The sequence below is a fragment of the Dermacentor variabilis genome, chromosome 2 (genome assembly GCF_050947875.1).
Source record: "Dermacentor variabilis isolate Ectoservices chromosome 2, ASM5094787v1, whole genome shotgun sequence".
Lineage (NCBI taxonomy): Eukaryota > Metazoa > Arthropoda > Arachnida > Ixodida > Ixodidae > Dermacentor > Dermacentor variabilis.
In genome coordinates, this window is record NC_134569.1 from 139,135,724 (window position 1) to 139,265,619 (window position 129,896).

The window sequence follows — 129,896 nt, forward strand, 5'->3', positions numbered from 1 at the left end:
CCGTAGTGGAGGACTCCGGAAACTTCGACCACCTGGGGTTCTTTAACGTGCACTTAAATCTAAGTACACGGTTGTTTTCGCATTTCGCCCCCATCGAAATGCGGCCGCCGTGGCCGAGATTCGATTCCGAGGCCTCGTGCTCAGCAGCCCAGCACCACAGCCACTGAGAAACCACGGCGGGTAAGAAATCGAAAACTGGCGCATAGCGGACGAGCACCTTTTGCAATTCTTTTGCGCTCTGAAGAGGATATCGACTTGTTCGTGATGCGGCGGAATGCCGTAGAGTAGTCGCAATTTGCTGCCCTTGCCTTAGTGGAAGCGTCAACGGCGTCAATACTGACGGTCGCTTCCGTAAAAATTTATTCATTTAATTTTTAATAAGCCTAATAAGAGATATTATTGCTAGAAAATTGTGCTTACTTTTGATTGAGAAACATTTAATTTATTAAGGTTAGTAAGCATAATGAAGGGTAATTTAAATGACTTCAGCTTTACTTCGGTGCACAACCGTTAATAATTTAAGGCTAACCGGAAGAAATTAAGGATAATTAAAATGACTTACACCTAATTAACATTAATTAAGATTACATTGCATGAGCGCAATCAAGATTAAGGCGGGAAATGATAATTTTCGTATCAAATTTCCGAATGCTAACTCATATGAATCACGCATACACTTATTTTGCCCAGTAACAATAATTTCGACTATTTAGGTTCCAAATTAGTCAACTGCAACAGGTCATTGCAATACCTGCAACACGATGCGTCATCATCGACACATCGAGCCGAGGTTTGCGTAACTTCACCACTCAATCAATCATCCTTTCCATGAGTGTAATATGCGCGACTGGAAATAATGGTTACATACTGTATGAGAAGTCCCACTATGGAGTGTTTGCAGTAATTTTAATGCAAAGGCATCCTGGATCACTTTCGTAATAGGCTGCTGAATTAACCGTCGCTGCTAGAAGGACGAACAATCGCACTACGTGCGCATAGTTCAGCAGAACATACGGTACTGCATTTGAGCGAATGACGTGGGCTTCTTTATACACAGATGACAGAACTTTACTTTAGCAAGAGTATCGGCATCAATATATTGCAAGATTATTGGGCATTACAAAGGCACTCTTTTGCGGGGTGGCTCATATTGGTCCACAGCGTCTGGATTCTTGTGTACCGCCTTGAATAACGCATTGTATTACCGTAAAACTAGAAGAAAAATGACAATGACGATGCAGGGACGTAAATTTGGGTCAAGGGCATCCAGTTTGCGCGAATGTGACTGCAGGAATAAATTTCCAGGGTTGAACGTATTCTACATGGCGTGTTTTATGCTTGGCAGTTTGAACAGTTCATTTTTATAAGCAAGAAAAAAAAATCAACGATGTTGAAATTGTCCCCCCTTTTTTTTTTCTTGCATGTGTGCCATGTTCACGTCATATATCGGCCACCCTTTGTACCGGCATGTCGGGAATGATTTGTTCTGGGAAGTGCACAAAAGAAAGATTTAGGTAGAAATGTTGAGTGGTTAAAGTTGAGACACGTCCATTTTTGTGAGTTAGTGAAGCGCTAAACGGTGCCGGGTAATCTACGCTGTGACGACATTATTGACTCTGCACGTATAAACAAACTCGTCAATTGTGAAATTATAACTCTTTCAAAACACAAGGTCGGGAGGTCAGTATTTGTATCGTTAAGAAGTATCCTCTTTAACTGTTCCTAAACAGAAAACGCTCTTTAAAAAAGTAATAATTATCTAGCTTATGTGTTCTTTGGAGAATAGCGGGAAGCATAGATAACTGGTGTTTACTAGGTTATTGGCAGGTCTTTAGTGCATAGATGTATTTGAAAAATATATGAAACAATAGTTGAAGCCTCTTTATTGCTATTATGATTTTAGCACGCACAAGTTTTTTGAAGACCAGTTAGCATTAAACTATGCAGAAGAAACAATTTGATAAATTGCAGCACACTGAACGATTTATTCTATGTTTCTTTGTTTGCCTACGCATTTGCAATCATTCTTGTGAAAAATGGTTCGATAACGATTACAGACGCAACATTACGTATCACATCAAGCCTGGACCGACACCGGATATGGTTTTCTACACTGTGGACGATGGTAAATATTGCAGCCTTGGAATTGCGGCGGTCTCTCTCTCTCTCTCTCTCTCTCTATATATATATATATATATATATATATATATATATATATATATATATATATATTCCTTATTACACATTGCGCCAGAAGTACGCTTTTATTCATAAAAAAGTCGCTCTTTTGCTTCATAATGGTCCAGACTTCGTGCTGACTAATACTAGTATTTATTCCTAGACCACCAATTGGGGGGGAGGGGGCTTTAAGGCATTGCAGATTTTTTAAAGGTCCTTTAAATGTGATGACTAAGAAAAAATTAATAATACCACAGCATGTGTCAGCATGTTTACGGTGTGCTGAAGCTAGTGACAAGCCGACTATTGCACCAAAAAGGGATGGAGTGAAATAAATAACCGTAAGGCCAATACCACATGTTACGACAACGTAAAACTATCAAATAAAGCTACTTCGTTTCTAAGCTGAATCTTTCATTATTTTCAATGCTGATGACTTAGGAAGGTCAACGACTTCAGACTCGGCAAATTTTAGATATAAAGATAAGGAAGATGGTGCCGTGTTTTCGTGGAAGATAAACTTTGTAATCGTCACCAAGGAAAGCTGATATGAAAGATAGAGTTTGTTTCTAGGCCAATAAAAGTAAGCGATCATGATCATATATCGTTCGAAAAATACAGAAGCGAGACAATTTTCAGCGTGTGGCAACGGAAGAACATTAAGGATATATCTCACGATAGTTATATTGAATGTTCGACGACTGTTTGCTAGTACGAAACGTATCGTACCGCATTTCTACATTGGTGAAAAGTGTTCTAGTACAACACAAACGTCAGCGACATAAGAATGCCCGTTATTAAAGCCTGTTAAGTGCAAGGCAGCCAAACCTGCCCTCCATTATCATTTCACCCTGTTTCTGCGCGTTCTTTTCAGGTGAATAGCCATTGAGTTAACTCAGCATAGGCCGTCTGTTGATAAAAGCTCATCTAAGAAAAACATTTTATACTATCTATGCTTTGTATTTCCAATCATGCGACCATTGCGTCTTACTTTTGCGTCGTTTGGTATTGGAAAGAACCCATAATTCGATCATACATGTCTCGTATATGCAAAGCTGTTGCAGTAGTCGAGCTACGCACGACGCAATCGGAAGTAAATGTAGCCTCTCGCTCGCGTTCCAAGGTGGCATAGCAGGGTATACGTTTGTCAATTCTAGCGGGAGTGACGGCGCTTCGGAGAGCTCCTTCCTATTAGTAGATATAATCTATCAAACTGCAACCTGTATTCATCAGGAGTCATAAGGTTTACAACAACATAATTTTCGCCACAAGTTAGACAGTTACTTGGCTATGGCGCCCCTCCGTTCGACACAAAGGGTCAATAAAAGGCACGAAGAGGCTCGCGCAACTAGACAGCACATCGGGGATATTGTAGCAGTGGAAAAGTAACCACCCGATGGGAATGCGCTTCGTCATCAGCATGGTGTACATTCATCAACGGCACAACTTTAATCATTCGGCCGTACAGTCATCTGATGCATATACTCGAGCGGGTGTGCCACTAGTGCTTACAGGTGAATTGAGCTTGGCTCCGCCAGATTGAGAACTCCTATGCGCGACACTGCGATGAAAATTTTAGCCTGCAGCTGGCAAACCATGCCACCTTCACCGATCCATGTCCTGGTTCCACTTTCATACACGGCATTCACACTCTCTACAGGAACTTCGTGTCGTACTTCTTGACACAAATGCCACGATGTCACCGCGCAAGAGACATCTCTTCTTTGGTGACGAGCCGATGGAAACGATGCCTTCAGCATGCAACATGCCAGCAACAAGCCACTAAAAGACAAGTAATGTGGGGTTGTCCTAAACACGGGGCTACCTGGAAAAGCATCATGGATTGAATACCCCGAGATATCCAGCCATCCCTATTGGGCAAATCGATTTGTGCCTCGCCACATCAGTACAGAAGGCGATTTCATTATTTAAGCGAAGCTCGTTGAATTCGTCTACAGTGAAGATGGACTAGGCCTTTGACACCTTTGAAACCTCCCTTGGACATACGAAAAACCAAGACCCTCTTAAGTGACATCTACACGCGACTTTGATGCTCAAAGCAAGTGGTACATTTTCTCTTGTTTTAGATAAAGACGTTACAAACAAAAACTCACCGTTACACCAGGTTCAGCTTGCTCAGCCCGCGAAGTGCCACGGATCAAATGAAAGCCCCCAAGCCGCTACAGCCCCAAGCCGCCGATCCAGCCACTGCCGGCACCCGAGTCACCTCACTAAACCGAGTTGCATCAGTGGCTGTCTAACTTTCTACTACATATCCTACCTTGGAATAACCAGCGTTAGAGTGCAAAACATAGGGCCCGAATAGACAGCGATCATGACTGCGAGATTAGACCGCATATAAAAACTAACGTTATCGTAAGTTAAGCACGCAATCTTTGTAATGCGAGAACGCATGCAGCTTGTGCATTGGGTTGCGTCATTTCATTTCGCTAGTGCTGGTACAACCTAGGCACTACAGGTGCTCAAATTGCACTAATCCGCCCCCCCCCCCCAACCAGCACGGATATCGGCGAAACAGCCAATACAGTTACTCGCTTTAAACCGCATACAAGGCAAGCGCTTCATAACGACGCCGTCCGGTGTTGTGAACATGGTCCAGAACTCGGGAAATAACAGTTTAATTAGTGTAATTAATAAGTTCTTGCACCATGAACCTATTCAGTTACCTACTTAACAAACAAACATGTTTAGAATTCTTCGAGGCAGCTAACTGCTCACAATGTGTTGATGGCCGCATTCCGCTACAGTGTCATGATTTTTTTTTACGTTGTAGCATGTGTGTTCCTTTACTGTAAGCTCCAGCTATTACACCTGTTTATCTTTTTGCAGATTATGATTTCGTGCAAGTAGGCCATTTTATTTACTCTGATTACAAGAGCTGCGCTGTCGTGGGGTTTCCCTTCGGTGGCAGGCAAGGTGAGGACGAACGTCTTTTCCAGTTTTTACAGAGTTACAAAAAACTGTCGAAGCCAGTCATCGCAAAAGCACTGGCGATGCACACCTAAATTGGTGGAGAAGTCCAGAGTCTGCGTAGTAAAAAACTAAAAGTGTTTACAATCTTGTCGTCTCCCAGCACAATATAAGCAACTCATTATTGTCATCAAATCATCCCAACCGCTTACCTTACTTTAAACGCGCTGTTTCTTGGATAATTATGCTAAAACTTGCATAGCGTGTCTTCAAAAAGATATATGACATATGGGAGGGGTTGCCACTATGAAGTAGGAAGGAAGGAGAGTATTTAAACCGCGAAGATGTTTCACGTTAAATTAATGTTCTCTCGGGAGCAGTACAGTTCTCAACTGTACAGCGTCTGTGCACCATAAACGGCGGCCGGTCAGTCATCAGGTGTCGTATCTGAATGGTTCGCGAGATAAGACCTACATGAAAGCGAACAATGTATAGAGCCCGAATAAGTGGCTATAAACACAGCGTATGCAAAAATGGAAGATGACGGGATGAAGCTGGAAGAACAATTGACTTTTGATTGGAGGAGTTAACAAGTATGTAACCACCGGTAGTCCTCCGGCGTATGCACGAAAATCATCCAACAGTGCTTAATGTATGTATGTATGTATGTATGTATGTATGTATGTATGTATGTATGTATGTATGTATGTATGTATGTATGTATGTATGTATGTATGTATGTATGTATGTATGTATGTATGTATGTATGTATGTATGTATGTATGTATGTATGTATGTATGTATGTATGTATGTATGTATGTATGTATGCATGTATGCATGTATGCATGTATGCATGTATGCATGTATGCATGTATGCATGTATGCATGTATGTATGTATGTATGTATGTATGTATGTATGTATGCATGTATGCATGTATGTATGTACGTATGTAGAACGCAGTACACAATCAGAATCCTTTAGATCACCAGTTTGGTGACACATGCGAACGCGTCTTTCCAAAGCGAGTGTCTGTTTTATCATCATCATTTTAGAGTAAGAACTTTGAACAGATGCTGGTTTGAAAATTTAGGGTGTCTTTATTGATGCAAAAGCATTACGTGGCCCATTGACCGAAGAAAACCGGCGTCTGTAGGAGCGAAAGACACCTAAATTTCTATTGGCTGCGGCGCCACGTCACGTGCAAGCCTGACTGGAGCAGAGTGGGTGATGGAGGCCACCTGCTGGCGCGCCAGGTGTGGCGTGAGGGGAGAGGGCAACGCCACGGCATGTTATAAAATGTTACAAGCAACCATGAGTAGTTTCCTTGCAATGTGTCACCTCTCTTGTACTACAGCCGGCTGTAATACCATCACGAGTAAACAGTAAAGTACACTTGATGGTCTCCTTTGATCATAAAGCAGCCAGAAAAGGCGCCGTGTCAAAAGGACGTAATGACAAAGGGAACCAAGCGGAAGGAAAGATAAGCGTACATCGGGCTCGGTATTTACGAAGAATTATTGCTTATTAGGTATACCGCGTGGTAGGACCACAGGACGGAATAACTGTGCCTCTTTTATCATCATCATCATCATCATCATCATCATCATCATCATCATCATCATCATCATCAGCCTGGTTACGCCCACTGCAGGGCAAAGGCCTTTCCCATACTTCTCCAACTACCCCGGTCATGTACTAATTGTGGCCATGTTGTCCCTGCAAACTTCTTAATCTCATCCGCCCTCCTAACTTTCTGCCGCCCTCTGCTACGCTTACCTTCCCTTGGAATCCATTCGGTAACTCTTAATAACCATCGGTTATCTTCCCTTCTCATTAGGTGTCCTGCCCACGCCCATTTCTCTTTCTTGATTTCAACTAAGATATCATGAACTCGCGTTTGCTCCCTAACCCAATCTGCCCTTTTCTTATCCCTTAACGTTACACCTATCATTCTTCTTCCCATAGCTCGTTGCCCTCTAGCAAAGATTCGACCATGGCGTAGGGTTGGCGCTTATTCTGCACTCCTTTAATTACTCTTTGCACCCCCTTTCTTGTGTTTTGTCACTTTTCATTTCTTTCTGTCCCCATCAGCCTTCCTTGGTATGCGGTAGCCTAACTGGTGTCAGCCGTTAACCACCCAGTGTTTGCTTCCTGTAATGTGGGTCGCTGTTTGTTGTTTTAAACGTCATACTGTGCTGTTATTGTGGCGGCGATTGTGAACGGCTGTGATCTTGCATATGTGCTCCATCTCTAGTTTCTTATCTTTCCACCTCCCCTCCCACATTCACCAGTATAGGGCAGGAAACAGAGTGTTCAGTTCTGATTATTCTCGCTGCTTTCCTCCTTTCTTTTTCCTCTCTCTCTTACTGTATATCCATCTTACTCGTTCTGTCTTGACAGAGTGCATATTGTGGACTACGAAGGACGTTTTGAACGATGTGCCGGAACACTGTATGGACCAGTACAAGGACATCTGTGGCGATGCGGTGAACCTCTACGACGAAGAAAGCTGTGCTGCATTTGCCCCGTAGGAAGGCCATTTCATGTGGCATCGTCATCAATTTGACAAGTTTTCAATGAAGTTCAGGAAAGAAGACAAAACAGAATAACGAAGGAATACTTCTAGACTGCCTCTAAAATGGGGAAAACTGGACATCACAATTGCTACAGCCATAATAATGATTCTTATTAAAATCAATCCTTGGCGCTCAGCGAATGTTTTTGCGAGTTTGAGTTTCATGGAGACATCAATACAACAGCTACCGCAAACTGCTACGTAGATAAGCGAAACATGCAACATTGCGTATAGGGGCTGTGTGTCGCTTTCGAACACTTGCTTATGCGCATTTTCTGCAATGCGCATGTTTGAGTGAAACTCCTGAAACTTCATACAGACAGCAGCCTTTTCCGTGAGTATATATGTAAACGTCGGGGTACGTTGATTTTTTGAGCCCACTGCGCGAATTTTCTTAGTGATTCGCGAAATGCTCACAAAACTCTGGAATGCTCGAATTAGTAGTTCTTAACAAGGTTGTAGTTTACCTGGACTGTTTAACTATTTAACATATGCTATCGACAAGCTGCTTCCTATTTCAAATAAATGTAAATAAATTCCCTTGTTTTTAGTTCACTAATGAACTGAGGAGAGCAGCTATACACTTCGGATAACTGATTAAAATTAGGCGAAAACGAATATACTATCATTTTTTTCAAATAACATAAATGTCCTGAACACTTGAAATGTTTGGCGCTAGGTAGAATGGTACTGAACAAGAACTGAAATGAAAAGCAACACGAAGCCGTTATTAAGGCAAAAGCCTTATATGTCCCAGTCAGTCTGCCTTGATCGAAAACGCGTCGACGACACGGAAGGTATCAAAAGGCCATGAACACTCGACCTTTGGTGTGAGGCGAAACCACCACCTTTGGGTTTAATTACGGCTACAAACCCTGGACCTCTCTCGAACCACAACCATTTGTGGGAGCCCAATCCATGATCTTTGGTATTAACGAATACGACGTAAATTCAGGCAGATTTAAGATGGAGTTAAGGCACTCGAACCCACGAACTTTGGTTGGAGTCCAACCCTCGGCCTATGGTGTTAATGAAGGCGACGATAACTCAAGCACAGTTCATTCGGACTAAGTTCCACATACGTTTCTCCTATAGCATGCTTCGTGTCGTTGCGGTCTTGGCCTGAGCATTCCTTCTTGCGAAAGATGGCGGCCAAATCAGCTGATTTATCCCCATATAGAAAAGTGCTCTTCAGTCCGTGTGTGGTATTGCAGAAGGCATGTTTCATCAGTAGCAGCCGGAGGGGGCTAGTACTCTGAATACAATGCGAATACCGACCGTATGACACTCTTTAATCTACGTGCCAAGACCGCAACTACCACGCCCCAGATTTCAGAAAGATGTCTACCTTCAAGAACATCAAATTATTTTAGGATATTCAACGAAGTGCCTATGCTGTTCGGGAAATAAGCTGGCAGCCCTCTTGTATGCCTGAATAAAAAAATTCTGAAAGTACCATCAACGTGCCTCGTTTTGTTCATCGAAGAGGCTGAGTAAACGAACTACGTACTGTCGGCCAAAGATGTAAACGGACCACGACTTAGGTGGGCGTATCGGCTGCGCGGTGGCACCGCGACTCTGATATTCGCTCCGCGTGCTGACGGCGAGAGTCCCCCAAGGGACGCCAGTCTTTGATCGTTCTCACAGGGTTCCTTGTCCCGCTTGATAAATTTCTAGTGCACCGTTTGGTCGTTATGCTGCTGACGGTGGCGACCAAGGAGGTCAAAGCAAAACTGCTGGAGTGGAAGGAGCGCCAGTCGAGTGAAGCCGCCGTGTCGCCATCTTGCAGGGGGCAAAAGCACGCCAGTCACCGCAGCTTATGTGTTTCGAGTCGTCGTGTCTTGCCGTGTGCGGTGCTGTGACGATCCCAATTGGACTAGCGCGCTATACGGTGTTTTTAGGCACGTTGACGCATAAGCAGTTCACATGTTAGCGTTATCCTTCTCGTTTAAAAAGGTTGCAGATTAGCGTCGTCTTGCTCTAGAACAGGGGAAAATATATTTCAAGCTAAAAGGAAACGGCCGCCACCAAAGTTCCGAGACCCTCGAGGCAATGGGGATGCTAAAGCACCAGGAACCCCTGACGATAATGACGACAATAATGGATACTTATGTTTGTTGCATGTACTGCTATTTGTTATGACATATTTTCAGTTTGTAATTGGTTTTTGTTGTGACAGTTTTCATGATCGGTGAATTTCAACCCTGCATTAACGAAGTGAATAAACACTCATTATTGCGCCAATTTTTCCTACTTTGCGGCAGCTGCAGATTGATGCCGATAAAATGGCAAGACGTTCCCGTACTCGGATAGCTGCCATCCGGAGGCCTCCAATATGGCTCGCCTCATAGCCCACAGTGTTACGTTAAGCAATTGGAAACCGCTGGAAAAGATGGTGAACAGCCGCTACGAAGGTCTTGGTAGGCTGCTTCTTGCCCATCACAAGATGGCCGCCACCGGCTTCATCCGAGCCTATAGGCCGGTATAGGCGGCTTGTGCTCCAGCAGTTTTTCTTTAATCTCCTTGGTCGCGACGAAGGGGACCGCGCACAGCCGGTAGTCCAGCACATGGCGTGGTCGTGCGGTAGCGGATGGCCGCAGGGCATAAAACCGCGGAACTGAGAAGGAACGGAGACCCGTTCTGAATGTTGATTTGCTTATATTTAACTTATCTTTCGTATTAGTGCATGTCACCTGCATCCACTGCTCCTCAATTTTAGGCACCATCACGCAAGTAGCCACAACAGCATCTACTGCGACGCGCAGTCCTTCACGGCGGCGCGATAATTTAGAGGCGCCGAGCTTTACTGCGGGCCCGGCTTCTCTGTCGAGGTTACATTCCCGGCATTTTCTCCAGCAGTGGTTCAATATCAGTGGCGCCTCTGAAAACTGCTTTACATAGCTACTGCAATGCGTTGTCCATTATAAAACAGCGGTTATCGCAAGATATTTCCGTGTAGCAACGAGTAGTAGCTCTTGCAGATGTAAACATCAATAACTGGTAGTTGTTTCTTGGTCGCCAGTTGTAGAAGGTCACACAAAGGGCTCAATCTAGGGACTTTAAGTCGCACGACATCCGAAGAGGCAGTGTAAACTCACCGTGAGTGTGCGACATGTCTGAGCGACGCAGCAACAAAAGCAATTGCTTTTGGGCAGAAGAAACAGCGCTCTGTCGGCTAGCATGCGTCTCACAACTTTCACGTGAGGAAAAACGCCGCCAGTAGCGTCAAAGGCATAACACTTCGATGGTGCAATGGGACCGAAGGCAAACTGTCGGCCTCAGTCAGCGCTTGACGAAACATTACACAATAGTAGCTCTGACCTAGTGATGCCCACATGAGCTCGGAAGGAACGCTGTCTTCGCGGAGATGCTTGACGGGCGTGGAATGATACTTTTGTCTTTATTGAGGGCGACTGGCCCATGCGAACGCTTTCCACTTGCTGAGGTCCACAGCGCGGGGCGGACTCACAGCGTCTTTCATTTTTCGACTGCTCCCTCTCTATCTCATCTTTCTATTGTCTCTTTCGCGTCCTCCAGTGTAGGGTAGCCAAACAGGCGCATTTCTGGTTGACATCCCTGCCTAATGTTTTTCTTTGCTCCTCCACTTCGGCTCATGAGTCAGTCACATCCTATAGTTACCTTGGTGTCCACTGTGCTAGCTTCTGCATTTACTCGGTATTTCCATGTGAACAAAGCAATTAGCCACGGTGAGCGCCGTTTAGTACACGTTTGCCGCAATAATTGAACAGCTTCTACATCTGTAGCCCTTATGCTGTGCAAATCTCCAATCCACAGTAAGCTTGCCTGTATTGCCCCAGTTTGGCACTTTAGCACCGGTACACTAACTACAGCGCTTCATCTGGCCCTAAATAACGTGCTTCGCTTTATATTTCCTGACTACAGTCGTACTGCCGCTATAAGTGCAATGAAGGATTCGCCGCTACTTCCACCCCTTGCCAGTCGTCATCAATTCCCAATATTCGCATTGTCTGTAAAAAAGAATTTACAGTGTTATCCTTCACAAGGACGCCAAGGCAAATATACCTGGTAGCGAAGCTTCCATAAATTTCCGGAGTCCTCCACTACGGCGTGCCTCATAATCAGAAAATGGTTTTGGCACGTAAAACCCCAAATATTAAAGCTTCCATAGGAGCCCATACGTTCAAAACATGGCGGTCCATCGGCGCTTCATGGGACTTAGCGCCATCTGTATGTGGTGGGAACACTTCCGGCGGAAGAGAAAATAATGTGATGCCATGTCCGTTAAAATCAGAAGTGACGTCAAGTTATTTTTGAAGGCGCGAAATTTGTTTTGTTGTCCTGCCTTTGGAACTATATATTCAAATGCCCCGCCATTCGACTTGATGGGCGTTTCGAGCTTTCAGCGTGGAAAGCGATGCAGGAAATGGCCAGCCGTACGGTTGTCGAAATCACATCCCTGCCCAGAACATACTTTCTTTGGAGGCCGACGACAGCTTTAGGTGTAGAGTGCTGATCCTATTGTCGGATGCCAAGCCCGTCGGCCAGCGCAGTCACGCGAAAACTACTGCACAATTAGCTGGCGGTCGTAACTCACTACTTATGACTGAACAGATTAAGAAGCGATGAAGCTACCCGCGTCACCAAATTCAGACAAACTTCGACAAGCAAGAAAGCACAAACTGTGAGGGGGGCGTATTTCAACAGGTGAACTTTACGAGTGCGCCTTTCTGCTCATTTCAAGACGTGCATTGCATTGCGAGTGATAGTGGCGTCAACGCCCCCCGTAGCGATGGGCGCTGTAAAGAAATGCATTTATTAAAAATAATAAAATTAAATTTGCATTTTCTTAACTCTTCACGATTATATAAAATTGACTAGGATTTTTATTTTCGTTGAATGAATCTAAATGTGTCTCGCTTGAATTTAAAAAACGCGTTTTTCTTTCCCAATGTTTGCTCCCTCCAAACATAGTCGAGCTTCAATGGCTGCTTCCATAACCCCCCATGGTGCTGATGTCGGTGACGATCTGTACTGAACCGCTTTTCGCCCGAAGCTTCGCGACCTATTTGAATCGACCTTGAGGGCGCTATTCTTTCGCCTTGTCAAATCTCTCGCCTCATCAATCATTCACAAAAAGTTGAAAAAAAAGGTTTTTATGCAAGACAGGCACATGCATGCGACTTTTAATTCACCGAAACTCTAAGGACTGCACCAGCCTTTCAGGACCAATCCCCTCCCCAGTTAACCACACCCATTTAGCCGCGCTTTAGCTACCATTGCATTTGCAGGTAATCCTCCTACTTTCAAGCAAACTTGGGTCGCTGTTTATGTGCCACTGCGCATGGGAAGCTCTGCGTAGTAACCACCGCGACATATAAAACATATCACCAATTGCACCGTTAGCATAAAAAGACGACGAGCACGGGGAGATGGCGCCTGTGCAGCCATCTTTCTAGAGTTCATATTTGAAGTAGTAACTTAGCGCCAATGAAGGCACGGAGACAAGAAGGACGGACAAGGACAAGGCGCTTATCCTTCTCCGTCTTTCTTGTTTCAGTGTTTTTGTTCGCACTAAGTTACTACTTCAAATATGGACTACCAACTAGCCCAACAATCAGCTCTTCTAGAGTTCGGCCGCGTGTTATTTTCTGCACGTCCTACTTATAAACTATGCCCTCTAGTTCCTTTACAACGCGAATAACTACGTCAATTCCTCGGCCTTCCAAAATTTGAAGCGAGTCATAGTCTTTATCATGGCACTCAACTGCCTTCTCTACAAACTCGATTTCGAATACTGACGGTCCAAACACAACTGAACATTTACACCTCTCCCAGAGACTCTCCTACTACGCGTTCATTCGGGAGTCGACTGCTCTCGTTCAGAATCAGCGGTCTCGACTGGATTGTCACGAGGTGATTTTTTGTGCAGAAGCTATTAGAACCATTACGTGTAGTACTCCGTGATGTGCCTTTCCCAAATTTACCTACTGCGACAGTAAGTGCTGAATTCCATTATATATTTCCTAAAACGCTAAGCTACAGGATTATTGAATGCGTAAAAGGTTTATGAGATGAGAACCTTGAGAACCTCCAGATAAATGCAGTAACAGTCACAGATGCTTCTGTCATTGAGGAGAAAGCAGGAGTGCGCATTTTTTCGTCATCAATAGATTGGTCTTACTTCATTCGATTTTCAGATTTTACACCAATATTTCAGGCGCAGATATTGGCTATCATTCTGGCTCTACAATATCTTCCCACATCTACTTCTTCAGCAGTTAATATAACTAACCATCTTGTCCATTTGTTCAGCTCTATCAGTACCCAATTAATCTACCATTCTCCCATAATGTTGTTCATCTATCCCCGAACATTTACGGCTCACCCCTCTGGTATAGGTTTCAAAGCACACGGGATTCACTTTAAATGAATCAGCAGACACACGAAAGGCGGCATCCTTTTAAGGCCCGCTACTAAGGATACTAATCCTAAAAATTTTTTATAGAAAGTATGTAGACAGTCTACAGACATTTCTTTAGACTAGTCTGTAGACTTATAGCCCTACACTTTTTATAGACTAGGCTATAAAAAGTCTGGGTCTATATACTGTCTATAGAGTGTCAATAGATTCATGAAAACACGTTTGCAGACAAATGTCTGCAGAATGTCTATAGACAAAAGTGTATAGGGTTATACACTTCTACTTTTTAGACGGAAGTCTATATGATGTCTATAGACAAATGTCTATATGTAGTCTATAGACATGTGCTTATAGAAATTTTGTGGATTTATGTTCCAAAGATGTACGTTCCTAGGAAACAAAACTGAAACTATAGTTCGCATGAATGCTATCACAGTAAATTATTTAAGGTGCTCTAAAACATTAGTCTTTTTTCTGGGGTTTCGAGGTTCAGGACTTTTAGTTAACGCAAAAAATTGAGTAAGAAATTCCATGTCAGTATACTTGACTTCCATTCTTTTTCAATAAATTGGACCAATTTGCGTCAACTTTTCATGAGGTAAAACGTTTTAAAATATAATTAATAGGGATTCTCTTGAAACTTTATATGACATATAACAAGACAGCATACCTATGTGGACATTTTAAGATTGCCTGATGTTTTCCAAAGCCTTAAGTGCACTAAAGATATTGTGGTCTAATGCTTGCCAAGTACTGCCAGTCCAAAATATTTAGATAAAGTGAATAACACATCCGTCACTTGACATGCAGTATTAGATACATCTAAATCAAATCTCCTGTTTAATAAGTTGACAAAGGCTTGGACAAGTTCGTAATTCATGCAAACACGAGCCCAGCACGCAAGACAAGGACACAGAAAAGAAATGCAGCAATGTGAGGGAAAGCTATTCAATGAGTTATTTTTACGGTTCATTAGTAGCTTTATATATACCTTGCTATCATCACTTATGTCTCTAGTTAACTTGCTTTATCTCTGACTAAAGACCACATGCCAATATGAATTGGTACCAGTATGATGTTTCATTATGTTACAGTATGATGTGGAGTTAGACAACGGTAATGGTCACCGGTGCCAGCAACGGTACGTTTCGTTTCAAGACAGGTTCATGTGCCACATAGTGTACTTATCAAAATAAGAAACAAATGCTAGAATTCCAAATGGTTCTTGTAATAATTGCTGAAACAAAGATACCGGCTGGACTGTGGACATTTTTCGGGTGTTAGTGCAACATGCCAATGCCGGACGAACATGCTCACACTAGTGACTGTAGTTTTGAGGAATCACGTTAAGTATTGCAGTTTATTTCCGCTTAGGACAGTCTGCAATGTCTGTTTTCTCATACACCGAGATGAATACATTTGCCACACTTTGATTAGAACGCGCACAAATAGGGTGTATTGATAACGGTACTTATCAGGTAAAACATGTTACGATCTCTTAGGTGTGTTGATAATGGTAGAACAAGTGCAATGTCCACTAAATTATTTGAAAAATCCATCCGTTGTGTACTAAGACCACTAAAGGGATGATCTGTCTCCTTTTTTCTTTTGTACATCGCATGTAGTATACAGTCTGTCCAAGACTACGGCACTAAATGCAATATTAATGAAAACCGGATCCCTTATTACACGTGACAAGTGTTTCATACCACGAGTGTCAAAATGCGAATCAGCGCCACCAGCCGTGTAGAGAATAACAGCACCTAAACTGCATAATGCCGAAGCATTGAAAGGCGCTTAACACTTTTTAAATAGCCAGAAAAATAACATCTGCTGCTAAACTGTTTATAATACCCACAAAAGAAAAATCTATCGTCAAACCCGATGCCTTAAGCTTAAAACTTGTAAAGGTGCTTCCCCGAGCGACTAATTTATTGTTCTCTAATTTTTTCAGCTAAGTTGAGAAGGTCCGAGTGACAGAGCTTATAGCAGGTTTCACGCTCCAAAAGATTTTGCGGTTGCTTATATTTACCGTGGGTGAATATAAGTGTATCTTGAACATATTCTTCAATCTAACCGCTTCGTGTTCCCTTTTCCTAGGTCTCGTGTTTTGCTTGCGGTAACTTCCCAAAATTGTTTGAATTAGTTGCCAGGAGTCTTAAAAATACTACCACTTTTACTCTATGCAAAAACGACAGTGCGCGCACTGCTGCTGCATGTACCACAAACACGGCCTTTCATCAGAGTACGCTGGCATTTATTCAACTATACGTCTGTGTTTGAAAGTTCCTCCTGCTAACGCAATTTCGAGATATATGCGTAAAACGTGTGACGAGAATTTCACTACGTATGCAACGCAACTTTCATGGCGGCCCGATCAAGAGCCACAATATTAGATCTACCGACACTGGCTGCTCAACACACACAATCCACTTAGAGGCTGCTCAGTATCAAGGTAAAACATGGTGTATTTTCTTTTTTACGCGCATCAACTGTGGCGCTAAAATCAACAAGCGTGAGCGATCGCTTGCCGTAAAACATTCCGTATAGTAGAAACTGGAACAAAAGCGCGTTATCAAATCACGAAAACAACAAACCAACACTATGCCCGAGTCGCCTACGCTATACATACAGCCGGGTCGCGCTACAAAATGCGCTCAGCTAATCATGAGCTATTGACGAAAAAACGTTTTTTTTTCTCTAGACCGTCTATAGAATGCGAGTATACAAAAGGAAATAGAAACATTATATACTCTCATCTATAGACAGCCTATGGGCAAAGAGTGGATAAAAGTAAATACAGACCGTATCGACTTTCGTCTGTAGGCAGCCTATAGAGGGGACATAAACAAAAAGAAACAAGCACCTTATCGACTTTTTTCTATAGAGCGCCTATAGAATGCGAGCAGACAAAAAGAAATAGAAGTCTTATGAACTCTCGTCTATAGACAGTCTATAGACAAGGACTGGACAAAAGTGAACAGAGACTGTATTGACTTTAGTCTATAGACAGTCTATAGAGGGGACATAGACAAAAAGAAACAAGCATTTTATCGACTTTTTTTATAGACTGTCTATAGAATGTGAGTAGACAAAAATAAATAGAAACCTTATCGACTTTGGTCTATAGAGAGTCTATGAACTTTGTATCAACAAAAGACCAAATATATAGAATGCAAGGTAGTGTATAAAAAGTCTATAGGCTATCTATAGAAAGTCTAAACTAAATTTTGTAAGGGAAGACTTCCTGCATACATCATTCCTGCAAGATAAAAAATTGTCGTTCCAAGAAGGGGGCGGTGTAGCAGGAGGACGGCATTTCAAGTGTGCGGGCGTCGGAATCGGTGCTTGTGTCGGTGTGCGGCGCCGAAAAGCGCAAGTGTGCGCGTGATTGCCGCGCGCGTCGCGCGAGATCGGCTCGAGCGACCGGACCGACAAGGAGCGGAGCGGGACAGCAAGGGAAGCTCTCGCCGGGCACTGCTGATCGAGCAGCGGGCCACGTCCCGGCAAGCCCGGTCCTGCCCCTGCTGCACCGGGCTTCGCCCCGGCTTACAGCGCTGTCCTCGGAGGCTACCTGGCGGATCCTGCCATGGCTGGGCTTGAACCTTGAATCAAGTCTTGAATCAAGTCTCGAATCTAAATTTTGCTTGCTTTCTTGATAGAAATGATCATTTTCCGTATAGTGCAACATCACTCATTCATACTGATCTGGAATGGATGTCTCAAAAGTTTGGAGGTGGAAGACCAGCTCTGGGCCGTCCGGCAAGCCGAAGATGCCTCCCGAGTCCAATGAGTTAGAGCCGCCACATGAGGCCACCACAACAAAAACTGCCGGACCATTCTTTTGATAAACATTCTTCTTCTTCTTCTTCCAAGAAGAACATGTCAAATCATATTTATTGAATAACACCGAATTTCGTTCGTTGGGTTACGCCAACGCTGATGGCGGCGCTCACCGCAGGAACGCGCTCCTAAACTCTGTGCTCCAACAAACAAGAAAGAAGTTGAAGAATGCGGCTGTTGAGTGGAGAGCCGAAGCACTCGCTGAAGGCTGCATCTCGTGTGCATTGTTATGCATTTGTAAACATCGTGCTTGTATATATTTAAAAAATTATCAATTGGTGCACACTTTTGCAACAACTTTAGGGTCTCGAATCGAAATTTTGTTTGCTATTGTTGAAAGAAATGATAACATTATCTAAAGTTCTACGCCAGTCACTAAAGCTTATTCGGGAACAGATTTCTCAATATATATATATATATATATATATATCGAAATTGCTACGACAGTGCGAAGCATTATCAGCAACAGCTAGGTTTATCCCTGCACTTGGACTCCTAACTTGGTGGTGTCTCAATATGCCTTGGTTTGGGCATGTTGGCGCGACGTAGCGCGCAAGGAAACTCCTGCAGCGCAAAAGGAACGGCGACCTGGCTACGTGCCTCGCAACGCTGGTACCATGAAGAGCATCGCCAGTGATGGTGCAAGCGTCGCACCTGCGTGGTGGACGAGATGAGAGCGACGTAAAAGCGCCTTCGGTAGTCAGCGCCAAGTGAACGATTAGATGGCGCTAGGTTGACGCTTAATGTGCTTCTTGCTCGGAGCAGGGCATACACATAGCAGCCCAGGTGAAACACCAGTACGGGGCACACGGCGCTCATACCCGCAGCCGAAGCAAGAACACTGCTCCGGCCCCGTCACCGAGGCGAATAAGCATCGCGTTGACAGTGCATCGATTACTGGTCATCGTCATTGCAGCAAAACGCACTCCGCGACTGTGAAAACCCTGCTAAAAACAACCCTCCGGCCGAGTATGCGACATTCAATGGGATAGGATGACGACGCTGGCAGCGACGGCGTTCTTGAGCATCTGGCACCCGCATATGTGCTGTCGCAATAAGAGCATTTGTTTGTTATACAACTACTTAAAATGGGAAATCGCAGTCGGCCCCGACCTAAAAGTTTCTCTTAAGAGGAAGTTCAGGAGTTCCTACCTAAGTAAATGGTAACGGATAAATTATTTTTCTCGGCAAACATTGCACGGATCTAATTTAGTGTTGGTAACAGTTAAAGGGATACAAAATAAAAATATTGTCGCCGAAATTTCTGGCTCTACCGACAGCTATCGCATCGAGAGGGACCAAAACAACACTATTTCTGAGCAGAAATGAGCGAAGAGTAATTAATTTAATGAATATTCCTCAAATCGCCGCACCTAGCGTCTCTGAAGGCTCCCACAAAACCGGATATCCCGTCACACTTACCTGCCTCAGTGCTTCCCCATCGACATCCTGCCCATTGCGAGCGATCACAAAGCATCGGGGAATTATTGAAAAGGCAGCGCCTCAAGCTCGACGTTGTGCCGTCTGTATTCTAGAAAAAGCGCAAGCAACAAGACGTCAGAGGTGCGTTTGAAAATTGAACTTAAATATGCGTGGCTCTGCTATCACAAACTCCAGAGACCAGCAGAGCTGGGGGAGGGCCAGTGAAGTAGTGCAAAACTGCACAAAAGACACACGAGCACCGGCAACGCGTCCCTACGACGTCCGCGAAAGGCGTCTACTACGGTATCCGCGATGTGCGTGGCAAACCCCGTAGTAGACGTCCCGGTGCAATGAAACAACGGAGGTGCGGACGTGTTAGCCAACACAGAAAGAATGTGCTAAGCTTAGGTATGTGTTGCCTGCTCGCCACTTGTATTCCTTGCAGCTGCCATTTCTGCCGGCTGGTCATAAAAACTTTGTTCCTCTGTGTTTAGATTGATCAGCTTCTTGTTGAAAGTACGGAGGAACCAGAACACGCGCCTCCAGTATCAGTTGCTATCTCTGATGGAATGCCACCGGAATGCCGTTTGTCCCGTCGCTGCCGGTCGTTCAGCAGGCCGCTCATCGAAGTCGGAGTCATAATTCGCGCTCATGCCATCACTCTCACTAGAACATAGGATCGTGCACGGCGCAACGCGGGGAAAACCACACAGCGCGCGGCCGGTCAGTTCGCGCCGTCGCTGCTGCAGGTGGATATGACGTCACATCCACCATCTTGTTGTCGGTAGCACGTTGCCTGTGACCCTGTGGCCGCTCAGAGAGCGCAAAAAAAAGCCATCCATAAAAAAAAAATAATACGAGTAATGGCTATATACAAGAGCAATCGTGTCTTTGGAATGCAATTGTGGTGCTTTCGCAATATTCTTGGATTTTTATTCTGTGTTCCTTTAAAAGTAAAAAGTGAACACCTAGTGACTACAGAGAGCGAATTGCTATTCAAACAGGTAATGTTTTTATAAAAATTTTGAAATATTGAAATAAAAAATACACAAGTATAAAGTTTGCAGCTTCGTAGCTTAACAAATGAAAATTGATATGGTACTTCAGTAAACCGTGCCTTCAAGTACATCTAAAGCGGACAAAATTGATGAAATGTACTTCGCTTTTAAGGATATCATTACTGTATTAGTCGGACTTTTGCGAAACCTTTCTACGCATTGCACCAAAATTATGTAAGCTGGAAATTATAGAAAGGGAACATTGACATGCGCCTGTATGTAGCAGAAAGCTACAAAGGAAACCCACGCGTTTTTCTCAGAAACAAAGCTTCGTATTGGAAGAAAAATTCCTCCTGCTCCGGGATACGGGTGCCACATACGAGTGGATGTCAATTTCCCCTTTCATGGACCTTCGTCCACCTTGCGCAGGTTCAAACTGATTTGCCATATCCAGTGTCCTTAAGCATAGAGTTGTTGACTCCTGGTTAGCTCAGATGTCAAAGCGACCGCACCGGAAAGGCTTTGGTCCAAGTTCCTGTCACTCAACAAGACGAATTTTTCTTAACGTACGAAGATTTGTTTCTGAGAAACCCGTGGTGGGTTGCATGTCTAGCTTTGTGTCACATACGGGTGGATGTCAATTGTTTCCTCTCATGAACCTTCCTCCAAGTTAAGAAATTACGAAGAACTGCATGATTAGCGGTAAATTAATCAATCAATCTTGTCCGCTTTTTATTAGCTAACACGCGCCGCTGACAGAACTGTAATATCTATATTGATTACCTAGTTATGGATTAAGTAAACTTTGCACTTCTATATTGGAAACTTAATCATTTGTGGTAAAATACGTAAAAAATTTACAGGCCCTTAGTCGAAATTCCAGTTGCAAAAGCCATTGCTACTGAACTTTTTTCTTTCAAATGCAGCGAAGTCTGTTCGGGTTCTATGCAGAGGTTGCTTCATAAAAGTGTTTCTGAGTTTTACATGCATTTGAATAGTCGACATTGGAGTTGGCCCGAACGAAGCCTACTGTTAATCGCTGTGTTTAAGACTATCAGAAAAGTCGTAGTGTCGCGGGAAAGGCGCGGATTGATAGAGATAGCAAATTATTGGACTACTACACGAAGTAAGGCTCGTAGTTTTTCCCCCATGTATAATGCATTGAAGATTCACCCACTAATTAAATAAAAGAAAGACATATACATGGTGTAACGTGCGCACAGGCAAATGTAAACAGTTCTCAATCGATTACAGCAAACACTCGCTCTCCCAACACAACGTACGCAGGAAAGCAGCGCGCATGCAGCCATCAGTAATGCTGACTCACCAAACTGTGCACCCACCGCAGTTCACCTCAAAGACAGGGCGTGTGGGCACGCATATTCTCAGCCGTGCAGAACCACGCACAGCCACGGCTGGCCTAGACGACGAGACGCGCGCTCACCTGCTCCCCCCCCCCCCCCCCCCTTGATTGCCCTTCACGACTTGATTTCTAACGTTGGGCGCGGGAAGATTCAAGCCACCATCCATATCTGCTAGCTCTCGCACCCTTTCCTTTACATCCCCACCACATGACGTGCCGGGCGCGATCTGATCGCACTGTGACTTATTTCAGATCGGTGACACGAAGACGGTGAAAATTCGCCTGCAGTGCCAATGTGATTGCTATCGCGACAGATAGCCATTGCCAGAAAAGGTCATGAACAAATTCTCACTTTGTGCACTTGCACAGAGGTGCTGTATACAGGGTGATCATCTCTGCGTTTTTGCTGAATTTCTAAATATAGCCTGTTGCAAATAACCTAACTCTAATCCTTCAGCTTGATTTATCAGAGAGGTGGGCATTACTCTCATGAGAAGTTGAAACACATATTCAACTAATTAACAAAAATCCACTAATCATCTTTGTAATTTATCACTTTACTACACGAATTCCAATGTATGAATTGTAGTCAGTGAGTTTGCCATACGTATCCGCTTGCAATGAATTTCCGGAATGTCGCTAGTTTAGATATGTGCCATAAAATCTGCCGTAAATGAACTGTCGTGCCACTCACTTTTTTTTGCAAAACGCTGTTTTCTCCACTGTAGCACAAACGTAACTGGAACGACCATTTATTCATTCGGCACTTTGGGAAATAATCTCTCGAAACATGTACCATCCTAAATATTCATGTCAAGTGGATCGTCTTGCAACTTGACCCGCTACCATACATAAATCGCAATGTGCGCCCTAAAGTAATTGATTAAGAAGTTAATTAGTGAATTTGTCAAAGTTATTTGATTATGTGTTTCGATTTGTCGTGCTGGTAATGCCCGCCTTTTCAAGTATTCCAACTCGACAAAAATTATGCTATCTGCCATAGGCAATTTCTTAAATTCCTCATAAATTAAAAAAAAAATATCATTCTGTGTAACCGGCTGGTAATGGAGAAAATGCGCTTTTGTAGTTATTCCCGCACCAGTCAGGAAAAAAAATCAACTTCAAAAGTGACATGCCCCGCCTCAGGTTCTGAGGAGGATTTGCTGAGTAACCAGCCAGCTGCGAAATGCTGTGTATAACATCGATTGCCCGAGTGCATGAGTTGAGCATAATTTTATTGCGGCAGCACGACACTCCTGGTGTGTTTGCACCGTCGGAGCGTACACCACAGCCGCATGTGTACGGACACAACGTCTCCAGAGAAGCGTTCTTCCTTCCCATGCTGGCCCGGGTGCTGTGCGCATGAATGCAAGCAATCCAGCTGAGCAGCTGTGCGCACACCAAATCGGAGTGCAACATGCCGCTTCGAAAGCCTAAGTTATTCCTACGGTCTCACCTCATGTATCATCGAGATGCGAACCCATTTAGCACCCCTGGCGGCGCTCCCTGCGACCCGAGAGTAGAACTGCCGTGTATGTACACGAACTGTACGTCGGCGCTGTGAGGCGTCAGGCTTGTTTCTGCTGCGCGGCAGCATTTGGCTCACCTGACACTTATGTCTCCCACCCCCCATCTTATTTTACAGCGAAAGCTTTACTAACCTATACTCCATTTTGGACATCAGGTGCAACGCTAGGGAAGGTGCGCAAGGAGTTCGGTGACGAAAATTTATCACTCCGCACGTACCACGCATGCTTCGCTGCATGCCAACGGCGTTCGCTCGCCTGAGCGTGCACGTGAGGCTGCTGCGACGGAATGCCAATAAAAAACCCGAAAAGACACGCAATGAAAAACAAATTGATCTAAAACAACGCATTAGATAACCGTATACGAAAGTCTGTTTGTTTCTAAGGTTTAACACTTTTTTCATTCATTAATGAGACTGTATAAAGAACAGTTTCGCACAACTGCGATCAAGAACATTTCTTAGGGCGGCCGAAGCCTCTGCAAGAAGTCCACATCATTGCACTTGATGTCTGAAATGGAGTATAGTAGAGCCGAGTTTCGCCGTCGCCAACAATTTGACCTTCATTTGACTGCAGCTGCGCGTAGCCTTGGCTATGCATCACGTGAGTCGCCATGCCTAGCTCCGCTGCTGCCGCGTGCGCTAGCCGCCGCCCCCACCGCCGGCTTGGCGCGTGCTCTCTCCGCAGCTGGGGAGCCGCCTGACCCCGTGACTCGCCGCGCGCTGGCAAAGAGGAGCGCCTCGTTCACCTGTTCAGTGCGAGCTTGGCCATGGATGAGAGCGAGGGTGGGCCGTCTTCTCTGAGCATTGCGCGGGAGCGGGAGGCTTTGAGCCGTCGTCGCCAAGTGGCGTCTAATCACCCCGCTGATATCAGCGGCTAACGATACGTGTCTACCCAAGCCTAATCGCAGTCATGTCTAGCCACCGACCTAGGCACAGCCGTCATACGTGGCTTAACGATTATTGCATACCTAAGTATAATAATTACAGCTAAATGAAAGGTTAACCAAGGCTTAACCAGACTAAACCAAGCTTTCGTTTTGCATATCCAAGGTTAACTGAGCTAACCTACAGCCAATGTTTTGAACACCGTCGTGATAGCTTCAGCGCGGCGCTGTGCTTCGATAGTTTAATGAATTTGTTTAGCGTTAAACGTTTTAATTCCTTGATATCGTTGGCCGAAACCTAGCAGCTGCATTGATGAAAAATGAAAGAAAGGTTCACATTAAAAAGCAATACATTCTAGAACTAAATCACGCATCTATATCTACCACGTCACCAATGAGGATGAGGAAGGTACGAAGAAGACGAGTTCTTGATTAGCTACTAGTCCTGCTTCGCTCTGGTATTTTCGGTTAAATTTGTGCGTACCGACGCCCCCGTGGCGGGTACGATATCAAAAGCAATGACTGACGTTCCGCCTCCTCTGCCGCCAAAAAGGGGGGCTGGCCTCCAAGCTGCAAGTCGGTCTGCTGCGCTCGACCACCTCAACGCGACTCTGCCAAGGTCATCGAGCTGCTCAGACGTCGACGGCATGGATTCTGACGGCGGATATGCCGAGGTCACAAATCGTCGGTTGAAGAGGAAACTTCGTAGGACATCAAGCGTGTGTGAGCTTAACTACAATAAGCCGCGCACACAGCAAGAGTACACAATCGCCTACATCCCCGTCGCAGCTAGAGGCAACCTCAATTCCCTCAATAGGCAAACTCTCACTGCCTATCGCGAGAGGCTGGCTCCAGGGCAAATCAGAGAGGTTTGAATTAATCCCAGAAGAAACATACTTACTGTTGATGTGACTACACGAACCAGCCTCGACACTTTGAACGCCGTAACTGAGCTAGGAAATATACTTGCCCGCTGATTCATCGTACATGGAGGCAGAACCACCGCCAGTGTTATCTACGATGTCGATACGGATATTGATAATGACGATCTCCCAACGCTAATGTCCTCAACTGTCCATATCACAGACATACACCGTTTTGGACGGTCGAGGTGCATAAAACTCACTATTGAGGGACATACCTTACCAACACATGTAAAAGTGGGTTATGTGCGACATCCTGTCCGTCCATACATGCCTAGGCCCTTGCAGTTGCATGAATGCCAGAAAATCGGGCATGTAAGCGCTGTGTGCGTGAACAAGATGACATGTCCGCGCTGTGGTGGTCATCACGATGAGTTGACGTGTGCTGGCTCTGACTTGAAGTGCCCTAACTGCGATGGGCCGCACGAGGTAACGTCGAAGGACTGTCCAAAATTAAAGACTGAAATGTCCGTGCTAAGGAAAATGGTACGAGATCAATCTAGACACAGATAAGCGGCTACCAAGGTCCACCGCCGGCAGAGGCGCTCACGTAATCGCAGGAGATCAGCGTCGACAACAGGACAACCTGTACTACAGGAAAACTCGTCGCGCACTCCTGCTAGCCCTCAAAAGTCAGAGCCACCTTTAACCACGTCTACTCTTCTGTATCAGCAATTTCAATGTCATGGCCGATCACGTAAGCAAAAGTAGCTGTTTACTATTTACAATATCCAGAATTGATCAAACGTGAAGTTGTCACCGGCATTCTGAGTGGTTGGAAGGCATAATTTCTTGGGAAAATGGCCGCCAGAGGAGCAGCGTGAACTCGAGCGGCTTTAGATACTAGGAAAACTGCCTTAAAATATTTAGACTTGAGGGGAAGCTTCGTTAACAAACTATAACACGGCAATCAGCACTCGTATACGACGAGAGAAATTATAGAGACGTGGAAAATTCCCTTGAAATAAATCTGGTTTGCGAGACAAATGCTTGTATGTATTGAATCTCTTAAAAGATGAGGGGGGAAATATGCGCTCACCGAGAGGGCATCGTCAGCACGAGACCACCACCAGGCACCTTACTGAGATGTAGAGAGCTTCGCGGCCGGAACGAAGTCTCCCCTCTCCGCCCTCCAAGGGTGGAAAACGCGCTTTCCGATCGCTCAAGGTTGCGCGGACATTGTATAGCTCTAGCGTCTAGGAAAAAGCTTAAACAGGTGCGGGGGCGGCACGCATAGCCTGGGAAGCTAGCCGCCGGAATAGCTATCTCAAGTACTGCTGCTGGCGAGGGCGAAATACTTTCGTGTAATTATAATAACCCTAATAGGACTTCTATCAAAGCAAAAAAAAGAGAAGAAAAAGAAAAAGGGAAACGGCTCAGAAGGCTATACTACGAGAGCTATGACAGACACTTTTCTATATATATGTATTCATCTCATCTATTGGATCGCATGCGCGCACTGTTGGTTTTAAAGCGCAACCGTGGTAGGGAAACGGAAGGCGATATAAGCATGCGTGTCCATGATACGCACACGACAAACTGCTTTACAATATTTAGAATTGATATATATATACACACACAAAAGCCAATATAGGCTGCTCGACACTATCTCGCGCGTTTTTATAGCGACGTACATCAGAACTGACTCGTCGTTCCACAACAACCATTTCCTGAGTGATCGCAAGTTATATGCCGAATAACTTCCTGTCATTCAATAAGAATGCATGGAAAGCATTGCACCGGATGCACGTATATAGAGCTGTGTATGTTGAGTGAGATAAGAGCTGCACTATAGGCATCGCAGGCAGTTTTAATTGGAGGCAAACTTGGCAAGTGCGCCTCGAATGATGAATTGTTTTGTCTAAACCGAAACAGCGCGAATTGGTAGGCTGCATGAAAGAGAGACATTCTTATTGAATGACTGGAAGTTATTCGGCATATATCTGGCGATCACTCAGGAAATGGTTGTTGTGGAACGACGAGTCAGTTCTGATGTACGTCGCTATAAAAACGCGCGAGATAGTGTCGAGCAGCCTATATTGGCTTTCGTGTGTGTATATATATATCAATTCTAAATATTGTAAGGCAGTTTGTCGTGTGCGTATCATGGACACGCATGCTTATATCGCCTTCCGTTTCCCTACCACGGTTGCGCTTTAAAACCAACAGCGCGCGCATGCGATCCCATAGATGAGATGAATACATATATATAGAAAAGTGTCAGTCATAGCTCTCGTAGTATAGTCTTCTGAGCCGTTTCCCTTTTTGTTTTTCTTCTCTTTTTTTTCTTTGAAAGAAGTCCTATTAGGTTTATTATAATTACACGAAGGTACTTCGCCCTCGCCAGCAGCAGTACTTGAGATAGCTATTCCGGCGGCTAGCTTCCCACGCTATGCGTGCCGCCCCCGCACCTGTTTAAGCTTTTTCCTAGACGCTAGAGCTATACAATGTCCGCGCAACCTTGAGCGATCGGAAAGCGCGTTTTCCACCCTTGGCCGGCGGAGAGGGGAGACTTCGTTCCGGCCGCGAAGCTCTCTACATCTCAGTAAGGTGCCTGGTGGTGGTCTCGTGCCGACGATGCCCTCTCGGTGAGCGCATATTTCCCCCCTCCTCTTTTAACAGATTCAATACACACAAGCATTTGTCTCGCAAACCAGATTTATTTCAAGGGAATTTTCCACGTCTCAATTATTTCTCTCGTCGTATACGAGTGCTGATTGCCGAGTTATAGTTTGTTAACGAAGCTTCCCCTCAAGTCTAAATATTTTAAGGCAGTTTTCCTAGTATCTAAAGCCGCTCGAGTTCACGCTGCTCCTCTGGCGGCCATTTTCCCAAGAAATTATGCCTTCCAACCACTCAGAATGCCGGTGACAACTTCACGTTTGATCAATTCTGGATATTGTAAATAGTAAACAGCTACTTTTGCTTACATGATCGGCCATGACATTGAAATTGCTGATACAACAAAAAGCATTGCACCGGATGCACGTATATAGAGCTGTGTATGTTGAGTGAGATAAGAGCTGCACTATAGGCATCGCAGGCAGTTTTAATTGGAGGCAAACTTGGCAAGTGCGCCTCGAATGATAAATTGTTTTGTCTAAACCGAAACAGCGCAAATTGGTAGGCTGCATGAAAGAGAGACATTCTTATTGAATGACAGGAAGTTATTCGGCATATATCTGGCGATCACTCAGGAAATGGTTGTTGTGGAACGACGAGTCAGTTCTGATGTACGTCGCTATAAAAACGCGCGAGATAGTGTCGAGCAGCCTATATTGGCTTTTGTGTGTGTATATATATATCAATTCTAAATATTGTAAGGCAGTTTGTCGTGTGCGTATCATGGACACGCATGCTTATATCGCCTTCCGTTTCCCTACCACGGTTGCGCTTTAAAACCAACAGCGCGCGCACGCGATCCCATAGATGAGATGAATACATATATATATAGAAAAGTGTCAGTCATAGCTCTCGTAGTATAGCCTTCTGAGCCGCTTCCCTTTTTCTTTTTCTTCTCTTCTTTTTTCTTTGAAAGAAGTCCTATAAGGGTTATTATAATTACACGAAGGTATTTCGCCCTCGCCAGCAGCAGTACTTGAGATAGCTATTCCGGCGGTTAGCTTCCCACGCTATGCGTGCCGCCCCCGCACCTGTTTAAGCTTTTTCCTAGACGCTAGAGCAATACAATATCCGCGCAACCTTGAGCGATCGGAAAGCGCGTTTTCCACCCTTGGCCGGCGGAGAGGGGAGACTTCGTTCCGGCCGAGAAGCTCTCTACATCTCAGTAAGGTGCCTGGTGGTGGTCTCCTGCCGACGATGCCCTCTCGGTGAGCGCATATTTCCCCCCCCCCCATCTTTTAACAGATTCAATACATACAAGCATTTGTCTCGCAAAGCAGATTTATTTCAAGGGAATTTTCCGCGTTTCAATAATTTCTCTCGTCGTATACGAGTGCTGATTGCCGTGTTATAGTTTGTTAACGAAGTTTCCCCTCAAGTCTAAATATTTTAAGGCAGTTTTCCTAGTATCTAAAGCCGCTCGAGTTCACGCTGCTCCTCTGGCGGCCATTTTCCCAAGAAATTATGCCTTCCAACCACTCAGAATGCCGGTGACAACTTCACGTTTGATCAATTCTGGATATTGTAAATAGTAAACAGCTACTTTTGCTTACGTGATCGGCCATGACATTGAAATTGCTGATACAACGAAAAGCATTGCACCGGATGCACGTATATAGAGCTGTGTATGTTGAGTGAGATAAGAGCTGCACTATAGGCATCGCAGGCAGTTTTAATTGGAGGCAAACTTGGCAAGTGCGCCTCGAATGATAAATTGTTTTGTCTAAACCGAAACAGCGCGAATTGGTAGGCTGCATGAAAGAGAGACATTCTTATTGAATGACCGGAAGTTATTCGGCATATATCTGGCGATCACTCAGGAAATGGTTGTTGTGGAACGACGAGTCAGTTCTGATGTACGTCGCTATAAAAACGCGCGAGATAGTGTCGAGCAGCCTATATTGGCTTTTGTGTGTGTATATATATATCAATTCTAAATATTGTAAGGCAGTTTGTCGTGTGCGTATCATGGACACGCATGCTTATATCGCCTTCCGTTTCCCTACCACGGTTGCGCTTTAAAAGCAACAGCGCGCGCATGCGATCCCATAGATGAGATGAATACATATATATAGAAAAGTGTCAGTCATAGCTCTCGTAGTATAGCCTTCTGAGCCGTTTCCCTTTTTCTTTTTGTTCTCTTCTTTTTTCTTTGAAAGAAGTCCTATTAGGGTTATTATAATTACACGAAGGTATTTCGCCCTCGCCAGCAGCAGTACTTGAGATAGCTATTCCGGCGGTTAGCTTCCCACGCTATGCGTGCCGCCCCCGCACCTGTTTAAGCTTTTTCCTAGACGCTAGAGCAATACAATATCCGCGCAACCTTGCGCGATCGGAAAGCGCGTTTTCCACCCTTGGCCGGCGGAGAGGGGAGACTTCGTTCCGGCCGCGAAGCTCTCTACATCTCAGTAAGGTGCCTGGTGGTGGTCTCCTGCCGACGATGCCCTCTCGGTGAGCGCATATTTCCCCCCTCATCTTTTAACAGATTCAATACATACAAGCATTTGTCTCGCAAAGCAGATTTATTTCAAGGGAATTTTCCGCGTTTCAATAATTTCTCTCGTCGTATACGAGTGCTGATTGCCGTGTTATAGTTTGTTAACGAAGTTTCCCCTCAAGTCTAAATATTTTAAGGCAGTTTTCCTAGTATCTAAAGCCGCTCGAGTTCACGCTGCTCCTCTGGCGGCCATTTTCCCAAGAAAAGATGCCTTCCAACCACTCAGAATGCCGGTGACAACTTCACGTTTGATCAATTCTGGATATTGTAAATAGTAAACAGCTACTTTTGCTTACGTGATCGGCCATGACATTGAAATTGCTGATACAACGAAACGCATTGCACCGGATGCACGTATATAGAGCTGTGTATGTTGAGTGAGATAAGAGCTGCACTATAGGCATCGCAGGCAGTTTTAATTGGAGGCAAACTTGGCAAGTGCGCCTCGAATGATAAATTGTTTTGTCTAAACCGAAACAGCGCGAATTGGTAGGCTGCATGAAAGAGAGACATTCTTATTGAATGACCGGAAGTTATTCGGCATATATCTGGCGATCACTCAGGAAATGGTTGTTGTGGAACGACGAGTCAGTTCTGATGTACGTCGCTATAAAAACGCGCGAGATAGTGTCGAGCAGCCTATATTGGCTTTTGTGTGTGTATATATATATCAATTCTAAATATTGTAAGGCAGTTTGTCGTGTGCGTATCATGGACACGCATGCTTATATCGCCTTCCGTTTCCCTACCACGGTTGCGCTTTAAAACCAACAGCGCGCGCATGCGATACCATAGATGAGATGAATACATATATACAGAAAAGTGTCAGTCATAGCTCTCGTAGTATAGCCTTCTGAGCCGTTTCCCTTTTTCTTTTTCTTCTCTTCTTCTTTCTTTGAAAGAAGTCCTATTAGGGTTATTATAATTACACGAAGGTATTTCGCCCTCGCCAGCAGCAGTACTTGAGATAGCTATTCCGGCGGCTAGCTTCCCACGCTATGCGTGCCGCCCCCGCACCTGTTTAAGCTTTTTCCTAGACGCTAGAGCTATACAATGTCCGCGCAACCTTGAGCGATCGGAAAGCGCGTTTTCCACCCTTGGCCGGCGGAGAGGGGAGACTTCGTTCCGGCCTCGAAGCTCTCTACATCTCAGTAAGGTGCCTGGTGGTGGTCTCGTGCCGACGATGCCCTCTCGGTGAGCGCATATTTCCCCCCTCATCTTTTAACAGGTTCAATACATACAAGCATTTGTCTCGCAAACCAGATTTATTTCAAGGGAATTTTCCACGTCTCAATAATTTCTCTCGTCGTATGCGAGTGCTGATTGCCGTGTTATAGTTTGTTAACGAAGCTTCCCCTCAAGTCTAAATATTTTAAGGCAGTTTTCCTAGTATCTAAAGCCGCTCGAGTTCACGCTGCTCCTCTGGCGGCCATTTTCCCAAGAAATTATGCCTTCCAACCACACAGAATGCCGGTGACAACTTCACGTTTGATCAATTCTGGATATTGTAAATAGTAAACAGCTACTTTTGCTTACATGATCGGCCATGACATTGAAATTGCTGATACAACGAAACGCATTGCACCGGATGCACGTATATAGAGCTGTGTATGTTGAGTGAGATAAGAGCTGCACTATAGGCATCGCAGGCAGTTTTAATTGGAGGCAAACTTGGCAAGTGCGCCTCGAATGATAAATTGTTTTGTCTAAACCGAAACAGCGCGAATTGGTAGGCTGCATGAAAGAGAGACATTCTTATTGAATGACAGGAAGTTATTCGGCATATATCTGGCGATCACTCAGGAAATGGTTGTTGTGGAACGACGAGTCAGTTCTGATGTACGTCGCTATAAAAACGCGCGAGATAGGGTCGAGCAGCCTATATTGGCTTTTGTGTGTGTATATATATATCAATTCTAAATATTGTAAGGCAGTTTGTCGTGTGCGTATCATGGACACGCATGCTTATATCGCCTTCCGTTTACCTACCACGTTTGCGCTTTAAAACCAACAGCGCGCGCATGCGATCCCATAGATGAGATGAATACATATATATAGAAAAGTGTCAGTCATAGCTCTCGTAGTATAGCCTTCTGAGTCGTTTCCCTTTTTCTTTTTCTTCTCTTCTTTTTTCTTTGAAACAAGTCCTATTAGGGTTATTATAATTACAGGAAGGTATTTCGCCCTCACCAGCAGCAGTACTTGAGATAGCTATTCCGGCGGCTAGCTTCCCACGCTATGCGTGCCGCCCCCGCACCTGTTTAAGCTTTTTCCTGGACGCTAGAGCTATACAATGTCCGCGCAACCTTGAGCGATCGGAAAGCGCGTTTTCCACCCTTGGCCGGCGGAGAGGGGAGACTTCGTTCCGGCCTCGAAGCTCTCTACATCTCAGTAAGGTGCCTGGTGGTGGTCTCGTGCCGACGATGCCCTCTCGGTGAGCGCATATTTCCCCCCTCATCTTTTAACAGGTTCAATACATACAAGCATTTGTCTCGCAAACCAGATTGATTTGAAGGGAATTTTCCACGTCTCAATAATTTCTCTCGTCGTATACGAGTGCTTATTGCCGTGTTATAGTTTGTTAACGAAGCTTCTCCTCAAGTCTAAATATTTTAAGGCAGTTTTCCTAGAATCTAAAGCCGCTCGAGTTCACGCTGCTCCTCTGGCGGCCATTTTCCAAAGAAAAATATGCCTTCCAACCACTCAGAATGCCGGTGACAACTTCACGTTTGATCAATTCTGGATATTGTAAATAGTAAACAGCTACTTTTGCTTACATGATCGGCCATGACATTGAAATTGCTGATACAACGGCAAGCATTGCACCGGATGCACGTATATAGAGCTGTGTATGTTGAGTGAGATAAGAGCTGCACTATAGGCATCGCAGGCAGTTTTAATTGGAGGCAAACTTGGCAAGTGCGCCTCGAATGATAAATTGTTTTGTCTAAACCGAAACAGCGCGAATTGGTAGGCTGCATGAAAGAGAGACATTCTTATTGAATGACAGGAAGTTATTCGGCATATATCTGGCGATCACTCAGGAAATGGTTTTTGTGGAACGACGAGTCAGTTCTGATGTACGTCGCTATAAAAACGCGCGAGATAGTGTCGAGCAGCCTATATTGGCTTTTGTGTGTGTATATATATATCAATTCTAAATATTGTAAGGCAGTTTGTCGCGTGCGTATCATGGACACGCATGCTTATATCGCCTTCCGTTTCCCTACCACGGTTGCGCTTTAAAACCAACAGCGCGCGCATGCGATCCCATAGATGAGATGAATACATATATATAGAAAAGTGTCAGTCATAGCTCTCGTAGTATAGCCTTCTGAGCCGTTTCCCTTTTTCTTTTTGTTCTCTTCTTTTTTCTTTGAAAGAAGCCCTTTTAGGGTTATTATAATTACACGAAGGTATTTCGCCCTCGCCAGCAGCAGTACTTGAGATAGCTATTCCGTCGGCTAGCTTCCCACGCTATGCGTGCCGCCCCCGCACCTGTTTAAGCTTTTTCCTAGACGCTAGAGCTATACAATGTCCGCGCAACCTTGAGCGATCGGAAAGCGCGTTTTCCACCCTTGGCCGGCGGAGAGGGGAGACTTCGTTCCGGCCTCGAAGCTCTCTACATCTCAGTAAGGTGCCTGGTGGTGGTCTCGTGCCGACGATGCCCTCTCGGTGAGCGCATATTTCCCCCCTCATCTTTTAACAGGTTCAATACATACAAGCATTTGTCTCGCAAACCAGATTGATTTCAAGGGAATTTTCCACGTCTCAATAATTTCTCTCGTCGTATACGAGTGCTGATTGCCGTGTTATAGTTTGTTAACGAAGCTTCTCCTCAAGTCTAAATATTTTAAGGCAGTTTTCCTAGTATCTAAAGCCGCTCGAGTTCACGCTGCTCCTCTGGCGGCCATTTTCCAAAGAAAAATATGCCTTCCAACCACTCAGAATGCCGGTGACAACTTCACGTTTGATCAATTCTGGATATTGTAAATAGTAAACAGCTACTTTTGCTTACATGATCGGCTATGACATTGAAATTGCTGATACAACGGCAAGCATTGCACCGGATGCACGTATATAGAGCTGTGTATGTTGAGTGAGATAAGAGCTGCACTATAGGCATCGCAGGCAGTTTTAATTGGAGGCAAACTTGGCAAGTGCGCCTCGAATGATAAATTGTTTTGTCTAAACCGAAACAGCGCGAATTGGTAGGCTGCATGAAAGAGAGACATTCTTATTGAATGACAGGAAGTTATTCGGCATATATCTGGCGATCACTCAGGAAATGGTTTTTGTGGAACGACGAGTCAGTTCTGATGTACGTCGCTATAAAAACGCGCGAGATAGTGTCGAGCAGCCTATATTGGCTTTTGTGTGTGTATATATATATCAATTCTAAATATTGTAAGGCAGTTTGTCGTGTGCGTATCATGGACACGCATGCTTATATCGCCTTCCGTTTCCCTACCACGGTTGCGCTTTAAAACCAACAGCGCGCGCATGCGATCCCATAGATGAGATGAATACATATATATAGAAAAGTGTCAGTCATAGCTCTCGTAGTATAGCCTTCTGAGCCGTTTCCCTTTTTCTTTTTCTTCTCTTTTTTTTCTTTGAAAGAAGTCCTATTAGGGTTATTATAATTACACGAAGGTATTTCGCCCTCGCCAGCAGCAGTACTTGAGATAGCTATTCCGGCGGCGAGCTTCCCACGCTATGCGTGCCGCCCCCGCACCTGTTTAAGCTTTTTCCTAGACGCTAGAGCTATACAATGTCCGCGCAACCTTGAGCGATCGGAAAGCGCGTTTTCCACCCTTGGCCGGCGGAGAGGGGAGACTTCGTTCCGGCCGCGAAGCTCTACATCTGAGTAAGGTGCCTGGTGGTGGTCTCGTGCTGGCGATGCCCTCTCGGTGAGCGCATATTTCCGCCCTCATCTTTTAAGAGATTCAATACATACAAGCATTTGTCTCGCAAACCAGATTGATTTGAAGGGAATTTTCCACGTCTCAATAATTTCTCTCGTCGTATACGAGTGCTGATTGCCGTGTTATAGTTTGTTAACGAAGCTTCCCCTCAAGTCTAAATATTTTAAGGCAGTTTTCCTAGTATCTAAAGCCGCTCGAGTTCACGCTGCTCCTCTGGCGGCCATTTTCCCAAGAAATTATGCCTTCCAACCACACAGAATGCCGGTGACAACTTCACGTTTGATCAATTCTGGATATTGTAAATAGTAAACAGCTACTTTTGCTTACATGATCGGCCATGACATTGAAATTGCTGATACAACGGCAAGCATTGCACCGGATGCACGTATATAGAGCTGTGTATGTTGAGTGAGATAAGAGCTGCACTATAGGCATCGCAGGCAGTTTTAATTGGAGGCAAACTTGGCAAGTGCGCCTCGAATGATAAATTGTTTTGTCTAAACCGAAACAGCGCGAATTGGTAGGCTGCATGAAAGAGAGACATTCTTATTGAATGACAGGAAGTTATTCGGCATATATCTGGCGATCACTCAGGAAATGGTTTTTGTGGAACGACGAGTCAGTTCTGATGTACGTCGCTATAAAAACGCGCGAGATAGTGTCGAGCAGCCTATATTGGCTTTTGTGCGTGTATATATATATCAATTCTAAATATTGTAAGGCAGTTTGTCGTGTGCGTATCATGGACACGCATGCTTATATCGCCTTCCGTTTACCTACCACGTTTGCGCTTTAAAACCAACAGCGCGCGCATGCGATCCCATAGATGAGATGAATACATATATATAGAAAAGTGTCAGTCATAGCTCTCGTAGTATAGCCTTCTGAGTCGTTTCCCTTTTTCTTTTTCTTCTCTTCTTTTTTCTTTGAAAGAAGTCCTATTAGGGTTATTATAATTACAGGAAGGTATTTCGCCCTCACCAGCAGCAGTACTTGAGATAGCTATTCCGGCGGCTAGCTTCCCACGCTATGCGTGCCGCCCCCGCACCTGTTTAAGCTTTTTCCTAGACGCTAGAGCTATACAATGTCCGCGCAGCCTTGAGCGATCGGAAAGCGCGTTTTCCACCCTTGGCCGGCGGAGAGGGGAGACTTCGTTCCGGCCGCGAAGCTCTTTACATCTCACTGAGGTGCCTGGTGGTGGTCTCGTGCTGACGATGCCCTCTCGGTGAGCGCATATTTCCCCCCTCATCTTTTAAGAGATTCAATACATACAAGCATTTGTCTCGCAAACCAGATTTATTTCAAGGGAATTTTCCACGCCTCAATAATTTCTCTCGGCGTATACGAATGCTGATTGCCGTGATATAGTTTCTTAACGAAGCTTCCCCTCAAGTCTAAATATTTTAAGGCAGTTTTCCTAGTATCTAAAGCCGCTCGAGTTCACGCTGCTCCTCTGGCGGCCATTTTCCAAGAAAATATGCCTTCCAACCACTCAGAATGCCGGTGACAACTTCACGTTTGATCAATTCCGGATATTGTAAACAGTAAACAGCTACTTTTGCTTACATGATCGGCCATGACATTGAAATTGCTGATACAACGGACAGCATTGCACCGGATGCACGTATATAGAGCTGTGTATGTTGAGTGAGATAAGAGCTGCACTATAGGCATCGCAGGCAGTTTTAATTGGAGGCAAACTTGGCAAGTGCGCCTCGAATGATAAATTGTTTTGTCTAAACCGAAACAGCGCGAATTCGTAGGCTGCATGAAAGAGAGACATTCTTATTGAATGACCGGAAGTTATTCGGCATATATATGGCGATCACTCAGGAAATGGTTGTTGTGGAACGACGAGTCAGTTCTGATGTACGTCGCTATAAAAACGCGCGAGATAGTGTCGAGCAGCCTATATTGGCTTTTGTGTGTGTATATATATATCAATTCTAAATATTGTAAGGCAGTTTGTCGTGTGCGTATCATGGACACGCATGCTTATATCGCCTTCCGTTTCCCTACCACGGTTGCGCTTTAAAAGCAACAGCGCGCGCATGCGATCCCATAGATGAGATGAATACATATATATAGAAAAGTGTCAGTCATAGCTCTCGTAGTATAGCCTTCTGAGCCGTTTCCCTTTTTCTTTTTGTTCTCTTCTTTTTTCTTTGAAAGAAGCCCTATTAGGGTTATTATAATTACACGAAGGTATTTCGCCCTCGCCAGCAGCAGTACTTGAGATAGCTATTCCGGCGGCTAGCTTCCCACGCTATGCGTGCCGCCCCCGCACCTGTTTAAGCTTTTTCCTAGACGCTAGAGCTATACAATGTCCGCGCAACCTTGAGCGATCGGAAAGCGCGTTTTCCACCCTTGGCCGGCGGAGAGGGGAGACTTCGTTCCGGCCTCGAAGCTCTCTACATCTCAGTAAGGTGCCTGGTGGTGGTCTCGTGCCGACGATGCCCTCTCGGTGAGCGCATATTTCCCCCCTCATCTTTTAACAGGTTCAATACATACAAGCATTTGTCTCGCAAACCAGATTGATTTCAAGGGAATTTTCCACGTCTCAATAATTTCTCTCGTCGTATACGAGTGCTGATTGCCGTGTTATAGTTTGTTAACGAAGCTTCTCCTCAAGTCTAAATATTTTAAGGCAGTTTTCCTAGTATCTAAAGCCGCTCGAGTTCACGCTGCTCCTCTGGCGGCCATTTTCCAAAGAAAAATATGCCTTCCAACCACTCAGAATGCCGGTGACAACTTCACGTTTGATCAATTCTGGATATTGTAAATAGTAAACAGCTACTTTTGCTTACATGATCGGCCATGACATTGAAATTGCTGATACAACGGCAAGCATTGCACCGGATGCACGTATATAGAGCTGTGTATGTTGAGTGAGATAAGAGCTGCACTATAGGCATCGCAGGCAGTTTTAATTGGAGGCAAACTTGGCAAGTGCGCCTCGAATGATAAATTGTTTTGTCTAAACCGAAACAGCGCGAATTGGTAGGCTGCATGAAAGAGAGACATTCTTATTGAATGACAGGAAGTTATTCGGCATATATCTGGCGATCACTCAGGAAATGGTTTTTGTGGAACGACGAGTCAGTTCTGATGTACGTCGCTATAAAAACGCGCGAGATAGTGTCGAGCAGCCTATATTGGCTTTTGTGTGTGTATATATATATCAATTCTAAATATTGTAAGGCAGTTTGTCGTGTGCGTATCATGGACACGCATGCTTATATCGCCTTCCGTTTCCCTACCACGGTTGCGCTTTAAAACCAACAGCGCGCGCATGCGATCCCATAGATGAGATGAATACATATATATAGAAAAGTGTCAGTCATAGCTCTCGTAGTATAGCCTTCTGAGCCGTTTCCCTTTTTCTTTTTCTTCTCTTTTTTTTCTTTGAAAGAAGTCCTATTAGGGTTATTATAATTACACGAAGGTATTTCGCCCTCGCCAGCAGCAGTACTTGAGATAGCTATTCCGGCGGCGAGCTTCCCACGCTATGCGTGCCGCCCCCGCACCTGTTTAAGCTTTTTCCTAGACGCTAGAGCTATACAATGTCCGCGCAACCTTGAGCGATCGGAAAGCGCGTTTTCCACCCTTGGCCGGCGGAGAGGGGAGACTTCGTTCCGGCCGCGAAGCTCTACATCTGAGTAAGGTGCCTGGTGGTGGTCTCGTGCTGGCGATGCCCTCTCGGTGAGCGCATATTTCCGCCCTCATCTTTTAAGAGATTCAATACATACAAGCATTTGTCTCGCAAACCAGATTGATTTGAAGGGAATTTTCCACGTCTCAATAATTTCTCTCGTCGTATACGAGTGCTGATTGCCGTGTTATAGTTTGTTAACGAAGCTTCCCCTCAAGTCTAAATATTTTAAGGCAGTTTTCCTAGTATCTAAAGCCGCTCGAGTTCACGCTGCTCCTCTGGCGGCCATTTTCCCAAGAAATTATGCCTTCCAACCACACAGAATGCCGGTGACAACTTCACGTTTGATCAGTTCTGGATATTGTAAATAGTAAACAGCTACTTTTGCTTACATGATCGGCCATGACATTGAAATTGCTGATACAACGGCAAGCATTGCACCGGATGCACGTATATAGAGCTGTGTATGTTGAGTGAGATAATAGCTGCACTATAGGCATCGCAGGCAGTTTTAATTGGAGGCAAACTTGGCAAGTGCGCCTCGAATGATAAATTGTTTTGTCTAAACCGAAACAGCGCGAATTGGTAGGCTGCATGAAAGAGAGACATTCTTATTGAATGACAGGAAGTTATTCGGCATATATCTGGCGATCACTCAGGAAATGGTTTTTGTGGAACGACGAGTCAGTTCTGATGTACGTCGCTATAAAAACGCGCGAGATAGTGTCGAGCAGCCTATATTGGCTTTTGTGTGTGTATATATATATCAATTCTAAATATTGTAAGGCAGTTTGTCGTGTGCGTATCATGGACACGCATGCTTATATCGCCTTCCGTTTACCTACAACGTTTGCGCTTTAAAACCAACAGCGCGCGCATGCGATCCCATAGATGAGATGAATACATATATATAGAAAAGTGTCAGTCATAGCTCTCGTAGTATAGCCTTCTGAGTCGTTTCCCTTTTTCTTTTTCTTCTCTTCTTTTTTCTTTGAAAGAAGTCCTATTAGGGTTATTATAATTACAGGAAGGTATTTCGCCCTCACCAGCAGCAGTACTTGAGATAGCTATTCCGGCGGCTAGCTTCCCACGCTATGCGTGCCGCCCCCGCACCTGTTTAAGCTTTTTCCTAGACGCTAGAGCTATACAATGTCCGCGCAGCCTTGAGCGATCGGAAAGCGCGTTTTCCACCCTTGGCCGGCGGAGAGGGGAGACTTCGTTCCGGCCGCGAAGCTCTTTACATCTCACTGAGGTGCCTGGTGGTGGTCTCGTGCTGACGATGCCCTCTCGGTGAACGCATATTTCCCCCCTCATCTTTTAAGAGATTCAATACATACAAGCATTTGTCTCGCAAACCAGATTTATTTCAAGGGAATTTTCCACGCCTCAATAATTTCTCTCGGCGTATACGAATGCTGATTGCCGTGATATAGTTTGTTAACGAAGCTTCCCCTCAAGTCTAAATATTTTAAGGCAGTTTTCCTAGTATCTAAAGCCGCTCGAGTTCACGCTGCTCCTCTGGCGGCCATTTTCCAAGAAAATATGCCTTCCAACCACTCAGAATGCCGGTGACAACTTCACGTTTGATCAATTCCGGATATTGTAAACAGTGAACAGCTACTTTTGCTTACATGATCGGCCATGACATTGAAATTGCTGATACAACGGACAGCATTGCACCGGATGCACGTATATAGAGCTGTGTATGTTGAGTGAGATAAGAGCTGCACTATAGGCATCGCAGGCAGTTTTAATTGGAGGCAAACTTGGCAAGTGCGCCTCGAATGATAAATTGTTTTGTCTAAACCGAAACAGCGCGAATTCGTAGGCTGCATGAAAGAGAGACATTCTTATTGAATGACCGGAAGTTATTCGGCATATATATGGCGATCACTCAGGAAATGGTTGTTGTGGAACGACGAGTCAGTTCTGATGTACGTCGCTATAAAAACGCGCGAGATAGTGTCGAGCAGCCTATATTGGCTTTTGTGTGTGTATATATATATCAATTCTAAATATTGTAAGGCAGTTTGTCGTGTGCGTATCATGGACACGCATGCTTATATCGCCTTCCGTTTCCCTACCACGGTTGCGCTTTAAAACCAACAGCGCGCGCATGCGATACCATAGATGAGATGAATACATATATACAGAAAAGTGTCAGTCATAGCTCTCGTAGTATAGCCTTCTGAGCCGTTTCCCTTTTTCTTTTTGATCTCTTCTTTTTTCTTTGAAAGAAGCCCTATTAGGGTTATTATAATTACACGAAGGTATTTCGCCCTCGCCAGCAGCAGTACTTGAGATAGCTATTCCGGCGGCTAGCTTCCCACGCTATGCGTGCCGCCCCCGCACCTGTTTAAGCTTTTTCCTAGACGCTAGAGCTAAACAATGTCCGCGCAACCTTGAGCGTTCGGAAAGCGCGTTTTCCACCCTTGGCCGGCGGAGAGGGGAGACTTCGTTCCGGCCGCGAAGCTCTCTACATCTCAGTAAGGTGCCTGGTGGTGGTCTCCTGCCGACGATGCCCTCTCGGTGAGTGCATATTTCCCCCCTCATCTTTTAACAGGTTCAATACATACAAGCATTTGTCTCGCAAACCAGATTGATTTCAAGGGAATTTTCCACGTCTCAATAATTTCTCTCGTCGTATACGAGTGCTGATTGCCGTGTTATAGTTTGTTAACGAAGCTTCTCCTCAAGTCTAAATATTTTAAGGCAGTTTTCCTAGTATCTAAAGCCGCTCGAGTTCACGCTGCTCCTCTGGCGGCCATTTTCCAAAGAAAAATATGCCTTCCAACCACTCAGAATGCCGGTGACAACTTCACGTTTGATCAATTCTGGATATTGTAAATAGTAAACAGCTACTTTTGCTTACATGATCGGCCATGACATTGAAATTGCTGATACAACGGCAAGCATTGCACCGGATGCACGTATATAGAGCTGTGTATGTTGAGTGAGATAAGAGCTGCACTATAGGCATCGCAGGCAGTTTTAATTGGAGGCAAACTTGGCAAGTGCGCCTCGAATGATAAATTGTTTTGTCTAAACCGAAACAGCGCGAATTGGTAGGCTGCATGAAAGAGAGACATTCTTATTGAATGACAGGAAGTTATTCGGCATATATCTGGCGATCACTCAGGAAATGGTTTTTGTGGAACGACGAGTCAGTTCTGATGTACGTCGCTATAAAAACGCGCGAGATAGTGTCGAGCAGCCTATATTGGCTTTTGTGTGTGTATATATATATCAATTCTAAATATTGTAAGGCAGTTTGTCGTGTGCGTATCATGGACACGCATGCTTATATCGCCTTCCGTTTCCCTACCACGGTTGCGCTTTAAAACCAACAGCGCGCGCATGCGATCCCATAGATGAGATGAATACATATATATAGAAAAGTGTCAGTCATAGCTCTCGTAGTATAGCCTTCTGAGCCGTTTCCCTTTTTCTTTTTGTTCTCTTCTATTTCTTTGAAAGAAGCCCTATTAGGGTTATTATAATTACACGAAGGTATTTCGCCCTCGCCAGCAGCAGTACTTGAGATAGCTATTCCGGCGGCTAGCTTCCCACGCTATGCGTGCCGCCCCCGCACCTGTTTAAGCTTTTTCCTAGACGCTAGAGCTACACAATGTCCGCGCAACCTTGAGCGATCGGAAAGCGCGTTTTCCACCCTTGGCCGGCGGAGAGGGGAGACTTCGTTCCGGCCTCGAAGCTCTCTACATCTCAGTAAGGTGCCTGGTGGTGGTCTCGTGCCGACGATGCCCTCTCGGTGAGCGCATATTTCCCCCCTCATCTTTTAACAGGTTCAATACATACAAGCATTTGTCTCGCAAACCAGATTGATTTCAAGGGAATTTTCCACGTCTCAATAATTTCTCTCGTCGTATACGAGTGCTGATTGCCGTGTTATAGTTTGTTAACGAAGCTTCTCCTCAAGTCTAAATATTTTAAGGCAGTTTTCCTAGTATCTAAAGCCGCTCGAGTTCACGCTGCTCCTCTGGCGGCCATTTTCCAAAGAAAAATATGCCTTCCAACCACTCAGAATGCCGGTGACAACTTCACGTTTGATCAATTCTGGATATTGTAAATAGTAAACAGCTACTTTTGCTTACATGATCGGCCATGACATTGAAATTGCTGATACAACGGCAAGCATTGCACCGGATGCACGTATATAGAGCTGTGTATGTTGAGTGAGATAAGAGCTGCACTATAGGCATCGCAGGCAGTTTTAATTGGAGGCAAACTTGGCAAGTGCGCCTCGAATGATAAATTGTTTTGTCTAAACCGAAACAGCGCGAATTGGTAGGCTGCATGAAAGAGAGACATTCTTATTGAATGACAGGAAGTTATTCGGCATATATCTGGCGATCACTCAGGAAATGGTTTTTGTGGAACGACGAGTCAGTTCTGATGTACGTCGCTATAAAAACGCGCGAGATAGTGTCGAGCAGCCTATATTGGCTTTTGTGTGTGTATATATATATCAATTCTAAATATTGTAAGGCAGTTTGTCGTGTGCGTATCATGGACACGCATGCTTATATCGCCTTCCGTTTACCTACCACGTTTGCGCTTTAAAACCAACAGCGCGCGCATGCGATCCCATAGATGAGATGAATACATATATATAGAAAAGTGTCAGTCATAGCTCTCGTAGTATAGCCTTCTGAGTCGTTTCCCTTTTTCTTTTTCTTCTCTTCTTTTTTCTTTGAAAGAAGTCCTATTAGGGTTATTATAATTACAGGAAGGTATTTCGCCCTCACCAGCAGCAGTACTTGAGATAGCTATTCCGGCGGCTAGCTTCCCACGCTATGCGTGCCGCCCCCGCACCTGTTTAAGCTTTTTCCTAGACGCTAGAGCTATACAATGTCCGCGCAGCCTTGAGCGATCGGAAAGCGCGTTTTCCACCCTTGGCCGGCGGAGAGGGGAGACTTCGTTCCGGCCGCGAAGCTCTTTACATCTCACTGAGGTGCCTGGTGGTGGTCTCGTGCTGACGATGCCCTCTCGGTGAGCGCATATTTCCCCCCTCATCTTTTAAGAGATTCAATACATACAAGCATTTGTCTCGCAAACCAGATTTATTTCAAGGGAATTTTCCACGCCTCAATAATTTCTCTCGGCGTATACGAATGCTGATTGCCGTGATATAGTTTGTTAACGAAGCTTCCCCTCAAGTCTAAATATTTTAAGGCAGTTTTCCTAGTATCTAAAGCCGCTCGAGTTCACGCTGCTCCTCTGGCGGCCATTTTCCAAGAAAATATGCCTTCCAACCACTCAGAATGCCGGTGACAACTTCACGTTTGATCAATTCTGGATATTGTAAATAGTAAACAGCTACTTTTGCTTACATGATCGGCCATGACATTGAAATTGCTGATACAACGGCAAGCATTGCACCGGATGCACGTATATAGAGCTGTGTATGTTGAGTGAGATAATAGCTGCACTATAGGCATCGCAGGCAGTTTTAATTGGAGGCAAACTTGGCAAGTGCGCCTCGAATGATAAATTGTTTTGTCTAAACCGAAACAGCGCGAATTGGTAGGCTGCATGAAAGAGAGACATTCTTATTGAATGACAGGAAGTTATTCGGCATATATCTGGCGATCACTCAGGAAATGGTTTTTGTGGAACGACGAGTCAGTTCTGATGTACGTCGCTATAAAAACGCGCGAGATAGTGTCGAGCAGCCTATATTGGCTTTTGTGTGTGTATATATATATCAATTCTAAATATTGTAAGGCAGTTTGTCGTGTGCGTATCATGGACACGCATGCTTATATCGCCTTCCGTTTCCCTACCACGGTTGCGCTTTAAAACCAACAGCGCGCGCATGCGATCCCATAGATGAGATGAATACATATATATAGAAAAGTGTCAGTCATAGCTCTCGTAGTATAGCCTTCTGAGCCGTTTCCCTTTTTCTTTTTGTTCTCTTCTTTTTTCTTTGAAAGAAGCCCTATTAGGGTTATTATAATTACACGAAGGTATTTCGCCCTCGCCAGCAGCAGTACTTGAGATAGCTATTCCGGCGGCTAGCTTCCCACGCTATGCGTGCCGCCCCCGCACCTGTTTAAGCTTTTTCCTAGACGCTAGAGCTATACAATGTCCGCGCAACCTTGAGCGATCGGAAAGCGCGTTTTCCACCCTTGGCCGGCGGAGAGGGGAGACTTCGTTCCGGCCTCGAAGCTCTCTACATCTCAGTAAGGTGCCTGGTGGTGGTCTCGTGCCGACGATGCCCTCTCGGTGAGCGCATATTTCCCCCCTCATCTTTTAACAGGTTCAATACATACAAGCATTTGTCTCGCAAACCAGATTGATTTCAAGGGAATTTTCCACGTCTCAATAATTTCTCTCGTCGTATACGAGTGCTGATTGCCGTGTTATAGTTTGTTAACGAAGCTTCTCCTCAAGTCTAAATATTTTAAGGCAGTTTTCCTAGTATCTAAAGCCGCTCGAGTTCACGCTGCTCCTCTGGCGGCCATGTTCCAAAGAAAAATATGCCTTCCAACCACTCAGAATGCCGGTGACAACTTCACGTTTGATCAATTCTGGATATTGTAAATAGTAAACAGCTACTTTTGCTTACATGATCGGCCATGACATTGAAATTGCTGATACAACGGCAAGCATTGCACCGGATGCACGTATATAGAGCTGTGTATGTTGAGTGAGATAAGAGCTGCACTATAGGCATCGCAGGCAGTTTTAATTGGAGGCAAACTTGGCAAGTGCGCCTCGAATGATAAATTGTTTTGTCTAAACCGAAACAGCGCGAATTGGTAGGCTGCATGAAAGAGAGACATTCTTATTGAATGACAGGAAGTTATTCGGCATATATCTGGCGATCACTCAGGAAATGGTTTTTGTGGAACGACGAGTCAGTTCTGATGTACGTCGCTATAAAAACGCGCGAGATAGTGTCGAGCAGCCTATATTGGCTTTTGTGTGTGTATATATATATCAATTCTAAATATTGTAAGGCAGTTTGTCGTGTGCGTATCATGGACACGCATGCTTATATCGCCTTCCGTTTCCCTACCACGGTTGCGCTTTAAAACCAACAGCGCGCGCATGCGATCCCATAGATGAGATGAATACATATATATAGAAAAGTGTCAGTCATAGCTCTCGTAGTATAGCCTTCTGAGCCGTTTCCCTTTTTCTTTTTCTTCTCTTTTTTTTCTTTGAAAGAAGTCCTATTAGGGTTATTATAATTACACGAAGGTATTTCGCCCTCGCCAGCAGCAGTACTTGAGATAGCTATTCCGGCGGCGAGCTTCCCACGCTATGCGTGCCGCCCCCGCACCTGTTTAAGCTTTTTCCTAGACGCTAGAGCTATACAATGTCCGCGCAACCTTGAGCGATCGGAAAGCGCGTTTTCCACCCTTGGCCGGCGGAGAGGGGAGACTTCGTTCCGGCCGCGAAGCTCTACATCTGAGTAAGGTGCCTGGTGGTGGTCTCGTGCTGGCGATGCCCTCTCGGTGAGCGCATATTTCCGCCCTCATCTTTTAAGAGATTCAATACATACAAGCATTTGTCTCGCAAACCAGATTGATTTGAAGGGAATTTTCCACGTCTCAATAATTTCTCTCGTCGTATACGAGTGCTGATTGCCGTGTTATAGTTTGTTAACGAAGCTTCCCCTCAAGTCTAAATATTTTAAGGCAGTTTTCCTAGTATCTAAAGCCGCTCGAGTTCACGCTGCTCCTCTGGCGGCCATTTTCCCAAGAAATTATGCCTTCCAACCACACAGAATGCCGGTGACAACTTCACGTTTGATCAATTCTGGATATTGTAAATAGTAAACAGCTACTTTTGCTTACATGATCGGCCATGACATTGAAATTGCTGATACAACGGAAAACATTGCACCGGATGCACGTATATAGAGCTGTGTATGTTGAGTGAGATAAGAGCTGCACTATAGGCATCGCAGGTTGTTTTAATTGGAGGCAAACTTGGCAAGTGCGCCTCGAATGATAAATTGTTTTGTCTAAACCGAAACAGCGCGAATTGGTAGGCTGCATGAAAGAGAGACATTCTTATTGAATGACAAGGAAGTTATTCGGCATATATCTGGCGATCACTCAGGAAATGGTTGTTGTGGAACGACGAGTCAGTTCTGATGTACGCCGCTATAAAAACGCGCGAGATAGTGTCGAGCAGCCTATATTGGCTTTTGTGCGTGTATATATATATCAATTCTAAATATTGTAAGGCAGTTTGTCGTGTGCGTATCATGGACGCGCATGCTTATATCGCCTTCCGTTTCCCTACCACGGTTGCGCTTTAAAACCAACAGCGCGCGCATGCGATGCCAGAGATGAGATGAATACATATATATAGAAAAGTGTCAGTCATAGCTCTCGTAGTATAGCCTTCTGAGCCGTTTCCCTTTTTCTTTTTCTTCTCTTTTTTTTTCTTTGAAAGAAGTCGTATTAGCGTTATTATAATTACACGAAGGTATTTCGCCCTCGCCAGCAGCAGTACTTGAGATAGCTATTCTGGCGGCTAGCTTCCCACGCTATGCGTGCCGCCCCCGCACCTGTTTAAGCTTTTTCCTAGACGCTAGAGCTAAACAATGTCCGCGCAACCTTGAGCGATCGGAAAGCGCGTTTTCCACCCTTGGCCGGCGGAGAGGGGAGACTTCGTTCCGGCCGCGAAGCTCTCTACATCTCAGTAAGGTGCCTGTTGGTGGTCTCGTGCCGACGATGCCCTCTCGGTGAGCGCATATTTCCCCCCTCATCTTTTAACAGGTTCAATACATACAAGCATTTGTCTCGCAAACCAGATTGATTTCAAGGGAATTTTCCACGTCTCAATAATTTCTCTCGTCGTATACGAGTGCTGATTGCCGTGTTATAGTTTGTTAACGAAGCTTCTCCTCAAGTCTAAATATTTTAAGGCAGTTTTCCTAGTATCTAAAGCCGCTCGAGTTCACGCTGCTCCTCTGGCGGCCATGTTCCAAAGAAAAATATGCCTTCCAACCACTCAGAATGCCGGTGACAACTTCACGTTTGATCAATTCTGGATATTGTAAATAGTAAACAGCTACTTTTGCTTACATGATCGGCCATAACATTGAAATTGCTGATAGAACGGAAAGCATTGCACCGGATGCGCGTATATAGAGCTGTGTATGTTGAGTGAGATAAGAGCTGCACTATAGGCATCGCAGGCACTTTTAATTGGAGGCAAATTCGGCAAGTGCGCCTCGAATGATAAATTGTTTTGTCTAAACCGAAACAGCGCGAATTGGTAGGCTGCATGAAAGAGAGACATTCTTATTGAATGACAGGAAGTTATTCGGCATATATCTGGCGATCACTCAGGAAATGGTTGTTGTGGAACGACGAGTCAGTTCTGATGTACGTCGCTATAAAAACGCGCGAGATAGTGTCGAGCAGCCTATATTGGCTTTTGTGTGTGTATATATATATCAATTCTAAATATTGTAAGGCAGTTTGTCGTGTGCGTATCATGGACACGCATGCTTATATCGCCTTCCGTTTCCCTACCACGGTTGCGCCTTAAAAGCAACAGCGCGCGCATGCGATCCCATAGATGAGATGAATACATATATATAGAAAAGTGTCAGTCATAGCTCTCGTAGTATAGCCTTCTGAGCCGTTTCCCTTTTTCTTTTTGTTCTCTTTTTTTTTCTTTGAAAGAAGTCCTATTAGGGTTATTATAATTACACGAAGATATTGCGCCCTCGCCAGCAGCAGTACTTGAGATAGCTATTCCGGCGGCTAGCTTCCCACGCTATGCGTGCCACCCCCGCACCTGTTTAAGCTTTTTCCTAGACGCTAGAGCTATACAATGTCCGCGCAACCTTCAGCGATCGGAAAGCGCCTTTTCCACCCTTGGCCGGCGGAGAGGGGAGACTTCGTTCCGGCCGCGAAGCTCTCTACATCTCAGTAAGGTGCCTGGTGGTGGTCTCGTGCTGACGATGCCCTCTCGGTGAGCGCATATTTCCCCCCTCATCTTTTAAGAGATTCAATACATACAAGCATTTGTCCCGCAAACCAGATTTATTTCAAGGGAATTTTCCACGTCTCAATAATTTCTCTCGTCGTATACGAGTGCTGATTGCCGTGTTATAGTTTGTTAACGAAGCTTCCCCTCAAGTCTAAATATTTTAAGGCAGTTTTCCTAGTATCTAAAGCCGCTCGAGTTCACGCTGCTCCTCTGGCGGCCATTTTCCCAAGAAATTATGCCTTCCAACCACTCAGAATGCCTGTGACAACTTCACGTTTGATCAATTCTGGATATTGTAAATAGTAAACAGCTACTTTTGCTTACATGATCGGCCATGACATTGAAATTGCTGATACAACGGAAAGCATTGCACCGGATGCACGTATATAGAGCTGTGTATGTTGAGTGAGATAAGAGCTGCACTATAGGCATCGCAGGCAGTTTTAATTGGAGGCAAACTTGGCAAGTGCGCCTCGAATGATAAATTGTTTTGTCTAAACCGAAACAGCGCGAATTGGTAGGCTGCATGAAAGAGAGACATTCTTATTGAATGACAGGAAGTTATTCGGCATATATCTGGCGATCACTCAGGAAATGGTTGTTGTGGAACGATGAGTCAGTTGTGATGTACGTCACTACAAAAACGCGCAAGATGGTGTCGAGCAGCCTATATTGGCTTTTGTGTGTGTATATATATATCAATTCTAAATATTGTAAGGCAGTTTGTCGTGTGCGTATCATGGACACGCATGCTTATATCGCCTTCCGTTTCCCTACCACGGTTGCGCTTTAAAACCAACAGTGCGCGCATGCGATCCCATAGATGAGATGAATACATATATATAGAAAAGTGTCAGTCATAGCTCTCGTAGTATAGCCTTCTGCTCTTTTTTTTTCTTTGAAAGAAGTCCTATTAGGGTTATTATAATTACACGAAGGTATTTCGCCCTCGCCAGCAGCAGTACTTGAGATAGCTATTCCGGCGGCTAGCTTCCCACGCTATGCGTGCCACCCCCGCACCTGTTTAAGCTTTTTCCTAGACGCTAGAGCTATACAATGTCCGCGCAACCTTGAGCGATCGGAAAGCGCCTTTTCCACCCTTGGCCGGCGGAGAGGGGAGACTTCGTTCCGGCCGCGAAGCTCTCTACATCTCAGTAAGGTGCCTGGTGGTGGTCTCGTGCCGACGATGCCCTCTCGGTGAGCGCATATTTCCCCCCTCATCTTTTAAGAGATTCAATACATACAAGCATTTGTCTAGCAAACCACACTTATTTCAAGGGAATTTTCCACGTCTCAATAATTTCTCTCGTCGTATACGAGTGCTGATTGCCGTGTTATAGTTTGTTAACGAAGCTTCCCCTCAAGTCTAAATATTTTAAGGCAGTTTTCCTAGTATCTAAAGCCGCTCGAGTTCACGCTGCTCCTCTGGCGGCCATTTTCCCAAGAAATTATGCCTTCCAACCACTCAGAATGCCGGTGACAACTTCACGTTTGATCAATTCTGGATATTGTAAATAGTAAACAGCTAATCGACTGTCGCGGGCAACATCAGTCCCTTTCCACATAAGTATGAGGCTCGGAGCAGGAGCTATGGCGCTTGAAAATAACCGCTGGCTTGACGAACCAACCGACTGAGCTACCTTTCCGGGCAACATTGAAGGATCACGAGTTCAAATCACAAGTTATGTTCCTTTCCCCCCCTCCTTTTTTTTAATGTATTTTCCTTCCTTTTATCACTGTACGGAAACCCTCCTAAAAAAATTATATATCCTCAATTATGTGTGGCCACACATGTGCAGGTCATAGATACCAGGTTCTCTAGCCGAGTGCCATCCATGCGGTATAACCGAGCTCAGATTGGTCCACCTTGACTGATCAAATAGGGCACCACTGTAGGTTAAATGAGGTGTACAACTCCTGCGGGACCCGCCGTGGTTGCTCAGTGGTTATGGTGTTAGACTGCTGAGCACGAGGTCGCGGGATGGGACCCCGGCCACGGCGGCCGCATTTCGATGGGGGCGAAATGCGAAAACACCCGTGTACTTAGAATTAGGTGCACGTTAAAGAACCCCAGGTGGTCGAAATTTTCGGAGTCCTCCACCACGGGGTGCATAATCAGAAAGTGGTTTTTGTCGCGCAAAACACCATAATTCAATTTTTAATTTAACTCCTGCGGGGACGGTAGAGTATCCGTCTCCAGTGCAAGAGGACCGTGATTCAAATCCCGGTGCCGCGCAATTCTCCACCGGCAAATACAAAAAAAAACCGTGTGTTCAGAAAATTGCACAAACAGGCCTGGAGTGCGGCCTGATCCCTGTGACCAGAACCGGTAACGCACTCTCTCACCAGAGCAGGATTGGCCACCCTGGTGCAGTACTTGGCCACAACGTCCTATATGAATACAACAATCAAACCCCGGCCCTCAGTCCACAGCAGCCGCGAAGCAACTGACCACGGCGGCGGTCAGATCTGTGACGCTGCAGAGGGTGCTAAGAATACCTGGCTCCGGACAGGCCGCCATTGGAATCTGAACCTGGCAACGTTTAACGTTAGAACGCTATCTAGTGAGGCGAGTCTAGCAGTCTTATTGGAGGAATTAGAGGGTAGTAAATGGGATATAATAGGGCTCAGTAAGGTTAGGAGGACAAAAGAAGCATATACAGTGCTAAAAAGCGGGCATGTACTGTGTTACCGGGGCTTAGCGGAGAGACGAGAACTAGGAGTCGGATTCCTGATTAATAAGGAAATAGCTGGTAACATACAGGAATTCTATAGCATTAACGAGAGGGTGGCAGGTCTTGTTGTGAAACTTAATAAGAGGTACAAGTTGAAGGTGGTACAAGTCTATACCCCTACATGCAGTCATGATGACCAGGAAGTCGAAAGCTTTTATGAAGACGTGGAATCGGCGATGGGTAAAGTCAAAACAAAATACACTATACTGATGGGCGACTTCAATGCCAGGGTAGGCAAAAAGCAGGCTGGAGACAAGTCAGTGGGGGAATATGGCATAGGCTCTAGGAATAGCAGAGGAGAATTATTAGTAGAGTTTGCAGAACAGAATAATATGCGGAAAATTAACACCTTTTTCCGCAAGCGGGTTAGTCGAAAGTGGACGTGGAGGAGCCCGAATGGTGAGACTAGAAATGAAATCGACTTCATACTCTGCGCGAACTCTGGCATCATACAAGATGTAGACGTGCTCGGCAAGGTACGCTGCAGTGACCATAGGATGGTAAGAACTCGAATTAGCCTAGACTTGAGGAGGGAACGGAAGAAACTGGTACACAAGAAGCCAATCAATGAGTTAGCGGTAAGAGGGAAACTAGAGGAATTCCGGATCAAGCTACAGAACAGGTATTCGGCTTTAACTCAGGAAGAGGACCTTAGTGTTGAAGCAATGAACGACTATCTCATGGGCACCATTAAGGAGTGCGCAATAGAAGTCGGTGGTAACTCCGTTAGACAGGAAACCAGTAAGCTATCGCAGGAGACGAAAGATCTGATCAAGAAACGCCAATGTATGAAAGCCTCTAACCCTACAGCTAGAATAGAACTGGCAGAACTTTCTAAGTTAATCAACAAGCGTAAGACAGCGGACATCAGGAACTATAATATGGATAGAATTGAACAGGCTCTCAGGAACGGAGGAAGCCTAAAAACAGTGAAGAAGAAACTAGGAATAGGCAAGAATCAGATGTGTGCGTTAAGAGACAAAGGCGGCAATATCGTTACTAATATGGATGAGATAGTTCAAGTGGCTGAGGAGTTCTATAGAGATTTATACAGTACCAGTGGCACCCACGACGATAGTGGAAGAGAGAATAGCCTAGAGGAATTCAAAATCCCACAGGTAATGCCAGAAGAAGTAAAGAAAGCCTTAGGAGCTATGCAAAGGGGGAAGGCAGCTGGGGAGGATCAGGTAACAGCAGATTTGTTGAAGGATGGTGGTCAGATTGTTCTAGAGAAACTGGCCACCCTGTATACGCAATGCCTCATAACCTCGAGCGTACCGGAATCTTGGAAGAACGCTAACATAATCCTAATCCATAAGAAAGGGGACGCCAAAGACTTGAAAAATTATAGACCGATCAGCTTACTGTCCGTTGCCTACAAAGTATTTACTAAGGTAATCGCAAATAGAATCAGGAACACCTTAGACTTCTGTCAACCAAAGGACCAGGCAGGATTCCGTAAAGGCTACTCAACAATAGACCATATTCACACTATCAATCAAGTGATAGAGAAATGTGCAGAATATAACCAACCCTTATATATAGCTTTCATTGATTACGAGAAAGCGTTTGATTCAGTCGAAACCTCAGCAGTCATGGAGGCATTACGGAATCAGGGTGTAGATGAGCCATATGTAAGGATACTGGAAGATATCTATAGCGGCTCCACAGCCTCCGTAGTCCTTCACAAAGAAAGCAACAAATTCCCTATAAAGAAAGGCGTCAGACAGGGAGATACGATATCTCCAATGCTATTCACAGCATGTTTACAGGAGGTATTCAGAGGCCTGGAGTGGGAAGAATTGGGGATAAAAGTTGATGGAGAATACCTTAGCAACTTGCGATTCGCTGATGATATTGCCTTGCTTAGTAACTCAGGAGACCAATTGCAATGCATGCTCACTGACCTGGAGAGGCAAAGCAGAAGGGTGGGCCTGAAAATTAATCTGCAGAAAACTAAAGTATTGTTTAACAGGCTCGGAAGAGAACAGCAGTTTACGATAGGTAGCGAAGCACTGGAAGGGGTAAGGGAATACATCTACTTAGGGCAGGTAGTGACCACGGATCCGGATCATGAGACTGAAATAACCAGAAGAATAAGAATGGGCTGGGGTGCGTTTGGCAGGCATTCTCAAATCATGAACTGCAGGTTGCCACTATCCCTCAAAAGGAAAGTGTATAACAGCTGTGTGTTACCAGTACTCACATATGGGGCAGAAACCTGGAGGCTTACGAAAAGGGTTCCGCTGAAATTGAGGACGACGCAACGTGCTATGGAAAGAAAAATGATGGGTGTAACTTTAAAGGATAAGAAAAGAACAGATTGGGTGAGGGAACAAACGCGGGTGAATGACATCTTACTTGAAATCAAGAAAAAGAAATGGGCATGGGCTGGACATGTAATGAGGAGGGAAGATAAACGATGGTCACTACGGGTTACGGACTGGATTGTAAGGGAAGGGATGCGTTGCAGGGGGCGGCAGAAAGTTAGGTGGGCGGATGACATTAAGACGTTTGCAGGGACAACATGGCCACAATTATTACATGACCGGGGTAGTTGGAGAAGTATGGGAGAGGCCTTTGCCCTGCAGTGGGCGTAACTATGCTGATGATGATGATGACTCTTCTGAACACCAAGGACACTACAATATGGTCTTCACTGCCATCTCGGAGCACAGAAGTGCAGCCGGAACGCCAGCGTGAACGTGAACCTTCATCGTCGGATGGGCAAATCAAGGCAATGCTTGCACAGTTGATTCGTTCCTTGCGAATGCTGCTCATGGGAGTTAAGACGCCCGTTGCCAAGGCTGCGGTGCAAATTCTCGACGCACTAGAACCAGTGCTTGCTGCTGTATAAAGGCTAGTAAACGCCATGGCACCATCAACTTCAAGGTTGTCACTACATGAAAGGATAAGCGGTTCCGTAATATTCCAGTGGAACGCACGAGGTCTACGGGGTCGCCTGGGAGATTTTAAACAGAGAGTGCTCAAGCATCGGTTTTCCAGTTATCGTAATATGCGAGCCGAATATGAGATCGCAATTTAGACTCTCTGGATATCAAGAATTCGCATCTGGGACAGGTGGAAATACTAGCAAAGTTTTACTTTGTGTGCAATGTGACCTCACGTATTCGCTAAATCAAGTTCCGGTGCATAACAGCAACGAGTACGTCTCTATAACATTGAAGCTAAAGCGCCGGATAATCTCGATCATCGGTGGCTATATTTCTCCCAGGGGAAGATTTGACTCTGGACACCTGAAACTAATTCTTGACTCTTGCCAAGGACCTCATATTATTGTAGGCGATTTCAACGCGCACCACCATCTTTGGGGTAGTAGGATCACAAATCTTCGAGGAAGACAACTTCTTAACTTCACAAGCAGCAATGATTTTGACATCCTGAACGATGGCTCACCAACATTTCTTCGTGGCACAACGTACGGCAGCTGTCTCGATTTAGCTATCGCTTCACGATGCATTTCGTCTTCTGCTGCCTGGTGCACATATGCTGAAACGTATGGCAGTGATCACCTACCTACTTATGTACAACTGAGATGGTTTACAAGACTTCCAGTTTCCCATATGCGACGCACTGACTTGGATGCTTTTCAGAACAAGCTAGAAGAATCCTGCAACTGTGTCATTTCACCGAAAGATATTGAAGAGCGCATTAGAGCAGCAATGCACGTAACAACACGCTTCATTGAAACATCAAATTCAAGAACATCCGTTGATGTTAGATATGAAGAGCTGCGGGCAGTCCGACGTCGCGCCTAGAGGAAATACAGGCGAACTAAATTGATATCAGACTTGAGGACGTGACGCCGTCTGCAAAAGAAAATTCAAAGATACTTAGACAAGCTCGACAGACAACGATTGAGGTCCTTTCGCACCAGCCTGGACCCAAGGAAACCGTTGTCCACAATATGGCATGTTGTATGAGCACTACCATCTCCTCCACAACAGCTACGTCCCTTCCGAGCTTTGGCTATCATCCAGACGCGCAGTGAGAAGGAAATCGCGGAAGATTTCTGGATACACCTCTCTGGATCTACAACATCGGTAGCTTCAGTGCTCAGGTGTGCTCCTCCAACAATGGACGATCGTCTCGACCTCCCATTCACGCTGCAAGAGCTACGTGCAGCGATTTCATCTTCAAGACACTCAAGTGCGCCTGGTCCTGATGGCATTACCTATTCTACCTTGCGTCATCTAGGCCCTCGAGCGACTGAAGAGCTCCTAGCTTTATACAATCTCTCTTGGTCCTCGGGAACTGTGCCTGCACACTGGAAGACAAGCAAAATCGTGGCATTATTGAAACCAGGCAAGACACCCCATCCTATGCTTTCCTACAGACCTGTGGCGCTTGCCGATTGCATAGGTAAAACCATGTAACGCATGGTTTTGACGCGCCTGGAGTGGTTTTTGGAGAAGCGTAATATATATCGAGACGCAATGACAGGTTTCCGAAAGGGTAGGTCGCCAATCGACAGCGTCATTGACCTAGTAACAAATGTTGAACATCAGCAACGTCGCCGTCGATTAACGGCTGCTGTCTTTCTAGATATCAAGGGTGCGTTTGACAACGTTCTACATGATGCAATTTTAAATGCCCTAGAAGAATGTGGCGTCGGGGGACGTATGCATTAATGGATAGCCAGCTATCTTCAAGAGAGAACGATATTCATGACAACTCCAGACGGTGAAACAAAGAACCGCCCCGTCTATCGTGGAGTGCCTCAAGGAGGTGTATTGAGCCCAACCTTATTTAATATCGTTCTCATTGGACTGGTCAAAGAACACGCAGGCACAGTCTCGGTCTCTGTGTACGCAGACGACATCTGTATATGGACCACGAGCTTAACGCGCTTGCAAGTGCAAGCGAAGCTGCAGCGTGCGGTGTCAATAACGTCGACATGCCTTAACAGTCGCGGACTGCAGCTCTCACCGGAAAAAAGTGTAGCCATGGCATTTACACGGAAGTCAATGGCCTGCTACCCCATTATGATTGATGGGAAGATTATACTATACCTTCGGTAACCCACTACAAGTTTCTCGGAGTCATTATCGATCGTGACTTATCTTGGTCGAAGCACCTCTCTGGATTAAGAAAAAAGCTGGACAGCTTTACTAAGATCAATCGACATATGTCTTGAAAATCATGGGGGCCATCCAAGTCATCTCTTCTGCAGCTCTACCAGGCACTTTTTGTTGGCTACTTCCGCTACAGTGCGCCTGTACTTTCTCGGGTTAATACAACTGCTGTGCGCACACTTGAAAGTGCTTAGGCTCGCGCACTGAGAATTTGCCTAGGACTACCACGATGTGCGTCTACTTGGGGCACTATTGCCGAGGCACGTGCGTGCCCAGCTCGAGTTTATCTGCAACATGAGCCATTGCGAGTGTGTCTAAGGCTACTGACTAGACACAGGAATCATCCACTCACGAACGTCACAAGCGTACGGCCTGTGTCCGCCTACTCAGAAGCCGTGTTGTCGCAGCAAGACTTATTGCCGTCGGACTTCAAACCGTATGACAGACCCGAAGTTCCACTCTGGACGATGGCAAAGCCAACGGTGAGACTCTCAATCCCTGGAATAACGAAGAAGTCAAAGGTGCCGCTTGCTGGGCTCAAGCATTTCGCGCTATCATACATTGCTTACATGTATGGATATTACGAACATGTTTTTACAGATGGTTCTGTGACACAGACCTCTTCCGCGGCGGCCTACACGGTGCCAGGAATGGGGATTGCACAACGGTTCAAGATAGGACACAGGACATCGTCTACAGCAGCTGAGTTGACCGGAGTTCGAGAAGCAGTTCACTGCATACTGCAACAGAGTTTCGAGAAGTGGACAGTGTTCTGTGACTCAAAACCAGCACTGCAACTCATCAGCAATTATATGAGTGACAGAACCGCATATAGTCCTCTGGTTTATGACATCATGTCTCTGCTTGCTGAGGCGTCTCATTCCGGGCATACCATCGTTCTGCAGTATATTCCTGTCCATTGTGGAATAGCTAGAAACGAGCAGGCTGACGCAGCAGCAAAAAAGGCGCACACTGACGAAACTATTATAAAAATTCATTTTCCCAGTATGAAATTAACGCCTTGCTCCGTACCTCCCTTAAAACTTCTACGGCGCGACATTGGGACAACCCCGAACATCGACAAGAGCGCCTCCATAGACTTGACGCTGGATTAGAATTCCGGCTTCCACTTCGGTTGCGGAGAAGCCAGGAAACACTCATTCATCGATTACGGCTGGGTGTGGCATACACCAACCGATACCTTCACAAGATTGTACATACACGGTACCCTGAATGTAGCGTCTTTCACACTCTCGAGACAATAGCTCACGTACTTTGCGTCTGCCCTCAATATGCGGCCGAACGAAGAACACTCAAATCTACAGTTGACAGCTTGGACTCTCGCCCCTTTTCAGAAAAAAGCTTTTGGGCGCGTGGAGGAGTGTTCACTGTGCACAACGTGCCATAAGATCACTTTTGAACTTTTTAAGTGAGACTGGTTTAGACGATCGCCTCTAGAAGCTGTGAGACGTGCCGTCAGTGCAAAATGTGTTAGCGCAATAACTTTTTGTGACAAGATTACTTTTTGTAAGGACAACATTACTCTTACGTGTATTGCGTCTCCAGTGCGCATCCGCATATTGGACAACGTGTATATAGTATCTCCCTATACCATAACATAATCACCTGCACCTACCTTTCCCTGTATTTCCCACTTCCCCTTTCGCCAGTGAGGAGTAGCAGGCTAGAGACACGCTCTCCAGGCCGACCTCTCCTCCTTTCTCTCCAATAAAATCTACTCCTCCTCCTCGTTATCGATCGTGCAAGGCAGCAGCCCGCATTAGCGATAATCGGAAAAACTAGAAAAGAAAGAAAGGTAGCGTGGCGTTAAAATGTTTAATATCGACATAAAATGACAAGCATCTTCTGCAGAGAGTTTTCCAGCATATTATTTTCGGCGGCCTGTACACAAGCACTAGGTAGCACCCTGAAACAGCTGTCATTTCTCTCTCTCCGTTCCATTACACTTGACTGCAAGACTCCTTATCGTAGGCCACAACTTCTACGTCGCAGTTCTTTCGGAATTGCTCGGTACATTTATCTGGAACATTGTCTTTGACTTCGTCCGTTGTCCATAGCATGCACTCTGAAAAAAAGAGAGATTGCCAGTCAGCGTGGTTAGCGTTAAAATGGAAAGCCACTGTATTGTCGTAGAGGATCAGTACAGCTTACACGCGGCATTCTTTCGTTTTCGCCTTTATCTTACAGCTTACCACATATGAACAGCAAAAAGATATCTAAAGGATGCATACCGTGAGTAGTTACTTTAGGTAGTCTTAGTGAGACAATTGATCTGCACGAGAACCCAAAAATTCTTCAGCCCTTCCACTCTCCCAAGGACGAGCAGCGAAGCTGTGGTGTGTTCAAGCTTAATAGACGCATCTATGTATAAGTAGGTACAATAATAATAATAATAATAATAATAATAATAATAATAATAATAATAATAATAATAATAATAATAATAATATTATTATTATTATTATTATTATTATTATTATTATTATTATTATTATTATTATTATTATTATTATTATTATTATTATTATTATTATTATTATTATTATTATTATTATTATTATTATTATTATTATTATTATTATTATTATTATTATTGAATGACACACACAATGAATACATTTTTTGATTGTGGACTGACTTAGCCTTACGCTTTTTGGAAGTAGCGACGTGTGAAAGTACCGCCACATAGCAGGCTGGAATTGCGCAATATTTACAACATCACTGTGAACTACCGTCATAAGGAAGAATAAATAAAACTGGACGTCATGTTAGAATCGTCTTAGCGGCTAACTGTTATATAATTTGCCGTCCAATAGTTTCAATAAAACAAGAGTTACAGCCGTTTTCTGTAAACATACTCCCTCCGTAGACGGCCTTAATTGTATTGACAACAGACGGAAATTCTGTAGTATTTACAACTTCACTGTGAACTAACTAATTGTAACAAGTAAATGAAACTTGGCGTAATGATATAGTCGTCTTAGTCACCAATTTCAGTGAGATTTTTTCCCAAGATACCTACATTAGATTGAGAGCTTGAGAGCACCACGATACCACTGCGCAACAGCTCCGTCACGTAGCTTTTTTCGTATTTTCACGGGCTTTTTTTGTAACCCGGAAAAAAGGACTACGTGAGACGTATCGTACAGTACATAACTCTATCGGTGGTTTCTGAAGGTGCTCTACAGATCTGCTTATCGTACTTGGGGTCTTCAACCAATAATTAGGAAGTTAGGTAATTAATGAGTAATTAGGGAGTTACGGGGAAAACAAAAAATTACCTGAGTTACTATAGGCCACTGCGAATAGTATACGCTCGATTCAATTCTCTTCCGACGAGCCTTTCATTTTTAAAATCTTGGCTCAAGTTACTTGGGACACCCTACAGATGCTTGTATTTATAGCGTGTTTCTTCTTTAGCTGCACAAAAATTTTAAAAATGGCCTGCGGTAGATATCACAGTTCTAGCGCGCAATCCAAATTACTCGATGAGGCGGCCATTACATCCCCAAGAAATCAAAGCTTTTAGTTGAATAATTAGCATAGTTACGATATTTAACATGTTAATATTGTGCACCTGTATAGAAGATAGAATGAGCAACGGCGACGACATTGCCTTTATTTGAGTATTCAAGAAAAAAATTGAAGAGGTGAAAAATAGAAGTGCACGACTGTAATGGTCTGTCTATCGAGGTGCCTTGTTTTGACGAACGGCCTCCTACATTGGTGAATTATTAACATAAAGGGGCTACTACGCATGTTTGCTGGCTCAGGTTGGACTCCACTTCGTCTCACCGGCAAATGCGCATATTTGTTTTGGTGTGCAAACCTAGAATCCCAACATATCTGTTCACTATCTCGTTCTTTCTGTTCAACATAATAAACGGACGGCAATGAAATATAGCGAGGTACGAGTGGCCCGGACAGTTGCATCCATGCCTTTTGAAGAGGAATTAATGCAGCTTTATATAAACATAATGAACTAGAGCTATTGCTCATCACGTTGGCTTAAGATCTTTAGATGTTCCATATATTACTTCCAAGAATAAAGGTCACGCAAAAGGTTGCTAGAATAGATACTGCAGTTTTTATATAAAGCCTTTATTTATCTTTCATTTGAGCCTGACTCATCTTTAGGTGGTAGCCAGAGTAGACAGCAGGTTTTCTTTTTTCATATGGTGAGGTTTCCGCGAAACACGCTTTAGGTATCTTTAATGAAGCAAACAAAGATGGAAATTTCTGTAGCTTGGTTGACGTGGACAAATATCGCCATGGTCCATTTTTTTGCATATTCTTGTAGACCTAATTACACCTCTCCAATAATGACACAACATAGCTGGCTGTTAGGCTAAACATTGCGAGTTCCTTAGCATACAGCGCATGGAACATAATAATGTATGAAGTAACAATATAGGAGCTCCATATGGACTGAACTTTAGTCACCTTTCTGATAGTAAATATACCGTAAGAACAGCGTTTCTCTTTGCGGTGTACTACTTAGCAATGCGTAGCTACTGCGCACACGACAAAAGAAGTACAGAGAATGAGAAAATAACTAACAGTGATAGCTCATCAGGCTGATGTTCAGCCCACCAGTAGACGTCAGTGTACGTTCCCACTGCCCTGTCTAAGGAAATAGACAGGGAAAGTTTGTCAGCAAGTGTTGTAGCCTCAGTGTCTTGATTTGTGTGAAGACGGCCTCCGTATTAAGCGATGCAAGTGACGGCGAGCAACAAGGCATGATGTCGCTCTCCATCTTGGCGAGTACCAATAAGGCGACGATAGCATTTGCGATGTCGACATTACGTGGCAGCATTGAAGGTCAAGTAAACAGTGGAGGCGCAAGAAAACGAAAACAACAGCAGGGAAAACAAATTGTCAGGCGTTTTCTAAAAGCATGAGGTCATATGTAAGGCCCCACGCAAATGCACTTCTAAGAGAACCATTCCAGTGCTTAAGAGAAGTTTGCAGGGGCTGCGTCTATGCTATTTACACGTATTAGCATCGCAGCCTCAAACGTTCGGAATTTAAAAGACACAGTCCCTACGTCGGTCATTACTTGTCGACTATGACATACAAGTTCCTTACGTGGATTTCCGTTATATGGAATCTCCATCACGGCGCAGGTCTGGAAGTCGGCATAGATGGCTCGTGCTTCCTGCTGCGGACCGTCATCTGTAAAATTATGGAAGAAATTTAGCCACATAGCACGTCCTTTTTTACACGGCATGAGTGACAACATTACAGCAAACGTAGCTTCCGCGAAAAATATGTAAGATCAAAATTCTTAATCCATAATCTAGCAAAAGAAAGGAAAAGAGACAGCTCTTAATAATATTGTAACGCTAAAGCTACAGGAAGAACGGCGGAAAAGGAGAACGAAAAGCGCTTGTCTTTGCAGTGGCTCGGTGTCGGCGCGGCCCCTTTTCATCAATTCATCTTTAATTAAACGCACCCCATCGTAACAGTTTTGTTGGAGATGCGGGGTAAAACAATGGCGCCCCCGAGGAACGATGACGAACTGCTCGCCGAAGCGCAATCCGTGGAGCTTCGCTCAAGTTGCTGAATTGCCGGTGTGCAACCACAGATGGCTTCCGACGGCGACAACTCGCCACCTTCTTCCAGCTACCCATAGCAGCTCTACATCGAACCACGAACCTTCGCTGGAAAAAGCCGGGGAAGACGTGGACGGATGTCTCAGCTTTTACCAAGGCGCAAGTCGGTTCAATGGCTGGAATGCCACCGCCCAGCTTAACAACGTTGCCTCCTTCCTCAACGGAACCGCGTCTGCGTGGCTTTAAAACGACGAATAAAGCACGACGACGTGGGAAAAGTTGGTAGACGAAATCACGAACCGCTTCGGAGATCCGGCAGCTAAAAAAAAGCGTGCAGAATAAACCCTAATGCAGTGAGCACCAGTTCCCGGCAAAACCTGCTCGATGTACATCGAGAAAGTGCTGAAGTTGTGCATGGCCCTGGATCCTCAGATGACAGGTGAGGAGAATGTTGGTCTTTTAAAAGGGATCGCCGAGGGCGTGTACCAGTTCCTCATCGAAAAACACAGTCTGGACTCCGTAAGTGACGACATTCAGCACTGCCGTACGTTTGAAGCCTTGAAAGCTCGGCGTATCACACCGAAGTTCGGCCGCCTGGCCAACGTAACTAACGTCGCCAGTGTCGACGCGGTCGCAGCTCCTTCCGATCATGCGTCAGTTATTCGACAAGTGGTGCGCGAATAGCAGACCGACGTGAGGCGACTTCCCTGTCAACTCCGCGGGCTCGAGATGCCTTTTCTCACTGCGACTACCATGAGACATCAATCAACGCTGCCCCGCAGACACCTACAACTTTGTTCCTCGTTCAAGAGCTCGAAACCCTACTATGAACGCGCATCCCAGTTATCAGTTCCACGACGGTTACTCACCCAGACCACCTTCAGTTTCTCAAGAGTGGAACGGCCGTGGCCAGTTATCCTGCTACTGACAATTTCAGTGCGTCCCGTGAGCGCCCAGCTGCTTCCAATGCGGTATTCGCGGTCATGTCGCCAGATTTTGTCCGCATCGCCATCGCATGTCACCACCGTCCCATAAGCGACCGCGAACCGTCAGGAGGCCAGCGACTGGTCACGTTGGCCTCCTGACCGCGATAGCACGACAAACCACAAGGAGAATTACCGTAGCGACTCACCAGCTTCTGTGCGGAGCTTGACACTACCGCCTTCACGCCAGCGCGGGTTTACATCTCCACGACGACGTCTGACGTCACTAGCACCGGGAAACTAGGCGGCGTGACCGATGGAGGTGAGGTCGCCAGTCATCATCAACTAGACGCCCATATGCCTCCGCCAGTCGTGCTGTGAGTGGAGAGTTGCTCCGACATGTTAGAGTGTGCACCGCGAACGTGTCTTTCTCCGACAACGTGTATCAGCCGAATTCGCATTGCTTGCTCAATCCACTCACAACGTAATTCTACCTCGATTTACTACAACAGTGCGGTACCACTGTTGACTGCGCTACTGGCGAGCTTTTCCTGTCTCCTCTTGCCGACCAACCTGCTACCTGTTCATCCGCTCTCGCATCGGTAAAAATTATGGCTTACCGGCACGTTCCTTATCCAGAGTTCGACTTGCTGCTTGCAGTGCCAACGCCAATGTATTTGATGCAATTGTTGAGCCTGTGCCTTCGATGGTTGTGGAGAAAATTCTGCTCGTACCTCTATGTGTCCCCTCTATGGCCTGTGGAACAACTACACTGTGGGTGGCAAATTTAGCCTCCCAGTTTGTTGTGCTACCCAGCGATATGAGTCTTGCCTCTTGAAGTGGTGACCAGTCTCTGCATAGACTTACCTGATGGCACGTCACACAAATCCCGAGAGCATCGGGCTGACCACGGTGTCCCTAAAGACTCGTCGCCGTTTTAAAAAAAGATCAACAAGTTACCGTCTTAAGAAAAGCGTAACGCCCTGGTCAGTGTCCTTAGCAAGCATGCCCCATTATTTGATTTTGCGCAGAACGCTAACAAAATTCGCGTTCTAACTACGCGGGCTCGCCACAGGACCGACACGGCATCTGCGCGTCCCATCAGGCAGAAGCCTTACCGCGTGTCCGCGTCAGAGCGCAAGATCATCGCTCAACAGGTCGACGAAATGCTAGCCAAGGGCGTCATCCAAGATTCCTCTAGCCCTTCGGCTGCACCGGTCATCCTTGTGAAGAAGAAAGATGCGTCCTGGAGGTTTTCTGTCGACTACCGTCGTCTCAATTCTGTGACGAAAAAGGATGTGTATCACTTCACCGGATTGAAGACGTTATTGACTGCCTTCATTCCGCATCCTACTTTTCATCTGTCGACCTCCGAGCGGGCAACTGGCAGATATCCGTGCATTGAGGAAACAAAGAGAAAACCGCTTTTGTGGCTCGAGATGGCTTGTTCGAATTCAACGTCATGCCGTTTGGTTTGTGCAACGCGCCTGTAACATTTGAAAGGCTCATGGACACGGTACTGCGAGTCCTGAAATGGGAGGTTTGTTTGTGTTATCTAGACGACGTCGCCATTTTTGGCCGCACTTTTGCAGAGCACAATCATTGACTGGACGCTGTTCTGACGTGCCTTGAACAAGCTGCCCTTACCCTCAACTCCAAGAAATTTCACTTTGATCAACGAGTGGCGCTAGCACTTGGACATCTAGTGGGCAAGCAGGGGGTGCGACCAGACCCACAGAAGGTCGCTGCCGTTAGTGGCTTTAAACAATCGCAGTCACAACGCGAGCTGAGCAGCTTCGTGGGTCTTTGCTCGGACTTCCGACGTTTTGTGTCCAACTTTGCCGATACTGCCTACCCTCTGACTTCATTGCTGCGCAAGGATAACCCTTTCACTTGACAGCCGATTACGATTCCTTGTTTCGTCAACGGAAGTTCCTGCTCTCTTCCGGAGTCACACTTCACCATTTTGACCCCTCTGCCAAAACAGAATTGCTTACCGACGCGAGTGGAATCGGCGTCGGTGCCGTCCTCGTCCAGCGTTTTGGTGACGCCGAACATGCCATTGCCTATACCAGCTGTTCGTTGAGCAAGGCCAAATAGTATTGCACCGTCACTGAGCGAGACTGTCTCACTGCCGTCTATGCAGTCCAGAAGTTCCGCCCATATCTCTACAGGCGCAGTTTCACGATTGTTACTCATCACCATTCACTATGTTGGCTGTTTAGTCTCCACAACCCATCTTGCCGCCTTACTCGATTAGCGCTACGTTTGCAGGAATTTGACTTTGCAGTTCGTTACAAGACTGGCCGACATCATGCGGACGCCGACTGTCTTTAGAGGCTCCCTCTACCAACAAATGCATGCGAATGCCGACAATTTCCATGAGTTTCTGGCCGCCATCGACGACATTCCTTTTCCCGATCTGGCCACTTTGCGGGAAGAGCAGCGTGACAACCGCCGCCTGGATGCCTGCTTTGCCTCAGCTGCTCAACCAACAGGTAAAAATGGCTGTGTCACCCAAGATGACCTGCTCTACAAGAAGAATTATGCAGCCGATAGCGACCGCCTCCTCTTAGTGGCCTTTATGAATTTGAGAACTCACGTGCTCCGTGCTATGCCCAACGACTCGACCGCTGGGCACCTAACTTTCACCAGAACCTACCACCCTATTCAGGGCCGATTATACTGGACTAGTATGCGACGGCATATAGAAAAGTATGTGGCATGTTATAAAAAGTGCCAGCGATTCAAGCGCCCTAATACTGGTCTGGTCGGACTCCTTCACCCTGTGGTGCCGCCATCATCTTCTTTCGAAATGGTTAGAGTGGACCTTCTCGGTCCATTCCCGCGCTCAACAAACGACAACCGTTGTATTATAGTCGGCGTCAACCATCTGACGCGCTATGCTGAAACCGCAGCGATGGCAACAGCCATGGCTCTTGATGTTTAGAGCTTCCTCCTGTCCTCCGTTATATTGCGTCATGGACCCCCTCGTGCTATTATCAGCGATCGTGGTCGCCAGTTCGTGGATGACGTAGTTGAAGAGCTGTTGCATCTCTATGCTTGCCAGTTTCGCCACGCGACCCCGTATCACCCTCAGACAAATGGTCTCGTCGAGCGCATTAACAGAACTTCCCTTACTCTCCTGACTCCCCTATATTGCCCTGACTCTCTGCCGCACTGAGGAAGCACGCCGCATAGTTCAGCTCCATACGTTGGCATCCCAGGACCGCTACAAGATCAGCTATGATTCTCGCCATAAGAATGTGTCGTACGACAAAGGGGACATAGTATGACATTCGACAGCACTTCGCAAGCGCGGCCTGTGCCAGAAGTTTCTTGCTCGTTACACCGGGCCTTTCGTCGTCACCAATCGCCTAAGTTATGTGACCTTTTCAATTGATCGTCTCGTTTATAATGGCTACCAGTCTAAGAAGACGCAGCTTGTTTACGTCGCCCGCCTGAAACACTGTCATCCCCGTGACTCCGAGTGAACCTAACAGTTACTCGCCCAGCGGGCTTCGTCCGTGAAGGGAGGAGTGTTGCGCTAAAGCTGCAGGAATAACGGAGGAAGAGGAGAACGAAGTGCGCTTGCCTTTGCAGTGGCTGGGTGTCGGCGCGGCCCCTTTTCATGAATTTATATTTAAATAAGCGAACCCCATTGTAACAATATATTGCTATTTCCGGTCTTGCGCTTCGTTCACTATGATTCTGATTCCACTTAGTGTACCGTCTCACTCAGAATGAATACCAATATTCTCATAATTTACGAATTACAGAAGTCAAGCCAAATATTAAATGCGTGAAGAGCACATTCACAGAAATACAGCTACCAGAATCAATATGCACGTTTTTAACCCGTACACGATGCTTGCAATATAAGGTCAGAAGAGACTATCCTTCCACAGGGCCTTGACTTCATTTGTTACGGCATTGCTTCGTTTATGAGTACATTATTACGTGCTTTTGATTTATTTTTGGCATGAGGATTGTTATTCTTGTACAAGGATTTGTGACTTTTCTTAGAACCAGAAGAATATATGCCATTGCTTTTAACTTGTAGGCGCCTGCTATACAATGTGTTCCTCTTACTCATATAACGTAATCTTTATCATGAACAGTTGTCTTGGCGTTATTATTGTAGGAATTGTAATCACTTGAAATATTTGGCATACATAAAAGTCGACAAAAATACATTCTTCGAAGTCTGAGTGCCACAAATCTAACTTAGTATGTCGAGGCGTCGTGTCAAGCTACTTGTTAGGCATAACTGCCCTATCATAATTGGATGTATGCATGTTACGCATACCCGCGATTGAAAACGCGGACATAATGTAGTGTGAACTGTTATTAGGTGACCCTGTGTGGTTTACTAGGCCAAAATTTGGGCACACCTTCTGCACTTAGGCTTAGATTCCAATGCGCTCCATGAAATATGCTTTTTGTTCTCGTGCAACAGGTGCAGTTCTGCATCTTTTCTGCACCGTGTAACTAAGCTTTATTATAGATATCACACAGCAATGGCACATCCGCATCGGTGCTTCATCCCGCTCCTGTTCGCTGGCAGAGTAATAATTTAGCTCTGTAATAATACTCCTTGTTAAACATGCGCCACCATATAGTCATAAATGACTATGTTCCAACATTTGCTAGTCTCTTAATTCTAAAGCAATTAATCTGATGCAATGTGTGTTTGGCATCGGGGCTGTACGACTCGCAACTTTCAAATGGTTTTGATGAAAAAGGCCACTTGAAACGAAATAATTAGATTATGCCATCTGCTGTTTTAGCGTTTGTTCGCATTTAATATAAAAGCCATTTCTTTTTCATGTGACAGAAGCTGGAGATATCCAATGACCTCAACAAACATAGTTGTTGAAAATTATACAATTTACTAATACGCACTGACTTAGGCAGCCTATAAATCGTGCTACGTGAGTGCTCAATGTTCTTATATAGCTTACGGATTGGTTTTTTTCATTTTCCATAAACGCAGGCCGCTGGGTAGCTTCCGTGATATGTTATGATAATTTGAAACTGGAGTACACGCTAAGTTATCCCTCGTAATATTTTCCAGAAGAGTATGTTACTATTTGATCTTCATGATATTGATTTATGCCAATTTTTATTTCAATTTCACGTATGTGTCTAAGCAAGGGTTACATTTATATACATTCATCACCTAAATACAAGTTCCTTTCTATAGGCACCACTAACTTCATGCGCTTGCTTTTCGGCTTATGCGCCCCTGCTCAGGCCGTAACTTTTCATTGAGTCCTCCCGCATTAGATAATGTTAACTGGAGGTATAAAGTGACAAAATAATGCACATAACAGCGGCGTTCCAGTACCCACTATTGCCACGGGTAATGTGATAGCGCTTGTAAAGCAACAGCAGTCCAGGGTCCTTGTAGCAAGCTTTATGAGGAGGAACTTGTACCCATCCAGGAAACTAGTGTGTTGGTACAGTGGACAGCCACCGTCAACAATCGGCGCGGGGAAGAAACCCGAGCCGATACTGAGGCCAGCATTTATACATGTACACGCCCACTCAAAAGCATTCGACACGAGCCCACTAACGCCACGCGGTGAACAGCAAACTGACAAAGATGTGCAACGCGCTGGTCAAGCGTGCAAACAAAATGCGATTAACAACTTTCTTATGGGGACCCCTAACAACAAGTCACACTGAAGGACAATATGTTTCGTGTGCAATGCTATTACTTCTACACGCATTGGAGTGAGGTATTTTATAGTTACCGTCATCGATAGTAACGAATGCCTTGTCGGGCGCGTCTCCTTTCTCAAAGTGCACGGTGATGTTTGTTCTGAAATGACGTTAGAAAATGTTAACACTTCAGAAATTATTAGGAAAAATTAAAAAAGAAGCAAGAACGATTACTTGGGGCTTTCGCAATCCAAAGCCTGTGAATGACATCTGTGGTTGACACAACATTTGGTCGTTTCAACTAATTCATCAAAAGCTTTTATAAGTCATTTCCGGTTGTAAAAGTATGGTTAGGTCTGCCAAAGTTTTCATTCTACACATAAATTATTTATTATTTAGAAATGCTGCCACCTTTGACCGTAGTGCGCCTATTCTCACAATATATGCCGGAGAGTCCTTTGGTTGGAAGGAACAGTTTATCTGCGCATTTCGTTATATTGTGCTCTCCACAGTAAAGTATTGTACCATAACAACAAGAAAAAAGAAACATGTTTCATAATAATGTGAAAGGGAAAGATTCTCTTCCACCCAGACTGTAGCAAGAACCGACAAAGAAAACAAATACGGTTTTCTGAAAGAAAGACCGGCATTTCAACGAAAATTAGTCCCAGCCCTGGATTTTAAAATGAAATCAACGCCTTTCCGGCGCGGTGGTTCTAGCATCTCCGATAATATGTGGTACGCGTGAGTGCGAAGCGTAAGCCATAGGAAGACAGTGAGTCGTGCGGTGGCGAAGAGGACAGCGACTTTTTGAAAATGCCCGCGAGAGGGTCATCATTATCATCGACACCGATTTAGAACGTCGACAGTGGCGCCTCAAAAAGAGTGGCGCGAGAGAGTGTGGCCCGTAGCCCCGTGGCGTGAGCAGTTCGCGAGATTCGGTATCCAGCGGCAAAGAGCTAGTTCGATGGGCGTCCGGCCCATAGGAACTGTGACGCCCACGTCCCTACGCCACACCCGAGTCAACGCTGTCGGCCGCTGAGAGGCTACGTCGCCCCACTCTTCCACTGGGTAACTGGTCCAGGAGGGCTGGCGGTCCTGAACCGGGGTGATCGAGCGCTTGGATGAGCGGCCACAGGGTTACCTCGCTAGCTGTGGACGTGACCCGGTGACTGCGGCCGTGGGCTCCCATGCGCAAACCTCGCCGCAGGGAAACCGGATACGCGGAGGCTCCCGTATATAGACTGTTACGCAAGACCACCTGAGCCCCGCGAGGCGGTCCGACCCTGTTGTCCGACCCTGCTGTCCGACATGGCAGCCCGACCCTGCTGGCCGAAACTGCTGTCCGACCCCGCTGGCCGACATCGGTTCCACGAGGTCGCCGACACGGCGACACGTGCTTCCGCCTGAACTGTAGGCCATAGGTGGCCGATACAGAGATATAGCTGCATGTCGTTTATGAGGTATTTTGGGGAACTGTCGCGTGTATGTGCGATTTTCTATGTGCTATGTGCGTCGATACAAGTCTGATGTGTATTTGTGCTTCCGGGTGCTGCTTCTCCCTTTTTCTGGAGTGATCCGGCACCCAATAACATCACAGCATCTTAGCTAGCCTTGAGGTTAGCAGATAGCTACGGAAAGGCAAATTCATGAAATCAAGCACAGGGACATTGAATGTAGGAAATCAGTTTTGTGGAAGTACTCAAGGTGGAGGAAGGATCACATAATGTTACTGGGCAACGGCTACAGGCATGGGATACTGCAAGCGATATTAAATTATCTAAGAAATAATGTATTCGACATTTCATCAAGGTTTGATTAGTATACTCAATTCGAACCAATGCACTCTCAAAGTATTTGTACGAAGATTCATATCAATTGTGCCAGGCATTATAATTGATCTTATACATGCCAATATGATTGTTAAATAACTAATTTCCTCTAAATCTAATTCACTAAATAAATGTTTCTATAGTATTAATGCCACAAAATTGATATTTTGATATTTATTCGCTTAAAATTTTGCTTAGCAATAGTTTTGGAAAATGGTGCCCTGATAGGCGAGCTGAAACGTGTCATTTTTTAATCCCCTTCGGTAACACTAGACTGAACGTGTAAATGTTGCGCTATTTGATTGTCATTGAATAATATGCAACGCAGTTTTGAAAGTGCCATGATGCTTTGTGTCTTGAGGCACATGGTGCTGTATTTGATGATCATTACTGAAAGCTAGCCGGTCAAACTGTGAAGTGTTGATGATAACCACAACTGTGATGCACGAGACTGTAAGAATCTAGTTAGTTTTACTGATATTTGTACGCTCGTTTGTAGCCACAATTAGCGTCTGCGCAGGGGAGTGCCTGCGTCAGGGGCAAGATTACGCTAGAGAGACGCGACCACTTCTACAATTGGATGCGGTGCCACGACTGTTGTAAGCAGTGCCCATGGGTGCGTGCCAGAGGCACGAGAGCTTATGTACGACAGGATCTACCTCGTACCGGACTCCAGCATTGGCGTTAACGAGAGTGCTATCTCCGCGATGATTACAGGAATAACGAGAGTAGCGCATCGGAAATACAGCGAGGGAATAGCGACATCTGCAATGATGCACACCATGATGGTCGATAAAACACATTTATACGGCTCAGTGTGCTCCTGCACCGAATTCTAAGGAGTGCGCATACCATATGTCCATCCACCACTACGTTCTCTGCGTTGGTCCAGTTAGGGCGAAGGTTGCTATGAACATAGTGCATTTCAGCAGAACAGCACGCTTGACATGGCGGACTAATTGACCGGTCCGCGCTGGCGTGTGGACTACACTGGACAATCGACGAGCCTTACTATTCTGAGATAGTGGTCCATGAAAAGCTTGGTACTAGTACCCTAAGCAGCATCGTATTAGTGTTTCACTCATGCTCTATTTATCAGTAAGAAAAGTTCGTCGTTGAAGGGTTCCTTCTTTCCGGTATTGAGCCAGATATCCTTGGTGCTTTGGGACAAACGATCTACGAATATGCTAACCATGACCGGTATTCACAAGAAAAAAACGCTGTTACAATAAAATTACTCATAAGATAAATAAATAATCAGCCAATCTTAAAGCGGGACATGGGACTATTGAAGGCAGCTGGTCAATGGCAAAGAGCACCTACGAACGAAAAGCTTTGTGAATTTGGCCGCAGAATTTTTTCTTGAAGCAATCTAGGGGCAACTTTAACAGCAATTCCATCAGTTATCTGAATATTGCTGTGGAAATCGACAAGGTTCAAAAACGCTCAGTATTAGCAACCCCTATTCAGCATAACGCAATATTTTCATTATTATATTCTTGACTTGTTAGCTATTCCGGTTAAAAACCGCAGGAAACTATCCAGTGATTCCGATTGCTTGCCCACTTTGCGTACATTTGAATCTCTACGAGTTCACGTAACTTAGGTCAAATGACCTTGTTATTCGATATAATTTTTTCCGGGAATTTTACATACCTAGAATTTGCAGCATTGTGGTCAGTAAGCAGCTCAAGGTGTATTGCAGAGTACTCGTGGTAAGGTATTGACAATTTTAGGATTGGCGCTTCTGTCAATTGTCTGCTCCAGCGATCACTCAGTTTTTTATGTATAAATGCTCATAACTCACTTCACATGGCCGTTCAAGCCCTTAAGAAGCCAGACGTAGTCAGCACTTGGTCCATCCTTATCAAATTTTGTTCTGACGGCTGTCAGACAATCGAGATCCCCATCGTTGTCAGTGTCGAGTATGGCGACGCCGTAGGGGTGCTTTTCAAAAACCTGTAAAAAGGTACAGTCGCATTGAAATGATGGCAGATAAATATATGAGGGGCGAAATGGAAACCATCAGACGATCATATCTTCAAAACAGTGTGCCGAGTAGTTAGGGACAACAAGTATCCTATAGGTTATGATTCGAGAAACTGAGGATCTCCCTTCCACGCTTAATCCTTTGTTTCTTCTAGGAACTGCGAAACGATGATGTAAAATATCCAACTACAGACGTCTTATTCACTTCAGTACAGGAACAGAAACTTATCTTTGTATATTGAGTAGGTACGCTTGCGCAGAATAAATCTTCATTTTGGTCAATAAAATAATAAGACGAATAACCATCATCTCTACACTTCAACTTCACACATGACAGGGAAGTGAATTACGGCCAGTCATAGTCAGGACAGTTTCGCTAGGGTGAACTAGGACAATATAAGGAAGTAAAATTTCTCAGATATACCTTGTTTTCCACTTTCACCGACTGCCTTCGCCACTGGTGTGCATATTTTAGCGTCGCAATGAGTCAAATGACGTAGTACAGGCAAAGTCAGGCATGAAGACGAGCGTAAGTGACGCTTGTGGTCTTTACAAACACAGACATGTATTTTATTTGAAAAGAAAAATGTTATTCGGACCCAAGGGCGCGCGTCTTGGTGCGTCGAGTGGGATAGAATAGTTTATTTGTGCTACAGACAAGTGCTAGGCAGTTCCAAGCCAGTTCTACGTAATAACCACTAAATCACAACCTAAAGCAGACACATTTCATGTGGGCTCATATTCATCTCTTACCCATGTAAATTTCTAATTGGAACGCGTATGATTTGCAAAGGATACTTGGCTATTACTAAATTTCTTATATTTATGTTAGACTCCTTTTGTATGGGAGAGTACCTATTATCATTTTATGGCGTCACACCCAATCTGTGTTCATGTTATCAAATCACTTAACAGGGTATCTGTGTTTCACAATTATACTGGCCCATACTGCACACTCGCTCAATGGTACTCTTGCAACACATAATCGCACACAGTATTACTATTATGGCGTCTTGTTTTATAAATATTCCTCAAGTGGCATTATTTAAATCAATTTCACAGATAACAGAAGGGTTGAGAACATTGCGTAATAGACCCGGCCTTTGCATCTGCTGCAGCTTGTTATTTATTTCGTGCCTCTGTGGGCTACATTGCTCTCTTCCTCCTCTTTGCCCATTCCTGGCCTCTACCACACCGGTTGCTCGACCGAAGACTTGCGGCCCTGCCTAGACGAATTTCGTTTTCATTTGTGCGATGTTATGGCTGCAGAGTCCTTGCGAGAACGTTTGTCATGCAGTGGTACTAGAATCGGTACATTTAGGTTTTTGATTAGACGACCTCCGGAACTGGCCCCGTTCAAAAAGCACACTAAATCTCCTGCGTTGATAGATATTGAGAAAGCCGTCAAGAAATATTGAAAAATTCTGGAGATATTTCCTGAGGTGTCGGTGGAAACGCACGGCTGTTCCAGTTGTTTTTCTGTCTCAGTGCATTAAAAGGCGATTTATTAGGAAGGTTGTGGAACAATACTGAGTCTTTATAGCGAGTTTGCTGGCGCATATCTCCAAATTCAGGTCATTCTGGTAAATAATTCCAAGAGAAAACACCTTGAAAACTCGCCGCCTACAAATCGCAAATTGCTATATGTGCATTGACTACATATGTGCGTAAAGAGCATATGCGGCGTGATTAATTAATAAGTTACTTTGCGTTTATTTTATGTAGATGTTTATGTCCTTACATTTCTCGTGCAATTCAAGTGCGCCTCTCTGGGCAATCCAGATTATGGACTAGAATTGTGTTATCTGAAAAGAGATTTTTTTTTTTGAAATTCTGAAATGCTTACATATGACCATCCAGTGTCGAAATCTTCGCACAAGGTATTTGGCACAATATACATGTGACACCCTTTAAATGAACATATTGCCACATCCTATATGGTGACTGCGGGTATGTGCCAGGCGATGAGGACGACGCTGAAGTAGCGCGCGAGTGGAAAAACAGAGACGACAACGACGTCGCGTTGACTGCTCTGCTAAAGTGCTTCCATACGTCCTCTACGCCGGCTTTCCCGTCTTCTACTAGGCTGCGACACTGGTGGAGGTGCGGGGTAGGATTGCCTCATGCTCGGCACCCCTTCGCGGAGCCATACCTCGAAAACGGAATCACCTTCGTTCGTCGAAACTCCTGTTCACCGGTACAGTCGCCGCCTGCTAGGCCTGACGCCCGAGTTCAACCCTTTGCTGGACCCCGCTGGAACGCGCCTACCTACTTCCGCCATGGCTACTGCAACTCCATCGCAGGTGACGCTGCAGAATCCTAAGATACCAGAAAGCTTCCATGGCGACGCTTTTGAAGATGTCCAAGATTGGCTTGACCAATTTGAGCGTGTCGCCAGTTATAATGACTGGGGCTCCCAGCAAAAGCTGTCTAATGTCTACTTCGCGCTTCAAGACAGCGCGCGGACGTGGTTTGTGAACCGGGAGCGAAGTTTGACCACATGGGATGCCTTCCGCACCCAGCTGCTAGACACGTTCACTAGTACCGACAGAAGAGACACTGCGCAGCGCCTACTAGAATCCCGTATTCAAAAACCAAACGAGAGCGTAGCCATGTATGCAGAAGATATGACTCGCCTTTTCCGCAGAGCAGACCCTGAGATGGCCGAAGAAAAGAAGTTACGCTATCTCTTGCGCGGAGTAAAGGAGGAACTGTTTGCCGGACTCGTGAGGAATCCACCGACGACAGTGGTCGAATTCACCAAGGAGGCTACCGCTATAGAACGGGCACTAAAGCAACGGTACCGCCAATATGATCGCGCGAACTCACCGGTGAATGCTTCAGTTCTACCTGAGAGCTACGGCACGTCTCTGCGTGAAGTCATCCGGGAGATTGTGCGAGAGGAGATCCGGCAGCTCGGGATTTCTCCTATGGCACCAGCGGTGGCTTCTGTCGCTGATATCGTTCGGGAGGAAGTTCGACAGGCCTTTTCGTCCTCCGACCGGCAGGCGGTGCCGCGACGGCTAACCTACGCGGAAGCTGTCTGTCGTCCACCTCCCGTGACTTCGATGCTGCTGACACCGTCGACCACTACGACGCAGCCAGCACCGCCACCCCCGACGCCATATTTTCGCCAGTCACAGCCGCCGCCAGCTATGCCGTATCGCCGCCAGCCGATTGCTGCGCCTCGGTCTTACGGCGAATCCCCTGTGGGCTACCCGCTTCGAAAGACTGATTTGTGGCGCACCGCTGACCACCGGCCGCTGTGCTTTCATTGCGGCGAAGCTGGACATGTTTATCGCGCGTGCCGCTACCGCGCAGCCGGGTATCCAAGGTTTCCCAACTGCAATTACCCTGTGTTTGATGCTGCACGTACCTGCGACGACAATTCTACAAACTTTCGGCCAGAAGGTTCAGCGACGCCTCGATCACGTTCCCCTTCTCCGGCTCGTTATACCCCACCGACCCGTCGCGATTTTTCTGACGCCTCTAGGGGCAGGTCCCCTAGCCCACGCCGGGGAAACTAGAAGCAGCGACCTCCGGGGGTGAGGTTGCAAACCGTCTAGCTTTCCAAGAGCCCCCATCACCGACGACCGACGACTCTAAAACTCCGACGTCTCCAACCGCACCCCCTGTAACCGATGCCGTCAGCGCCGATCTTGTCGTTTTCATTGACGGACACCAAGTGGCCGCTCTCGTCGATACTGGTTCGCATTTTTCGATAATAAGTCAAAAGCTGGCCGACAGGTTGAGAAAAGTGAAGACGCCGTGGACCGGGCCCAACATCAGAACTGCCGGCGGCCAGTTGATGACGCCGATCGGAAAATGCACAGCCAGGATAGTAATCGCCGGTGAAACCTTCGTCGCCACCCTCGTCATTCTCTTTGAGTGCTGCAAGGAACTTATATTGGGCATGGATTTCTTGAGAGAGTACGGTGCAGTGATTAATGTCCGTGACCTCGTCGTCACATTTTCTACGAGCTCAGACGACGTCGACTCCGCGGAGCACCAGCGACCCCGCTTACGTATCGCCGACGACGACGTCACGCTTCCGCCGCGAAGCTGTGCCCTCGTACCTGTTATCTGCGACAACTTGACCACCGGGACTGGTGTCGCTGAACACATCGACGCACTGGTACTGAGTCAAGGTGTTTCCATCGCCAGGGCCGTAATTAACGTACACGACGGACGTGCTGACCTCCTACTGACGAATTTTGCCAGGGAACGTCGACACATTGTTAGAGGCACGGCTGTTGCGTACTTCGACGAATTGACCTCAATACAAGACTGCCTCTCAGTGGAGCACGCGACGGCCACCGTGGCCATGCCTGCCCCTGTGGTTGATATCAGTCCCACCTTGTCACCCGTCGAACGTAACAGCCTTCTTGAGCTCATCGATGAGTTTAAGAAATGCTTTTCATCTACGTCACGAGTCAGCCAGACGCCGCTCACTAAGCACCGTATTGTCACCGAAGCCGACGCCAGACCACTTCGGCAGCACCCTTATCGTGTGGCACCGAAAGAGCGCGAGGCGATACAAACGCAAGTGAAGACGATGCTTGAGGACGGGGTTATTCGGCCATCTAAGAGTCCTTGGGCATCGCCTGTCGTGTTGGTGAAAAAGAAGGACGGTAGCCTGCGCTTCTGCGTCGACTACCGAAAACTGAACCAGATCACAAAGAAAGACGTTTATCCGCTGCCGCGTATCGACGATTCACTGGACAGGCTACGAAACGCACGTTACTTTTCGTCGATGGACTTGAAAAGCGGCTACTGGCAAATAGAAGTTGATGAGCGCGACCGTGAGAAGACCGCATTTGTGACGCCCGACGGACTTTATGAATTTCAGGTGCTCCCCTTCGGTTTGTGTTCTGCGCCAGCAACGTTTCAGCGACTAATGGACACGGTACTCTCAGGCCTCAAATGGCAAACCTGTTTGGTGTACCTCGACGACGTGATTGTCTTCTCCGCCACGTTCGAGGAACACTTACGGAGACTAAAGACGGTCTTTGAAGCCATACGCTCAGCTGGTCTAACTTTGAAACCTGAAAAGTGCCATTTTGGCTTTGAAGAACTTCAATTTCTCGGTCACGTTGTCAGTCGTGAAGGTGTCCGACCTGACCCTGATAAAACCTCTGCCGTTGCTAATTTCCCAACGCCATCAGATAAAAAGGCTGTGCGACGCTTTCTGGGCCTTTGCGCCTACTACCGACGCTTTATTGCGGGCTTTTCGCGCATCGCATGGCCATTAACGTATCTAACCAGAGAAGATGTCCCCTTCGTCTGGGGTGAAGACCAGCAACGGGCATTTCACGACCTACGGCAACGCCTGCAGACGCCTCCCGTGCTCGCACACTTTGATGACGACGCTCCTACGATTCTTCATACCGACGCTAGTAATGTCGGCCTCGGCGCAGTGCTTGTACAGCGGCAGGACGGCGCCGAAAGAGTGATTGCTTACGCCAGCAGGACGCTATCAAGAACGGAGGCAAACTACTCCACGACAGAAAAAGAATGTCTCGCACTGGTGTGGGCCGTCCTGAAATTTCGGCCATATTTGTATGGTCGGTGTTTCACCGTTGTCAGTGATCATCATGCACTTTGCTGGCTGACTAATTTAAAAGATCCAGCTGGTCGGCTAGCGCGCTGGAGTCTTCGTCTCCAAGAGTTCGACTTCACGGTTGTCTACAAATCAGGGAAAGGACATACCGATGCCGACTGCCTTTCTCGGTCTCCTGTTCAGACTGCAGTGCACGACGATGATGACACGGCTTTTCTAGGCGTGCTAGATACTGTCGCCGTTTCACGCCACCAACGCGAGGACGCAGAACTGGTTCCTCTTTTTGATTACTTAGAGGGAAGAACAGGGAGCGTGCCGAGGTTATTCGCCAGAGGGCTGCCTTCATTCTGCTTGCGCCACGACGTTCTGTATAAAAAGAACTTTTCACCTAGTGGCAGCAGCTACCTACTCGTCATTCCCGCATCTCTTCGCGACGAAGTCCTACACGCCTGTCACAACGAGCCGACCGCTGGTCACTTGGGCTACACTCGGACATTAGCAAGAATTAGGCTCAAGTACTATTGGCCGAGACTTGCGTCGATCGTGAAACGTTACACACAGACATGCCTGGATTGCCAGCGCCGCAAAGCCCTACCCGGCAAGCCAGCTGGACTGCTGCATCCTGTTCAGATACCGCAAGCGCCGTTCGAACAAATTGGCATGGACCTTTTAGGTCCGTTTCCACTGTCTATTGCCGGAAATAGATGGATAATCGTCGTCACGGATTATCTTACGCGATACGCCGAAACAGGTGCTATCCAACGTGGAACAGCAGCCGAAGCAGCGCGATTTTTTGTCGAAGCCGTCGTCCTAAGGCATGGCGCTCCCGCAGTGGTCATCACAGACAGAGGATCTGCGTTCACGGCTGCGCTTCTGGATACCGTGTTGCGACTAAGTGGTACCACTCACCGCAAGACCACGGCTTACCATCCCCAAACCAATGGGCTGACAGAACGTCTGAATAAGACTCTGGCAGACATGATGAGTATGTACATCGACGTCGACCACAAGAACTGGGACGAGATTTTACCATATGTTACCTTTGCATATAACACGGCTCGCCAAGAGACAACACGCGTGACGCCTTTCAGCCTTGTTTACGGACGCGAAGTGACAACCATGTTGGACGCAATGCTGCCGCACGAGTGCGGTGACGACGAGACTGGTGCCGAGGAGTTTACGCAACGCGCAGAGGAAGCCAGGCAGCTTGCGCGTTTGCAAATCAAAGCACAACAGGACTACGATGCCCGACACTACGATCTTCGACACAGACCCGTCACGTACAACGTCGGTGACCAGGTGTGGGTCTGGACTCCGATTCGTCGGCGGGGGCTGTCTGAAAAGCTCCTGCGAAGATACTTCGGCCCGTACACAGTTCTGCGCCGCATCAGCGATGTTAATTATGAAGTTGTCCCCGACAGCCATAACTGCTCCAAACGCCGGCGGCATCTGCCCGAGGTTGTGCATGTGCTTCGTATGAAGCCATACATTTCCTCATGACCTCAACTTTGCACCGTCTGTGCACAGCCTTCGGACGTTGGTGCATCGGGACGATGCCCTTTTTTTTTTCAAAGGGGGGGCAAATGCCACATCCTATATGGTCACTGCGGGTATGTGCCAGGCGATGAGGACGACGCTGAAGTAGCGCGCGAGTGGAAAAACAGAGACGACAACGACGTCGCGTTGACTGCTCTGCTAAAGTGCTTCCATACGTCCTCTACGCCGGCTTTCCCGTCTTCTACTAGGCTGCGACAATATTATGTCGACAAACCTGGGTATTATACAAATTTGTTTGTTAAGTGTCGCCAGCCCGAGAGAAGTGGAGCCCAGGCCTATAGGAAAAGGAACCTTGTCAATATTGTTTTTATGCTTACCTATCACGGGCTTTTGATTCTAAATGAAAAAAAAATCATTTCTCAAATGCACGCGTGATGACGGGACAACCCCAAAATTGCATTCCGTAGTTTTGCGTGCGAAACCAGGAATATTAGTCTCAGGCTGGCCATTGAGGATGCGGAATATCTATAATATTTAACTACCTTGCGTTCTTTAACCATAATTTAGCCATTATTTAACCATAAATGCATTTTTGCATTTCTACTTTATCTAAACACGACAGCAGTGGCCAGAATTTAATTGCCAACCGCGGGCGCATCGGCATAGCCACTAACCTACTGGGGCGGGTGATATTAGCACAAATAGAAAACAAATGTCTTCGTATAAGATTATTACACATATGTTACGCGTGCAGCACTATATTATTCATAGCGGTCCAGTACAAAAGGATGCGCCTCGTGCAGTACGTTGGCGCACATATGAAATGTATTTCATCAAGTTATTCAAATCGCATTAACTGCGGGAATTAGTTTACGCGAAGCTTTCGTCAGCCTGCATGGCAATAATTACGACTAGAGAGGTGCTGTTACTGTTCAGTGTTGAACACACCGCTCAGCCATTATGTAGGCCCCTGAAGTGGTAGAGTGAGCTGTATAGAGACTTAAAACCTGCTGAAAAAAAAACAGACGACGTTCTTGACCTTCTAGAGGCGCACCACAGCGCGATGAAAGACGCGCATTGGATTTCGGCGACGAAAAGTTTGCTCCATATACAATTGCGCGTGCCCACAAAACGGGAGTGGCCAGGAAACTTCGGTTAAACGGAGGAGGGACGGAAATCTTGAAAGAAGAAAGAGAAAGGTAAGCAAACTGCAAATTAAAATGAAGGCATGTAATGCGACGTCGACCGATGCGATTCTTTAATTTCAGAGCAGTCGCCCAAGACAGAGCCCAAGCATCCCACGTTCTAAAAGACGTTGAAGAGGCGTATGTAGGAATTACGAGGACAATCTGCACAAATAGGCCTCACAATATATATATATATATATATATATATATATATATATATAGTGAGGCCTATATATATATATATATATATATATATATATATATATATATATATATATATATATATATATATATATATATATATATATATATATATATATATATATATATATATATATATACATACATTTGAAGATGCTTTTTTCGTCACGTCCCGTAGCGTCTGCCAGGTTCCTAGAGGCCTTCTACTTCGTCGCCAGCTCGACGGTGTCCGCGCGCTCATGCTTCTATGTTTCTTAGGTAACCCGTTTCTTTACGAAACACCTAAAGCGCAAATCGTCTCAAGGCGCTTGATTGCACGAGGTACATCTACAAATGCCTTTTATTGAGCCATTTTGATCAAGCATTCACGACCTAACTTTAGAGCAAAGGGCGTCGCTGCTGTGGCAGCGGAGTTCAATACCATCCGTCGGAATTATAAGTTGTTTCTGCACTTATAAAGGCAAGCGTCAAGATCATTCTGCAGGACACATAAATATGCAGACGGAAACATATATACATGCAAACGGCAAATGGGAGGGAAGAACCAAACAACCGTATCTCACAACGTGAGCTTCGCAAACGCTTACAGAGAAAAAGAAACAGGGATAATACATGCCTTCATTATATCTGCGACACCATCCTGCGGCACCTCGGTATTGGAATCACCGAAAACAGGCAGCGATGCGAACGAAAAGATGCATATGCACGCTACGACAACGATATCTACTTGCCGCATTTTGCTTCGTCAAGGTGCAGCGCGTTTGTTACACGAACGGTACACTGCCACATTTTATATCAATACGGCCCTTTTAAGCGTGTGATTCGACTTAAATTCATTGTGGGTTACGCATACCAGCGTTTGAGGGTATTGCTCTGACAGTAGATTAAAAATTTTGTACTTTTTTTCTCATTATCTTTCTAATAATTTTGATCTAGCGGACCAGCCGGAAACTTTGCCGCGGCAATTTCAAGCTGACCAATTTATATATGCCGCCTGTCGCCCGGACAATAATTTTACGCAGACAATGCAGTGGACGGCCTAGCGTTTCTATCTGTCTGTTATCCCTAACGCGATCCAGGAAGTTATTCGTTCTGCGTAGGAAAATATTTGCTGCGTTTCCTCTCCTTTCAACTGCTTCCAATTTTACAATTAGGCACAGTTCATTCCTATTCTACCTTGTTTATTCAGAGAGATAACCGACGTAGACAAAAGGTAACGTGCCTGTAATTATCAAGATAAGGGAAGCCCACATGTTATTTTTCTTCCCGCAGTACTTGACAGTTAATCATAAAACTTCATAAAAAGGTCACCATTGGATTGAGATAAACATAATGCCTGACTTCACTCACGCCGGTTACGAGCACGGGCGTTGCAAACATACCAGCAATGAAGCACATGAGCCACGAAATAATTTTATGAAATTAAGTACTGCTGGCCTCGAAGCATTTGGCACGTATCAGGTCGTCTCGCGTTGCTTGTGTTTTCAGATTGAGATTCAGGTGGTTTATTTTACTCGAATTTTTTTGCCAAGAAAGTTACAAAAGCTAAATGTATGGCAATACGTGACGGAGGCCTCTGTACCGATGATAAATATATATAATACATACAAAGTAAAAAGCTCGCAGCATAAGGCAATTCTCTTTTATACGACAAAAAATGTTTATGCAAATTGTTAGCGAATAGACCAGCATGTTTGCCTACGGCGACAAGTTCGGCGTGTAGGGCGAGCACACGTGTACCGAACACTCTACCGGACTCCTCAAAATCGAAATCACTGCAGCGGCGGGAATGCCTACGCATCCATTTCGTTTTTTTTTTGTAAGATGTTGCACACTGGTCTGTGGATTTACACGCATTCTTACGCTGACACATCACTTAATTTCCAATAAATGTTGCATAAGCTGTTGCCAAGCTGAAAAAGAAGTTTTGGCTTGCTCGACACAGTCTGCTGAAAATATGTCTTGCTCGGGAGCCAGTGTTTTGGCGTTGGTGCTACCGTGAGAAACAGGTACGCTGTCTAAATGAGGGCTTATCCACGAAATTGTGTTCACCTGTTTACACTCAAAAGTGCAAACTGCCAGAGCCAGCTGGTGAAGTTATCAGTAGCAACCCTTACAGCGTCCCTTGTTGCCGTTGTGCATTTGTGAATTTCTTAACTGATATATATGTATATCGCAGAGCGACATCAACGTTTTGTACTTCATGGAGAACTTGTCGATAATAACACTTCTGCTTTTCTGGTCAGGCAACAGTTCGCGTTTCGGTGTGAAAGCGCACCTTCATTGTGAACGAGAAATGTAGACACCAGCGCATACAGAGGTTTTAACGCCAAAGCGTTAAGCTACCCGTGCGTTGTGCATAAAATTTGCCGTCGCACTCTTGCGTCGGAAGCCGTTTGGCGAAAAACCATTCCTAACCAACACCACTCAGACACTCCGCGTGTCGCAGAGGCGCTACTGAACTAATTGGATTCGTCAATGCGTGATTGCGTGAGAAAGATTGTAAGGTACAAGGTAAACGCAACCTACAGGCATGATAGCATCAAATTGTAATTTGAATATTCCAGAAGACATAATTCTGTTCCCCAGAAACTCAAACGTAAACCACTTTCCCAGTGGTGGTGGTAACAACTTTATTGACACTCTGCTCAGTGTCAATAAAGTTGTTACCACCACCACTGGGAAAGTGGTGTTTCTAGCACTCATAGGGAGGCGCTCTGTGCTCCGTTGCATGCAACAATACTATCCAGATTGCGCTCGCCTCCAAGCATTCGCGACCAACGCAAGAGCCTGCATTTCTATGCGAAAGCTCACCCGCTCGTCTTCGTGGCCAGCGTTCGCCGCCTGCGTTTCATGGGAAACATTACGGTTAAATAAGTTGCAGTTGCCGGAAAGCGTGAGAAGCAGTGAGGGATCGTCGAATGCTATCGTGTTCCACTCTTAAAGTGAAGCTTAAGCGTCTTCCATATTTTTAGGAATCAGCTTGGTTCCGGCTAAATTGTGTGAAGAACATAAGCAGCGCCTGTTTCGCGTACGCTGCTGTTACACTTATATGTCCTTTTTTTGCGTTGCCACGTTCTGGCTGCTGCAACGATTTAGGACGCCGATTCGTTGCGCAATCTATTTGTGGTAAGGCATTATCTAGATGCAACGAACCTACCACGTATTTGCACATAATGACACTTGACCCTTAAACGCCCATAAGGCCTCTAATGTAAGTACCAATGCAAGCTTTCTTGAAAACAGTGTTTATTGTCAAAAGAGCATAATTCAATGCCAAAAGCTTTCTAAAATGACGCAAAATAAAGACTATTAGGGTGGGAATATATTTCCCGATAGGCTTTTGGCAGACTGGTGGAATTTCTCACAGAATGGTGGGGCGCAAAGGTGAACATTGCATGTCGAGCAAACAATCTTCAACCTGACGTTGTTCTGCTTACTTCAGCAGCACCGGTAGCGTTCGAATATTGCTTTTCTAGGAAAGTGTGGTATAAGCTTAAAGCCCCACTTGATGGGGTGTACCAAATTTCTTCCTTTCATCTTGGAAGGCTTCCGGGGTGCGTGTGTTGCTGCTCCTTTTCTACCCTAGTATCCATTCAGAAATTGTCACGATAGCATCGTTCTTTTCACCGACATTTATTATCTAAGAATTTCTTTTTTTAACAACCAACAAGGATTCAGGCAAAGTTTTTCTTCTGAAACCCAGCTACTAGAATTAAGTGCGGAACTACATTGCAACATGAACAATAACCTCCAGACTGACTGCATATTTCTTGATTTCTCAAAAGCCTTTGATCGTGTCGCCCATTGCCATCTGATTTCTAAATTGTCTGCCCTTCGATTAGACTCGCTAACCTTATCTTGGCTCCGTAACCTCCTTTCACTTCGCCAGCAGTTCACGGTAATTAAAATTTCCAATCATCCCTTTCTCATGTAAACGACTTGCCAGAAAACATTTCTTGCTGCATGCGAATCTTCGCTGATGGTTGCATCATATATCGTCCAATAAGCAGTGCCGAGGACCACTTAACGCTGAAAAACAACCTTTAGCGCATGAACAACTGGTGTAAAAAATGGCTCATGTTGCTGAATACAGAAAAATGCAAAATAATCTCTTTGACACACAAGCAAAACATTTTCAACTATTGCTGCACCATTAACAATTACCAACTATCGCAGGCATCATCTTATAAGTACCTTGGTATTGATTTCCTCCCCAGCCTCTCCTGGTCTCACCATACCACCACCATATGCGCGAAAGCTTCAAAATCTTTAGGATATTTACGTCGACATTTACATAGCTGTCCCACTCACGTTCGTAAACTAGCTTATCAGACCTTCATTCGCCCACAGCTTGAATTCGCCGTATGTATCTGGTCCCCCTACCACAATTATTTAACATGCTTGAAGCGGTTCAGAATAGGGCCGCCCGTTTCATTTCACGCAATTATGACAGCCATAACAGCATAACGCAAATTAAGCTTAATCTTCCCCTCGAACCCCTCAGTGCTCGTCGCGACATTGCCCTTTCATGCCTTTTTCACAAATACGCATACAGCAACAGACCATTCCCACTTCACCTCAATGCTCCTTCCATTAGATTACGTCCGTTGCATATTCACTTAAGTTTCACGCGATTATATGGGTCAACTCATCTGCTCTTCCTCGCGCCATACATTTGTGGAATGGTCTTCCAGACAACATCGCATCCGAACCAAACCACGATAGTTTCCGTCGACTTCTGCATTCTTTCTTTTCGCAATAAAAACTTACCACTAGTTTTCCCAATTTTGTTTTGTTTCCTGTGCCCTGTCCTGTATCCTGCCCATGTATTTACTTATTTCTTAGTTTTACAGCTTTATGACCAAAGACATTCGTTATTTTTTTGTACCACTGCACGTGTTTTTCTGTTGTTGTTGTTTTTTCAGTATCCCACTTTGTGGCCCACTGCACTTTATATATTGATAAATGTTTGCATTGTGCACGCGATTAGTTTCTGAGTTATTATCATGTCCTACTGTTGCGCGTCTTTGAAACACTGCCAACTGTTCCGGCGCCTAGAATCCGCATATTTGGCAGTCTATGTTTCGTTGTAGTTTCTTTTCTTTTTACTGTTGTCATTGCGATTGGTACACTTTATAGCTCTTGTTTGCAGTTTTACTTTATGTATAATGCCAGCCAATATATATATATTTTTGGGGGTTTTCCTTTTTCCTGCCCAACCTTATATTTGCCGTCATACCACATCATCATCGATTCCTCTCCATTTCTTGTGCTAAATTGCAAATTTGAGGCGTAGTTCAGATGGCACCGTCTGTTTGTAATCGAGAAGGCTGGTGACGCAGAGCAGGAACAGCTGGTTGCCCGAACGGCTCACGCTCGTGCTAAGCACTGGCGATTCGGCTGGCCCACTGGTGGCACTACAGGCATGGAACAGACGATCTGGCTGGCCTTGTCCTTGTGCTCTTCTTCTTGATCACAATAACCCCCGGTGCAAAATCGAAGCCATCCTGGCGACTTACGACGTGGAGACGAGCGGGTCATAGAATTCTTTCAGGCGTTGAACGTGAACAACATCTTGTTTACCGCGGCACTTGTCAGATGTCGGTGCAAGCGGCTCTATGACACAGTTGACCGGAGACGTGCGTTCGACGATGCGGTACGGTCCATCATAATGCGAGAGAAGTTTTGTCGAAAGTCCAGGCATGGCAGGAGGCACGGACAACAATACAAGTGTACCGGGAGCGAAGTTCGGATTCGTAGCGTCGCCATCACGATTGGCTTTTTGTCGTTGTTGGTCAGTGGAGGTCAACTTTCGGGCTAATTCACGGCATTCCTCGGCGTATCGAGCGACGGCTGAAACGAGAGGACACCCTGACGTGTCTGGTGTATAAGGGAAAACCGTATCGATGGTCTGGGAAGGATCGCAACCGTAGAGAAGAAAGTATGGAGAAAATCCTGTAGTACTTTGTGTAGCCGTATTATATGCGTACGTTACAAATGGGAGGATCATGTCCCAGTTTGTATGCTCCGAGGAAATTTACATGGCGAGCATATCACCAAGGGTGCGATTGAAACGCTCTGTAAGTCCGTTGACTTGAATATAGTACGCCGTGGTCTTCCGGTGAACTATGCAGCATTGAGCAAGCAGAGCTTCAACCACCTGCGACAGAAACACACGGCCTCTATCGCTGAGCAACTCCCAAGGTGGGCCATGACGAAGAATGAAACGATGGAGCAGAAAGGATGCAACGTCACTGGCGGTCGCTGCAGTTAGAGCAGCGGTTTCGGCATAGCGTGTAAGGTGATCAACTGCGACAATAATCCAACATTTGCAACCAATAGGCATAAACGTTTCAAAGGGAGTTTTAGAATCTGTTCGATATGCTAAATTTCAAGCTATAAGAAACAACATTTAGTTTGGTTTCTTGGCGTATTCCTTTCCTTTCCTCCTTTTTTTCAGCCGGCGTTTCAGACACCGTTGACAGGCCGGCTAACACGCGTGCGTCGACACGTGGTTGACAGACGGGAGGGGGGCGGGCGGCCCTGGGCTTGGCCTTATGATCAGCATTCCTTTATTCTCAATTCGACACGCTAACACACCTTCCCTTGTTGCCGCACCCACCCGCCTTACACCCTCTCCCCTTTAGAACCCCACTGATATATATTGTGGTGAGGAAAGCATACATCGCCTTGAAGAAGACAAGTCCACTTCTCGAAACGTTGGCTCCTGCTTTCACCTTGTTCTCGTTTTACTGATCGTCTTGAATTGCAATCTCCCGCATTCCCCGTGTTTTCCCTGAACTTCATCAATAAGGATGGTTGGATTTTTGAATTTTCGCTAGCGACCGTGCAACATAGCAGCAATATCCATTAGTGATCATCCTAAAAACTAGAGAAGAGAGAAAGGTTCCTTTGGGTTAAAATGCTTCATAATGACATAAAAATGACTAACATTATATGCAGAGATTTTTTGAGCATTTTATTTTCGGCGGAGTATACACATACACAAGCACTGGATAGCACCCTAGACCAGGTGTCATTTCTTTCTCTCGGTTCAGTTATACTTGACTGCAAGACTCCTTATCGTAGGCCACAACTTCTACGTCGCAGTTCTTTCGAAATTGCTCGGTACATTTAATTGGAACATTGTCTTTGACTTCGTCCGTAGTCCACAGCATGCACTCTGCAAAGAGAGAGGGAGAGAGGAGATTGCAAGGGACCGTTGTCTGCGTAAAAGGTGAAAGCGACTGTATTGTCGTACAGGATCAGCGCAGCTTACACACGGCATTCTTTCGTTTTAGCCCTTAATATGCAGCTTACCTCAAAGAAACACCAAAGGACAGCTAAAGGATGCATACAGCATATGTAGTGCATCTATATTTAGTGAAACAATTGATCTGCACGCGAGCACAGATATTTATCAGCCCTTCCACTCTGTGAAGAAGTAATAGGAGTGAAGCAGTTGTGTACTTTTCCTCAATGGACGCATTTATGTATATGTAGGTATTCTTCTTCTTATTATTATTGTAATGAATAAGAACGCCTGGACGAAGGTGGCAGGATTGCCAACAGCGTCTCGTGACGCAGGTGCTCGATCTTAGAAATTGTGCTCAGTCAATCGCTGTATCCGTCATCGGTCCGTCGTGTAATTATTTCCTTTTATAATTGGTCGACGCGCTGGGTCCCTTTAAATTCTACCATCCTGGCGCCCCGCACTCGGACGCTGCCTTCCGCCATGCCAAAAGTTCTCCCGTCGCGCCCTGTTCTCCGCGCTGGGTCTATTCGCCAGCGGTATCCTACCATCTTCAGCGGAATGGGCAACAATGATGTTGCAGATGGGCTTGCTTCCTACGAGCATGTGGGCGCTCATGACAAACTGGATGACTCGACGGAACTAATCAACGTTGGTGTCAGGCCTGCCAGAATTAGGCTTTACCATCATGCCGACGGCTAGATGTACGGGGAGAGCCCCTGGATATTGAGACGCTACACGCGATCGGCAAGGACATGGGCTATAGCTGGTACCGCTCGCCACGAGCGGGTTAACGCGTAACGCGCAATATGAAAGGACCTCCGCGTGCAAGCTCATGTGGATCAGTGTGAAAAATTGGAGCTAGAATAAAAGCGACTACAAGCCGAGGAATGTGTTTTGTAGCTGAATCTGAAGCCTCAAGAGTGGGCAACCAGTTCGAACGCGGACGATAGTCATCGTTCAGCAAGCGACAACGTGAATTGACGGGCTGTGCTAGAGGGATGTGGGCCTCCGCACAAATTATTATCACCTTTAATGAGACGGGAATGAGCTCGACGCCTAAATACTACGATCTTAGCAGGTCACGGTGTCTCAAGAGTGGCCACGAACCAAACGGGCACTTTCGCTCAGTTTGTGCCTATCACAAGAGGGCTTACGGTCATCGAGCGACTAGAGTCGGCCTCTGTCGCTGACTGTGATCAGCTGAAAGCTACGCTATTCCTGCGATTGCGGTATACAGCTGAAGGTTACAGCGAGAAATTTCCCAAAGTGAGACCAGAGGTAAGAGACACGTGTCTCCAATATACCTCTCACCTAGCTGGTCATTTTGACCGTTGGATCGAGAAAGTGAACGTTAATAAAACGTACGACGTTCTTCGAGACGTCATTATTTCAAATCAATTTATGAAGGGATGCTCAGCTCCACTGCGAGTATTTTTGAAAGAAAGAAACAGAAAGAAGTTGAGCAAGCCGTCACAGATTGCTGACAGCTTTTTGGCAGCCCAAGAGCTCACTAATTTGAGCAAGGACAAGCTTTGGAAGAACAGCATGACGGAGAGTAATGAAAATATAGAATCTGGAAAGTGACCAGTTAAAGCGCACAATCAATGCTTTCTTGTGTAATAAGCCTGGTCATCGTGTATCTGAGTGCTGGACACGGACGAGAAATAATAACTCCGCTTTTTGCTGGTGCAGTGGTAAAACATCTAGGATGCAAGAAAACCAAGCGTCGTGTGTACTGTCGACTGATAGGGCTACCCACAAGACGTCACCTGAAAATGGGCACGTCGTGCTACAAGACGGGGAGGTCGTTCCTACATGGACTACATGGACGCATTACTACATGGACGTTACTACATGGACGCATATTCCGACTTCCTCCGGTATAGAGACTTCGCCCTAACCGAAGGATGCCTCGAGGGTAAGGCCGTAACTGTGCTCAGAGATACAGGCTGCAACACTGTAATGGTTCGATAAGGACTCGTTCCGAAGGAAAAGCTTACAGGAACAAAACATCCAGTATTTCTGTTAGATCGAACTGTACATCGTTTGCCATACCCAGTAGTCTTTCTAAACACGGCCTCCTTTACAGGCATGGTGCGTGTCAAGTGCGTGCAGATGTGATGTTGAGGAACGTCGTAGGTGCAAAGCCAATCACTCAAGTTAACCCACATCTGCCACAACATGATGGAACGGGCCAAGCAGATAGCAACGCGAGAAACGTGCGCGACATGGCCATTTCGGCGGTACGTCTTGCAGTGGAAGACATCCGCGTTTTTCTTGAAGTCATGGGAATGCCGTCAAATTTCGTCCACAAAGAGGAAGACATCAGGAGAAGACTTCAGCTTGCGACTCTGCAAAGTTGAAGACTAAAATTACTTTCTGGGTGATAGCGCTGCAGCTGCAAAGAGAATTCCAGCACGCCCTATGACCAATCTGCCAGCTATGAAACCCTCAGCCACAATTATAAGCAAAGTGTCTCTCAAGAACCTGCAAAGAAATGATGAGTACTTACGACGTTGCTTTGAGAATGTCGGTAAGGCAATTGTGGCAAACAATCGTGAGAAACTATAACTTATCTGAAGGAGTCTTATATTGAAGGCAGAAGCTGTCATGTGGGAATGAGTAACATCAGTTCGTTGTAATAAGTTTGTTGTACCCAGACCCAGTACCCAGTCAGGTAATCAGTTTGTTGTACCCAGACAGCTGAAGGACTATGCCCTGAATATGGCGCAAGAGAGAATAACCCCACGTCACTGAGGACTATCCCAGACGACTAACTGCATTCCCATCGCCTTTTACTGGCCAGGTGCGCACTCTGAAACGAAGAGTTTCGTGAACTCCTGCGGTGTCCGCCAACGCACTCGTCTTCGTCATCTAGTCGGCCGTGCCCCAATTCACACCTTGCCTGGTAGTGAAACACCTTTGTCTCGCGTGGGCATTGACATCGTCCGCACCATCGCAAAGCGGTCCTATCGGCGCCGCCGCGGGACAAAATTATTTTGGCGAAATGGCCTGACCAGAAGAAAGTTCCACGAGAGAGGTGCTGTTTGTACTTTATTAACACCTACATGCCAACTCTTATTGTAGTTTGAGAGATCTTACCTCTGAATTTTGTAAAAGATCCTTTCTACGTAGTCTGACAAACTCAGTACTCCGTGTTACGTGTGTTGACTAACCGCGTCGTACCTGACCGCCGCGTCGTTCTTGAACTGGGGCGAAGTGTAGTAGGAGGATGGCAGTTGAAAAATTCGAAGAAAAATTCGCCATGGTGAAATTCGTCTGGACCAGGACGAATTTTTCTTCAGCTGTGGGGCTTTTCTATCGAGGAACCCGTATGGGTTTCCTTTGTAGCAATCGCACGAACGGGTGGATGTCTGATTTTCCCTTTATTAGTTATTTCTCTCCACCTTACGGGTTTCCATAGAACTATTACGTCACTTCGAGTGTTTCTAGGCTTGGCGGGCCATTTCAGAGCATTCATTCAAGATTATGCTCTCAAAAGTCGCTGTCTGACAAGACTGACTCAGACGGATGTTTACTTTTGTTGAACAGAAGAATGTGATGACGCCTACCGAGAATTCGTCCGAATTATTTCTTCGGATCCTGTCTTGTGCTAACCAGACATTGCGCTGCCCTTCGAGTTGAATATTGATGCTTCTCACTATGGAACGGGAGCAGTCTTATATCGGAGAGACTGATCGTGACCACCAAACCAACAGCGTCGTGTAGTTGGATACTACTGCTAAAGATTTACCAAAACTGAACTGAACTATACCACAACAGAAAAAGAAGCTCTCGCCATTTTAAAAGCCGTCCGCTACATCCGTTCATATTTAGAAGGTGCAAAGTTCAAGCTATACACAGACCATGAAGCACTAGCGTACATATTCAACATGGCCGAACTGAAAGTAAAGATTGCGCGTTGGGTGGGTGAACTGCAGGAATTTGATTTTGAAGTAGCTTATCGCCCAGGAGGTTCTATGAAGGACGCCGATGCAATGCCGCGATTAGCCATTATGCTTCCAGACAATCTTGAAGAGGCAGATGTTGCAAGGATATGGGAAAGAACCGAGGCTATGCGACGTACTAAAAATGGGCGAGTTGCCGTTTCTACTTCCTTGGTTACAAAATATTAGAACTGTATCATGATAGCCCTGAATCAGGAGGCCATGATGCCTTTTGGAGAACCTACATGAAATTGACAAAAAGGTTCTCGTGGCCTCGTGTCAAGCAAGAAACAAAAGGCTATGTTTTATCATGCCCTAAATGCCAGATTAACAAAGTAAAATATAAACAACCGACGCAAAAAATAGCTATACCACAACATTCTAACACGCCATTTGAGGTTATTCATCTAGACTTCGCGGAACTAAGAAAGAAGTCTGAAGGAGTTAAGAAAACAGAAACCTTCCTGTGGTGCATTGATGAGTTTAGCAGGATGATTGCAGCAAGACCTCGTAAAGAAGATGCTAACAGCATAATTTCATTTTTGAACAGGAAAATGTTTGACAATGTAAAGGTAATTGTCTCCGACAATGGACCTGCTTTCCGATGTCGTCGGCTACAGTAATGGGCTGAAAAGCGTAAGATCAACTTACGGTTCACTGCGCCCTACCATCTTGCAGCAGAGTGGGCTAGCTGAAAGGGCTATTAGAGACATCAAACAATCCATTAGCATGTATCCATCATTCCCAGGTGGTTGGAAATGTCTGGAAGCGGCAGTAGCCCACTGCAACCACTCGTATAAAGCTGGCCTGGGATGCACTCCTCTATTCGCTGCAACTGGGAGACCAACTTATCTGCCTGCGGATATAAGTCTCGTTTATTGACAGGGATACAAAGCTCACAGAAGGAGCAAGAACTGAAGACAGTAGATCAAGGTATCGTGAAGGAATGAAGAGAAATTTCGACAAGCGACAAAATACAACGTTACCAACGCTCGACGTCGGTGACATCGTACTGGTAAAAAGGAGGCCAAGCCAGAACGCGGCCTATAACGGACCATTTCGTGTGATCAAGACAGAAAGTTAACAAGGACACTTAAAGACCATATGGTACATTGGTCCCAATGACACCATGGAATCCGCTGCTATTGAGATTATATTAAAGTATTATCAACCAGGAGGGATGAAAATATGCTGTGGGGAATGAAGCAATCCTATGACGGCATGCAAAATAGAAGTTGAAACAAGACAAGCGGCAGGCAGTGAAAAGAGAATAAGGAAGTGCGATAAAGAAAATGGAGTCTGTGTTTTGAGGCTACTAAGTACAGTTTTTATAAAATTATTATTATTATTATTATTATTATTATTATTATTATTATTATTATTATTATTCAAGGACACACACAAGGAATAAATCTTTTGAGAGGGCAGTGCTTTATTCTTATTCTTCTTCTATGAAGTAGTGATGTGTGCAAGTACCGCCGCATTTCCAGACGGCAATCGCACAATATTTACAGTTTCACTGTGAACTACGTAATTATGAAAAATTTATGAAACTTGACGCAATGTTACAATAGTCTTAGCAGCTAATTGTCATATAATTTTATTCGTAATAGCTTTGATAAAAGAAGAGTTGCAGCCGTTTCCTGTAACCATACTTCCTCCGTGTACGTCCATGTATTGACAGCCGACGGAAATTCTCTATTGTTTACAACGTCACTGTTAAATATTTATAACAAGTAAATCAAACTAGGCGCTATGATAGAGTCGCCTTAGCGACCAATTTCAGTATATTTTTTTGCCAAGATAGCTACATTAGATTGAGAGCTACAGAGCATTCGCGAGAAACTGGAGAAGAAAACGCAGGCGGCGACTGCCGCAGAAGCCGGAAGAGAAGGTTCGAATTTTGTGTCGACACTTCGACACGATCCTCGGGGAAGAAGCCCTTAACAACTTCGCTGTAAAAGGACCTAATACTTGTTTTCACAACGCTGTAGGCGCTATACCAGCACGCTTTAGGAGCAAATTTTTCCTTAAGATGGACTCGAAAATGTCTCAACTACCGACACTACTCGAATAGCAGTTTTACTTCAGGTAACTCCATGGCTGCCGCGAATACTTAAAATAAGCTGCTTCTTTCCTTTCTATAATGGTACGATAGTAATAAATCGTGAGAGTGCATCGGCAGTACACGTTTATATATGTATGTACATATGCCGTGTTCTTTCTTTACCTGCATAAGAATTTTAAGAATGGCGTGTGGCAGATAGCGCAATTATAACCCTTCATCCAAATTATTCGATGAGGCGGCGATTAGTTCAACAAGAAATCAAAATGCTTAGCTGAATAATTAGCATAGTTGCGATAAACAACTTGTTAATATTGTGCCCCTGTATAGAAGTTTCAATGAGTATTGGCGGCGACATATGCTTTATTTGAGTAGTCCACAAAAAAATTGTAAATGTGCATGTTTAATAAAGATTGCGAAAATAAAACTGCACGACTGTAATGGGCTCACTATCGAGATGCCTTGTTTTGATGAACGGCCTTCTACATTGGTCAAGTATTTGGATAAAAGGGCTATCACGTATGTTTGCCGGATCACGTAGGAATCCGCTTAGTCTCACTGGCTAGTGCATAAATTTGTTATGTTACAGAAACCTAGCGCTACATGACGTCTGTTTGCTATCGCGTTCTTTCTATTACAAGGAATAAACGCGTTGCAGATGAAATGCAGCGTTGTACGAACATCTTTATCCGGGTCTCTTGAAGAAGCATTAGTTCCGCTTCATATAAATATAAGTGGAGTTATTACTTAGCATGTTGGCTTAAGAACTTCAGATATGTCACATATTACTTGAAGTAACAAAACATGAAAAGCCAACAAGCACTGACAACAAGGACAACATAGGGGAAAGTATTTATGCTTAATAAATGAATTAATGGTAATGAAAGTGTATGAAAAAACGCGAAATGCGAAGGTTGTGGGTTCGGTAACCACCTGCGGCAAGTTGTTTTTTCATCCACTGTCATTTCCATTAATTTATCGTTTCTTTATTTGAGGTATTGAGCAGGAGTAATTTCCCGTATGTTGCCCTTGGTGTCAGTGTTTGTCGGCTTCTTATGAATAATTAAAGAAATCGGGCACTTCGGTTAATCCCCTTCCTTCTTGTTGGAAGTAACAAAAGTCACGCATGAGATCGCCAGGATCGATGCCGCAGTTTTTCACGAAGGGTTCATTTATTTTTGTTTGAGCCTGAATTTCTTTAGCTGGTACCCATAGTGCACAGTAAGTTTTCTTGTTTAATATGATGACGTTTCCATGGGAATAAATATACATGGAAAAGTTTTTAGATATCTTAACTCAAGCAAACAAAGATGTAAATTCCTTTAGCTTGGTTCACATCTGCAAATATTGCTGTGGTCCATTTCTTTTGCGGAATCTTGTAGACCTTAATTACACGTCTCCAATGACGATTTAAGATAACTGTCTGTTAGGCTAAACGTTGAGAGTTCCTCAGCACACAGGGCACGGAACATATTAATGTGTGCAGTAACAATATTGGATGTCCATATGGACTGAGATTTAGCCATTAGACTGAGATTTCGGAATGTTAATATACCGTAAGAACAGTGTTCATCCGTTCTGTGTAGAACTTAGCAATGCGTAGCTGCTATGTACACCACAAAAGAAGTTCGCAGAATGAGGAAAAACTAAAGGGATAGCTCATTAGGCTGATGATGTTCAACCCGCCAGAAGACTTCAGCCTACATTCGCGCTGCCCAGTCTAAGGCAATAGATAGGGACAGTTCCTAGGCAAGTCTTCTTACCTCAGTGTACTGATTTGTGCGAATACGGCCGTCGTATTGAGCGATGCTAGTGACGGCAGACAACAAGGCACGATAACGCTTTGTATCTTAGGTACCGAGATTAAAATGACGTTTCCGATGTCATTATTCCTTAGCAGCAGTGAAGGCCAATGATATTGGAAGAGGCGGAAGTCGACAGAAACAGCCTATCAGGAAATGAATTCACAAGCTAAGTTATGTAAAACCTAGTAGCCATATCTTAGGTACTGTGCAAATGCACTTACAGGTGCCGCTCTCGTACTTCAGTGCTTTCGAGGGGATGCGCCTATGCTATTTACATATGTTAGCGTCGCCGCCTCAAACATATTGATTTTGACAGACACAGTCCCTATGTCGGCCGTACTTGCTGACTATGACACGGAACTTCCTTACGTAGATTCCCGTTATATGGAATCTCCAGCACGCCGCACGTCTGGTAGTCGGCATAGATGGCTCTTGCTTCCTTGTTTTGACGGTCATCTGTAAAATTACGGAAGAAATTTAGGCACACAGTACATCCTGTCTTACTCGCCACGAGTGATAACATTACTGCAAACGTAGCTACTGGGAAAAATGTATTGCCAAAATTCTTTATCCAGAAATTAGCAGAAGAAAAAAAAAAGAGAGAGCTCTGAATAATACATTGCAATTTCTGGTCTGGCGCTTCGTTCACTATGATTCTGAGGTCACTTACTGCACCGTTTCAGTTAGAATGAATGCCGATATTCTCAGAATTTACAAATTACAGTATTCAAGTCAAATATTTATTGCGTGAAGAGCACCTTTATAGCAATACAGCTTCCGGAATGAATATGAATGAATATGAATGAATGTTCGCATCCGCGGACGAGGCTCGGCGCGCGAGATCTCGAGCCAAACTGTGTGCCGACGCGTTGCCGGGCACAGCCGCGTGAGTGGGGGTCCACACGAGGTTTTTCAAGCCGCTTAGGGGGCGTCGTGTGAGGACATAGTACGCCTGTTTGGAAATTCTACCGCAGACGAAATTACCGATGGCCTGCTTGCTGTCGCTGATGGCGGCATTCGCTTCCGCATGCATGGCCATGGAAATCGCGGTTTCATCCGCTTACACCACTCGGCCAGCCGTGATTGTTGTGTGTTCCATCAATCCTCCGTTGGGATCTGCTACCACCGCGGTCATGAGGTCTCCGCGAGGGTGTCTGGCTGCGTCTGTGAAGACCACTCCATCTTGCGAGCCGTAGCGTCGCCAAATGGCTTCACTACGGGCCTGCCGACTGCCCTGATGGAACTCGGGGTCCATGTTGCGGGGTAGAGGTGGTGCATAAATATGCCTCCTGATCTTTCGCGGAATCGTCATGTACTTTGTAACTTCGGGGATAGCCTCGAGACTGAGCTTCCGGAGGACTGTACGGCCAGCCGGGGTTAGCGAGAGACGACGGACTTGGGCTGTGTGTTGAGCGTCTAAGCGCTCCTTGATCGTGTTGTGCATGCCTAAGGCCTCTAGCCTTGCGGTGGCCGCGTGATCCGGAAGGCCCAGGGCTGCCTTTGTGCTTCGTCCGATCATTGTGTTTAATTTGGCTGAGTCCGTCGCTGCGAGTTGGACGTATGGCGTCGAGTACATGGTTCTGCTAGTTATGTATGCCTGCACAAAACGAAGCAGATCGCCCTCGCCCATGCCGTGGTGCCGGCTAGCAACCCGGCGAATGAGCTGTAGTGTGTAGTTGGTCACCCTCTGGAGTTTCTTTAACATGAGCCCGCAGCGCAGCGTCTTCTGAAAGTCTAGCCCGAATATTTTGATACTAGGGCACTCCGGCATGGTAAGTTCTTCGACCTTAAGTTCAAGGAAGCGCCTTCTCCATGTAGCGTGATAGTGCTTGTACAGCAACAGCAGTCCAGGGTCCTTTGAGCAAGCTCTATTAGTGCGAACTTGTGCCCAGTTAGGAAACTAGTGTGTCGGTGTAGTGGGCAGCCACTGTCAACAATCAACGGGATAAAGAAACCCTTGGCGATACTAAGGCGAGTATTCATATATGTAAACACCCACTCAAAAGCATTCGGCATGAGTGCACTAATGCCACGTGGCAAACAGCAAACTGGTAAAGATGAGCAACGCGCAGGTCAAGCAGGCCAACAAGATGCGATAACTTCCTTATGGGGGACCCCAACAAAAGGTAACAATTCGTAACATTACTCCTTCCTTTAAAACGCATCGACTCGATGCTTGAAAACAGCAAAGAGGAAAAATAGCTCAACAGCTGAAAATCACAACATAATCAAAGTTGTAATAGCAAACATTTAAGAAAATAAAGAACGCACTGTGTTAACATTCATAATAGGGCTTAACGCGAGCCACGTGAACAACGTCAGGGCGGACGCAATGACAATGCGAAGCCGTGGCTCCGTCGGGCACAACTTCAGGCGCAGCAGCTTCTCGCTAAGGCCCCGACGGCGAATGGGCGTCCAAATCCACCTGGTCAGCGGGTTTGTGGTGGACGTCACGATGACGGAGATTGTGGTGGTGTTCATCCTGGCGTTGTTGAACACGTAGAGGGAGCCTCGCAAGTTGACGAGCTTCCTCATCGCGTTGTAAGAACTTGGAGACGCCGAGAGCGAGGGCATCATCCTTGATGTGAGGCAGCATTGGATCGTGCGTCGCAGTTGCCTCTCTGGCGTACACGAGACTAAACAGTGTGACACCGGTAGTCACCTGGATGGGGGTGTTGCATGCAAAACGTCACAAACGGGGGCACATCATGCCACGTTTCGTGCTCGGCGTCCACGTGTATTGATAACTTATCTGCCAACGTCTTATTAAGCCGTTCAGTGAGCCCGTTAATTTGTGGGGGCTAGGCCACCGTTTTTCGGTGAGCTGTATGGCTGCAGGGCAGAATCGCCTGCATGAGGTCGGCCGTGAAGGATGTCCCTCTATCAGTGATGAGACCTTCTAGAGTCATGGAGCAGAAGAATTTGATGGATAAATAACTTGGTAGCCTCTTCAGCAGTCCTCCGTGAAATTGGAGCGGTTGCTGCGTAGCATGTCATGTAGTCTGTTACAACGATAATCCACCTATTTCCTGATACTGACGTCGGGAATGCTCCAAGGAAGTCCACGCCAGCAGCTAGAATGGTGCCAACGCTAGTCTAACGGGGCTCAGTAGCCCAGCCGGTTTAATAGGTGGCGTTTTGCAGCGTTGACAGTCATGGAAAGTGCGGACATAGCTGGTGACTTCAGTAGCCAGGTGAGGCCAGTAGTAACGGCGGGCCATTCTACCAAGTGTTCGGGCCACTGCCAAATGTGCGGAGTTTAGTCTATCATGGCCGGCACGGAATATTTCCTCGCTCATACTCATTTGGATAACAAGGCGATATTTATTCCCCATAGAATAAAAGTTCTTTTCACTAGCACATTCTGTTGAAGGCAGAAACTGGGAAGTGCATGCTTGAATGTATTCGACGCGGTTGTACTATGACCCTCAAGGTAATCAGTCAGGCTGCGTAATTCAGGGTCGTCGTGCTGCTGCTGGGCGAGGTCGACAGAGGTGACGATACAAAGAAAGGACTCGACTTCGTCAGCAGAAGCTTGATGTGGGCGAGTTGGTTTTGCGTACTTGAAGAAAAGAGCGCTATGAAGACGCGGACTAAAGAGGAACATGTACGACGGACAAGGCGCTACTTCCAACTAAATGTTTTTTGAAGAAACAGGCTTTTAAATAAATACAACCTAGCATGGCCCATCGTGACATCCTGACCTCCCTATCTCATTAGAAATGCTATCTCTTTTTCGGTAAGCGTCACTGAAGGGCAGCTAATGCACGTGCCCTCAGCCTTTGCAATGTAGAAAGCTTTTAATATCTCCCGTTTTAGTCTATCTCTAGACCGTGCCAGAAACCCGGTGTCACGAATATACGGGCGGCAATTGTGACGCTTACAGTGTTCTGCCAGATGGCCCCCCGCATTGTTATTTACGGCCCAATTGCGCTCACGCGCTCTTTCATTAAAACACCATCCGGTTTGACCGATATAAGCCTGTTGGCAACTTAGGGGTATCTCATATACGACATTACATTTGCAAACCGTATACTTCGCTGCATGTTTCTTAACGCATGGTTCGGGTTTTGCCTTTGTCAGGCAGTCATCGTCAGAATGTATTCTCCCTGTGTTGTATACAACTGTAACGTCCAATTCCTGCAGCCTTAAGCTCCAGCGGTCGAGGTGTTCGCAAGGGTGCTTCACGTTCGCAAGCCAGCATAAGGCGTGGTGGTCGGTGACCACCTTGAAGGGCCTCCCATACAAGTAGAGGCAAAATTTGGTACGTCGCCCATGATATTCCTTTTCAAAAGTCGAATAATTCGTCTCATCTTTGCATAAAGACCGGCTAGCATAAGCGATAATATTTTCTTGGTCATTCTTCTGCAGCGCGAGTACCCCATTCATAGCGATACCGCTTGCGTAGGTGTGAATTTCTGTTTCGGCCGCGTCGTCAAAATGGGCGAGGATTGTCGGCGACTGCAGGAGGGCTGAAGCTTTTGGAACGCCTACATTTGCGCTCTTCTCCATGGAAGTCGACGTTTTTCATCGTTAGACGTTTAAGCGGCTTGGCGTTTCGAGAAAAGTCTTGTACAAAGCGTCAATAGTAGGCGCATTGTCCCAAGAACCTGCGCACGCCTTTCTTATCAGCTAGTTGCGGAAAGTTTTGAATCGCAGCTGTCTTGTCAAGGTCGGGACGAACACCTTTCCTGCCGACCACGTGGTCAAAGAACTTAAGTTCTGCGTAGGCGAACCGACATTTGTCAGGTTCATTTTCAGTCCGGAGACCTTGATTGCATTTTGAACTATCTCTAGCCGGCGACGATGTGATGTGATGTGACGATGTTCGTCAACGTTTAAGGAGAAAACAACGACATCGTCCAGGTACACGAGGCTGCTGCGCTATTTTAGAACTGCCAACACAGTGTACATTACCCTTTGGTGGTTACCCAGTGGTTACCCATTACCCAGTGGTTACGATGCGATGTCTGATTAACAGTGTTGATTAACGCTTCTGCAGGCCTTCACAAATGTTCGCAAGGAACGAGTAGAGGTGCTGTAGAAAACACGAAGGCAGCAACATAACGAAAATGTGATCGTTTTCGCTGAAGATATGGCCACGACGTCATTTCTTCACTGAAAACTGGAGAAATGATGTGGTGCTTCAGTCGCGCGAACCCTAGAATGCCTGAAGAAAAGGAGGTTCGGCTTCTAAAGAGGCGCATAAAAGAGCAACTTTTTGCCGGACTTGTCCGCAAACCTCCAACCACAATCACTGACTGAGCAATCGCTGAACCACCGAGGCATCGGCAATCTAGAAATCGCGGGATATGCGTACCCGGCACTTCCACCAAAGTGCCACAGGTAACGTTATGATGCATGCATAACAGCAGTCCAGCGCCCATGGAGCAAGTTTTATTTGGGGGAACTTGGGCCCGGGCAGGAAACTAGTGGGGCGGTGTAGCGGATATCCACCGTCGGAATCGGTGCGGGAAAGACACCCGTGCCGATATTCATACGAGTATTTTACACGTGCACGCCCACTCAAAAGGATTCGGCATGAGCGCACTAATGCCACGTGGCAAACAGCAAACTGACAAAGATAAGCAACGCGCTGGTCAAGCATGCAAACAAAATGTCATAACAACTTCCTTATGATGAAACCCAACAACAAGTCACACTGCGTGACAATGTTTCGTGTGCAATGCTATTACTTCTACACGCATTGATGTGAGCTATTTTATAATTACCGTCATCAATAGTGACGAACGCTTTGTCCGGCGCGTCTCCTTTCTCAAAGTGGAGGGTGATGTTCTTTCTGAAATGACATTAGAAAATGTGAACACTTCAGAAATTATTAGGAAACATTACAGAAAAGCAAGAAAGATTACTTGTGGTCTTTAGCCCTGCAAAGCCAGTGAATAATATCTGTTGTTGACACAACGGTTGATCGTTTCAACCAATTCATCATAAGCTTTTATGAGTCATTCCCGGTTGTAAAGTATGGTGAGGTCTATCAATGTTTTCATCCTACGAATAATCTAATGATGATATGGAAATGCTGTTACGTTTGACCCTGGTGCGAGCATTCTAACAATGTATGCCGCAGTCTCCTCCGGTTGCAAGGAATATTTTATCTACGCATTTCGTTATATTGTGCTCTCCACAGTATGATATTGCACCGATAACAACAAGAGAAGTATGATATTACATAGCAATGGGAATTTAAAAAGTTGTTGTCCCCCTAGACTGTAGCAAGAAGCGACAAAGGAGACTCGATCGAGTTTCTGAAAGAAAGAGTCGCAACCGAAGAAAAAAATTGTACCGGTGCGGGATTTCAACCTGAGACCATGGCTTTCCGTGGCAGTTGTTCTAGTATCTTAGCTAACCTTGAGGTTAGCAGGTAGTTAATTCATTGATAAGGGCGAATTCATCGACAAATCAAAGCACAGGCAAAAACAATGACCAAAATCAGTTTTGTGAAATCCCGCAATGTGATTACAGGTCTAAGGTCTACATATATGGGCTACTTCAAGAGATATTAATTTATCTAGGAAATAAAGTATTCAACATTTCAGCAAGCTTTATTCATGTTTAATGAATATACTCAATTCCAAACCATCTAAGGCACAATATGATTCTAAGAAGATCCACTCACGCTTGTGGTGGACAGTATAATTCATGTTATAAATGCCAATATGATAGTAAAATTTCTAATTTCCTCTAAATATAATTCACCAAAGAAATTTGAACGGAGCGAATGGCATGGCCCTCGCCAAAATCAAGATGAATACAGCCAACACCATGAGACTTTTGAAGCGGGTCTCCAACCGCCGTGGGGGTATGGAAGAGGAGAATCTGCTCCGAATAATCCAGTCATTCGTAATTTGCCACATCACCTACGTTGCTGCGTATCTAAACTGGTACAAGGCTGAACAAACCAAGATCAACATCCTTATACGCGGTGTCTATAAACAAGCCCTCGGCCTCCCCGGTTGCACCAGCACTGACCTCCTCCTTCAACTAGGCGTCCACAACACACTGAACGAGCTCATCGAGGCCCAACGTCGCTCTCAACTGGAGAGACTCACTCTCACAGCGACGGGTCGCCATATCCTCACCTCGCACGGTATCACCTACCACCATCAACACGGCCATAAGCACCAGATCCCCTCCACCATACGAGCTTGGATTCACGCCGATCCTATCCCCAGAAACATGCACCCCAAATACAACCACGCACGTCGCACAGCACGTGCCATGGTTCTCACCAAATCCCTTACTCGCCACGACGGTGTGAGTTTCGTCGACGCCGCCGAATTACCCCACGGTACCCGCTTTGCAGCCGTCACCACGCGTGAAGGCTCTCTCCACCATGCTATCAGCCTAGTAACCCCACACGCTGAGGAAGCTGAAGAAGTGGCCATCGCGCTAGCCACACTAGACCCAACATGCCATACCATCGTCTCTGACTCCCGCTCCGCCGTTATCAACTATATCAACTGCCGTATTTCACACCAAGCCTTGCGCATCTTGCAACAAGCGCCCCGCTCAACAGACCATCAGGTTACACTCGTCTGGTTCCCGGCTCATGTAGGCACCGTCCACCCGCACCTCCCCAACCTCAATGAGGTTACCCACTCCCTAGCGCGAGGCCTAGTTAACCGCGCGGGAGAAGGGGAGGCTGCCCCCACCGGTAGGGATCGCCTGACACGCTACAGTGATCTTGTGAAGTCCTTCTACTTAGAGCGTAGAACTTTCCCCGGCCCACACAACAAACTATCCCAAGCGCAGGCTACAACTTTCCGCCTGTTACAAACCAATACTTACCCCTCGTTACAACTTTATAACAAGATCTACCCAGACATTTACCCCAATCCCACGTGCCATATCTGCAAGACACAGCCAGCCACACTTCCACACATGCTTTGGGACTGTACACACCAATACCCCGACACTAACCCCACGACCCTGTCGTCGAGATAGCACGCTGCCCTGCGTAGCCCCAACCTTGACGACCAACTCTGGGCGACCCAGCAGGCCTGCGAGGCGGCGAAGAGGAAACACCTCGACGTCCCCACGTGGGAGGCCTAGGCCCAGCCACCATCTCTTGCTGGTTTCAATAAAGTTTATTCAGTCAGTCAAGAAATTTATCCATCGTAATATTAGCGAACGCAATAAATTTGCTATTTTAAGGAAACATTTATTAACCGGAAATGTTGTTTAGACATATTCCAAGAAAACAGTGACTGAATAGACGAGCTGAATATTCGCTTTTTAATCTACTGCGGTAAAGGTATACTGAACGTGAAATGTTTTTTTTGCGAAATTTGGTCGCTAGTTAAGAATATGCAACGCAGCTTTGAAAATATTATAACGTTTTGAGTCTTGATGCATTTGGCGTTGTATTTGATGATTATTAGTGAGAGCTAGCCGGTCAACCAGTGAAGTGCTGATGAAAACCACAAGTTTGATGGACGAGACATCATGAATATAGTGAGTTTTGCTATGTATTTGTGGGCTAATTTGTAATTTGAATTCACGTCTGCGCAGGCAAGTGTGTGCGTGGATTTTAGTTTACAATGGGGAGACACGACCCCTTTTACAATTCGGTGTGGTGCCATGACTGTTGTGAGCGGTACCATGGGCGCATGCCGGCGGCACAAACGCTGATGTACAAAAAAGGTCTATCTCCTACCGGGCTCCCGCGTTTGGGTTAACCAGAGTGCGGCCTCCTCCATTAGAGGAAGAACGTGAACAGCGCAGCGGGAATGCGACAATCGAAGAAGCAACATCTGCAATGGCGCACACCATGATGGTAGGTAAAACACATTTATATGGCTGAGCGTGCTCATGCACCCAATTCGAAGGAGTGCGCATGCCATATGTGCCTCCACCGCTACGTTCTCGACGTTGGTCCAGTTAGGGCACGGAGCAAGAAACATTTAGGAGTGGAAACTCCGCTGTTTGCGGCGACCAGAAAAAGTCACATGCCCGCGGAGCCGTTATCGTGCTCGCGGTGCCTGGCGGCCTGGAAAGAAATCACCGCCGTTGAGAGCGCGCTGGAGCCGCCTGCCCGGGCGCTACGTTTTTTTTTTCGCTGCGGCTTCTACGACGCGCCGCATGGCGCCGCCACTGTATATGGCCCCGTCGGCGCATACAACAATTGCGACCTTATCTGGTCGCCCGCGCTCGCTCGCGCTGACGGGAGTTTCACTTCCTAAATGTCTTACTCCGTGAGGTAGGGCGAAGGTTGGCTATGAACAGAGTTCATTTCAGCAGAGCAGCGCACTTGACACGGCGGACTAATTGGCCGGTCCGCGCTGTCGTGCGGACTACACAGAACAATCGACGAGTCTAATTATTCTGAGATAGTGGTTCCTGAAATGTTTGGTAGTAATGCCCTAAATAGCATTGTAGTATTGTTTCTATGATGCTCTATTTATCACTAAGAAAGCATAGTTGTTGAAGAGTTCCTGCTTTCCCGGTATTGAGCAAAGTATCCCCGGTGCTATGGGACAGTCGATCTGCAAGTGTGCTAACCAGGACCGGTATCCACAAAAAAAACTGTTAAAACAGAATTGCTCCTAAGATAAATAATCAGCCAATCTTTAGGCTGGACATGCCATTATTGAAGGCAGCTGGTCAGTGGCAAAGAGCACCTACGAACGAAAAGCTTTGTGAATTCGGCCGCAGAATTTTTGCTTGGAGCAACCTACGGGCAACTTTAACAGCAGTTTGAGCAGTTATCTAAATATTCCGGCGGGAATCGACAAGGTTGAAAAACACTCAGTATTGGCAACCCCTATTCAGCATAAGCCCATATTTACATTATTACATTCTTGACTTCTTAGCTATTGCGACTAAAAACCTCAGGAAACTTATCTAGTCATCGCGAGTGTTTCTCTTCTTTGCATACATTTCATTCTTTACGAGTTCATGTAACTTAAGCCAAATGACCATGTTATTTCGTATATACTTTCCAGGGAATTTTACATATCTATTATATCTATTATATCTAACATATCTATTTTACATATATATTTACATAGCCTGATGGTCAGTAAGCCGCTGAAGGCGTATTGTAGAGAGCTCGGATTGGATTGGCGGAATAGCGTATTGCAGAGCGCGGGATTGACCCTTCTTTCAATTGTGTGCTCCAGCGATCACTCAGTTCTTTATGTATAAATGCTCATAGCTCACTTCACATGGCCGTTCAAGCCCTTGAGAAGCCAGACGTAATCAGCACTTGGTCCATCCTTATCAAATTTTGTTCGGACAGCGGTCAGACAATCGAGATCTCCATCGTTGTCAGTGTCGAGTATGGCGACGCCGTAGGGGTGCTGCTCAAAAACCTGTAAAATGGTACAGCGACATTGAAATGATGGCAGATAAATATAGGAGTGGCGAAATGGAAACCACCAGACCATCATACCTTCAAAACATTGTGCCACGTAGTTAGGGATAACAAGCATCCTATACGTTACGACTAGCAAAACTGAGGGCCTCACTTCCGCACCTACTCCTTTGTTTCTTTTAGCAGCTCCAAAGCAACGATGTAAAATTTCCAATGGCAGACACCTTTTTCACTTAAGTACAGCAACAGAAACTTATCTCTGTATATTCAGTAGGTACGCTTGCGTAGAATAAATCTTGATTTTGGTCGATAAAATAATAAGACGAATAAACATCATCTCTACACTACACCTTCATACATGAGAGTGAAGTGAATTATGGCCAGCCATATTTAGGACGGTTTCACTAGGGTGAAATAGGACAACATAAGGAAGTAGAATTTCCCAGCTATACCCTGTTTTCCACTTTAACCGACTGCCTTCGCCACTGGTCTTCATACTTTAGTGTCGCAATGAGTCAAATGACGCAGTACCGGCAAAGTCATGCATGAAGACGAGCGTAAGTGACGCATGTGTTGTTTAGAAACACAGACATGTATTTTATTTGAAAAGAAAAACGTTATTCTGACCCAAGGGCGAGCTTCTTGGTGCGTCGAATGAGATGGAATAGATTATTTGGGCTGCAGACGAGTGCTAGGAAGTTCAAGCCAGCTCTAAGTAATAACCCCTAAATCACAACCTAAAACAGACACATTTCATTTGGGCTCGTAGTCATCTCTTACCTATGCAAACTTTTAATTGAAAAGCATGTGATTTGCAATGAATACATTGCAATTACTAAATTTCTTATATTTATGTTACACTTCCTTTGTATGTGAGAGTACCTATTATCATTTTATTGCGTCACTCCCAATCTTTGGTCATGTTATCAAATCACTTTACAGGGTATCTGTGTTTCACAATTATACTGGTCCACACTGCGCACTCGCTCAATAGTTCTCTTGCAACACTTAGTCACACCCAATATTACCATTATGAGTCTTGTGTTATAGATATTCCTCAAGTGGCATTAATGAAATCAATTTCATAGATAACAGAATGGTTGAGAACATTGCGTAATAGACCTGGCCTTTGCATTTGCTACAGCTTGTTGTTTATTTTGTGCCTGTGTGTGCTACATTCCTCTCTTACTCCTCTTTGTCCATTCCTTGCCTCTACCACACCGATTGCTCCACCGAAGACTTACGGTACTGCATAGACGAATTTCGTTGTCAATTGTGCGATGCTATAGCTGTAGAGTCCTTGCGAGGAGGTTTGTCATGCAATGGTACTGGAATCGGTACACTTTGGTCTTCGATTAGACGAACTCCGGAATCGACCCCCTTCAAAAACCACACTAAACCTCTTGCGGTGACAGATATCGCGAAAGCCGCCAAGAAATATTCAGACATTTACGGAAATGTCGGAGGAAATGCACGCGCGTTCCAGTTACTTTTTTGCCTCAGTGCATTAAAAAACGTTTTGTTAAGAAGGTGATTGAACAACACTGAATTTTTATGGTAATTTGGCTTGCGCTGTCTCCAAAGTTTACTCTTTCTGGAAATTCATTCCAAGTGGGAAAAGCTTGAAAACTCGCCGTGTGTAATTGGTAAATTACAATAAGTGCATTACCTGCCTATGTGCGTAAAGTGCATATGCGATGGGATGAATTAATAAGTGACTTAGTGTTTCTTTTATTTAGATATTTATGCGTTTACATTTCTCATGAAAGTGCGCCTCTCTGGGCAATCCAGATAAAGCACTAGAATTATTTTATCTGAAACAGGCGATTTTGCGAAATTCCGGAAAGCTTAGATATGATCCCCCGGTGTTAAAATGTCGGCACAAGGTTTTGGCAAGATGTACATGTGACACCCTTTAAATGAACATGTTGAGTCGACAAACCTGGTTGTGTGTCAAACGCACTTGTGTGTTAAACGTGACCAGCGCGAGAGATGCGGTGCGCAGATCTACAGGAAAAGGAACCTTGTCAGTTTTGTTTTCATATTTGCCTGTCACGCACTGTTGATCTTAAAAAGAAAAAAAAACAACTTTTCTCAAATGCACGCGTGATGACGTGACAACCCGTGAATTTTCATCCTGTGGTTTATGTGCGAAACCAGGAATATCATTCTCAGGCAGGCCATTGGGGACGCGGAATATCTATATTTTTTAACTACCTTCAGTTCTTTAACCTTAATTTAGGTACACGAGCATTTTTTTCATTTCTCCTTTATCTAAATACTACAGCAGCGGCCTCCATTTAATTCACAAACTCGGGCGCACCAGCATAGGTGCTAACCTGCGGGGACGGGTGATAAAACCACACATCGAAAACAAATGTCTTCGTATAAGATTATTGCATATATGTTACGTGTGTCCCAATATAGTATTTATAGGGGACCAGTACAAAAGGATGCGCCTAGTGCAGTAGGTTGGCTTACATACGAAATGTATTACATCAAATTATTGAACTCACATTAACTGCGGAAATAAGTGTACACAAAGCTTTCGTCAGCCTGCATGGCAATAATTCCGACTAGGGACGCGCTTACTGTCCAGGGATGAACGTCCCCCTAACCTATCATGTTGGTCCTCGAAGTGGTAGAGGGACTTGTATACGGCCTTAGAACGTGTAGCATCAAAAAATACGATGTGCTTGAACTTCTAGAGGGGCACCACAGCGCGATGGAAGACGCGCATTTAATTTCGCAGACGAAAAGCTTCCCTCCTTATACATTGGCGTGCGCCCACTAAAGCCGAGGACGCACGGAAATCTTGAAACAAGAAACAGAAAGGGGATTAAAGCGCACATTAAAATCCTTGCATGTAGTGAGACGTCGACCAATGCAATTCTTTAATTTCAGCGCAGTCGCCCGACACAGATCCCAAGCGTCACAGGTGCGAAATGATGTTGATGAGTCTTATGTAGGAATGTCGGCGCGAATCAACTCAAATAGTGCTCGCAGTATATATATATATATATATATATATATACATATAATCTTCAAATGTATATATTGTTGCAGCACTGTGCGACTGAGGCAGACAAAGCAGAAGTACAGTGCCCACGCGTGATCTCGGGGGACTCTGCGCCTGCTGGGAGTGGCCTGTGGCTGTCTCTTCTAGCCATGATAATTCTGCTGACTTTAAGCGCATGATTAACACGTCGCTGTCTTCTAGCGAGCAGTGTCTGCTTCAAGGAGTGCTCGCTCGCTACGCCACAGTGCACGATTTCGCTCAAGGCCAACGAGCGTCCCATGCACCACCGGCGTCTCGTATGCAACACCGCCAATTTGTCACAAGCCTTATCGCGTTGCACCTGCAGAGAGAAAACTCATCGCCGAGCAGGTGGAAGAAATGTTAGAGAAATGAGTGATCCAGGAATACTGTAGCCCCTTAGCTGCTCCTGTGATCCTAGTCAAGAAGGAAGACAGCTCATGGAGATTCTGTGTGGACTATCGCCGCCTAAACACCGTCACAAATAAAGGCGTGCACCCTCTACCACGAATATACGACGCCGTCGACTGCCTCAACTCTGCGTCGTATTTCTCTTCTGTTGATTTACGGTCAGGATAATGGCAAATTCCCATGCGCCCCTCAGACAAGGTGAAGAAAGCCTTCGTGACACTTGACGGTTTCTTTGAGCTCAACGTTATGCCCTCTGGCTGATGCAACGCTCCAGCGACAGTCGAGTGATTTATGGATAATGTGCTCCGCGGACTCAAATGGGAAATTTGCGTGGGCTATTTAGACGACGCCATTATCTACGGCCGGGCATTAAACGAGCACAATCAGCTCCTGTCAGTCGTTCTTGACTGTATCCAGCAAGCTGGCCTTTTTTTAAACTCGAAGAAATGTCATTTCGCTGAGCTTCAAGCCCTCATACTAAGCTGTCTGGTCGACAAAGACGGCATACGACCGTACCCGCAAAAGATAGTAGTGGGTCGTGACTTTCAGCAGCCACGCACGGTAAAAGATCTGTGAAGCTTTTTGGGCCTTTGCTACATATTTCCGACGCTTTATCAAGAATTTCGCACAGCTTGCCTCTCCCCTCACGTCTCTCCTTCACAAAGACACCACATACTTGTGAACTGCTGACTGTGAATCGCTGTTCCAACAACTTAATTTTTTTTTACTTCTGGACTGGTTCTGCTGCGTTTTTGACCCGGAGCTTCAACTGAGCTTCACACTGACGCTAGCGGTGGGGGTGTTGGCGCTGTGCTTGTTCAGCTCTGCAGTTGCCGTCAGCAAGCCATTGCCTATGCTAGTCAGACACTTACAAAAGCGGAGAAAAACTACACCGTTACTGAACTCGAGTGTCTAGCAGTCGTCTTCGCCATTCAGAAGTTCCGTCCGTATCTACACAGCCGCGCATTCACGATAGTGACTGACCATTCACTCTGCTGGCTCGTTTGGCTGCATGACCTGTCAGGCCGGTTGGACCGCTGGGCTTTGTGCCTTCAAAAGTACCGCTTCTCCGTGAACCATAAAGCAGACGCTGTCACACGGATGCTGGTTGCCTTTCCCGTCTCCCTTCGCCGCACACTAAAGCTGTCGATGATGACTTCGATGACAACCTAGTTTCCATATCTTCGGACTTTCCAGACCTCAGTACCTTCGAGAGCGAGCAACATTGCGACCCTACCTTGGTATCCCTACGGGAGCCAGTAGGAACAGCACCGTTTACTTTTCGTAATGGTTTGCTGTACAAAACAATTACTCGGCGGATGGTCCTCCATTGCTTATAGTTGTGCCCGAAAACTTGCGCCCTGCTGTCCTTCGTTCCATTCATGAAAATATCACGTCCGGGCACCTTGGCTTTGCACGCACACCACACCGACTTCGCCAGAGATTTGTCTGGCCCAATCTCTCGAAAACAACGAAACAATGTGTCACCAGCTGTACTGTTTGCCAGCGCCACAAGCAAATGACGACGGCTTCAGCAGGCTATTTGCAAGCAGTTAGGCCACCGACGTTACCCTTTGAAAAAGTCAGCATCGACTTGCTCGGACCGCTCCAAAAGATGACAGCTGGCTACCGCTCGATTATAGTACGCGTAGCTTACCTTACTCGCTACACGGAAACGGCAGCACTTCCATCTGCCACTGCAGCAGATGTCTCTTCATTTTTGTTGCATCACGTCATACTCCGTCACGGCGCTCACCGGGTCGTCATCAATGACCATGGACGGCAATTCACCGCCGACGTCGTTGAAAAACTTTTTCAGCTTTGTGGTTCTGCATATCGTCATTCCACTCTTTACCACGCGCAAACCAGTGGCCTCACGGAGCGGACGAATCGAACGCTTACAAAAATTTTATCAATGTATGTCGCTGCTGACCACAAAAAATGGGACGACGTCTTACCGTTTGTAGTGTACGCGTACAACAGTGCCAAGTACGAAGTTAGGTGTTATGCGCCGTTCTTTTTGCTGTACGCACGTGCTCCCGAGAGCTTCCTGGACACTATTCTACCTTTATCGTGTCAAGAAGATCCTTCCATCGCGCAAACTCTGTGTCGTGCTGAAGAAGCACCTCGACTGGCACATCTTAGGACGTTGTCCTCACAAGGCAACAGCCAGATTCGCTATGGTGCGCGGCATATCCCCGTCAGCTTTACTCCCGGTGAATATGTTTGGTTGTGGACACCTGCTCGCAAAAAGGAATTGTACCGCAAGTTTCTCGCCACTTACACGGGACCATACGTTATACTGAGTCGCTTGAGTTATGTGAACTATGTCGTCGCCAAAGTGACGATGCTTCGTCTGCCCCCGGGGAAAATGTGGCAGCACTGCGCGACTGAGGCAGAGAAAGAAGTGCGCGCGCGTGATCTCAGGGTACTCTGCGCCAGCTGGGCTTGGCCTGTGGCTTTCTCTTGGACCTCGTTTCACCCTGTAAATAAACATCATTCGTAACATCTTATATATATACCACCAGGTTTCTGGAGGCCTGTGACTTCATCGCGAGCTAGACGGTGCCCGCGCGTTCGTGTTTCTTAGGTAAGTTGTTTCTTTACGACACGCCTAAAGCACGGATCGTCTCAAGGCGCTTGATTGCACGAGGTAAATCTGCAAATGCCCTTTATTGCGCCATTTTAAGCAAGCGTTCACGAACTAACTTTAGAGCAAAAGCGTCGCGGCTGTGAGAACGGAGTTTAATGCCATCCGTCGGACGGTATTGAACCATAGGCACGTGTCAAGATCACTCTGTAGGGCATATAAGAGGCAGACAGAAACATATATATACATGCCGACCGAAAATGAGGGGGAAAACCAAACAACGATATCGCTGAGCGTGAGCTTAGCAAACGTTTACCGAGAAAAAGAAAAGAAAAACATGGATAATACTTGCCTTCACTATATCTACGACATCATCCTGCGACACCTCCGTATTGGAATCACCGAATACAGGCAGCAAAGTGAAACAAAAGATGCAGACACACGCTACGACAACCATATTTACTTGCCGCATTTTGCTTCGTCCCGGTGCCGTGCGTCTGTTACCCCTACGATACACTTCCGTTTTTTATATGAATACGGCACCACCCTCTTAACTGCATGCTTCGACATAAATTCATTGCGGGTTGTGCATATCAGCGTTTGAGGATATTTCTCTGAGGATGGATTGCAAAATTTGTTCTTTTCACTTTTGTTTGTAATAATTTTATCTAGCTGATAAGCCAGAAAATCCGCCGCGGCAATTTCAAGCTGGCCAATTATTTGTGCTGTCTGTCGCTCGGACAATAATTTTATACAGACAGTGCCGTGGACGATCTGCCCTTTCTACCTGTCTCTTATCTATAACGCGATCGAGGACTTTATTCATGCTGCGTAGGAAAATGTTTGCGGCATTTCCTTTCCGTTTTAGCTGCTTCCAATTTTTGAATTAGGCGCAGTTCATTCCCATTCTACCTTGTTCGTTCAGAAAGATAAACGACGTAAAAGAAAAGTACCATGCCTGTAATTATCAAGATAAGGCTTTTTTAATTATCAAGATAAGATTTTGCTTCCCGCAGTGGTTGACAGTTTATTATTAAACTTCATAAGAAAGTCCAAATTGGATCGAGATAAACATAACGTCTGGTTTCACTAATGCAGCTTACGAGCACTAGCGTTGCCAATGTATTTGCAACAACGCACATGAGCCGCGAAATAATCATGTGGATTCCAAGTACTGCGGCACTCGATGTTATACGAAGCATTTTTCACCCATCAGGTTGTCTCGCGATGCTTGTGTTTATGCAAATTGTTAGCAAACAGACCCGCGTGTTTGCCTACGGCGATGAGTTCTGCGTGTAGGGTGAGCGGACGTGCACTGAACACTTCACCGGACTCCTCAAAATCCAAATCACTGCAGCGGCGGGAATGCCTAAGCATCCATTTCGTTTTTTTTTGTAATATGTTGCGCACTGGCCTGAGGATTTACACGCATTCTTACGCTGACACATCACTTAATTTCCAATAAGTGTTGCATAAGCTTCTGCCAAGCTGAAAAGACGTTTTGGGTTGCTCGACAAGGTTGCGTGAAAATATATCTCGCTCGGGGGCCAGTATTCTGGCATAGGTGTTACCGTGAGAAACAGATACGCTGTCTAAATGAGCACTTGTCCACGAAATCTTGTGCAGCTGTTTACACTCAAAAGTGTAAAGTGCCAGAGCCAGAGCCAGCATCACCATCGACATGGCTCCGTGAGCAGCTACCTAACTGTTCACCAGCCGATAATTCCTAGCCTCGGCGGCCGCACATTGCCTTGATGCCGGCGGTGCGCTAAATCTGCAACATCATTGCGTTATTTATCGCTTCTGTGACCAACCTAATTTTCGGTGGCACAAGTTCCAAGCTATATTCAAATTAAAGCTTTAAACTGCTTGCCTTCACAACAACAACGCGAATAAAAATCGAAAGCGGACTGGCCGCAAGGAACATAATCAAGGAGTCACGCTATTGATGGTTGTATCATAAAAGGCGGCTAAGTGCGCTCAGGTTGACCTTACAGACGTGCTATTTCTGCGTCAGTTGCCCATTTTAAATATGTTTAATTGCAAAGTATTTGTTCGGATAACACTTCTAGAAGCATGTTTACTCAAAATTTCTTCGCTCGACTAGATAATCTCGAGGACGGGCTAAAAACTACTTGTTTACTTTAGCCACCTAAGATCAATAATTGAAAAGTTAATTAGAGTGACTTCGTTCATCACGAGCATAACTTCTCAACTTACTCCGTATCTAGAGGTCACGACGTGAACAATCGAATGATAAAATGTTGTCACCAATATTTGCATGGGTTCAATAATAATATTTGGGGTTTTACGTGCCAAAACCACTTTATGATTATGAGGCACGCCGTAGTGGAGGACTCCGGAAATTTTGACCACCTGGGGTTCTTTAACATGCACCTAAATCTAAGCACATGGGTGTTCTCCCATTTCGCCCCCATCGAAATGCGGTCGCCGTGGCCGGGATTCGATCCCGCGACCTCGTGCTCAGCAGCCCAACACCATAGCCACTGAGCAACCACGGCGGGTTGCATGGGTTCAATAGCTTTATTTGGTGCATTTAAAAGCAGCCGGCGTATTGATGATGCACTAGGCTTCTTATAAAGCAAGTGTGAATGTTTGGACATGTTTCCTTGGCACAAATGAACTTCATGAGCTTAAGCACATGTGCCCAACCGTGCACTCCTACTTTTATAACCAATTCTACGTTATACGAGAACTTCAGCGCTACGGCACATCGCATAAGGTGTGCGAGAACATTGTGTGCGCTCCCGATTAGATTTCTGAGCATTGATGCTATTAGGCTCGGTGTCTTGGCATCATCAGGAATAAAAACAGCTGCCTGGGGGAAAGCATTGAATACATTTTCAGTACTTTATAACACATGCATCTGCGCAGATATGTACGTTAGAACAAAAAATACTAAAGTATTAAAATGTGGTTTTGCTGCATATATTTTGCCATTATATTGTTAAGAGATAAATGAAAAGTACGGTTATTTTATAACATATCATGCTGGCATGAAATATGAGCTCCGACACGGCACCCGTGGCGGAAATGGCCCCTGGACTACACGGCTACATTGAACTACGGTATGCTGGTTTGAAAAATACCAGTAACAGGAAAGTGTTTAGCTCTGGAATGTTTGGTATGGCGGTACCTCCGTGTGTTCTTGGGGGCCCTTTTTACCACGAGCACTATTTTCAGCTACTGTTCTACGCAACTGTGTACATTTTGGGGGAGGGGGGCGGGGTAAGCTTTTTTTTAGCGTCTAACCACTGTTCCAAAGTTATCGGTTAGATCAAGACACACCTGCATGTGTTTCCAGTATCCAGTATGTTGTCACAGATTCAATAGCGAAAGAGCGTTACCTTATTAGATTGCGCACGTGAAGCGAATACTGGCGTACATTCTCCATCCCATCTGAGGACCCGAGATTACGCTGCAATGTACGCGCATTCCAATCTGACGAACTTATGCCTTGATCCCTAGATCAGATTCAGAGGAAGCACTACTTTGCGCGCAGCCATCGTTGTGCTTTTAGTGTTGTGTTCTTTTCCAGCGCAAGCTAACCTTAAAATGAACTACATTCGTGGCTCACTCTTTTGGAATTACCTTGTTTTTCACTACAACCTGACAGTATCGACGCGCTACATATTCATTGAGTGAATACTGGGAAATCGACTAGGACTTTTGTTGGAGTGTGCATTTACACACTTACCGCAACAATCTATTTTTCATAACTTACTTTTTAATTGAGGAGACTGTAAAAGACAGCAACCTTATATTAACAGGACGTCATAATAATACAGAAAATTTAAATGGATGTTAGTCGGCTTTCACCTCATGGTGAGGAATTACAATAAAGATATTCTTATGATAATTTAAAGCCAATCCACTTGATGACGTTTCATCTGAGTTTCCCCTTTGCAAGCTGATACCGACTTGAAGGTGGTTCGTATCGTGGGCCCTTGACATAAGTCCAACAGTCAAACAAAGGGTTATTCCGAATGTCTCATTGCAGGAAGGCCTGCGACCCTCCTGGCTTTCACTCCCGCTCACAAACACGCATAAGACGAAAGTGCTACGCGAAGAGCGTCGTTAGGCCAATTTCACAAGCTACCGTAACTCACCTCGCCTAAATCGCTGTCAATCCGGCTTAGATGAGAAATGCATATTTTATATCGACGCATCACGAATCCGAAAAGAGCAGCCCTCGAAATTCCTGCTATAGGTGTCTTTCATTTCGTAATCCTTCCTAGCGGCTAATCCCTTACAAAAATGACTTTAGACTGTCTATAGAAAGTGTACAGACTTTTTATAGACGACCTTGCTTTTCTATAGATTTGGACTTTGTTGATATAAAGTCTGTAGACTGTCTATAGACGAAATTCAATGAAGTTTCTATTTATTTTTGTCTATTCGCAGTCTCTAGACGGTCTATAGTAAAAAGTCGATAAAGTGTTTGCTTCTTTTTTGTCTACTTCCCCCCTAAAAACTACCAATAGACAAATGTCGATAAGATTTTTATTTCTTTTTGTCTATTCGCAGTCTATAGACGGCCTATAGAAAAAAGTGGATAAGGTGTTTGTTTCTTTTTTGTCTACTGCGCCTCTATAGATTAGGTATAGACAAAAGTCGATACCGTCTCTGTGTGTTGTTGTTCATTCTTCGCCTTTAGATTGTCTATAGGCGAGAGTCGAAAAGGTGTATATTTCTTCTTGTCTATTAATTCCCACTCTACGTAGTTCTTCAATCACGCACAAGCACACATTCACACACACACACACACACACACACACACACACACACACACACACACACACACACACACACACACACACACACACACACACACACACACACACACACACACACACACACACACGCATATATATATATATATATATATATATATATATATTGTCACGTGGTGGTGAAGTTGAAGAACACAGTAGCAATACTGTGAAAGACAAAACGAACTTTTATTGAGCGAATCGGTGCCCACAAAACAGGCTACACTTATAGCAAAACAATAGTGGCGAACACGGTCGGCGACCGTCAAAAACTTGATCAACGAGTCAAGCGCGTCGGCTTTTATACATAAATCGTCGAATGTTCCAGAGTAATCATTGGGACCCGCGTGTCTTCCATAAAGTTCTACACCATTCGCGTCAGGTGATGAAATCAGATAACATAAGGTTCGGCGACAACAGACAGCGGATAGAAGCATCGATAACTTTCCAGAAACTTTGGATACAGGCAGGCACGTCCCGCGCTGTGCATTAGCATTTGTTAGGCAGTGAGAAGTGGTCTCCCGATAAAGATGAAGAAGTACACGTGTCATTACTCCCCTCTTAAAAATCATCGTCCCCATGCTACAAATATAAGATAGCGAAACACAAAAGGACACTTATTAAACAAAAGTAAGAAAACAACGAAAGAAACAAAGCCTAAAGGTCAGTTACGCGAAGTCCCAAAGTTCATTAACGCTGGCAGTACGGCTTGAGTCGCACAACGTGGACTATTTCAGGTCGTGAGCGGCGCCTTTGTGATAGCGAAATGCCGTCTGGCACGACCTCATAGTCCAGTGCACCAATGCGTCGGATGATCTTGTACGGTCCGAAATAGCGACGCAAAAGCTTCTCGCTCAGTCCTCGTCGGCGTATAGGGGTCCAAACCCAAACACGGTCACGGGGCTGGTACTCGACGAAGTGTCGTCGGAGGTTGTAGTGTCGGCTGTCGGTACGCTGCTGGTTCTTGATCCGTAGGCGGGCGAGTTATCGGGCTTCTTCGGCGCGCTGGAGAAAGGTCGCGGCATCAAGATTCTCTTCGTCGGTGACCTGCGGTAGCATGGCGTCGAGCGTCGTCGTCGGGTTCCTGCCGTAAACCAGATTAAACGGCGTGATCTCTGTTGTTTCTTGCACCTCCGTATTGTAAGCAAAGGTTACGTACGGCAGGACCACGTCGCCCGTCTTGTGCTCGACGTCGACGTACATTGCCACCATGCCGGCGAGGGTCTTGTTGAGGCGCTCCGTGAGACCATTCGTCTGTGGGTGGAAGGCAGTTGTCCTCCTGTGGCTTGTATGGCTGTACTGCAGAATGGGTTGGGTGAGCTATGCTGTAAACGCTATTCCTCTGTCGGTGATGATGACTTCTGGGGCACCATGTCGCAGCAGAATATCAGGGAACAGACGAGCAGCTCCTCGATGAAGTCACAACCAAATGCTACGGCACTGATGAACCCAAGGGATATGAAGGAGATTATCTCGGAGAAGAAAACTCAGATATGGACAAGCCTATCACCAGAGAGGAAGTCACCGTGGCAATGACAGCCATCACGAAAAACACAGCGGCAGGAGCAGATCGAATTATAATCTTTCTCATAAGGAACGTAAGCGATGAGGCGGTAGATCAGCTGACGGCCTACCTCAACAAGCTTTGAAAGAAGGAAAGATACCAGGCGAGTGGAAACATGCCGTAGTAGTCATGATTCCCAAACCAGGCATGAAGCTGCTGATCGAGAATCTCAGACCAATCTCCCTCACTTCTTGCCTAGGAAAACTATACGAGAGGATCGTCACGAAACGCATCCAGCAACATCTAGAAAAGAAGAGGCTCTACCCAGACACCATGTTCGGCTTCAGGGCGAACCTCTCGACGCAGGACATGCTTCTGCAACTTAAAGAGGCCCTGGAGACAATGCCCAAGAATGGGGAAAACGTAGTGATGGCACTTGAGATAAGAGGCGCTTTTGACGTCAGCCACGCCGCTATAATGGAGGGGCTAAATAACACCAACTGCGGGAGAAGAATCCATGACTATGTCAAAGACCCTAAAATTTAAATTGGCCCACCCCCAAATTTATAGTCGGCTACGCCCGATTTTCTTTTCGCCCAGCCTTAAACTTGGAGTTGGCCCAATCCCCAATTTCAATTGGGCCACCCCTAATTTTCAAGTTGGTCCACCCACGAATTTCCATAAATCGTCCCCCAAATTTCCAGTCAATGCACCCAAAAATCTAGGTTGGCCCACCCTCATATCGCCCCCAAGTTCAGATTGGCCGACCCCGAGATTGCCCCCACATTTATGTAGGACCAACCCTATATCACCCTCAGATACAGATTGGCCCGCCTCCCCAACATCACCAAATTTATATTGGCCCACTCCAATACCACCTGCAAATCGAGGTTGACCCACACCCATATCAGCCCCAAACTAACGCTGGCCCACCCCTCGATCACCACAAATGTAGGATGGCCCACCGCAAATCATCCCCCAATATAGGTTAGTCCACCCATCACCCCCCCCCCATTCAGCTTGGCCCAGCCAAACATAACCCCCATGGTTAAGTTAGCCCCGTCCCCATGTTACCTCTAAATACTGCCGGCCGCCTTTTGGTAGCCGGGGCAGGAGTGCGTACATGACGTTTTACATATTAATGGTCCATCAAGAAAACAACAACAGTACCAGTTACAACAGAGAACCACAAAAGCACACAGTAAGGTTACTGCGAAGCAAATGAGGAGCAAACAAAACAAGAGGCACACGCGTCATATTCAAATCCGAAAAAGGAAAAAAAATCCGAGAACACGAAGCTTATTGGCTAGAACTGACTGCTGAAAGAAATGCATCGGGTGATGGTAAGGTGGCCCCATCGTAGGGTAACTTGTTCCAGTCTGCTATCGTTCTTCGAAAGGACAGCTTGTATGGGCTGGTTCTGCACTGAGGCCTTATGATTGTTTTCTCGTGTCTGTGCCGAGTCTGTCGGGTTCTGTTTACTGCATGTAAGTGTGGAGTTCTATTTTGGTACGATTATTAATGGTTGCAAATAACGTATTGAGACGGTGCATTTTTGGACGAGATTCCAAAGTGGGAAGACCGGAGCGGCTAAGAAGATCAGATATGGATGCCCGTCTTCCGTAGGCGTGGTGTATAAATCGCAGTGCCTTTCTCTGAACCCTCTCAATACCTTTTACATTCGTTTTAGTGCGCGGATCCCAGATCACGTCAGCATATTCCAGTAGGGGACGCACGAGCGAAGTATAAGCTACAAGTTTTGTTTTAGTGGTTGCATGTTTTAACCGGTGTATTATTAGCCATAGCCTTTTGGGTGCCACTGAAATTATGTTTTCAATGTGGGGGCTCCAACTGAGGTTCGAGATGATCGTTATGTCAAGGTACTTGTTCTACTGGTTCTAGAGAAGCGCTATTAATTTTGCGTTGAGGATTGAGTCTTGCTAGACTTGTGAGACGTACCATTCTCCACTCACCATGTATATATTGTGAATAAACCCAGTACGTCTCGCTCTCGATGAGATGATGTTCCTCCCTTCAGCAACGTTTTTAGCGTCGATGAGTCGGACGACGGCATAGGACAGCTACCCCTCTTGACAAGCCCGACCCTAACTTTTACAACTGACTGGCAGCGGTGAGATGGACCTTGCGACCTGATGCTGTGTCTGCTGTGAGTTCTTGGTTTTTGCTTTAACTCGCTAGGCTTCATTTTGTGATTGTTCTGTTTATAACAGTGCGGAAGCTGGATTTTTCATTGTTAGCTAGGTTGTGTTTGCCTAGTTATGTTTAGCGAGCTGGGCCAAGGCAGTAAAGCAGCAATCATGGATTTGAGGATATTACTGAGTGGCAAATTGTTGGTCGCCGGCGAGGTGCTGGTCTTCGAAGTATACAAGGAAATGATAGAAGCGGCAATATTAAAGCGGATTTTCTAACAGGCCAGTGAAGAGGATATTGGAATTGTGGTAGAACTTTTTAAGGAAAGAGACAAACGGGGCAAAGAGAGAGAGAAGAACGGGACAGAGAAGACCGCGAGGTAATTAAAATGCAACTTTGCCTTGAAAGTAAACCTCCGGTGTCTCGAGCGAGTGAAGGAGCTCTAGAACTATCGATTGAGGCAGAATCATACCGCATGGACAGGCTGTTAAAGCCCTTTAAATTCTGGAACGAAATAGGGTTGCTCATAGGAAATCTTGAAAGGACTTGCGAGAACATGAACTTCGCTCCGAGTATACAGCCATTCGGAGTTGCTGAGTGAAGCTGCTGAAGTAATTGGCAGACTCAGTGCATGCACATTATTATGCGAAGGTTAAGGCTAGCCTTTGAAGGAGTACTGCTTTTCAGCCGAAGCTTCTTGGCAAATGTTTCAAAACATGGGTAAGAAGGATAGCGAAGGATATCCGGAGTTTCCATATGGCTTGAGGGCAAACCTAGTGGTGTGGTTTAAAAGCACGGTAGCGTACGACAGCACAGACATGATTATTGAATGCGTGTAACTAGAGTAGTTATACAAAAGCATCGCCCAATCTGTGAAGCTGTGGCTTCAAGACATAGGAAACGTGAACACTGCGGGAAGGGCAGCTGAATTAGCTAAAGAGTACGCAACGCGTACAAGCTGCACGCCAAGCACGGATGTTCTGACTGTCGAAATAAGGAAACAATTTTCGTTCAAAAAGCAATCGGAGATAAAACAAACTGAGCGTGTAGACGCAGAGAGAAGGATGTCAGAAAAAATCGAAGAGAAGTCAAAAGCCGAAAGCGTTATAAAAGAGGAGAAAAGGGAATTTGAATCCTTTAGCCGATCAACTCCTATAAGTGCCACAAACTCGGACATATCACTGCGGTCTGCATGAAGCCTAGCGTAGTTTTCTCCTAAGTAAACGTAAGAGACGAGAACATGGAACATTGAAGCCCATATCTTCACGGCCTGCATAATAATGAAATACAGTCCCGGGTGCTACGAGACAGTGCCGCCACTATGGACAGTGTCCATCTGTCTTACGCGACGGTAGATGGCTTCACCGGAGAAGTAGTATGGATTAAGCAGGTAGTGGAAGAACGCAGCGTGTGTCTGCCGATGGCAAAAGTCAAAATCAGTGGGCCATTCGGGGGAGTTGCCGACCAAGGCTGCAGTTTACAAATTCTTGTCACTGCAGAAACCTTACATGTTTTTCGAATCGGTCCCATCAGTTACTGCGCGAAAAGGGGCTGAAACATGGAGAGGGCGCAGTACAGGAGTTGACGCGAACAGAAGCTCATCGAATTGCGTCTCTTTCGTCTAAAAATGTAAAAGACGCTCGAGCAGAAGTAGCAAAACAGGTGGCTTGTGACAGCAAGCGAGCTGGGCTCGAGGGATGAAAAAGCGGTTGAGCAAATTCTGCCAGCTGACCAGCTCAACGGTTGAGAAAAATCTGCCAGCTTTCCAGCTCAACGAGAGCGAATCACAAGGCATGTGCCGAAGTTCACGCTTGCAGGGAGAGCCGGCTGATCCACCCGTCAGCGAGACAGGGTCGTTACTGTCACCGGCCTCAAAGAACTTTGATCAGCTCTTACGTGTGGACATAGAGTTACTGGAAGCCGAGCAAAAAAATAACGTCAGACTAGTTAAATTACACGTAACAGCTAAAGTAGACATTGATAGGCTCAACGTGACGATGCATGAGAAAGAAGGACAAGATTCTGGATCTGTCAGCCGTGCCTACTAAGTACGTGAAGGCCGTTTTGCGTCTCTGTCATGGAAAGGGGGGGTCTGGTGACCTCACCATAAACAAATCGAAGGAAACATTGCTTATGGAATACTACTGGCCAGGATGTTTCAAAGACGTAGAAAATTTTGTGAGATCGCGCGATGCCTACCAGTGCTCCGGTAAACCAGGCGAAACACGGAACGCTCTACTAAAAGAAGTGCACTTTATAATAAAACCTTTCAGACGGCTTGTAATAGACACGGTAGGGCGTCCAGCAACGACAAAGTTCGATTAGAGGTACCTGTTTGCTATGCTGTGTCTTGCTACAAAGTTTCCGGAAGCAATCCGTCTGAAATAACTCAGCTCCACCGTAGTATAGTAGACGCGCTTTTGACAATATTCGCTCGGGACGGGTTTCCAGCCGACATTCAGACGGTTCCAGGTTCAGTATCCACCAGCTGACTGAATTAGACATTCTTACAGAAGTGCAGGGTAAAGTTAATACACAGTTCTGTCTATTACCTTCATTCAGATGGGGCAGAGAGGTGACATTCATTGCTTAAGGGAGTTTTGCGGCACTCTGTTACGAATACAAGGAGGACTGGGAGAATTGTAGTCCCGCTACTTTGTTTGCTTGGCGAACAGTTCCTGATGAGGCTACAGGGTTCTCGCCAGCAGAACTAGTCTATGGAAGGACACTCCTTTCTCCACTGTGAATGTTGAGAGAGATGCAGGAGAAAAAGAGGGAGAGCCAAGATATGGTTGGGCACATGCTTAATCTGCTGGAACGGATAAGCGCAACACAAGAATGAGACGAAAAGAACATGGGCGTCGCACAAAAGAACGCCAAGCTCTATTACGACAGGAATGCGAGGCTTCGAACGGTTAACGCTGGGGACCAGGTAATTAATTTCAGACCTTCAAGAAAGAACAAGCTTGAAGTTCACTGAGACGAACCCATCAAAATGTTCCATAAGCTTTGATATATTAGGTATGCTTTGAAGATGCCCTGTCGCAGGAAGGAGGTGAGAATTTACCACTGCAAATTGATGAAGCCATATGGGGAGCAAAGCGGAGTCGGTAAATGATATTAATACCGAGTTTATTGAATGTAAGGCAACCTGCAACTCTCATATCAGCCTCAACGAAGTTGTAGAACACTCGGTAAGCACAGACGCTCTGAAACCCCAGCTGCTAGATCAGCTAAAGGTGCTGCTGGGGGAACGTCTCGATAGATTCATCCATCGGCCAGGTAGAAGTGAAGTAGTAACGAGTGAAATAGAGCTGACATCAACCGAACCCTTAGGATTCGCCCCCTCACTTTGCTCACACTTTTCTCACCTCTCACACTTTTCGCACTCTCGTTCTTAGCTTCAGGCAGAAGCGCGCGCTATTTAGCTTATCTAAGTTGATGGATGTTGTCCTAAAATACTTGCAGCTGCTCGCATTGTCACATCTTGATTATTACGCCATTTCTTCTGAAAGCTGGAAATAGCTTGTATCGCACCTCAAACAGGTGTCCTCGTGGGTGAGGGAAGCATGATTAACGACGAAGGCCAAGAAATGTAGGTTAGGCTGCTTGCAGGTTACTTGTATGGGCCCGGTTGTCGGCCAGGGCACGAGACGGCTGACCGAGCTGAAAACGGCTACCATTTGAGATTTCTCACAGCCGCGCAGAAAAAAACATACGTTCCTTGATTTTTGGGATTTGTGAAAGGTGGCACCGAGTAACGTTCATTGGAATAATAACAAAGAGAACGCTTTCCAAGGTTTGAAAACGCCATTAGTTCCTCGTCCTGTGCTTCGCGCGCCAGATTATAAAAAGGAAATAATACTTCGGTGTGACGCAAGCGACAGGGGAGTGGGCGTGGTACTTAGTGAGGTCGGCGATGATAATGAGAAACATCCTGTTCTCCAAGACAGCCGTAAGGTAATTCTAAGAGAGGAAGCCTATAGCGCTTCAGAGAAACAAAGTGCCTGTTTGATTTGGGGAGCCCAGAAGATATCGTGTTACTTGTACAGAGCTATATTAATCTTTGAGACTGACCGCAACCCTCTGTCAGAAGTGTAAAAAAATGCCCGTTTGCTTCGATGGAGCCTCAGTCTCTAACAGTCCAAATTCTCCTTTACATATAAGACCGGAAAGTTGCATAGCGGTGCGGATGGCTTGACCAGGCTAATTTGAAACTAGTTCAGTGTTTAGGCTCCCGACTAATCTTATTCCGCTAATCTAACGCAACCCCCTTCACTTAACTGGACTTAATATATGACTGCTAACTTTGTCGGCACGAAATTTCTTTGAAATTTGGATAGCGAAATTCAGTATTTGTTATTTCTGCACTCATGTTTTCTTTGAAGCCTGGGGCCTTTAAAGCGATATCCAAGATACTTCATCGCTGCGCCGAGCCGTGTTATGCAGTTCGGTTTGCTGCTTCCTGTCATTGTGCGATGTTTTGGGGTCTCTGTCCGCATTTAGCAGCTGGTTTCTGCAAGCCAAGTCTTCACTATTGCCACCAGCGATTCTCTTCTTGCCCAGCGGTTATCCCCACTGGCCATTCGAGATTTTTCGGGCCATGAAGGATCTCACAATATCGGCCGGAGTGGGTAGTGACACTCTAGCCTTTCCTGCGCTATTGCGACGAATCGCTTCGTGAACCTAACAATATGTCCCACTAAGACAAACCTATGGAGGCAGCAAGGGGAGACACGTCTGGTGGATCAAGTGCTGCTTGTTGGTTCACTGTCGCCGTCACAGATAGTGGGAGCAAGAAGCTCCTGGAACAGGGTCTTCTATGGTGTTTCCTCAGGGACTCCGGTCACCGCCACGGTCTTTTCGCAGACGCTCCCGCTAATTGCTGGGTCATCCCAGGAACCAAGATGCGCCAGCTTGGGTCAAGCATAACAATCCCTGTCTACGAAGCGCCCCTCTTTTCTGTGTTTCCACTGAACAAAGGTACGGAAGTGGTCTTGTGAACCCTCGCTCTCAACGCGTGTACCTCGACGACTTTGGACGCTCGGATAGGACGAAGATGGGGTGGCAGATTTCCCTGGCCTAGGGACCTAGGGAGGACAGAGGGGACTTAAGCAGATGTTTTAGGCTATTCATTGTGGTTCAAGTGAGTCTTCCTAGACTGATGAGACGTAACATTAACCATTCTTTGGGTAGATATTGTCAATAAACCCATTACTTCTGGTTCACGATGAGAACATGTTCCTCCCTTCAACAACGTCCTTAGCAGCACGTGCCAGCTACACCTTTTCACATGCCCGACTCCGTCACTTACAGTAGTGTGTGTCCTTCAGCTTCGGGTTGTCGATTAATTTGCGCTCGCGCTGCGATTTCATATACTCCTGGTTAGCTCAGGTGATAGAGCGACAGCCCCGGAAGGGCGCTGGTCCCGCTTTCGTGCCCCGGACCTGGACGAATTTTTTTTCACTTACGAAGATTTGTTTCCCAGAAACCCGTGGTGAGTTTCGTTTCTAGCTTTGCACTACAGCACTACCTTCCTCCACCTTGCAGGATTCCACAGAATTGGCTTGCACTAAGTTAATAAATAAATTTTCTCCACTTTATATTATCTAATACACGCAGTTTACAGAAAGTCGAAACCTATTTTTATTACAGAGTTACGCCTTTGTAAACTGTGTACTTCGCTTTTGAAAACCCCATAGTTTGTGGTAAAATATGTAAAAAAATTCCAGGCCCTTAATCGAAATTGCAGTTTCGACAGTGGCTAAAATTGAACTTCCTTTCTCTCAGATGGAATGAAGTTAATGCTGATTCGTTCCGGAGATTACTTCACAAAAGCGTTCGCGCGTTTTAAATGTATTTCAATACTCGACATTGGAGATGGCCTGAGCAAAGAATGCTGTCTCTTAATCGCTGCGTTTGAGACAACCGGAAAGTCGTAATATCGCAGGAAAGGCGACGCATTGATAGAAACATTGCATTAGTAAACGTATTGGACAACTACACGAAGTAAGGTTCGCAGTTTTTTTCCCTGTGTATAGTGTAATAAACATTCACCCACTGAACAAAAGAAAAGGAAAACACACATGCGGTAACGTGCGCAGAGGCAAATAAAGACCGTGCTCAGTCGTTTACCGTGAACACTCGCTGCCCCAACACTGCGTACGCGGGAAAACAGCGCGCATGCAACCATAAGTCATGGGAACTCGTCCAGCTTTTTACCCACCGCAGTTTACCTTTAAGACAGGATGCATGGGCCGCGTATATGCTCAGCCATGCAGAAGCACGCACAGCCACGGCAGGCCTGTACGAGGAAACTCAAGCTCACCTCCCCCCCCCCCCTCAATTAATGAGTGGATTTCAGACGTTGGGCGCGGGAAGCATCAAGCCATCATCCATCTCTGCTCACTCTCGCACTCTTACCTTTACAAACATACTACACGGCGCGCAGGGCGCAATGTTATCCTACTCTGACTTATTTCAAATCGGCGATTGTCCGACGAAGACGCAGATAATTGTCTTGGGGTGTCTACATTTATTCGCTATCACGTTAGATATGTGTTCCCCAGAAAAGAGTGTGAGCAAACGCTTACTTTCTCCGCTTCAAAAGACATGTTGTCTTACGTAAAGAGGGTGATCATTTGTAAGTTTTATTTATTTTAAAAAAATAGCCTGTTGCAGATAACACAATTCTAGTCATGGAGCTAGATTACTCATAGAAGCGGGCATTACTTGCATGAGAAATTGAAACACGTATTCAACTAATTACCACAAATCCACTAATTGCCTTTGAAATTATTTACCTTCGGGCACCTATTCCAATCTACGAATTGTAGTCAGTGAGTTTGCCAGGAGCATCCACTTGGAATTATTTTACAGAATGACGCCAGTTTAGAGGTATGCGGCATCAAACATGCCGTAAAAATGTGTTGTTCCACTTGCTTTTTTTGCTTAAAAATGCTACTTTCTGCATTTCAGTACAAAAGTACCTGGAACTGGACAACTAACTAGACTTCTATCATTTCTTTTTAATTCATTTTGGTGATCGACTTCAGCGCGTTAAACTAGATTATAGCTACAGCAATCTCAAATTAATAAAGTGGGATGGGCCCCAAAGAAGCACGCTAGGGCCAATACCCTGTAATCTTATATGTCTCCGATATCGGCTTCCTAACACAGAAATGAAAACTTTTTCAGTACGCTGACAACAATGGCGTAGCGCTGCAAGTGTGTGACAGTAACTCGGAATATCAAATCTTTTAACGCGACATATCAGTAATCGTACACTGGTCCGCACACAATTCAGTTTTTATAAATCATCAAAACCTAAACTAATCTGCTTTGGCAGTCCACGTAAAGCGTTTTCATTCAACAGGAATCTATATTTGTGCGCGCCACATCGGAACGCATGCATTGGTGAACCGCTACAGTCTGAGCGTGAGGATAAGTGCTTGGGTATTTTATTTGGTCAGCACCTTACCTGCAATAACCACGCCATACAAGTTAGATGAAAGCTAATAGGTGTCGCGGCCATGACGTATAATCTGTGCGCGAGAACGCCTATAAAGCTAAGAGTTACTATATATGAGGCATTAGCGGAATCAGTAATTGCATATGGTATAACATCTTATTCTACACGTTATGACCATGAAAAGCAAGTTATTTATCGTGTAGCTAAAAGAACTTGTCACTAGCATAACTTGTGGAACCGCACTAGAACAAGCAGAAAGAGAAGAAAAGAATAATATTCTAGGAACACTTCCAGAACAGGAGCTTTTTTATAGTATGTGGTTGTAACACTTCATTATTATCTAAGTGTTTTTAATATATTTGTAAAAATATGTTTGCTACAAAAAAAAAACTAACTATATTTCAAGCAAAGAGTCTCAACAAACTACAGAAAGAAAACAAGAAAATAATATCTCCATGATATTTTTAATGAAGTTGGTGAAACGCTGTATCAGATAAATTGAAAATATAAACTGATGAAACAAATGAAGAAGTGGTGGTATTCTACTTTTCCTTGCAATATGTGATATTTATTTCTATTCTTACGCGATTGGAAAGAGCGGTATTTCTTCTTTTTGTCTCAGAATATTTTCTTTCAAGTTGTTCAAATTTCAAAGTTAGTTGCACAATGCTCCATATTTCTATTGAAAGATGTGTCACCTGCTGCCTGGTCTTGTAACAAGTACGATGTGCTTAAATTGACCAGCAAACACTGTCTGTCAAAATGTATTTGAAATGAACTCTGATTAGATTAGATATGAACTACCATGTATATCGCTCGACTCTTTCGGAGATATCTCGAATCTGCTGTCTTCCTGAAGATTCATTCAAGTGCATGCGACACGCAAGCTCAGCGGCTAGGATTCTTAAATTGCAATATGAACTGTAAAGCAACTAATTAAAGCGTAAATTGTTGAATTTTTAATAATTTGTTGAATATGTGTTTTCATTTGCGTGCTAGTCATGTCCGCCTTTTTGAATAATCTAACTTACGGTCAACAATTATGTTATCTGCCTTAAGTGATTTTAAATATTCTTTGAAAATTAGAAATGATCATCCTGTATAAACGGCTGCTGTTTAAAAAAAATTGGTCATCAATTTAATAACGCAGCAATCAGAAATAAGAATCAACTTCACAAGTAATTATGCTCCGCCTCAGGTTGCTGAGGCGGAGCATAATGCTGTGTACGATATTGACCATAATTATGAGGTGAGCATAATTTTACGGTGGTATTACCAATACCCACACCCGATGCGCGTTCTCACGTTAGGAAAATACGCCACAGCCGCAAGTTGACGGTTAGAACGTCTCCAGAGAAGCGAGATACGCGCAGTACTTTTTGTTTGCAAAAGAAAGCGAATGAAGCCACCCATCACGCCCCTCTCGACAGGCAATCCCGGGAAGAAAGAGCATCGTTCTACATTCCGCTGCTGGCCTGAGTGTTGTGCGCATGAACGCAATGATTCCAACTCAGCAGCTGTGCGC

The 129,896-nt window shown here is 45.5% G+C and overlaps 3 protein-coding genes across 6 annotated transcripts in view; 1 reads left to right on the forward strand and 2 right to left on the reverse strand.

The window, feature by feature from the left end:
• LOC142572777 (uncharacterized) overlaps positions 1-7,810 on the forward strand; it is a 65,560-nt gene extending 57,750 nt beyond the window's left edge. For all 4 annotated transcript variants that reach the window (XM_075682126.1, XM_075682123.1, XM_075682124.1 and 1 more), the window contains 3 exons: positions 2,058-2,125; positions 5,029-5,115; positions 7,513-7,810. In XM_075682126.1, coding sequence (XP_075538241.1) covers positions 2,058-2,125; positions 5,029-5,115; positions 7,513-7,643 — 286 coding nt within the window. In that variant the 3' untranslated portion in view covers positions 7,644-7,810. The remainder of the gene's footprint in view (positions 1-2,057; positions 2,126-5,028; positions 5,116-7,512) is intronic.
• Positions 7,811-58,385: 50,575 nt separating this feature from the next.
• LOC142572779 (uncharacterized) lies at positions 58,386-81,805 on the reverse strand. Its single transcript, XM_075682128.1, has 5 exons — positions 81,617-81,805; positions 72,374-72,525; positions 68,827-68,894; positions 61,678-61,764; positions 58,386-58,654 (listed from the first exon to the last, which is right to left on the reverse strand). Exons 1-5 carry the CDS (start codon positions 81,734-81,736, stop codon positions 58,530-58,532), a joined length of 552 nt encoding a protein of 183 aa, XP_075538243.1. The 5' UTR covers positions 81,737-81,805; the 3' UTR covers positions 58,386-58,529.
• A 6,168-nt stretch (positions 81,806-87,973) lies between these two features.
• Positions 87,974-112,938, reverse strand: LOC142570995 (uncharacterized). The gene is made up of 5 exons (XM_075679289.1): positions 112,805-112,938; positions 106,261-106,412; positions 101,808-101,875; positions 96,445-96,531; positions 87,974-88,186 (listed from the first exon to the last, which is right to left on the reverse strand). Exons 1-5 carry the CDS (start codon positions 112,922-112,924, stop codon positions 88,062-88,064), a joined length of 552 nt encoding a protein of 183 aa, XP_075535404.1. The 5' UTR covers positions 112,925-112,938; the 3' UTR covers positions 87,974-88,061.
• Positions 112,939-129,896: the final 16,958 nt, after the last annotated feature.

Excerpts from the sequence above, each read along its gene's own strand:
- LOC142572779 (XM_075682128.1), bottom strand. The coding sequence starts at position 81,736 with ATGCGGCAAGTAGATATCGTTGTCGTAGCGTGCATATGCATCTTTTCG. Across the intron at positions 61,765-68,826 it reads ATTCGTTACTATCGATGACG|ATGACGGTCCGCAGCAGGAA; the intron begins GTAACTATAAAA and ends ATAATTTTACAG. Across the intron at positions 58,655-61,677 it reads TCCATATAACGGAAATCCAC|AGTGCATGCTATGGACAACG; the intron begins GTAAGGAACTTG and ends TCTTTTTTTCAG.
- LOC142570995 (XM_075679289.1), bottom strand. The coding sequence starts at position 112,924 with ATGCGGCAAGTAAATATGGTTGTCGTAGCGTGTGTCTGCATCTTTTGT. Across the intron at positions 106,413-112,804 it reads ATGTCGTAGATATAGTGAAG|GTTTTTGAGCAGCACCCCTA; the intron begins GCAAGTATTATC and ends ACCATTTTACAG. Across the intron at positions 96,532-101,807 it reads GTTCGTCACTATTGATGACG|ATGACCGTCAAAACAAGGAA; the intron begins GTAATTATAAAA and ends GTAATTTTACAG.